Raw genomic sequence first — 126196 nt, forward strand, 5'->3', positions numbered from 1 at the left:
AGGCAGCACATGCCAGTCCTAGAGCATAACACCAGCATTTCACAACCAGTCATGGAGACCAATAATGAAGTTGTCTCATTTTAAAATTTAAAATGACAAAGAAATAGATGATGGGTGAAATTAAAAAAGGAAATAAGTGAGTGACTACTGTGCTGTATATAGTAGAAGAGGTCAGGGCAATGCATGCGAAGACAACAGAAAACAATGTTTACAAGACACAAAAGAGAGGCACGAATAAGAAGACAGCGTAGAATTATACCATGATGGGTTTAATTAAACAGAAGAACAGCTGATTTTGGCAAATTTGAAGTCTTTTCATGTTTTTGCCCTTTTTTCCTCTCTTTGTTTTTTCCCTGTGTTCTTTCCCCAATCTGCCAGTCTTTAAGTGTGTGTGTTTTTTAACGCTGCTGGTGTAATGTCACTTACTGTTGCTGCTGCTTAGCTAGTTAGTGGGACACAACATGTTCTTAGTCCATGGAACTACACAGCAGTGTATTTGACAAAACATAATCAGGCTCTGCCCTGTCTCCTTGTCCTTCTGAGGGATGTTTCCTGATGCTGGGGATGCAGTGGACGTTGTTGGTGTCATGTCACTTGCGAATCCCTTTTGCGAATTCTCCCTGCCCACTCCATTGCTCCTATTGTCCCGTAAGCGTCTGGTTTGGCACAGATTGTCTTTCCAAGCACGGTCCGTAACCTGCAATTGTTGGTTGGCTATTAATGGCATTGTAATACATTTCTAACATTATTTGTATATACTGGTAGGTGCAAACAGATTTAGAGGCCTCACAGCAAGTCTCCATGTTCTCTCATTTTCTGTGTCCTGTGTCTAGATTGGTGCAGACCACCTATCTAGACAGAGGAACCAATCGCAAAAAAGATTCTTGATCTAAAAAGTTTCACTTCTTCCTTATGAAGGTTTTTTTTCTCTTTTTCTCTTTTAAGTACTTCTTGTCGACCTTCTGAGTAGCTTTTTTTGTGCAAACAGCGTCAGGTTGGTGAAAATTATCTTTCCAAGCATGGTCCATAACCTGCAATTGTTAGTCATTAATGACACCTGTAGTGCATTTTTGACATTATTTCTAATCAAACACAGAGATGTTCAGTTAAGTTTGAAGACACAGACCATATGGAAAATAAATAGTAAAAACTTATAAAAGACTTGCATAAGATGTGGCCTACTTCATATAGTGAATCATATAAGGCTTATATGATTTACTCATGAAAGTGGCCACTTTCTCATTACTTTCATATATTGTTTTAGTAAGTATCCAAAACATACAAGTTTCATTTATATAATTTTTCAAGGGATCTTATATCTGTTTTCACTCTTGTATGCTTTTCATACAAGTTTCACACAAGACAGATACAAACTTTATAAGATTTATATATATATTTTCCATATGGGAGAGGCTCATTGGTTACCTCTGTTGGGATGGGAATCAAGAACCAGTTCTTGTAGTTCTGCCTGCCTGTCGATCCCGCTTATCAGTTCTTGCACTTTCACTACAATTTGTGATTTGTGTATATACCTAAATACTAAGAGAAAGATCACATGTGTCCTCATTAGGAATTTAGGGATTTGATTTGGTATGTTGGGCTATAGCCTGTAGGTTTATATCGCTGTTTGGTAATTATGAGACAGTGTTCAGATCATTTTACAGAGCAACATGAAAGCAACATAACCAGTAGTATAATGAATGTCTTTCTCCTGGGGGTAATAAAGTAACGTACTGCATTACTTTTAAGAAAAGTGTTCTGTGTAATATGTGCAATAATTACTTTTTTACTTTTTTGTTGAATGACCTCAAAACTGATCACAAAAAAGACTCCCCAGGAACCTATGCCAGGATCCTGTTTGTGGACTTCAGCTCTGCCTTCAACACCATCCTTCCAGACCATCTCCGAGACAAGCTTTCCCAGATGAATGTGCCTGATCCCATCTGCCGGTGGATCACTGACTTCCTGACGGACAGGAAGCAGCATGTGAGGCTGGGAAAGAATGTCTCGGACTCCTGGACCATCAGCACCGGCTCCCCTCAGGGCTGTGTTCTTTCTCCTCTGCTCTTCTCCCTGTACACTAACTGCTGCACCTCCACCCACCAGTCTGTCAAGCTAATCAAGTTTGCAGATGACACCACCCTTATTGGACTCATCTCGGACGGGGATGAGTCTGCCTACAGGAGGGAGGTTGAACGTCTGGTGTCCTGTACAGCCACAACAACCTGGTGCTGAATGCCCAGAAGACAGTGGAGATTATTGTGGACTTCAGGAAACACACAGCCCCACTCCCCCCCATCATCCTGACTGACACCCTCATCACCTCTGTGGACTCATTCCGCTTCCTGGGTACCACCATCACCCAGGACCTGAAATGGGAGCCCACCATCACCTCTGTCATACAGAAAGCCCAGCAGAGGATGTACTTCCTGAGGCAGCTGAAGAAATTCAACCTGCCAACACGGACGATGATGCAATTCTACACTGCAATCATCGAGTCCATCCTCACCTCCTCCATCACCATGTGGTACGCTGGAGCCACTATCAGGGACAAACAGAGACTGCAGCGTGTTGTGTGCTCTGCTGAGGAGGTGATTGGCTGCAGACTCCCATCTCTGCAGGACCTGTACACCTCCAGGACACTGGGGCGTGCAGCTTGGATCACAGCTGACCCTTCTCACCCTGGACACAGTCTGTTTGACCTGCTCCCCTCAGGCAGGAGGCTCCGGTCCATTCACACCAGAACCTCTCGCCATAAGAACAGTTTCTTCCCCTCTGCTGTTGGACTCATGAACAATAACCATATGACTGTTCCCACCACTAACACATGACCCTACACTGTGTTCACTGCATCATTCCATGTTTGCACTGATCACCACCTGCACTCATGTATATATCTATCTACTTAGCACTTTTAATTTTTATTTTTATGTTTATTTGAGCTTTATCTGACAGTATGTTTTGCACTAAGTACCGCAGCAATTTCCAAATGTTGTAAACCTGTTCAACATTTGGCAGTAAAACCCTTTCTGATTCTGATTTCTGATTTTGATTCTGATTCTGATTCTTATTATTTTGGATGATAATTTCTTTGATATGCTGCTTAGAGAGGGTTGTGACTCTCAAAGTGCAACCAATAACAATCGATAAGGGAATCAATAAGGAATCGAATTTGCATGTTTTCTCTGTGCTCTGCACCTATCCAAGCCCAAGGCGAAGAATCTTACTTCCTGCTTATAAATAATAATAATAATAATAATAATAATAATAATAATAATAATAATAATAATAATAATAATAATAATAATAATAACAGATCCTTCTCAATTGCATCTGATGGTAAATTTACAATTCCAGTATACAGTGAATTTGTAAACCTTTTCTGCAACATCATCCACTATAAACCAGAAACCCCTACAAATGATCTGCTGGAATTTCTGTGAACGATTTTCAAAGAATTTGCTTTATTACAAAATGGTGCAATGGAATACAGAGGTTTAAACCTGTATTTTTGCTTGCACTGAAAATTTGGTAAAAATTTTTTATAGTCGCTTATGACCCACATCTGTTTAGACAGTACCTCGCATTTTGTATGTGAATCAGTTATTTGTGATTATAGGTACACTGAAAGTCATTTGGATTTTTGCAGGTTAGAATAACTGCTTTTTGAAATTTCACATGATCTCATCATAGTAGGCACTAGTTTGCGCTTGTGTTTTGTATTGCTGTATTTGCTCTTTTTTTGAGGTCTGCGTTGAGCAGGTGGCCTTACCTTTGAGTGGAGCATCTATCTTATGCTCCTCAGTTCTACATCTGTTGCTTTTACATTCCCAGTTCCATTTCTGAGATGTGCAAGTAACTCATTCTGTACAATAAAACCTTGTGAGTTTTTTTAATTAGTTTCTATTGGGTCTATTGGGTCATGCTATGAGTTTTCCTTTTACTTAATGGTTTTTTTTAACATTATGTAAAAAATCTGTAAATTCATAGCTTTCTGTAGAATTTGTTACTAGTGTTGGATATCTACAGGAAAATATTTTCACCAATAGATGATGGGGAGGCATTTTTATCAAGTAACATTAAAATGTGTGCAGTAGAGGGATACATTAATACCATGTGAAGCGATATGAACACTTACAAGCATTCAAGTTCACATCAATCAATTTAGAATAATTAGTTAATCTATCAAGCATGTCTTCGGACTGGAGTAGGAAACTCCGCCCACAACAGCTGGCCAACACCTTTGAATGAAGAGCAAGTACATATTTTTCAATATAGTGTGAAGCTGTCTATAAACTTACTTTACTGCTTTGATGCTACAAGTATCTTCACTCTGAATGGCGTAACTCACAATTCGGTCAAGTGAGACTCTGGTTTTGGACCACATGACACAACAACTTATAGGGGCTGAAAATGTCACACACAGAAAAAGTTGCATTAATTTTATCCATTAAAAACAGTCAGACCATAAAGTAAATGAAAAACTATTTCTTCCTTGCAGTACTCACTTGCACAGACTGAGCTCATCCAGGTTGTGAAACAGAGAAGAGCGGCTACAATCAAACTTGACTGCATCTTCAGTACTCTACTTTAGGCTTGTTCTTCAGAAGTCAAGCTTCAATTCTGTGAATGCAAATGGTCTGCACAGCCTAAAATTTAACAGAAAAGATAGCAACTGTTCTGTTCACCGCATGCCAACCCATAATACGACATATAGAGCTCAGAGGTAAAACCACATGTGCATGATCATAACTACTTGTACATATACTGCACATAGACACAGAGATACTTATCACTAAAGCTAGAAGTTGATGCAAGCCACAAACTTTAGCAGATTTCATTAGAACTGTAGGGTAATTTCCAATAAACCAAGTTCAAAAAGGGGAGTCTATGGCTGACGCGTGTTCCTGGTTTCCAAAAGAAATGCTTCCAGTTGCATTATGATTTGAAGACTGTTTATTTATTACAAACTGAAGATTTAACAATGAACTCCTTCCTAAATAAGCATGAAAGTTCCAAAAAATAGCAGTTATCCAGAACTACCTGTGCACACGGTCAGAAAACCGTGAGACTCCTAACCTCTCTGTCCATGCTCCTCCCCTTCCCTCTCACACAGGGTTTCATGCTACTATTGCACTTACATACTTAAAGTGAGAGGTACCCCCTTTTAGGTTCCAATCCCAAAACAGTGACTTAAAATTACTTTATGTAAACACATATATTTTCACATTTATTAATCCTGAAAAGATGACTTATGTAATGAATCTATGAATTATAAAACAAACATGAACTCAATCGTAAATAAAAATATAAAGCAGACGTCTGGCGCTTACAAGAACTGTACACTTTTCTCACAGTCAATGAGTGAATTAATATCAGTGACTGACTGAATTTGAATAGGTTATCAACAACACAACTATGCTTTGGCTAATGGCCCTGCATTGGCAACCCCCCAACAGAAGGTTGAAATTTTTTTGGCTATTGGAATATTGGACACCACGTCAAAACTTACAGTTACATCAGAATTATTTCCAGCATGAACATAAAAACAAAAGCATTTGAATCACTTTATGGGTGCCTTGCATGTTCCTGCCACTTTCACACTAAGTCAAAACACAAAGAGGGTTGCAGCTATTGATGAAAGACATTGTAGGCCGTTTTATTTTAAACTAGAATAACTAAGAAGAAAGGATAAATGCTTAATCGGGGAGATGGAAGCAAGTGGTATGGAAAAGAGTAGGCACCTGAAATGTGTGCAGCAGGATATTTAGAGATTTAAAGCAGCATTTCAGCCACAGAGACTTACAGTATAATCAACTCGGTTTAAAACTCAAACTAACAAAAAACAGGAAGAGGGATGAAATTTAAAAGGAAAAAAAGTGAATGTAGTAAAAAAAGGTTTGGACAGTGGATGTAGTCCACTAAAACAAATGATATGTTTTTTAAAAGAGATTCTCCTATTGAAACTGGTATGAAAAGAAAAAAAGACAACAAAAAAGTAAAACTTTCACTGTATACCTGGACCCTGATGCATCTCAGGAAGGACAACATTATTACTTAGCTCCACAATTATAGCAAAAATAAACACCTGATTGGCTCTCCAGCTGCTGTCAGCTGGCTTCATGCCCTTGATGACTTCACTCAACAACAGCAAATCCCAAGGCACGCAAATGTCTGACATCCCAAACATCTCGCCATTAAAATCAGTGAAGACTTGGCTGGTGCAAGCATGCATGGAGCACAAACATCTTACAAATACACATACTGAAGCGCACAGGCACACATGCAAACAAACGCAACCTGGCTGCTGATGCGCACTAATACACGTACACATTTCCCCACAGCCAATATCCCAGACTCATCATTATCGTCCCCGTAGCAACCTGTTTGTCAGAGGAGAAATGCCTCGCTGGATTATTCACTCCTCTCTTATTCATTAGCTGTTGTCCTGGGCAGCAGCCAAGGCTGTTGGTTGGCCGACAGCGTAGCTGATAGGAATTAGTCTCCTGATAAAGCAAGAGAGTGGAACGTAGCGTTGCAGGAAATTGCAATCAATACCAACTCTCATATCCTCATCCAATATCGACTGCAAATGGGAATGAGAAGCACACTGTCATGCTCCTATACGTGGACATGAGGGCCTACTTAAGAACGTATTCACACGTGAAGCAAAGTGAAGCTGCATTAATTGCAGTGGTTGTTTCAGAAACCATACAAATAAAAGACGAAGGAAGCCAAAAACCCGTGCCTCAAACCGCTGCTTTCTCATCGTACTGTGTAGACCTAATTCACACCTCGTCATGAGTCATGTACGGTCGTGCCCTCTTTGTACTTTTCTGTGCCAGCTTCTTAAAGTGTGTGTGGGATCAGACCGGGGTGAAAAATAGAGTTTTCCCACATGACACAGATCAGTGGTTAGAGCACAGTTCAGAGCACCTACAGGCAAAGACACAGTTTGAGTGGCATAATGGAAATGACACCAGTAATTAAAGAAGTGTCTCATCAGATGCGTGTTTTTGGCTGTGTCCCCTCTCTTTGTTTGATGAAGAATCGACTCCAGATAGATCAAGGTTTAATTTTAATCTCCCCCACCTAACACTGAGGGCTTATATTAATCAGTTTGGGAAAGATTTTAATTTTTGCGGCATTATTGTGATCAAACAGACATCTTTCCATTTATCTCAAGCACAAATAAGAAAATACTGCCGGGGAACTCCTATAAAGGCCACGAATGTGGTAACAAAGAACTATAGGTCTGGGTTTGGAGCCTAAAAGATGATGTTGCCTCAGCTTCACAAGCTGAATGGCTGTCTGGGGACGGACGGTTGTAAAGAGCAGTGTACTTTAAGTCAGTGTTGGGAAGAGCAAAGATGTTTTTGATATGTAACAGTGGAGCCATACGCACCGATCAATACGCCGACCTTTCTCAGACTGATTGCACGATGCTCTGCTTTGGCCCCAACACCAGCGCCCACCAGAGGTCCATCAACCATCAACCATTGTTATTGTCTGGTCCAGATATACGTAAGATCAGTTCTCCTGTTGACTTTTACCATGGGACTCGCAGTACTCTATATGTTCTTATGCTCTTTTCATTTTTCTCCCCCTCTGTCTTCTTCTTAAACACACATACACACGTGCAAAAAACAGAAACTATTTGACAAAACTTATTAAAAAGGAAAGAAATGTCTGAATTAAAACTAGCGACAGATTGATCCTCAGCAAATGAGGGTCTCTGACCTCTTCCCCGGGGCCTTTATACATGGATATTGTATATTTCTGTTCAGTGCCGAGGGACGAACAGAAATCCCACTTGGAATTGAGAAATGTCATTTACTTTCCAATTAATGCTCCAATTAACAAAGCAATTCGCAATTCATTTCCTGAAACCGGTGAGGTTGAAATGAGACTGACCCCATGCCCAGTATCAATCTCCTTGCTATTGACCCGTTCACATAAAGCTTCAATTGTGGATCAACCGTCCATTTAGAGAAAGCATCAATAATCGACTTAAACTGGGGGCTATATTATCATAGACATTAGCATAGACATTGCCCCTGTGGCTCTGGGGTGATTTGAATGTCTGTGAGAGTGACCGACCCGCCCCGTGCCTCTGGCTCACGGTTCAGGGGACGCAGGAGCGCAAAGTCTAATCAATAAGCGCTTTAATTATAGGAGCCCTCGGCTCGCAGTTCTTCACGGTTGGGAGACGCGCAATGCCACAACTGATCCAGCATGATCATTTCAGATGGAGTGGGGTTTCTTCGCCTGAGTAACCTGTCTCTTTTGGCCTGTGCTATTATAGACAGCAAATTGTCCACTCCTCTTCATAGATTTGGTAAAATGGGCCCATTAGTCCAGAGGGGGAGGTGCGCTTTTTTTCCCAGTGTTTTGTGGTGTTAATCAGGACTCGGTGAATACTGTGTTCCAAGTCTAAGAATATTTATTTCTTTGTTGATGTAATTGTAAAGTAATATATGAACATCCAGAAAGGATAACATCAGCATTTGCATTTATTCTTCATTTCATTTTGTGTATCTTCCAGGAGATCCCAGTGTGAAGCTGTGGAAAATAAAAATAATGTGGCATTTAAATCATCTTGGCTGTTTCCCAAGATGAGAAAAACCCAACATTAGACCAGATAACACACATTTTTATTCAATTTGAGGTACACCATTAAAATAGTGTGGGACTTTTGGAAGTTACAAAAGATTTAAAATATATTTGCACCCTAAATTCTTCACATCCTACCTTGTTGTCATCTCCACAGGATAAATAATTGTCTTTGCAGTACTCCATCTAATTTTCAACTTTTCCCAACTATGAGTAAATAAAACGTGCTATGAGCCATCATCGACACAACTTTTCTTCTCAGCTGCAACTGAACTTAAATGAGTCAGCACAGATCTTACTCTACAGTCATCTTCTTCTTACTCCAGTAAAGCGTCACTTCTTCTCCATAGATGACACACACTGATGTACTGCTCTAATGCGTGATCTGCTTTTCGACTTGTGAGCTTTCATACTGGTGCACTAGATGGCGTGCTTTCTCTTCAGTGAGTAAATGAAAGCTGGCACTTGACAGGCTCTGAGAGAGTCATCCAAATTTAGCCCAGTAGACCAGAGTGGCAAAAAATACAGCCGCTGCAACCCCTAGGCTATAACTGACATTATTCTCCTCTTCAGTATAGCGTGAGGCCAAAAAATGTCAGCGGGCCCAGAATAATTTAGACTTCCCATTCTAAACATCACAAATAAAGTCGAGCGGTTTGTTGTGCTTAAAAAAGTGATGCAGCGCGCAGACAGCTGATAAATCGACTGATTGATTTTTTTGTATCTGGTCGTCAGACATTTGTCTCCCTTTGGCAGTGGCATCTCAGATGAGGTTGTGTCTGAGAAATATTATTAGAGGCAGATCAAAGAGCACAAGTCGCTTTTAGACCACCAAAGCTCATTCATAACTCACTGCATCAAGGTCTCCCCCGTCTCTACATCCTCTCTTTATTTGTCTGCTTTGATCATACAGTCCATTCAGTCCATATCACCCTCTTGCTTCTTCTGAAGTCTGTTAGGGAACATGCGTTAGATATCTGTCTGTCGAGCACATGCCCCTTGATTGCCATAATCCCCTTCACCGCCATATTTTGTCTTTCTGCCCACGTAGACCCCCCACCCTTAAGAACTTTCTTCCCTCAGCCCCCCTCTTCCCCTGTGACACCCCGCCATTTGTTCCGCTGTTGGGTTAAGCAGGGTCGTATCAAAGCTTTAATCCCTAAATGTGTGTGTGTGTGTGTGTGTGTGTGTGTGTGTGTGTGTGTGTGTGTGTGTGTGTGTGTGTGTCTGTAAGTCTGCGCGTGCACAAGGGAAGCCTGGTCCCTCCTGCTTGAGCTAGATTATTTCAAGTTCCTGACCTCTGGGCGGTGAGAGGGGCTGATGTTTGGAAACACAGGCACTTGTCTTTGTCTCTTGAACCCAGCGGGAGAGCTCAGCTAGGGGCCTTTCTTGTCAGGCGAGTCCACGGATGCGCTCGGCCTGTTCTGGAGCTGCCGGTCTGTCCTCTGATCCTCGCCTCTGCCATCTTAATATTAATATGCCATGAATAAGCAGACAGCTGGTTGAGCAGGCTAACACTCCCTCTACACACGCTCCAGCACACACACACACACACACACACACACACACACACACACACACACACACACACACACACACACACACACACACACACACACACACAAAACAACCGGACGAGTTTGGCTTCCGAGCAAAAACATTGATCCTGAGTCCCCTCACTGTGAGTCAATCTGGCCCCAATAGCCATTCAAGTGTATCAGCTTGATCTGATGTTTCCCGATAAAAGAAATTCCTCCCAGGGCATGAGTACGTGTGGGAGTGTGTGTGTGTAAGGGATATTGATTGCTGAGCGACATGGCGGTATAGATCCCAAGCAGCTGCTAAGAGTTTAAATGAGGCCTGCAGCATATCATTAAATCACTATGATAATGTCTAAGGAGACACCAGCAAAGCATTTCTCTTTTTTAGCCTCTAAACAAGAGCCAATTTGTGTGAGTATTGCACTTCTGGTTGCATCATCACCTTTGACTCGCACTTCAAATACGTCCATACAAGGGGTTAGACGTTGTTAGGCCAGAGCTGTGGAACCTCTGCTGATTAGGATACAATAGCTTTAACCTTATAGGTGCAGAGGTTCAGATACTCTGACCTCCATGTCAGTTTCACTCCTGGATTTACCCAAAGATTAATGCACACAAACAAAAAAAAAAAAACTACTTTCAGAATCTTTCCTCAGAGTCTTCACCGCTCTGTGGTGGTTCAGGGGATCTTTTTCCTTCACAGGATCGATATAGACTCTTTGCTTTCTTTTGATGTTTTCCCTCTTAGCTGTTCTTTTGCTGCTTATCCAGATATGTAAATGAAGCTCACTCTCTGCACGCTACAAGGACTGTTATTTAGCCAGTGAAAACTACTGAATGAAAAAACTCTGAGAAAACTGCACCGGTGAACGAGGATACCTTGAAGAATATTTTACAAAGATGTTGTGCTGTAATCATTACAGCTTTGCCATCGTTATCACAGTTTTTAACCTTGTCATTTTGTTGCAGCTGGGTTTGCTGTTAAGCCTGCTTTATATTACATAAATCTAGTATATGTAGCAAGTTTTGTTGACAGTTTACCCAATAGTAGACACATTTCTGGCAAATGTTTTGAAAGGACCAAATTATCCGATCAACATTCCCATCGCTGTGTCCAATAAATGCAGGTTATAAATATGTTTACTGTGTGATGCACTGCTCAGTATGTATTCCACCTCTTATACCATACGGAGGGAGTGTTTTAATGCCTTAATTAGAAATAGAAACAGTGAAAAGAGAGAGAGTGAGGATGACGTGTGACAAATGTACTCAGTCAGATTTAATTTTCCGTGAGGTCTAGCTGATATCTCCATAATGCTGCAGAACGTTAACACTGAAAAACAATGACCTTCCACTTAATACAACTTTATATGTGACTGTAGTAATTCCAGTGAAAAGATTCAAGGCCTACTACAGCACTTCCATCAATGAGAGGAAAGTCTTTGTGCTTCACTTTTCATTAACTTTGACCATTCAGGGCACATTTTTACACAAGCTTGCATTGAGGAGTTTCCACACACGCATGCACACTTCCGGATGGCAGAGGAGCTGTGGTTATAAGCCGTGTTACCACAGGTAATGCGATCACGGCGCAGGCAGAATGATGTGTTTATGTCATCAAGGGTGAAACAAGATGGAGGGAGGATGATGAAGAGTAGCAAAAAGGAGGGAGGAGGCGAGGACAGGCACGACACTGAAAAGCAGCGTGACGATTGAAGGATTGAACGTGTAACGGGCAGGAAGAGGTGAGAACTTGTGAAAGGAACGGAGGAACGTATTCAGGAGGAAGGGTGGAAAAATGAGAAAATGGGTGATAAATGGTGAAAAAGACAGAAGACGGCGAAGGCGAGGGTGTCTCCCTGTCAATCAGATTAACAGAGAATTGCTTTGACCTGAAACCTGGCGGATCACGTTCGCTCACACATATACACATTCGCAAATGCACTCAGAATGGTTTCCACACAGCTGTATGGAGATAAATGTGTCTCACTCGCATCCAGTCTGGTGTTAAGTGCATGTATTAGGGCGTATCAGCATTCATGTATGTGGATGTGTGTGGGTGTGTGTGTGTGCGCGTGTGTGTGTGTGTATGTGCGCACGTGTTTCTCAGTGTAAGTAAGTGAATGAGTAATGAGTGAGTGATGGATGGACGATAATGCACATTTGCCCTCTCTCACGAGGGCTCGGAGTGCTTAGATGTCTAGCCTGGCTCACACATACACTCGCACAAAATGGTGTTAGATAAGACTTCTTTCCCACTTATTCAGCGTATAGAATACATGAATCACTTCCCCACACTCCTTCCCTTTTATGCTTACCTTTCACTACATTTATTTCCTTGCATGTCCCTTATCTTAAACCTCTCTCTCTCTCCCCCCCCCTATGTGTCTGTCTCACCCTTCTCTGCTTCTTAGTAATGGAGCTAATTTGTTTAGCACACAAAGAGTGTCTGTCCATTAGTGTAGGCCTAGGGAGATGGTGACAAATCACACCAGCATGTGCCTCTGCTCTGTGTTCATTATTGTGAATGGGGAAAATGTGAAACACCTCATACTTCATTAGAAAACATGTATTTACCTTTAGTTACTTTGAAATAAATATCATTCTTTTTCGAAAGGGTATCAGCCAGTTGGAGCTCTTTGTTTTGCCGTGCACGAGTCAAACAGAGAGACTTTCTGTACGTCTGCACTTCACGTTATCGAATTAAGTCAGCACAGCAGGAAGGTTTCTGTGCTACCTGTAATACAATAATATTATGTACCCTGCTACTGTTGCTGCTTACTGCCATTAAATGGACAAAATGATTAATGTGGCTTTAACACCTGAGAGACACCAGGCTGCCGAGCATATTTACTCTTCACTTGTAGACATTTCTCCCTGCTTCATTTATTTGATTCAAGCACCATTCAGTTTGTCATGCAGTCTGAACTATTTAAATTGTATGAATGGATAAATGTAATAATATATAAAAAGGAGCACTTTGAAAACACATCAGATCTCACTGGAAAAAGAAATCATGTTTGATATCTATACTGATATGGACTGGGTAATGTGTTAGGAACCAAAGGATGTCATATCATTTAATGGAAATGAAAATGATCAACCTACAGAGGGCTGAATTCAAAGACACTCTGAAAATGAGAGTGAAAAACTGAAGTAGCTGCCTCGTCTATTTTGCAGAAATTCAAAATGGTAGCAACTCAAAATGGTACTCAGTATTTTGTGTGATCCCCAAGTTGTTGTTTGTATGCCTGACAACATTGAGGAATGCTCCTGACGACACAATGGATGGGGTCCTTGGGCCTCTCCTCCCAGACCTGGACCAAGGTATCACTGAGCTCCTGGACACTGATGGCAGCACTGTGTGGAGTGACACATAATGTCCAGGGGTGTTCTTTTGGATTTAGGTCAGACGAGCGTGTGGTGGGGTTAAGTTAGTGGTATCAGTTCGTTCATCCTCCAGCAAATACCTGCATGCTCTCACCACAGGAGGCCGGGCATTGTCGTGCACAAAGAGGATCCTAGGACACACTGCACCAGCGTAGGGTCTGACAATGTTCAAGGATTTTGTTCTAAGCCTAATGGCATTCAGGGTGCCTTTGCCTGTGTGTCCTACCATAGATATGCCTCCTCCAGACTATCACTGACCTACCACTAAACCGGTTATGGTGAACAATGTTACAGGCATAACACTCTCTATGGCTTCTCCAGACTCTTTTCACATTATGTCCTCTGGGTGAACCTGCTCTCATCAATGAAAAGCGCAGGGCACTAGTGGCAGACTTGCCAATTCTGGTATCCTATGGCAAATACTAATCGGGCTTCATGGTACTGGGCAGTGAGCACAGGGACCACTAGAGGATGTTGGGCCCTCGGGCCACCCTCATGTTTCAGATTTTTGGAGTTAGACTACCTATGCAACCTCTGTAGGGTCTGTAGGCCCACATCCTCATTCTAGGTTTGGCGGCAGTTTTTAGTAGATAAAGATGAATGGATTGACCAAGAATTGAGCTGCAGTTTGGGGAAGGCCTCGATAGGGACTGGCGGCAGCTCCCAGGCCTGGCAGATGTACTAATGAGAAGTAAAGAAAGAATTGAAAAAAGGGTACGGAGAAACGGGCATGAAACCGAGAATGAGCAGTTTGTAGAACTGGGGGAGGTCATATATAGATAAGACCCAGAAGGGGCGTGTTTGGAGGTGTAATCCCACTCCTGAAATTCAAATAATTTATCTCCAAGTAGCGACCCCGGCCAAATGCAACACCAGTGAAAAAAGCTGTCAGAAACGATGATGAGTGTAAAATGTCAGTGGTCTCCGCCTCTAAAACCATCCTTGTTTTGGAGGCTGTCTCACTGCACGTGCTGGTAATTTCAGCAGAAACTGATCAACATCACTTCTCCTACTCAACGGATCAAATGAATATTGCAGAAGTTTAACTGACTTGACCTTATATTCTGATTAAAAAGCCCAGTGTATAATTATCAACGCCAATCATGTGAAGCTACTTTCAAGAACAAAAATACGGAATGAGGAATAAGCATAATAAGACCAGTTACAACCTACAACAACACCTATAAACAAATGATTTCATAATTCATAATGAAAAGTGATGATGCAAAAGGTCTTTGTCACAGCAGAAATTTTTCATGCCCTGTGTTCCTCCTCAAACATGGAGTGGAACAGACTCGGGTGGGTGAAATTAAATCATTTCAGTTCACTTGACAACAGCTTGGTATCTTATCACAAGTAAAAGCCTCCCTGTTTACGTCAAAGCTGACATAGTGAAAGTGAGGGGGCAAGAAGGGTATGCTGGAAAACATAGTCAGTAATCAGTTGTTTTTAATCGTGTTACATTAACTTACCCATATCAGTTTGTTAGGTCCAAATAAATCACTATGTTTACTTGTATTTTACTTTATTTAGTTTTTGTGATAATGAAATAATAATGTTTGTTAACACACAAACTAACACATTTCTCCAACATTCCTGTCACACATTGCTGTGCCAAGGACAGTTCCTGACTGAAGAACTTCTTAATATGATTACAAGCATAGAAATGCTAACAAACAAAACAACGACTCTTCATTTACATGTTTTGTTTTTTTGCGAAAAGACCATGGAAACTTGGGCAAGAAGGTTCAGGTAATTCTACTTCATGTGATGTTTAAAAACATAATCAAAAGAGCTTGTTGCAAAAACATGATATTAAGTACACACAGTGTCTCCATGCACACAAACAACTGTGTCATAACTGTCCGAGTGGTAGCCACAAGAAAAAAAAGTGTAGCAAAACATGAGAGTGAAATACATCTGCTGTTTATGACTCCAGAATCTTTATGGTCAAGGGAATAAAATCTTACCGTCAGAGGCAGCTCTGCCCATGTCTTCACTGGTTTAAACAATAGTGTGTAAAATTGTAACTCATCGAGGGATCGGCCCCTATAAAAGTCACAGCATAGAAATCAATTGCCAGCTTTTATGAGTGATATATAACGTGAAGTCTAAATTTCTTCATATTCAGCGTGATATCAACCACTGCACTGATATCTGGCACTAAGCGAGCAAGAGGAGCTCCGAATTGGGCATCTCTACCTCTTCTCTTGCCAAGACACTGTCACTGTTTGGGGACGCTCCAATGCATCATGCTGACTCCATTCTACCTTTTATCCATTCATTTCCCTTTCCATTAGCACTATTAAAATGATGTGGCATTGGCTGAAGCCGGTAACATAAGCACTCTGGCTCATTCCCTTTTGTTTTTTGTCGTATTCAAGATAATGTAGACGACATGAAGACAGGTTTTCTTTTATTCAGTGAGAAAATGTTTTGGAGGAAACATTGTTTTGATTCCAAATGTTATTTCAATTTTTGCTCACGTCTGCTGGCAAATCTGCATGTTTTCTCATCGCTGGCTAATAGGTCAGCACCAGTGGGAATGTGATACAGGGAGGCAAGGTCAGTTTTCATTGATTGTTTAATCAGTCCTTTGTTTGAGAAGGACGCGATTAAGATGGGAAGACATGGACTGCTTTTCCCCAGCAGGCTTACAGTACATATACTTTCTAAGCTATATGTCAAACAGTATTCACTTTGCCTGTGACTGAGCACGACTCTATGTGTGCTCGTTGGTGTGTGTGTGTCTGTATCCCAAACAGTTGAATGCGAGCAACCTGAGTAAATCAGGTACAAATAAAGCCCAGATGACGAGACATTTGGAAGAGTGTGAACAGTATCCTCCTCGCTCTGCCCTTCTATTTGTTTGTCTGTCTGCTTGTTTGCCTCTCTGTCTGCAAAGCTGGCGTCAGTCTCAAGGAGATCCTCCTTCTCTTTCCTGCTCCCTTTTTCTGGGCAGAGCTGATGGACACCAGCAGATTTTTCTCCCTGAATAGCTGTTTTTATCTCTTTCTCTCTCCCTCTGTCCCACTGTCTTCCCCTTCCTCAATCTCTCTTGCTGAATGGCTGTCTGGCCTGAGTTAAAGGATTTTTTTTTTTCTAGATGTTGCTGAAACCTGATATTGAGATATTTTGGCACACTATCTATGAACATATATATTTAGGCTTAGTGGCCAGAATAGAAATCCCTCCTGGCTGTGTTAGTGTTAATGCCTCAACTAGGGGATACCACAGCAGAAGCAAGCTTGAGATATGGAAGTGTATATATCCTAGTTTAGGGAGATTGGATGTGTTTTTGCAGATAGGGGCCTCATGTGCTACAGGGTGGGGGATGCTGAAGGGGCTCTCAGCTTCGCGTATGCAACCGAGACAGGGCGACAGACAGGGGCAGGGAGGGCTTTGTGCACCAGCCCTTTCCCACACTCCCTTTCACCTTTTGTTGTATGGCAACACCAGGGCTCTCTGACATGACGAATCGCTTTGCCTTCTTCACTGAGATGGTGGCGGTATCAGAAAGTAAGAATGGAGTGAGATGAATTGATGTGTGCGTGCAGATATATAGGTGTGTGTGTGTGTGTGGGTGGGTTGGAGGGGTGTCCTTTAATCTCAGTACCTGAAGCTGCCAACATTTCCCATCCCTTGTCCCCCAAATCTCCCTCAGTTTGTCACCAGGGTGAGGCAGAAAACTCAATGCTTCAAGCTCTGCATGGGCAGATTCCTCAGTGCATGAGCCAGACGCAGCCACACATGCACATGCTCATATGCGCACACATGCCTCTGCCCAAATGCCAGCACCAAGCTGTTGCCCAAAAAGCGTTCAGGGTGTCACAATAGAGACATTACCACATGAGTGAGTGGCTTTGAATAAGGCTAAGGGTGTGTGTGTATATAGAGAGTGTGGAGGGTGAGCGGGGGAGCTCCTGGCAAGGCAGACGACCCTGCCATCACCTCTGCCCCCTTGTCAAACAAGCAATCGCCGCCAATGACACATGCATGCAGCACGCACTCCTGCTTCACTTCCTTTTGTGCTAGTCCGAGTCTGTAACTTCTCTCGGTTTTATTAGAAAGGGAGGGCTCCAACAATGTGTTTATTTGTTTGTAAGGAAACGGCACAGAAATAAGTTGGCTGGTTAGTGGACCACTGTAGTGAATCGCTGACCCAGTCAGGCTAATCAGGGTGAAGGGTCAGAATCTAGAGGTCAAAAGAGAAAGGAAAATGAATGAAAGAAGAATCCGTCTGCAAATAAATTACAGGTTGCAAAGAAATCCGTATTTCCTTGTGGAAATGCATGTGAAGTTAGGAGGGTGAAAAGGTGTCAGAACATGGAGATGCAGATAGAGACATGAGCATAAAGGCATAAAGAAACACATGACAACATTTCAAACATTTGTTAGACTAGTGTCAGCTCTGTCAGTGGATTGTCACCGCATGTGTTAGCGTGTGTCTATGTGTGTCTGTGTCCTCGGCGTGTCATTATGCAAAACCAGAGTCTTCCACAAAGCATGGAAAATGGGTGTGTGTTTGGGTGCATGCATGTGTGCATGTCTGTGGTGGAGGGGGTGACACGAGTTTGAGGGGCTGTGTCACTCCATCGCTGCGGGAAGTCATGACAGCACTGTTTTGTCAGCGCATGGATGGCTGCAGCATCATGGCAGCAGAAGAAGCAGGAGAAGTGGAAGAAACGCGCGGGGATGGAGTGAGTAGAAGGAAGGGAAGATTTTTTCTTCTTCTTCTTCTTCTTCCCACACTCAATAAGGAAATTAGGTCATCCAAGTAAAACCATTGCAAGGAACAAATCATCATCATAATTGGAGCCTTAACAAATGTGTGGAGGTGGTGGATTCACACACATACATACACACGAACGAGAGAAAAACACAAAAGCCAAAACACAAATGCAAAACGGCGCACATGGCTGGGAGGAGGTAAAGCAGAATTTCAGCATAAATCAGGGTATGTTTGACAGTTTTATAGCTCTTTCAGGAGCCTCATTTGGGATAGAAGCGTGATAGAAGAACGTTACCCGTGGCAAATATAATTGTGGTCATGGTCCTTCAATAAATCAGGGAATGGTTACATCACATTTGCCTGGAGGCTCCACAAGGGGGAAAAAATCCGAGCGCATCAGGTGACCTACAAGTCACCTGAGATTGCTTTAGTTTTTCTCACTGGGAATTCACAGAGGGAAACGTGCCAAGAATATGTACACAGATATGCTATTTAAGGAATAGTTAGTCTGTTTTGGGGGAAGTGCGGTAATCTGCTTTCTTCGTAAAAGGGTTACATGAGAATACCGATGCCACTCTCCTTTCTGAAATGTAACCAACCGCACTAGTTCAGCACAAAGCCCAAATGTAAGGAAAAACTCTAGCCTTTCTCTGTCTGACTCGAATCCATAATTATTAGGAAGTTTTATATTCTGAAAGCTCACATAACAAAGTTAGGTTGATGTAATTGAGAGTGCCATCATTCTTATACCTCTTAGCAATAAAGTAAATAAGCATTTTTCTTGGGATACTGCATTTAGTAGTTCCAATTAGGCCCTATTGCTAATAATATGAATTGAATGGCTCAGAATAATCACAGGTCTCATTTAACTGTTAGTAACTTTAGCTTTATATGTGCCATATTCTCGTGAAATGATGTCTGGTTTTCAGGGAAATAATTTAAAACCATGATTCATATTCTGTATATGAATACAAACATAAATGGACACTCTCAGGAGGTGAAATGTCACATTTTTTTTAACTTCAGGGGCACGTCCCACCAGCTCTGACAGTGGGACGTGCTAAAAAGTGGAAGATAGAAAGGTCGACCTTGCAGACTCTCAGCTCTTCCTCAGGTTTCATATGACAGGACAAACACATTATTTATTCATGTTTAAGGACAGCTTGCTCAAGACTTACCAACACATATACCCAGCCCACACATACATGTAATATGGGCTGAATAAATCTCCATAAGGAGATCTGTTGTGCATGCCAATGCTGTTTACTGCTGGTTGCTTCCAAAGCAACAATACCAGGAACTGGGCAAAGGCACATGGAGAGAAAGAGGCCGAGCTGATACCTGTACAGTAATCACTGTGAGGCCACGACTCTTAACAAAATAGTTGACAGCATTTCCTACAATGTTACCCAAACAGTAATGAGATGACTGGCTTTGTAATAGTTTGCTCTGCCAAGGACTATTGTTCTGGCATTTTCCATAAGAGAATGATCTGGCATCATTTTTAATAGGCATAATTCACCCCTTAAACGAGGCCTCTTTGGGGTTTGCCAATTTGCTTCTATTTTTCAGTGCTTACAGTTCTCATTACCAACATAACCGGTGACAAATGTCAAATTATGCATTGCTATTAATATAAATGAGCTAAACAGTGAGCTAGATAAAAGTATCTTTGCTATAAATACATAATCTTTGAAATGTTCAAGATCTACGAAGTTGGATTTACAGAAATGAATGACGTTTGGTTTTGCTGTGACATTTCAGCCAATAATTATTCTTCAAGAGCAATTATGAAGGCTACTGCGCTCAGTTAGCTTTGAAATTTTACTCTGTCACTCGGCCGCTTGTAATGTTTTTTCATAAAAGTCAACATGAAGCCAAATCACATTATCATATGTTGATTTTTTGCAGTGTAATACAGAGTCTCCACAGGCCTTTTACATCACCCAAAAAGCCAGGCGGCTGATTGACAGAACTTGGCTGACTGTGGACCCTCCTTCCCAGCGTCTCCTCCTCTCTCTCTCTGCTCTCCCGTCCTCTCCTCTGATCTCTCTCCCTGCCTCAATTGCGAGGCTGCGCTCACCGACTCGACACGGCGAACAGGGATGCAGCGAGGGCGCAGCGCAGCCTGAAAAATGGCATCACCACGCGTACTGTGGATCTATCCGTCCCTTTCCCTCCTGTCCTCTCTGCTTCTTTTCCACGCTTTTCCGCCATGCCGAGCCTTACGGAATTACCCGGAGAATGAAGGTGGGTTTTTGCCCCCGACGTGTTTCGTGGAGCTTTAAAGTCGAGTGAGTTTAGATGACTTGGTCGTGCGCTGAGTTGTTGGATGGGGAGCCCCATCCCGCGGCTCTCCACTCGCCGGCGAAGGAGCGGAGCGCAGCGGCGGAGACTCCCGTTAAGTGCTGCTTATAAATCATGCATAAAGGAAAGCGGAGAGAGGGAGTAAGAGAGACAAAAATAGTGTTCGTCACGTTTTTTTCTTTTCCGAGCATGCTGACATGAAATTTTTATGACATATAAGCACAGGCAAACCTGTCGTGTATCATCCAGAGAATGCTGAGGTCGACTTGTCACTTTGTGACATTTTATTAATCAGTGGACTATTTTTCCCTGCGTCAAAGAATACTAACTTATAATGATTATGCCAAAGCAGCATTGGCATCTCTGTCAAAATTCCTCTTAATTATAGATATCTTCATTATTATTACAGACTGATAAATGTTTTCTTCTCTGCCGTGGACTGTTGCCACTGCCTCAGTCTGCAAATGAGGAGCAGCAATTACATTAAATTTGTCACACGCTGCTGCTGAGCCTCTCTCGGTTATTGTATTAACATCGATGCTCAGCCTGAAATTAGCCAATGTATTTACTTACTAACTACTCCTGACTGCTTGCTGGGTTGAAACATGGGGGCTGACTTGTTTAAAGGGAAGTTGAACTTGCACTAAATGGAGAAAACAGCAGATCAATGTGCTAAAGTCATAGCCAGAAAAACAAAAAACAAAACAATTATTAGTTTATGAAGCAGGTTATTTGGATTAAATTGGAAGTCTGTGGTGTTGTTTTGCTTGTTGGCTGTCAGACAGTCTGGCTGGAGATGATACAGCTGTGACTTGTCATCCTGTGAATCATTTTGTTCAGTGTTCCCCCAAAAGCTCCACTGAGTCTTGTTTTGAAGCTCAACAAAGCTTTTCTGTCACTATGAGTTGCCTTTCATTTATATTATTTTTCTCTGTGTTTTCTCAATCACTATCACACACATACACAGATACGGAGAGACCTCAACTCCAGGCTTACATAGATTAAACAGTGAGCTCTGGGACACTCATACAATGACAGGCCCCACTGAGGTTAAATGGGATCTCCTGTCTCCGGCTGACTTAACAGTATAAGCTGCGTGTACATACATTGCTGCTAAATGTATGTCACAGCCCGGAGGAGTTCACGCAGAACAAAGGTTTTGAAGGACAGAAAGGCAGCGGACGAGAGGGAGAGTAGAGATGGAGTGGAGGAGCAGGAGGGTTTTTTAACTGCAGGAGACAATGGATGTGAAGGAGACACTAACACACTGCTGAAATATTCAGTGGAGAGAGCACGAATGATGAAACCATCTGGAAGCCAAAGGAAACTCCTGTTGATTTCGATAAATAAACACAGAAGCATGTGAGCCGCTGTGAATGTTTGCAGGCACATGTGGATCATGTTCATGTGGGGTGACTGACGGGTCAGAGGGTTTTCATTACTTCTAAATGCACTTTTTAAATAATGTGCTACAAGTTAGTCATCCTCCAGCCAGTTCCTGCTGTTTCAGACTGTTGGCCTAATTGGCACCTTTAAGCCCACTGCTCCGTGTGTGTGGTGTCTGGTCTGTGTGTGTGTATACATTCACCAGTGGGACAGTAATCCAACGAAGCCACTTTTGTCAGCTACTCTGTGGCTCGCTTTTACCTTTTGGCCTGCCAGTTTTCCTGCTGTGACCGCACGTGCTTAGCTAAGGGATTGTGCTTCTTTGTGCCAGTGTGTGTGTCTATGTGTGTGCGCGTGCGTGCGTGTGTGTGTACCCTGTGTTTGCCTATAAGTGTGCATACTCTCCACCCACGCCTCTCGGTAGTCGTGTTATTCCAGGAAATCTTCCCTCTGAGTCTGTCTCGTACTAGAAGCGAGGCTGTCATAAAAGGAGAGATACAGCTCTCAGGGCTCAATTAAGAACACAATCCCTTTGATAGACATGATAGCGTTAGCAGGAAAAATAGTGTTAAGCTGTCACAAAGCTTAGTTTACCACCAGAGCTATTGATCCGCTCCAAAATTGGTTGGCATTTACAAGAAACTCGGTTGTCGTAACAGAGGGCTTTGGTAAAATTGAAAGAACCGCTTGAAATTGTTGCTGTAATTGCATCTCCATCGGGCCCATAAGACTCTGCAGAAATGGGTTCATTCATAAATTGTGAGATAAAGAGTGAGAAAACTGGTCTGAAGGTCTTTGTTATCACCAGTGAACGGAGGAAAAGGACTTTGTGAGTTATTGCGCACCAGCAGAGGGAGCCCTCCATTCCCTCTGTCTGGACCCCGAGGGCATACTGATGTAACAGCAGGGTGGATGCTCACAGGTTTCCCCCCTTGGTTGCCGTACCATCTCCCACCCTTCTTTGCTCTCAGTCTGTATCCTCTCTTATGCAGAGGTACAACATGTCTTGTTTCTTTTCTCTGTTGCTTTGCACCTAGTTCTCCCTGCGATTTTTTTTCTCTCTCTCATCCTTCTTGTGCCGAATCGTGCTGGGGAAAGGAGCAGACTATCACACCTTTCTATTTTTGTGTCTTTCCTCTCTGCCTCTAAATTTACCTCCTCACTCCTAGAAAATAAGGAACCCCGTGCTTCTTTCCATTCCAACTCTGGATGTTGATTTAATTTCATATTAAAGCGTAAATCCCTGTGCAAGTGGACGTACAGATGAATTAACCGAGGGGTTTTTTTTAGTCTCGAGGTTTACTGTAATCTGTAATTGCTCATGGGAACGCACTTGAATCTTTTTTTAAAAATTGAATTGACCTTAGGGTGCTGCGAGAGATTGCTGTATTGCTTCTTAAGGTTAACACGGAGGTGAGCAGTTAGTGCAGAGGCAAGCATATGTAAAGCATGCCCTCTGTTTCCACACACACACACATTCACATTATGATTCACACAAGATCCTGACTGTGGTATAATGTTGGGTCAAAGGTCTCATCTGGTTTAATTGCTTTAATCTATAATGGCTGCTTGTAGTTATCGGCAGAACCATACCTCACGATGTGCCGCCGCGCGCACGCGTATGTGTGTGTGTGTGTGCACGCGAGAGTCCATGAGATTGTTCTGCTCCCATGTAACAGCCATGACCTTGGACAGAAGAGGATATAGATCTCCTTTCTCATCAGAGAGCAGCAGAGGAAAGCAGCAAGTGCGAGCACCCTCCTGTTTTTCTTTTCTGCCTCCACTCCGAGCTCGCTCTAATCCCGGTCTTTTATATCTGCCCTTCTCTCCTTTCTATCAGCCTCCCTCGTGGCCTCCATCTCTTTGTCCCTGATTGTTTTTATCTTTTGTTTTCTTCTCCTCTTCCTTCTCTATTTCTCTGACCTCCAGTGTAACAGTAAGGTGGGAGCTCCCGTACGCTTTCTGTAATCAGGTGGAGCTCCTACAACTGCTTAACAAAGGCTCACACGCGAGCGCGAATGGATGTGTGCGCACTCGTGCACACACACACGCGTGCACACACTCTCCCACACTTATCCTATCTTAATGCATGGCTGGGGGGCAGTTTGGTGGTCTCGGTCCAGAGAATAGTGGCACATATTCCGGGGGCTGGCTGATAGATGGGGTTATAAATACAACTCAGTGACAGAGAATGATTCTGCTGTGCGCGCTTCACCTCATGGACTCATTGTGTGTGAGGCTGTGTGTGTTTAAGTGTGTGTGTTTAAGTGTGTACGTGAGTGAGAGAAAGGCTGAGAGACTGGGATTTTTTAAAAAGTGTGAGACAAAGCAAAATGCATAAGGAGAACAAGAAGAAAGACAGACGGGGGAATGTAGTTAAAAACAAAAACAGCTGAAGAGCTCAACCATATCTCTGAGCCCTACTGAGCAGAGCATCCATAACAGCACCCACAAGAGCCTTTGTGTTGTGTTATACTTAGTCATACTTAGTCATCGGTGGCTAAGAGGGTTTGTATTACACTTAACCTAGTAGTTTTTTTAAAATATTATCGTGGAGTTTCGTGGAGTTGCTTTTTTGATGAGAGTCTGACGAGAAGACTGAAATCAGTGTCATGTCTCTGTGCCAGGCATGAAGCCCAAGCCAGAAGCTAGCCAGCTTAGCTTAACTCCACTCTGGTCTGACCCCCTAAACCCCCCAAATTAATGCATTATGTCTGTCTGTATTTATTTTGTTTATTTTGTCTGTGTGTGTAAAGTCTAAAAATGGCTATGCATGGTACAGTAGTGTCGCTGATGATCTCGGTCTCTTAGTTAGGTCACTGCCAACATGTAGTCCACCATCATTTTTATTTACTGGGATTTATGTGTGTTGTACAGATGTGACTGTGGCAGATGTTCTTCAATCTATTCCTTTAAAGACAGAAAAATAATTTTAAGTATATATTAAGTTTCCATTCATGTTACAATTCAGAACATTATCACTCCCCCCAAAACAGCCATACCTTCTTTTAGCACTCGGGTTTATTCATGTATGAGAAACAAGATATAGATCTTTCAAGCAGCTCTTAAAAAAAAGACAAGATAAGGATCTAAATTATGAATGCCATATGCATATTTCCTGTGTATCCATATGTTTACTTTCACTTTTGGAAACGATATGGGCTGTTTTTGTATTTTATATTCAGAAGTGTTGTGAGACAGGAGATTATTTTTATCTCAGTTCCCACCACGGGGATGAATATGTGCAAGTCTCAACCAGCTGAGGCTTGAACATGAACAGTTTTTAGGCTTGAATGATTCCCTTCGGATGTCGAGTTCATTAATGTCAAAGGAAACCTTCCTTGGCTTGCGATGTGTGATGGCTGCAGTGAAGTTTGGCTATGTGGCCCCTCCCCCATTTTCTGCCACCACCACATCTGCTGACCCCTTCCCCCTCTCTGATATGAACAAGCCCTTAACTGCTGGTCAAATTACTGATCACTGGGCCTTGACTACCATCTACCCACCACCCTCAAGCTCTCCTTCTTTTCCCTCTAACTGTCCTTCCTCACTCACACACACAGCACACCCCTGGCGTCCTTCGTCCCGGATATGTTAGTTTTTGCTTATTTATTTATTTTTGGCTAAATTGAATTAGGTTTTTTCCTTGTCTCCTCACTCCTTTCTCTCTCTCATATTCGGTCTTTTTTGTGGTTGTTGCTGCGGCTGTGAAAGCCTACGTTAACCAGCTTTGCAAGCAAACATCTTAGCATTTGGTTCAGTCGTTGATGCAACATCTTTACTGGCCAGTGCTTCAGACTTTTCTCCTTTTTTTTCCTTTTTTGTGCAGAGGAGCGGCTGAGAGCAAAACACCTGGAATGCTTCCAGAAAATACTGACAGCTACCCTTGAATTTGAAATGGATCAAATGTAGTTACAGTGTCTTTCCCTGTTTTAAACGTCAAACAGCATTTGCTGAAGCATTTTAACTTCAGTCGTTTTTTAGCTCCATCTGATTTTTCTGTTTGTCACATGAAGGCGCTGTAACAGATACGCAATCTGCTAGGCATCTACTGTGCGTGTGGTAAAGACAAACAGTGATGTGTGTGCATGTGCTGATAGTTGGCCGGGTGCAACATCAGTAGAAAACCTGGGTGAGCACGCTTTAATCTGACATGTGATTTCCTCTGTCTCGACTGCTGAGGATCACCCCAGAGATTCCGGGCCAATTTGCCCTCCTGTGACCAACCACTGTGTGACAGCTGCCTGTCTCTGTGTGTGTGAATGTGTGTGTTTGTCCTCTTGTCTGATCAACAGGAATGTCTTTAAGAACTAACAGGGCACAAAAAAAAAAGATCAACAAGAAGCAGAAAAGCAAAAAAAGGAGAGAAATAAGCATGGAAGTGTTTGCAGATGTTGTATTTTATCAACAACAAAACAGAAGAAAAAAAGCATTTTTAAATCCGTGCCACAGTGTCAGTGTGTGTGAGACACATGTGGAGGCATACAGCATGTGTGGTTGTTTCTACTGCAGGTTATTTCTGAATTTTCAGGGTCTCTGGTTTACGTTTGTTTGTGTGTGCACATCACTGTGTGTGTGTGTCTGTGTGTTTGCCGTTCCTTGCCCTTGATGAGTTGTTGGCATACTGGTGGAAGAAGCTTATTAAAGAAAACAAGTGTCTGGATCTGACTGGGTGTCACACTTCAACCCCGTAAGCATTCGACGAGCTTGCACAGACGAAGCCGTGCCCTCACGCTCGCACTCCAGAGCCTCTTCAAGCGACAAACTAGGGCAGTGCTCCTGTCATAGTCTGTCAGAATATCATTGTTTCTGTCCTGCTACTGTTTCCAGTTTGTGAAATAGCAGAGTAGGCTAATCTGCCCTCTGCTACAATGTAATTCCAAAAGTGCAAGCTGAACAAGCCGAAGTTTATCACATACTTGAATATTTTAATATTTTGGGGGGATTTTGCATGATATGCCTTTTAGGTTGCTGGAGCTTTTTTTCCCATTCAAATCTCCCCTTTTTAAAAATAAATTTAAAAAAACTTCACAAAAGTCATTGCATTGAATTGGGTTTTCTAAAACATTGTTTGACCTTATTCCTGACCTCCTCATAAAATGTATCTCATGGCTGTCATCTCAACCTGCTGACTCACTTATGTTTCCCAGAATTTTTCAAAAGTAGAACAGGAGGCAGAGCCTTCAGGTTTCAGGCCCGTCGTGTGGAACCAGCTCCTAGTTTAGATTCAGGAGACAGACACCTTCGCTACTTTTAAGATTAGGCTTACAACTTTCCTTTTCATAAAGCGTATAGTTAGTGCTGGATCGGGTGACCCTGAACCCTCCTTTGGTTATGTTGCAATAGGCTTAGGCTGCGAGGGGCTTCCCATGATGCACTAAGTGTTTCTTCTTCACTCTTTTCTTTTCATTCCTTGTGTATTTATACACTACTACTATATTTATAATTAACAGTTTGTAAAATTTGGCTCTTCCTCCCATAGTTTGCTTTTTATCCCGTCTCTCTTCTCTTTTCTCCCTCCCATCACTCCCAGCAGGTCGTGGCAGATGTTTGTCCCTTCCTGAGCCTGGTTCTGCTGGATGTTTCTTCCTGTTAAAAGAGAGTTTTTCCTTCTTACTGTCGCCAAGTGCTTGCTGATCGGAGGGTCATGTGATTGTTGGATTTTCTGTCTAATATTGTAGAGTCTTTACTTTGCAATATAAAGCACCTTGAGGCAACTGTTGTTGTGAATTGAAGCTATATAAATAAAATTACATTTAAATGAATACATTTTTACTTGGCAAAAGGTGATTCTGTATTATGAAAAGTTCTCCCTACAAATGATGTAGGTTTTCTGTCCTTTGTCAGGTTTGTTTTTGTGCAGATGGCTTGATTTGAATGCAACAAGCCTCTGTGTTTGATTTTGCTGAATCACTTTAATAGAGAAATTGTTGCAGCTTCACGATAAAGACAGAGCGAATGAATGCTTTTGACGACATGGCTTTGATTAAAGCTGACTTAATTTTGCGCCCGTTGAAGTGTAGTAAACCAACATAAGTTATTTGAACAGATGCATAGTGGGAAAGCAGCAAGAAACAGAACTGACTTAATGAAGGATCGGGATTAGAATTTAAATCAAATCAGCTGAATTATTCATAGATCCATTCGGTTTGCAGACAGTTATAAAGAAAATATAACATTCTTCTTCTTAGGATTCTTTCATAAAAGAAATAATTAAACGCCACATCCATAAAGGGCACATAATATTGCCTGAAATGTAGTAAAAACTTTTCCATATGTGACATAATGATGTTCATGTGTCTGAGTTATAAAAGGAAAACTGCTTTTAGCTCATAAGGTTAAAACAGACCATCGAAGCTATGAGGTAATCCATTAAAAATTTATAGTGAACGTCGAGTGACTTAATGTCTTGTCATTGCTGATTATATAATAGAGATATTTCGAACGGCATCCACCACAACAGAGTGCTGCCCTCACAGCTCCAACTTTTATCTTAACATGCTCTGCATCCAGGGTGCTCAGTACAAATAAACCTAAATACTTGACTCTATTCACCGTTGCCTCCGTGTGGCATTCAATGGAAACATAAAAACAGGGGAAAGGGATGTTGTGTATAACAAAATGCCGGGAAGTCACTGGAGATAAGGATACAAAGGATATACTGTATCGCTCAGTTTTAATAAAATGGCATGAGCGCAAGGATGAGAGAGCAGATGGAGAGAGAAAAGCACAGGGCTGATTGAGAACCCCTAGTGGTTGGTGAATGACTGGAGAGAGGGCTGATGAAAAGACAGCAAGGGTAGCAGTCTTGGTGTGACGCCAGTGTATTCCTAAAGTTCAGGGCTCAAGTCTTCCCACTCCTTCATCCTGCTCTCCATCAGCTCATTTGTTGCCCTGACAACGCTCTTACTCGTTGAACTGCACCCTCAGTGGAGTGGAGCGTGGATAAAGGTGTGTGTGTTTGTGTGCATGCTCTTTTTTTTTTTAGCTGTTTTATGTGTTGAGAAATTTGTCCTGTATTCTTAAAGCCTATTGACATTTTGTTGAACTCAAAGGAATGGTCCTACATTCTTGGCTAGCTGTTTCCCTGTTTCCACAATTTTTGTTGCGCTAAGGTAACAGTTATTACCCCTTTATAATATAGCTACACGACTACTGATTATGGAAGTTTTCTACCTGCGAAAACACTATCATTCAGTCATGTGGGAAATAGCTAAGGCAGACTATATATAAAAGATGGAATTAGTCAGTTTACTGTTGGTGCTAGGACCATACTGTTTGTTTGATTGCTTGTTTTTTAAGCCTGTGATGATCATATTGGAACTGGCTGATTTTATGCAAAATTCTAAAAACTTCATTCAAGTGCAGCCGCTGCTTGCTTAAGCTTCGCAGCATCTCATTTATCTCCCTTTAGATTTTTTCTGAATTTGCAATTGAATTTATCAGGTATGTTTGAATTTGCAAGTTGTGATTAACATTTTTATTGTAACACAAAACAGAAGCATAAAAGCCGGGGTTTTATATTTATAGAAGGAGAAGACAGTGAGATATCAGCATATTTAATGTAGTGTCAGCAGGACTCTTCAGGATCCACTAAGCCTACTCGTTTCAGTTTAATATGATGTGTTCTGAGATGAAAAGGATCTTATAAACTCATTATGTAGTCACATATTGTCCTGTAGATTGAGTCTGTGTGGTGGTCTTATTGTGCAGTCCCTCTCTTTGTGGCACTGGCACAGTCTTAAGGTATGTGTGTGTGTGTGTAAGCATCCTGGTCTCTTTGTGCACCAGTCTGGCTGTTGGCAGTGCTGTTTGATTCTTGGCAGGTGGATCACAGCTTCTTGCAGCCCAGCTGAAGCGGTGGATACCATCCAGTGAGCGAGCGGTCGAGAGACCTAAAAAGACAGCGGATAAGAAAGAGAGAGGAAGACAGAGAGAGACAGACACCACAGAGGGAGGAAGCGGGAGTGTGAAGGAAAAATAGACAGACACAGAAGGCGATGAAGAGACAAAGAAACAGAAAAAAAAAAGTTTTGCACATTCTCCGCATTGTTCTATAAGTAGTTGCAGTTTCAGTGTTTTACTGCTTTTGTACAAGAATTTCTAATTCACAAATTCACACCCTCCACCCCCACCTCCTCCTCATCTTTCACTCTCAGAATGTAAACCTCACAGTCTGGTGTTGAAAATCAATACGACAGCTTGTTTCTCTGTAACAAAACAACTCTCACAGTAATCGGGTCACATGTGCACAACTACGGATCTGTGCACTTGTGTCCTCTGACAAAGGCCTCAGGCAATTAAAGTAATGTTTGGGTGTCCGTGAGCGAAATTGTTGGGTCCCCCGGAAGGCGTAATGTTAGCCAGAAAGGTTGGGAAAAACCTTCTTAGTAGATGTCTCTTTGCTTTCACATGGTCTTTCCACACATGTTTAGATGCTCACGGCCTGAAGATTGCCTGTGCATGTTTGTGTGTGTATGTTTGTGTGTGTGTGTGAGAGAGACCAGTCATTAGATCAAATATGAACCTGGTCTGAGTGACTGAGTGATGAGCTTTGAGTTTTTATTCTGGGCCAAGGCAGGTCTTGACCAGGCTTAGATTTCACACTCACACACAATTCAGGCAATTTCCCCTGAGAAGGGGAAGAAGAGATAAAATGAGACATGATGAAAGTGTTTAGATAGACTGAGGTGTGGCCTTGTGTTTGTTTGGGGAAGACTGGAATGTATTTACATAATTTCTCTGCATCTTTGTCTTTGACACATGTCACGTACAGATACACAGCCATGCATACAGTATAGTCTGTACATGCTGGCTGTGTCAGCAGCCAGGAAACTATACCTAATACATTATTGATGTGTCCAGTCAATGATTACAAGTGATAAGAGGTATTGACAGGTGTTGGGAGAAAAGAAAAAGTGTTGATCTGTAGGTTTATGTGGTTGTGTTTTCCCAGTGGGCTGCAAAATGGCTTTAAAGTAGGTCTATGTATTGACCTAGTAATGCTTTAGCTGACTAGACAACAATAAGACATATTTTGCTATAATGAGAAAAAAGCAGCAAGTACAAAAAACAAACAAAATTTTAAAAAAATTCACATGTTTGAGACAAAATCTAAATTGGACATAAAAAAGGATTAGTTACTTCGGATATTTACAAAGACAGAACATTTCAAGAAGTTGGATTTAATGATGTTTGCTACCTGCAATTTAATGCTAACTGCTAATACCAAAAATGCATATCATTTTTTGTGCTTGAAATAAACAGATTCTGGCTGTGTTTAGAAAATAGTGCAACTTGTTCGTTTTAAGTTGCCTGTAAAACGAACCAACACTATGAGCACTGTTTGGATATTGTGCTTATATGCTATATAAATCTGGCCCCTAAGATGTTAACTGGTAAGTTTTAGCATTTAGCTGTTTGCTAGGCTAGGCTAATTCCATACACTAGAATAATAAAAGTGTCTTAAACCTGCTGCCTTTTTCAAGGTCACCAGGTTATGGAAGTTTGCTTCAACCTTTAAAACTATTATTCAAGGGTCATTATCTCACAATTTCAAACTACATATCTCAAAAGTTTGACTTAATAATGCTAACTTTTAAGAAAAAAACTCAAAATTTGGATAATGACATGAACTTTAACTTATCTGTGGCAGAATCAAGTTTTAGACTAGGGAGCTTTTACAGGACAGTTTGGCTGTCAAATTCCACAAATTTCAGGTATATATTCCACAAAATATTATCAACGTTTTTTATTCAGACAGTTCCTTTGGTCGAAAGCAGTTGAGAAAGAAAATTAATACAAAGTGACCTGTATTTTATCCAGACAAAGTAACTTATTTATAGACAGACACGGTGATTCAGAATTTCAGCTGAGTTAATTTAAAGTTTTAATCTTCCAATCATCTGCACTGTGTTGTGGAGATGAATGGTCTTTTTTGTAATTTGGGTGAATTGACCCTTTATAACTGTCAAAGGTACTCAGTTATACTCTCTGTGAAATACATAAAACGGTACTAAAAGAAGTGAATCACAGAGAATATCACATAATTCATAATTGCTTGTATTTGAAACAGGCAATTTTGCTAAATTCCTTGTTGATAGGAAGCTTTTATCTTCGCGCAGAGATATGAGAGTGTGGGGGAAAATAACGTGTGTGTGTGTGTGTGCGTGGATGTGTGCCTCTTTGTTGGATTCTGAAATCATATATTATTATACTATTATGTCCCATTTCTCTGTGCCACTCCAAAGCCCATGAACTGAGCAAAGCAGTCTAAATGGTCTTTAGTTCCTCTAAATACACCATGGGCTGGAGGCTCCGTCTGACCTTTCGCTGCGCAGCACCTCTCCACCACTGTTTCTGTCTCATCCCTCTCATTTAATCTATCTCTCTCTCACCCCGGCTCCACTGTGCAGCGCCTCTCTCTGCTTCATTATACCATGCGCGCTACTTTCTTTGTGGCTGTTTTCTCACTCGCATACCGCTTTGTGCAAGTGCAAGCAGACACACGCAGATATGTGTGCTATGACACGAGCACAGTGCACATATATATACACGCATTATTACAGCATGACACGCCTCCCTGCTGTCACACAGTGTGCTGAGCTGAGGGGAATGGCTGGGTTTCAGTTAGAGCTGATGAGCAGCATGAGCACAAGAAGAAGAGAAGGGAAGGAAAAGAGGAGGCTGGACCAATTTTACAGTCCCTTTGTTATACCTACTAGCAGTATGGATACACAGAGGCCTTGTAAACAGACACGTTCAGCCCTTTTCAATTGAGCGATTAGCCTCATTTGCATTCAAGAGAGCAAACTTTACAGTAGCGGTAAATAGTTTTTCCAGGTCACTGCCCCTACCTTATAAAAATTGGAGTGAATATGAAAGTGCGCTGCTTAAGAGGGATGCTTCTTGTTTAAATTGTGTCACATCAGCGACTCACACAGCTGATCTTGGATCTGTGGATTGAAAGCATACATTCAAACCTTTTCACAAAGGAAGGATAACCTGTGAAGCACACACAATATGAGAGAGAGAGAAGAAAGAGCAAAGCAGAAGTCTCTGCAGATGGATACTGATTAAATATTGATGGTCAGCAGTGTTGAAGGCTTGATTAGGACCTGAGTGAGCCAAGAATGAACAGTGCCGCTCATCTATAAATGCACTAACAAGTACCACGACCATATATCTGTGGTATTAGCAATTTGGCGATACATTGGTATCAGCCAGTATCAGCATTTATAACAGCTGATAAATGAAAATTAAAAACATAAAGAAGAGACACCCTTCAACCATGTTATGAGCATTGATGTTGCATACTTTGCCTGCAAGAGGGCATGCTGCAACTTCTCTGCAAGTCTGGAAGAGTTTGGCACCGCATAAAAGAGCAATCCATGAAATGTTGTGCCATATTTTCTTAACAGGAACTCCTAAACAACTGCACATTACAAATGTCGGGGAAATCTGCAGGAACGTGTCTAGAAGAAACAAAGATATGATAAAAATGTATCAGACTTTGAAATAATTAAATATCAGTATGAGCCTTAAAAGTCCTATATCGCTCAGGCTCTACTAACAAGTGATAAACACACACAGGTGCAGAACCGTGCTGTGCAATCTAAACAGGTTTTCATTGTGCCTCCCATAGGTCAGCCTGCCACAGCGTCTTCTCACTTTTCACTCTCACCTTCCTGCATCCCCCCTCTACTTCCTCTTGTTATGCAGAGACCACACACTGGAAACAGCACGTTGAATTCAGAGTAAACCAGACATGCACACGTCTTCAATCAACAACAAATGTACTTAAAATAATGCATCAAAAGGCAAACAGATTATTATTGTACTATTCCTGCACTTAACAGCACAATAATCTCCTTCTAGCCACCGACTGAACTGAAGTGAGCCTTAAAAAATATATATAACATGTAACCAGCATTTTCGTCTGACTACTCACTATATTGTCTGAAGCCAATTTCAACTGTAAATACAGTCTTTCTTACGGCTTCATTGAATGACTTTGTGTCCCCTTGAACTGGAACAGCTGCAGCGCAACCACAGTAATCTTGGAGTTAAAATTATAGGTTCACCAGTGCTTCTGATTCCATTGCTGGTGTACTCCAACACAACAAAAGATGCCCTTGTGGAACACATTTTGAAAGTGTCTTTGTGGAAAACTTACAATGCGACATAATGTTATGTTATACATTCAAGAGAGAAACATGCCGCACCATGTCTGGAAAACATCAGTCGTTCTTTAAGGAGGCAGGGATCAACAAATGCCACAAAAATGTCCTGTATGTGTCTGTTAACATTTTCTCTTTTTTTTTTTTTTATCTTCCTTGTGTTGTCACAGTTACTTTGCTGGACTCAATGTCAGCTTTGGCCGACCTGGGCTGGGAGGCTTATCCTAATGAGGGGGTGAGTACCTGCAGTGTGCAACACACACACACATAGATATATATGATCTGGCACAAAATAAGATGTTATGTTGGCTTGCATTATTTCAGGGGAAGAGGTAAGGACTCAAAGCTAGCAGGAGGACTGGAGTGTGTGTTTTAGAGAGCACTGGGTTCATAAGCAGTCCTTGCTAAATCGGGAGTTTTCAGTGGGAATTTACAAATTATTTCTGCTACGCTGAAATTGCTGTGGTGCTAGAGCCTGCATTTATTACAGGCTGCAATTTTTGGGATGGAGTGAAGGGACACGATGGGGGGAGTAAATATTCCTACATAAGAGGAGATGGCATATGCATCCTAGTGTTTCTGCATTATGTACATGTGCTTGCAGGGTGGGTGTGTTGCATAACTAGACTTTCTTGGTCATGGGGGACCACGGGAGTTTGGAGTGCAGCTATCATGAATCAGAGCAGTGAGAAGAGGAAGAGCATATAGAGGAAGAATGAAGAAGTGCATTCAATAGAGCGGATTCTGTATGTCACTGTAGTGCAGGGGCTGTTGAATGGCACTGAATTAATTCTATTTCCTCTTGAGTCACACTTCTCTCTCGCTCGTCTTCCCTCTCCACTATTCAGCATCAGTGTGTTAAATTGCAGGATGCCACACGCGGTTTCATGGTTGTGTGAAGTGGAGAGGCAGCTGATGTGTGCAGAGCCAGGCAAAGTTGTTTTCTCAGGCAATCAAGGGTATCGAGTTCGCTTAATTGAAATGCTCTTATTGTGCGGTCATATTGTAGATGTTTGTGAATGTTTTTATTTTTTCTGCGGTCCCTGCAGAAAGAGCAGAATGTGTTCCATCTGTGGCTAAACTAAGCAGGTCAATCTAATTTAAGTTACTTTTATTGAATATGTAGTTCAGGTTGGGGTGAACACGTGTTGTTAGTTTACCCTCAAAGAAATGTGTTGGCTGGAAAGTGAAGCGTACCCCATCCTGAATATCTTTTTTTCATGGACTGTCAGATGGGGAGACGCTGGTCTCCACACAATACCTCTGTGAAATAAATACTATAAATATAGCCTCCTTTTATCCACCTGAGACTGCAAAAATAAAAGTGTTTAGAGTCTTTACTTTTTATCTGCTTCTTTAATCAGATCACGGAAATTAGTTTGTAAAATCTTTTGCTTTCATTGCCCATCTCATGCTGTCGTTTGATACACAGAGCCGACGTTATCTCCCACCTGGATTGCTCTTTTTCATCTGGTAATTTAAGAAAATATACAAGTTTCTACAGTGAGCTATGATGTTGCCACAAAAATAAAAATCGATTCTTTATTGACGTTTGAGGGTAATCAGGTACAGAGCAAATAAAAGGGAGTGCAACTGAAGGACTCCTCAAAAATTAAAAAACTTGAGACTTGCAAAGCGTAACCACTATAAATCACCCGAAATTCAACAGTTTAGTTGTGGCAAACTTTTATAATTGATAAAAGTAATTTTATTTGAAGCCTCTGCCTCACATTACTTTTCATCCCACTTTGTACTTATCCGCTTAAGCACTAAGCAAATGAGCTTGAAGCATAACTCATATCAGCTCTTTATGATTTTGTTTTTTGTTACTTCTTTTAATCGGTTTTCTGTTTTTTCTTAATTTGTTTGGTTGAGAAAAACTTTTAAGGCAGGCCATGGGCAAAATTACTACTTTAAACCTTTTAGTCCAAAGTTTTACAGTTGCTGAATCTTTACTTTTCTATTTCATTGTGATGGTCCTTGGAGTAAAAAATGCATTTACCTTGCCACCTATCCTCAGGGAAACCAATACGCCAGCACTGTTTAAGTCTTCACAGTAGCTCCTGGCACAGTTTGGCCTTCTACTGGAAGTTTATTCTTACAAGATCCAATAAAGCTAAAAATTTCTTGCCACAAGAGCTTACTGCTTGCAATTTCTGCACAATTCAAGTCATGGACTGTATCTCTATTTGTAAAACTGCAAACTATCTATTTAATTTTCAGCTGGTGGCATTCAACATAAAAAAAAAACAGTATAGAGACCAACAAGGGCTGCCAATCGTGCTGGCAAAAGTGCTGTTTGTTTATGATGATTCTGCATATGTCTAAAAATGAATGTCGTAAAGATTTACTAACTTGTGTAGAAGAGAAGTAATAGAGCGATAAGAGACTCAGAGAGGAGAGAAAATGTGTTAGGGTGGTGAGAATGCCTTGTGTTTTATATCAGGGGGATTATCTAGTTGACCTTTAAGCTTTAAACCTGAGGATTATTCTCAGTGAGAGGCAATTCCCACCAATATCAGGCCAATGTCTACCTGAATTAGTCCAAAATCACACTTGACCCTCACGGGTCACGCTTAATCCGAGCCGTGCAGGGCCGGATGTGGCTGAGACTGAGTGGAGCGACCCATTTATGTCACCACAAAGCAGTGAGGGACACAAAACAGATATGTCTTAATGATGTTTGAAAATGGGAGGCCCAACTGCCTCTCGGCTTCCCCAGAGGCTCCCCAGCCCTCACTGGTCCCTTGACATAAATTCTCAACTTTTTATCCCCTACCCTGTCATTTGTCTTTCTTTCTTTTTTCTCCCCCTCGCTAAGCCAGAGCTTGTTCCAGAGTTTGGCGGCCAATTATGTCCTCATAGGTGTACCCATCAGATGATTGCAGAAGGAGGGATGTTATGTTAAGCCGGTGAATGCTTGAATCTAAACGCTGAGCCGACGTCTCTGCTTCACTTCAAAGCAATCAAGCTGGCTCTGCGCTGATTGGCCGAGGTGATTAAGAGTTCAGGGAGGAGGGTTTCAATTTGAGCCAACAAAGCCCTGGCAATAGTTATAAGTTGTGTGTGCATGTGTGTTTGTGTTTGTGCACTTGCGTCTTAAACAAGAAAGCTGAAGCCCTTGAGCCTATCCCAACGTTTCCTCAGTTGTATTTTTAGGAGACTTTCTCTCAGTTGTGTGACGTATCTGTATCATTAGCAAATTAGCAAAGCCCGGTTGTTCTCAACTTCCTAAGCACACCTGCGTCTCACACCCGGCAGAAGTGACAACGAGCAGACTTTGCGAGCAGGGAAATAAGTTGCTCAACAGGAAGTGGCAGCAATCCAGCCACTCCAATCTCTGCCTACAAAGAAATAAACAAAGACATTATAAAGCCCTTTTTATCCCTCAATGACTATTCCCATAAATGCTTTAATCACCCCTCCCCGGGGACTCAGCTTTGTGTATTTGTGTGGGTGGGTATGTGTGACCGTCCTGTGATGTCCGACTGGTCTCCGCTCTGCACAGATGGATCTATTTAGCTGCCAGTCGTGCCTGTTATTTACCAACATTCATTCCTCTCTCTCGCTTTCTCTCACTGTGTTTCTTCATTTTTTTTCCTCCCTCGGTCTTACGTTTTTGTTCTTTCAGTTGAATCGAGTGCAGCTGATCACAGCGAGTCTCAGCCGCTGCGTTTGTAAAATCGTCGAGCTGTAATACGTCCTTTATGCTGTGTATAATCTCCAACTCTTAACTGCCTGTCAGGGACATTTGTGTCAGCTGACTGTAGCATCTTAAATAATCCTCTGCTTCTTCTTTTTCTTCTTATTCTCTTGTTTTCTTCTTCTTCTTCGAATTTCTCTGTCTGTTGAAGTACTGTTAAGGTCAGGATCAAGAGAGAGCTGGTTTTGTTCAAGCTCCAATTCATACACAGTAGAAGAGGCTGTGGAGATTAAAAGCATCTGAGCGCACAGGAGAGCTGGCGAGTGAGCGCAAATGTGTGTGAGAATGTGTGTTTTTATGTGGCTCTGTTTTAGTGCTCAGGACTTCGAGGTGAAATGCGTCAGGCTTTTGCCGGGTTGTTGGGCTGTCACATCAGATTAACCTCAAGAATTCAACCTCAGCTTGGACTTCGCTTGTCTGAAAGTTTCTCTCTGCATTTTTGCTGCTTACTCGGCTCTTTCCTTGCCCGTCTCTTCTTTATTTCTCTGGACTTTTGGGACATGTCAGAGATAATTGGTGTTTACCTTGGTGGGTCGTGGTCTGGGTCCACTGTTGTTTGATTTTGCACAGGTTAGCGTATTTGTGTATACTGTAGTACGGTGGGTAACGAGAACATGTAAGTAACTCTGTGCTCGTCACTCTGGAGCTTAAAGGCTTCAGCCTTAAGATGATGACAGGAGCTCAGAACAAAGATGGTGGTCTCTTCAGTCCTAGCCACAAACTAGAGCCTATCCTGTGTGTGTGTGTGTGTGTGTGTGTGTGTGTGTGTGTGTGTGTGTGTGTGTGTGTGTGTGTGTGTGTGTGTGTGTGTGTGTCAAAGAAAATTGAGTTAGCGTCCTCTTGAATGGATCAGATATCTTGAGACACTGAAACCACATTGGTTTATTTTCCTTTTCTTTAAGGAATAAAAATGTTCTTTTTCTTTGTGTGTCTGTCTGAGAGTGGTATACGCATGTGGGTGCTTGTCTATGTGTGAGTAGATAGAAATGTTTTCCTGCTCATGCGAGAAGTGTTCTCAATTACAGCCGTAGTCAGAAGTGGAAACAGATGGTAGTGGATGATGGGAGACAAAGTAGCTCTGTCCTACCTACTCCTTCTTTCTCTCCTTCTCTGTCTTTCTCTCTCTCTCTCTCTGCACGTCTCACACACACGTCTACCTCTTAAGCGTTAAATCGCCCGTTCACTTCAGGAAAAACATACCCACTTTGCGAACACGTGCAGCATAGACAAAGACAGTCCTTCAGTGATCTTGACACACATCATCACTCATAGTCACCCATACATGAAAACAGAACTTGCAGAGCAGTGTTGCTTTGCACTAAACCACAGTTCATTGAACTTAGACCCAGTTTCCCTGTAACCAGTATTTAAAACTGAGATCCTCTTTGTCCACGCGCTAACGATGAAAGGGAGTGGTGCTGTTGTCAGCCTGGGCCCAGTGCCGCTGAGCGTCACCCTGACTCAGTTTCACGTTCCCTTGCTCTTTGATTTGAAATTTATGTTTTAGTTAAAGAGATTTCCCCTTTAACACAAATACTTCTCAGCAGCCCTCATCACTTCTCTTTTCCTTCCTCCATCCCCTCATCACTCATCCACTTACTCCCCCTTTCACTCTCTCTTCCTTTTTTCTTCCCTCCCTCTTCTTTGCAGCTTCATGCAATCTTTCTCCTTTTACCCTAATTCTTTCTTTGCCCCCAAGCTAAATAATGGAATTATTTTAATATGCAATGTCCCAAATATGCTTGAAAAAGCTAAACTAGCAAATGAAAACATCATTATAAATCATCTCTATTTACCTCCTGTTTCTTATTCTCAGTGGGAGGAGATCAGTGTCATGGATGAGAGGAATACCCCGATGAGGACCTACCAGGTGTGTAACGTCATGGAAGCCAACCAAAACAACTGGCTGAGAACGCGCCACATCAGCCGGGAAGAAGCGCAGCGCGTCCACATTGAGATCAAATTCACCCTAAGAGACTGTAACAGTCTACCCGGGGTCCCTGGTACCTGCAAAGAGGTTTGCATCACACAAGCATAATGCACAAGCAAGCTTCATAAACACATGATCAGCATGTGGGCTTTTCCGTTAGATAACAAATGCCGATGCAGCTGGTGTGTGTGTTTGTGTTTAAGGCCTCCTGTTGCATTTATTCCGCTCGTTTGCCCACTCGTCCTGAGCAAAACATTGAGTGTTGATAGGCTCCGTGGCTTCTGCTGTGTAGCTGTCTGCTCTTTGAAATATTTTTGGTGTGAAGTAAGAAGAAAAAAGAATACATTTCCTTAGTGTTTTTTTTTTTTTTTTTAGATCAATAGCACACGGGTAAGTTATATTTCAAGTTGAGTGGTTTTTTGTTTGCAGTTGTTTGCACTCCCGCAGAATATTCTCTGACTATCCACTGTGCTCGGCAGCTTTTGCAGCATCTTCTTTAACTCCTCAAATGTGTGACTTAGTAGATACATCTTAATTAGACCACTAAGTAGCTCATTTACAAATTAGACACATTAAATGCAGTTTATTTATTGCTGTGCTGTGAATTGTATAAATGGAAGCACATTTAAGGCATATTTAAGACCATCGCCTCACCATTCTGTGTGTTTCCTGTTCTTATATGAAGGTTGTTAACATGTGTATTATCAACAGGTCTGTCAAAAGGAGGTGTGTGTAATCTAGTTACTGTAATGTAGTTAAAAAATACAAAATAACTTATTTTTCATCCGTTTCCAGTCAGAATACTAAACACAAACAGGGAAACACAGAAAAATAACACGAAGCAATAGCTGGAGAATAAATCAAAGTTTATTCTACAGGCTTTTTTCGTTCTTTTTATTAATCTTTTTCCCGCCCTCCATTCTCTTATAACACTGCTCTGTTCTGTATACATTTCAATTCGTCTGTCCCTTATATGCCTTTCAGTCTTACTACATCTCCAGAATAAATAATGGGCTTAATGTGACAGTTTAGAGCTGCGCTCTCATGAAGCTGCAGACAGCGTTGCTGACTTTCAATCCAGACAGATGCACTGAGATACGGAGACAAGCTGCTGAAGAGCTGCAGAACAGTGGATGGCTTGTTAAAATTTCACATTGGATGGACCCGCTCATACTTTTTATCTGTCTCGGTTAACTGTGCGTCGTTCTGATGGATGCTGTTTGTTTTTGCAGACATTCAACATGTACTACTATGAGTCCAACAATGCAAACCTGTGGTTTATCAAGGAAAGTCAGTACATCAAAATTGACACTATTGCTGCAGATGAGAGCTTTACACAGGTATGGATACTCGCACAGAGAGAGCATAAGAACACTTTCAATTGCTTTCAGTTTGCTAAAGATTGCATTATCCCATTCACCAAACTCACATGTAAAATATATCTTTTGTTCACAGGTGGACGTTGGCGACCGTGTCATGAAGCTAAACACGGAAGTGCGGACCATCAACAACTTGAGTAAAAAGGGTTTCTACTTGGCCTTCCAGGACCTGGGCGCCTGCATTGCTCTGGTCTCCGTGAGGGTCTTCTACAAGAAATGTCCACTCACTGTGCTAAATTTGGCCCAGTTTCCTGACACAATAACGGGTGGAGAAACGGCACTGGTTGAGGTGCACGGTGTGTGTGTGAACGCCTCTGAGGAGTTTGAGCCTCCCAAGATGTACTGCAGTGCAGACGGCGGATGGCTGGTTCCCATCGGGAGGTGTGTGTGCAAACCAGGCTTCGAAGAGAACAAGGACATGTGCCAACGTGAGTGGGGCTGGGGTCCTCGGGCATGTAGGGGACAGAATGTAAGCGTGCAAGTGTTTGTGCATTTGTGTGGGAGAGACAGACAGAGACAGGACAAATGAGGAAAAAGTGAGGTGCTGACATGTTTTGGTGATTAATTCAATTCAGTTCAATTCAAGTAATTTTTATTTATATAGCAGCAAATCACGACAAAGTTTCCTTAGGGTGCTTTATATTGTAAAGTACAAGACCATACAATAATACAAAGAACACCCCGACACTCAGATGACCTCTATGTGCAAGCGCTTTGGCGACAGAGGGAATGAAAAAAAAACTCCCTTTTAGCAGAAAGACACTTCCAGCTGAACCAGCCTCATGGAGGGGCACCTCTGCCATTGGCTGTGAGTGGAGGAAGACAGGACAAAGACACACTGTGGAAGACAGACAGAGATTAATAATAACTAATGATTAAATGCAGAGAGATGTGTCTGTCTCCCGAATCCAAACTGGGAGCTGTTCCACAGAAGAGGAGCCTGAAAGCTGAAGGCTCTGCCTCCCGTTCTACTTTTAAATACTCTAGGAATAACAAGTAAGCCTGCAGTCTATGAGTGAAGTGCTCTGATGGGGGTGATACGGTACTATGAGGTCTTTAAGATAAGATGGGGCCTGATTATTCAAAACCTTGTAAACAATGAGAATTCTAAATTTAAAAGAGAGTCGATAAAGAAAAGCCAGTTTGGTAGAAATATGCTCTCTTTCTAGTCCCTGTCTGCACTCTCGCTGCACCATTTTGCTGCTACTTTCAGTACCAACTTTTTTGAGACACGCTGCTGCCATCAAATTCAAAATAAGCTCATGTTTTTCCCAAAACACTGAAGTATCTCACTTTCAAAGGTTGTACTGTGAGTAGTTTTAAAAGATTTACAGTTTATTTTATTGTTTTGATTCACATTTTTCACAGTGTCCCCACTTTTTTGGAAGTGGTGTTGTGTATAAAAGTGTGTACATATCTATGTGGCTGCCTCTGCGTGCAGATACACTGTAGTGAATTTTGCAGTGACACAGAGGATGGAATGACAATGACTCTATGTATTTAGGTTAGGGACACACTCTGTGTGAATGTGGTTTTTTTTTAACTGCGTGTGTGTGTGTGTCATCCCTCCCAGTACAGTGAAAACAGCTTTTGTAGAGGAAAGAGTAGAAGTTGCTTTAAGGCATCTCCTCTTTTGTGTGTGTGTGTGAGTGTGTGTGTCTGACAGAGCTGAACGTCTCATTTTCCCTTCTCAAGTAGAGGCGAGCAGTATGAGTGTGTGTGAGAAACTGCTTATTGATGTGTGTTGTGTTGCAGGAGGGGAGGAAAAGGTATGCCTTAGGAAGCAGATTATTGAGTTGTAAAACTCCCCAGATGGTGTGTGCAGCATGTGTGAGTTTGTGTGTACATACTGTGCATGCATGTGTTTGAGTGAGCAAGCTGTATTAAGCTCATGCTGTCACCTGTCCCTACGGGCTCACTTCCTCGCCGAAAAGAAAATGGAATCGTAGATATTCATCACTGCAGACTTGAAATCGGTGCGCATAATGCAATTTCAGTTGTTTGGGAGAAGCAGCAGCCAAGACGCCCAGAAAACTTGGCAGTTGGGCCTTAGAGACAAGTGAATAAGAACAAGCTGTACTCTGCAGTTTGCAGACTGGTAATGTGCGCAGATTGTGGCAGAACTCGAGCTGCATCTCAATCATTAAACGCAGACTGTTGAGCTACATGCCTGTCTTGTAAACGTACACACTGTAGTTATTTGACAGGTGAGCTAGTTGGCAGATGTTTACACTACGCAGGTCTTTGTCACAGTACTAAAAACTATTTAAAGTCAGTCTGACACAGCAGGGTGCTTGACCTCAGTGATCTCCATGACCTCGTCGGCCAGATTCTTGACTCTTCTCACTCCAGAGAGAATAAATAGAGTAATAAAGGAGCATTTAACAAGCTGGCTTAAACTCTAAAATCTAAACAGTCTAGCTTTTGTGTGCGCACGTATATGTGTGTGCTGCAGTTGCGTGCAAAGGTAATGATGGAGTCTTATTGACAGTCTGAGGTCACATGTCAGGAATATATATACGGCCCAGAGCTGCAGGGAAAACAGGTGTCCACTGCGTTCAACATGGGAAGGAAAGCCAGGTTTCTGTATTCAGTTCATATGTAATAGTTATTCTGGGAACAAAAATAAACAAATAAATAAACATTTTCAATAGATTTTAATTCCTTTGTGGTGAATTGGATCTTCCCTCCCGCAGGGATGTCTGCGCCACCTACTCGGTATTAGGAAAAACATTTTTTGTAGGATCATGGGAAGGATTTGCATAGCAATGAAATTTCCTCATACAGCAGGAGAATTCGCTGTCCCACCAGTGTCAGCCAAACATATCAGCCAAACATAATAATGCCAAAAATTCACTCCCTGGAAACCGTCTTTCTTTTGTTTTAAATAACTTTGTGCCTGTGCTGCGTTTGCATGAACATGCTTCTATTTTCATACTATCACCTTACCTTGTCAGAATTCACTTAGCCAGCTAATGCAGCTGCATCCGTAATCAGCCTCATTTTAGCAAGCGGATTCACAAAAGACATGAGAGGACACACAACAAAAAAAAAATACATCAACTCAGTACGTTGCACTTTAATGTGTTCCTGAGAGAACAACAGCCAGGCTTTTAAAGGGTCCTCTCAGCGCTCTGCATCAGCTCCAAACAAAAGGTTCCTGGCCTGAAACAGTCTGGAGGTCTGGAGGTCTTCCATAGGGAAAACACACTCTGCTAATGCATTTAAATCATCCGCTCACGTTTGCTGTCACACAAAGAGATGAAGAGGTGAGGTTCGGGGGGAGAGCTTCAGGAGGGCATTTTGTAATTGTCATTGTAGCACAAGTGAGCGAGCCATTTAATGGATGTCTTCAATTCTCTCCTTCCTTCTTGTTCCTTTTCTGTGCTTGTTTTTTTTTCTTTTCTACCATTTAGCACCTTTGACATTCACCGTTATCGTCCTGTGTTCTCTGTGAATCTTTTCCTTGTCTTTGGCTTCTCTTTCTCTCTCTCTGTCATTCTTTCCCTCTGCCTTCCTTTCTCTCTGTTTTTCTGTCTTTTCTTTCTCACGGTGCAAAGCGCTAATGGAATCATTACTAGCCCCTCTGTGTTAGACAACCACCAGGCACCTCCAATTACAGCTTTTTTTTCACAATTTCTGTCTCTTTCCCCTCCCCTTGTCGATTTTCTAACCTTTTTTGTGATGTCTCCTTCTATTATGGGACTGTTCTCCACCTCTCGTTTTCGACAAGCCACCCATTTTGCTCCCCACCCGCCTCCTCTGCCATTGTCTTCTTTTTTTTTTCCACCTCACCATTTTTCTTTCTGTCTCACTTCTCCTCCTAGCAGCCCTTATCTCCTCTGTCTGCACTTGTTAAACATTTATAGATCATGGGTTCATCTTTCTCGTCTTCCCTTTTCCAACCCAATGCTTCCCGTTCCCTGGAGAGAGTGTGAAACTAAGTGTGTTTAAATGTATGGATATGTGTGTTTTGATCTTGTTAACCGAGGGCACTGTGCTAGATTTAATCCGGCGGGTTGTTTCATGACATATAAGGGGAAATACATTGTCCAGGATAAACAGCACACATATCAACAGACTGTGGAATAGGATACAGTGGTATTCATGAGAAATGTGGTCTTAATTTTGAATAACATAAGCAAAAACAAACCACGAGGTTGAGATGTAAACAGTCTTCTGTCATCTTGATATATTTTTACTGAGTTATCATAATTAATGCGACAGTGATGATATATGACTCCATGTTCTTCTTATTGCCTGGAAATCTCATTAAAGGACCAAAACAAATTAACGGTAATGCTTTTTGGCTTTTGCTAACTTGCCTGTGGCACTCACTCTTATCCAGTCCTATTAAAGACAGTCATTAAAATCAGGGACAAAGATTTATTTGCTTTACTTTTACAGGTCGAATAATTTCTTCTGAGATTTCCTGGAAGTAAACTGTTTAATTCGGTACCTTCACCTTCTATTTCTGAGAAAGACCCAAGAAACAATACTTTTAGAGGTATCAACCTTTCAAAGGAGTTTCTTTCAAAAGTCCCTGGAACATTTTTTGGTTCATAGACTAAAATATTCTATATTGTGATAACCAATATGATGAATTAAAGTTTATTCTTGATTGTTCATTCTTGAAGATGCTGTCTTATACCCCCTCTATTTTTTTTTTAAATAAGAAACTTATGGGGCTTTTAATATAAAGTTTAAAAACAGAAGGGACCATCTACCAAGAAGGAACTGACTAACCTTTAGTACTGACCTGGATCACCTTCATTAAAAAATTTTGATTCAGGTTCCTGGCTATGGCAGTAGATGCACTCTGGTAATGCCATTAGTTGTGTTTTCAGCCATGCACTAAAAGCAGTGTTACTGCAATGGCCTTTAACTCCTTTGCTCAGTCTCAAGAAATCATACTCATCTGCTTTGTCACTACTGAAGTTGCATAATCACCCTCTCTCTCCTTCTCTCCCTCTGTGTAGCTTTTGCACTACCTTGTCAGTTCAACTCCGTCTCTCTCCACCCCATGCAGAAGCCTCTGTCTGCGTAGCCAAAGCCCCGCTCCTCCACTCCCTCCTCTTTCCTTCTCCTGCTTTCTTTATTCTATGTGCCTTTGTCTCTTGTGCATTCTAGTCCTGCTCGCCCTCTCTGTTTCTGTCTGCCACTGTTTTCTTCTATCCCCTCTATTTTCACTGCATACTCCCTTGCCCTCTCCTGTTGTCTCTGGCTTTCATAGCTAGTAGGGGATGTAGTGAATACTCCTCTCAAACCTCTCCTGCTTTAAGCCCTAGGGGTACATGCTGAAGGGCAGGAGCGTGTGTGGGTGTGTATGTATGTAGCTGTGTCACCTACGTGTGCGCTCGTGTGTTCTGTCCTTCTCTGTGGGTCTGACAGCACCAATTACTGCCTCAGATGTGAAGAGACGGAGGAGACGAATTGAAGGAGGGCAGACACATGTCACCTCAACACAAGTTTTCCTCCCTTCCTCTTCTCTCCTTCTTTCTGAGCTGAAAATAATATGGGTCAGCATCACACGTCTGTCCGTCCACTTGTCTGATAGTCTTTTTTCCCCTTTTTCTTATTCGTTTGCTTTTTTGATGCTGCCATGAAGTAGTTTACAAGAGGAACTTTTCAAAGTAACACCACATTCCTCATACTGATTCCACTCAGCTCTCCTGCTGTTCTTTTCACTTCTCCAATTGGATCGAAACCAAAGCGCGAAATACTGAGGAACGAGACCAATGTGCATCTGATGTGGTGTGAATTATCTGATCGCTTATCACTACAGAGACACTGGGTTGCTACACAGAATATTTTAATAGTTAGACTCATTAATAAAAGAGTATAAACTGTTTAACTTAGCATAAAGACTGAAACTTAATCAAAGTTAATAAAATCCCCCTACACGAGCTTCTCAAACTCAACAAATAACTTGTTATATCTCTTAATACACCACTTCAACGTCTAGAGAAGTGAGGTGACAGCCTTTCCCAGGTGTCCTGGGGGTTACAGTGGATGGATGGATGGATGGATGGATGGATTTCTTACAATCATTGCATAAATAAAATAGTGAAACATACAGAGTGTTATGTAGGTGGTTATATGCAAAGATGTTTGTTGTTGGGGCATTTTTGAATGGAGGTAACCATGTTTGGTATCACTGAGGATGCAAAGAGAGCAAAACCGAAATCTTTGCTCGACTGAATCCTACAAACGAAAGCTTTTTTGAAGTGCTTGTAATAAAGACAAATTGTTGTTGATCCAATGACAAATTTGTCCTTTCATACATAGTGTACAAAAGTCAGTCAACGTAGAAATAAAAATCCCCCCGACTCAGGCGTTCAGTGAATCAGACAAATCAGATGTTTGGGGAAACATGGAGATATTCCAAGACTTTTGGACATGCAAAAGTATCAGGAAAATGCATAATGCTCAGAAGCATATTTACAATAGAATTTTACACTTTATATCTCATAAGAGGATTTCAGTCCTCCCTTCATAATGAAAGGTCTAAAGAGGGAGCAGACACAGGGAAAGGCTAATCTTCACACCTATGAAAGAGACTGAGCTTTTGTGTGTGTGCGCATGTGTATGCTGAAAGCTCAGTAGGAAACCTACCTCTTTTTTTTTATTCCCTCTACCCTCAACAGCAGAAGAGTGGGTGTGTGTGCATGTGTGAATGGCTAATGTGGACAGTTGAAGCAGTGGGTAAAGCAAGCATTTTATTTTGATCAGATACAGACTTTTGAAGGTCAAGAGCTCCCTACTGTATGTTATGTCTCACACACATGTACACACACAAACACACACCTCTTATTTCATTGCTGTTCTCATGCTGGCAGCTCAGGGAGCTTGAGAGCATGTAGGTGTGGATAGGAAGGTAGTGGGCGGCTAACAGAAGGATTTAGACAGCTAGTCAGAAGATTTTTGTGTGCATACAGTATATGAAGTGTACGTGTGCACGCTGCTGCAGGCACGGGGGCAGCAAGCTACTGAAGTGTTAGGAAGCAGGGTGTTATTACGATCCAGATGTTCTTAAAGGACAAACGGATACATGTGCCAAGTGGAGGCCAGTTTTCTGTCCTTCTACCTGTCTGTGCGAGTGCGTGCCTTTCTGCTGCACTGGCTGTCTGACTTCCCTGTTCATTTATTTGGTTAATGACAGCCACATTTTCCTTCATTACTCCTTTATTCTCCTTTATCTCCTCTCTCTCACATGTCCCTCCTTAACTCCATCCCTTTTCCCCTCTCCCTCTTTCTCATCTCCTCTCTTTTGTGTTTGAATAAATGACATGAAATCACAAAGGCTTAGGCTCTCGCTATATCCTCCATACACACGTAGTCCCCATCTACATACCCACACAACACTGACCCAGATAATGTCTATTCATGCACAGTCGCAAAGCGCTTCGTCTGCGATGGCTGATCACTCGCCACACATAAGACGAGCTGCCAAATGCCACCTTAACACCAAGGTGGCGTTTGTGCCTTTTGAAGCAACAAAACCAGAGGACACAAAGGTGGATTTGAAGTGACGGGACATTGTATAGCTGAGTCTGGTGCAGTGGGTTGAACCGTGTGAACAAACCCTTAGAGGAAAAGAGAAAAAGCAGGCCAAGGACTGAGAAACTGTTAACGCATGTTTCAACTCTTCACGTCCTTATTTAGCACTATTCCCCACAGACGGAAGCAGTGAGAGAGAGAGGAGAGGTATAGAGGGGAGAGTGTGTTTCCTTTGGGTACAGTTCCCATTAATTGGCATCTTCCATATGCCGTTGAGTTCCAGTTAGGGATAAACATGTGCGCACTCATGGGAAAGCTCATAATTTTCACATTTCTATGGTCTTGAATCAGTCTCCAGTTTTCTCAGTTTAAAATCAAAGGCGCCTGCATGTAGCCAGTGGGTTTGTTGAACAGGAAGCACAAGAACAGGAAGGCGGCCATTGACCCTTTCCCCTCATCCCTCCCTCTTTCTCTTTCTAGTTTATGGATTACTTCCAGATGTACGATCAGCCTGTCAGGTTGATAGGTCTGGCACTGCACAGGCCTGGTTGTTCAGCTTCATTGTACAGATGTAGTTCAATTCGCTGCTGCTTTTCTATTTATTACAGCTGTACTATTGTTTCACAGCCAGAAGGTAACATTCACAAAGATTCCAAAGGACTTTTCAGCTGCAGCATTAGACGGAACAAAGAGCAAGAACAAAGCGCATAGTTACATCATTAATTTTCTCTTTGTTATAAATATTGCTTTCCAGACCAGCTGCTGTAGTGGTATAGGTAGAAATTTTCAGCGATGCCTGTTGGCTTGAAGGACGCCTTGTCTAGGTAGTAAAAACTGTTTACTGGAAATGATTTGCCTTTTTCTGGGAAGAGATGCGAGGCAAAGAATTTGCAGACAGAGGTGAATGTCAGTGGTCTGAAAAGGAGAACTCGGTATTTTTTGCCTGCTTGTCAACATTATGAAAAAAATACTTTTTCATGGAGTCTTGGCAAAACTGGATACAAAGACATTACTGTCTTATACCATTTACTGGAGTTTCTAAAAGTCAAATAAGAAGTAGAGCCTTCAGCTATCAGGCCACCCTCCTGAAAGAGACACTTTACTTTTAAGATTAGGCATAAAACTATATTTAGTAATACATTCCTTATCGTGATAGTTAGGGCTGGATCCGGTGACCTGAACATCCCTGCAAAAGGTTTAGGCTGCACTAGAGGTGTGTGTTTATTACTGTGTTTGAACACTCCCTCCCATAGTGTGTCTATTATCCTGTCTCCTTCTGGTCACACCCAACAGCAAATGGGCGTCCGTCCCTGAGTCTGGTCCTTCCACAATCTTTTTTCTGTTAAAATGGAGTTTTTCCTTCCCTCTGTCGCCATGCACTTGCTCATAGGGGGTCATGTGATCATTGGAGTTTCTTTCTAATATTGTAATTTTCTGTGTGACTAAATGAGAACGCTACGTGATAGATCCTCCATAAACCTCTAGAACTTACCTAATAATCACACCTAAATGTTTTTGTCGATATTTTAGCTGATCAAGTTTTGAAAAACTTCAGTATATCGTGTGCACATTGCTTGCTATGCTAAACTTCTAATGGTGTCTGTTTGTCTATTTTATTTTCCAAGAGCAACAAGGACAACCCAAGGACACTGTTTCGTTGTACTCGTGAATGTATTATAGGTTATAAAGAATTGTTGTTGAAGAACAAGAGACTAACATCTCCAAACAAACAAACTGCAAACATACAATTTGAGTCTAAATCATTTAAATTAGGCTGAAAATAGCAGCATGAATGGCACAGTCCTCTCCTTATGGCTTCTTGCCACCCAGCTGCATTCCCATGCTAAAAGGACATCATTTAGGTCTACGGGTGTCATTAGCTTTCAAGGCTGCTTCATTTGTTGATCTGGCCGGAGATCTAATTGTTTTGTCGATATTTATTCAGATAAAAAGCTTCTGCAGGACTGAATTGAGCATTTTTTTAAATGTAAAACATGCATTGGTATTTTTCCCGTGACAACCTTGACTTGCTTTACCTTGAGTAAGGGGCATACATATAGTAAGGGGATGTATTTATGGAACACTTTACTCTTAACCAGGCAACTCTTTATCTCTCAGATATAGATTGAAGCACAGACACACAGAGAGAAATAGAGGTATCATAAATAAGCACACACTTAGAAACTAACAATAAAAACTTTTTTGATCCAGTGTGACCTTGAGGAAGGCAGGAAGCTTAAACATTGTTTTTCTGCTGCTTTAGTGTTAGCTCTTTCTAAATCCTAACCATGTTGCGGTCTTCAACTTTGAAAGAGATTGAAACATACAAGTGCAAATTTGTGCTATCTCAATTCGATTTGCTGCGAGTTTGGCTGACAAAGTCATCCACTGCCCACACACAGATTAAAGGCAGTGAAAATATGGCGTCCCACATGACAGGTACATCTGGCAGAGTGTGTTTATGACTGACACAGAGAAACAGCCACAGGGCTCTCCTTTCCTTGCCTGCCTCAGAAAATGAATTATTGAGAGTGATGAACTGAAAATAACGTGGATGAGTAAAGGAGGCTCACTGCCCCTCCTACACACACTCTTCTGGTCACGGGGCCGGCCGATGTGGGCACGTTTACTGCCGTGTGTGTGTGTGTGTGTAATGTCTTAATGAAGATATTTAAGCTGCACGTGGCTACTGAGGCAAAAAGTTGTGTGTTAATAGTAAAAGTTTGTTCTTTGCGTGTGTTTTTGTGTCGGTCTGGTGGGCTTTGTTCAAAAGGAGATGCTGTGTTCCTACAGCCTTTTATCTTGATGGCAAAACAGACAGAAGAATAAGTTATTCAGACTGTGAGTCAAACTCCCAGCAGACTTCTATTGGCCTGTCATGCTTTCTCCCTCTCTTTCTTTCCGTCCCTCGCCCATGACCCCGCTCACACAGAAACACACATGCACCTGGGATCTATTTTATCTGTTTTTAGACAGCAAGATAATCACCCAGGCTCAAAATTAGCGTGCCATCATCTTGGGTTACCACTAGAAAAGTGCGTTTCTGTGTAGATGTGGTTTGCTTTAATTGTACTGAAATTGAGCTCTCTCTGTTTCGCTCTCTTTCCCTGATTTTTTTTTTCTTTTTTCTTTTTTTTTTTTGAGCGGTTTGTGTATGTGTGTGTGCCTGTCAGCGAGAGAGTAAATATTTGTGCAAGAGCTCTGGAGAAGGTCAGGGTCAAAGTATGACAGACAGCCCACTGGGAAATAAAGACACACATACATACGCAGTCTTTCTTTTGCTCTCTCACTCTCTCTCTGACACACACACACACACACACACACACACACACACACACACACACACACACACACACACACACACACACACACACACACACACACACACACACACATATATGCATAATGAGAATCAAATAGAGATGGTGAGAATGGAAGTAAAACATAAGTAGACAGACAGTAGGGGACACAGAAAGTTAGAGAAAAACAGAAACAAAGAAAGGCATAAAAAAGACAGATATGGAGAGAATTAGGAAGAGAGAGAGGGCTTCATCCTGTAGTTCCCCTTGGCCGCTCTCAGTAATTGGCTGATGTCCAAGGGACAGAGAGTAGATCAGAAATCAGCCTGGGTGTACTCATGTGCTTCATGTACTGGACATCACAAACCATTTCATATCCACAGTGGTCTTGTGCCTTTATGCGCACGCGTGTCAGAGAAGTTGTAAGACGCCATAAATAGAGTAAGGGTCTGTCCAGAGGCATCAATCATAGAGGTCTATGGCTTCCATGTGGTCACGGCTCATGCCCGCTCTGCAAACATGTGATCCTAACTTGCCAGAGTCTGTTAAAAGCAACTGCTGCTATACATCATGTGCTTCCAAAGAAAACATCAGACTTTCAAGAATAACCCCACTGTGAGCTTCACTCACATGTGTTGAGCAGTAGCAGCTGAACTGGGTGTCAGTAATGTAAACTCACTGTACACTAAAACCTCAAGGCCCGTGTCTTTAACAGCAGAGCATTTCCAGAACTGTCACTCACAGAGAACAGATATGCTTCTGATTAATTATGAGGTGTTTTTCTATAAGCCATATCCCTCGTAGTCCTACATTTGTAAATAAATGGATTCTATCATAAACATCTTGGCAGTGTATTTTAACACCTTTTCTATGGTGGGATGGACTGTCTATACACATAGATTTTCATCTCATATGGCATTTCTTCATTTATTGTAATTATGCAGCTAAATGCATGTACAGCAAATATCCCTTGATACTGGCAACGTCTGTTCTGTTTGTTTCCTATTTGCAATATATTGTTTTTTTTTCAGTAGCCTTTCCTGCTAGAACAAGTAAATCTTTCTGATGTTAAAAAATCAGAGTCTACAAATATTCGAATGAGTCATTAAAATGTATTTTTTTAGCGCACTGAATCCCAGCATGCTAGTGAACAAACATTTACATTAGCATTGCTGTCAGCTTTAGTGTGTTTGCAAATGAGCCTATGCACTCTGCAATGCAACTTGTGCTTGCAGGTGACAGTTTTGCCAATAATTTCATATAGATTTGTGTCAAACTTGACTTTAAAATAAGGCACATACCTTCTTTCTTTGGGATATTTCTTAACCCAGAATGCTTCCACGGGAATTGTGTGTTTGTGTGAGCGTGCATGTGTGGGGCAGGATTAGTAGTAATGGGGAATATTATGGTGTTAAATGTTGTTATGAACTCCGATTAAGGATTAGAGGATCTCAGCAGGGGGCTGGACTCTGGATGCTGACATCTCTATCTCACACAGATCTCCTCATTACTACACACACATACACAGAGCTCCACACACACTTTACTTGGGTCTCTATAAACAGAACTCTACACCGCACACAACACCTCATACGCTACTTCCACTTATTAACGTTTGAAATCACTTACGTCACCGGCACATTTTCAGTTAATAAAGTCACATGGGTTATGCTCCTCTGCCGCTGTTAAAAGGTACACACTCTTTGCTGTGCTCCAGTTAATCAATTAATCAAAATGATGTGTTTATATAGTGAAGCACCATTAAGCGTGTAATGGAACTGTGTATTTTGTTCTGTGTATCACACGTTTGGTGTAAACCTGGCTCGATGGCCGCCATTTTTATTCATTTCTTTTTATTGCACATAATTTTTTTCACGTATGCTATTTTTGACCATCTTTCTGAGGTTTGTTTTGTGTGACAACAATGTCAGTTGGACTGAAAACACGTTTCACAGGCATGTACGCATGAACACAAACAAACCCACCTACAGATGTGACCCCGGTGGCCATAAAGGACGCCACTTTCAATCTCGTCAGATTTCTCCACTGACGCTTGATGTATCAATTTTTAAGTAGCTGGCTTCAACTCGGGGATGTGTATATATACACACGCACTTACACACAGACACACACTCTCACTCGAACACAGACTGCTCTGTGCTCCGGGAGCTGTGGCACTTGAGGGGTACTCGAAGGGTTCCATCTTGAAAGGCTGTTGCCATGGTGACAATTATGGCGCTCATCTCCCATGGGCCAGCAAGCTTTACACAACTTTCCTCCCAGCTGAACATGGCCTTTCACACACACAGTGTACCCCCCACCTATGCACAAACACACGCACAATTTTCTCCTCTTTTCTGCCCTTTATGGTAAATCCGGCCGAGAGCCAATATTTGACTTGAACCGAGCGCGACAGTAAGCAAAAGAACGGAGCAATTAGCTCTTAAACTTTTGTAAGGGAAGTGAAGAGGAGGAGAGCGCTCACCGTCATCCAGAGGAAGTGTTTGTGTCAGAATAATGCAGCGGAGGTGATTTTGCATACGTTCAGAGGCGCCTGGTTGAATGCAATTAGCGTGTAATGATTCTGACGGTGAGATATCGGGCTCGCGTTCCTGTGCGTACACTTGCGTCTAAATCTGTAAAGGCCCTATTGAACATTAATGGAACACATTTCCTGAACTATTGCAGTCAGCAGCTTCTGTTTTTCGTGTAAGCATTTAATCACTGCTGAAGCGTAGCGGTTCATAGAGAAACACAGCTAACATGTTAGAATGTATCCTGAACTGGCTCGAGGGGTCATCAAAGCTGCCAGGAATCATTAATCACGGCATAGGTCAGAGCTTTGCCCACAGACAAAGTCAACCAGCTCCATATATACGTGACCCTTGAACAGGATAATTTAAATTGACTGTAAAGGCTACGTGTGCAGAAGTGTAGGATGAGATTGTAATATATTCATCCTCGAGGGAAGGAATAAAAAGGCTGTGAACCACTGTTCTAACACAGCACGTTGGTTTTATGCCTACTGAAAGTGACTGGGAATAAACGCGCATGTAATTTGTCAGTAAAGAGGACGTTAACTGCTATTTTGGTGACGATTTGAGTCATTTGTCAAGAAAAAAAATGGTCACAAACTGTCACAGCTTCTGGCATGTGAACATTAGCAGTTTTCCTTTTTTCTTATGAGATTCAAGGAGCGTTTGCTCAGGTTTAATCATTAAACCTCGAAAATCTGTATGAAAAGAGTCACATATGCTGAATGCAAACACAAGAAAAAATAATTCAAGAATCTGATCACCTGATGAACTCTTGTAGCCGAACATTTGCGTTTCTTTTCCCTCCAGCGATTCCTGAGGCAGGTGTTCGCTATTTCATCTGCTAAATGCTTTACTGGCTTTTTTAGCTGCTAACTGTCTGTCATTTGGTGTTGAGCAATGGGTTTATAAAACCCCATTGTTATACACTACCTCGCACTACCTTTTAACTGAAAACAACTGTCTCCTTGGGCTGAAAGTAAGGCTGATGGGTGCTGGGAGTGAACCAGAACTGTCAGACTGTGAGGAAAATAAACCTAAACCATGAGTTAATAGATACTAAAAAACTCAGAGGATGAAAATTCTTTGATGATGAATATATATTTTGCTGAGTGCCTATAAACACCATATAGATGATGGACCTGTTTGTTTATTGACTCCTGCGTTTCAAGTCTGAAGTTTTGAGCTTTGGCTATAGTTTGTGAAGCTGTAAGTTAAGAGAAGAAGTGGCTCTGACTGAGAAACTGATGACACCACAAGCTCAGATGATAACGGCTTATCGATTGCAAGGTTGCCATCCCACAAAACACACCCTGTTTAATCACCTATTTTATTCTTGGGCACTTGAGGGGTACTCGAAGGGTTCCATCACTGTGTATATACAAAATGAACACTGTGTATATTCCATAAGATTTGAAACTGGGTACTGGGACCACAAAAAAAACTATAAAAGTACTAAGGTATTAAATCTGAAGACGTAAAGTCATTTTGTCATAGACTTCTCTACAACTGGAAGGGAGTCACTTCCTGTGCATAATTGCAGGTTTAGAGCACTTCAGCAGTGGCAACTCTTTTCAGACCTGGCAGCTAAGAATAGCTTTTCTATGGAGTTTGTGTACACACAGGACTTCAAAGGGCCCTGGGAAACTGCAATATGTTTATTTTATTTTCTTCTGGCATTTTGTAATAGATTTATAGAACTAATCAGTTTTTGTGGTCCTATAAAACAATAAGATGTGGAGTGGAACAGAACTCAATCATCTCTTGTGTACAGTGTTTTTCCCAAAGGAAGAAGTTGTGCTGTTCCCATCTCAATCAGTGCATGGTGACTGAGGGTGTGTCTTGAGTAGCAGTACTATATCATATCTAAGAGCTATCGATTGGCATAAATACACCGACTCTCTCTAGTGACCACATGAATAATTAATAGGACACTGGATCTGAGGCCACTCTTTATCATACGCAGAAATGCATACACAGATCTGAAAAACACGCGCGCACACACACACAACACCGTCAGCTGAGGAAAATGTTAATTTGGAGTTAGCTCATAGTTCTACGACATAGTTTTTGTGTCTAAACTTTTGCTCTTGTGTGTGTCTGCTTTGTGTGTATGTTTATGCGATCACTGTCTTACTGCTTCAGGCTTCTTGTCCCTTTTTTTTTTATATCTGTGGTAAATCATTAATCATAAGGGAACCAACTCAAGTACCATATTTCCCATGGGGCAGACTCTGGGAGTAGCTTGAGAAAAGTAGCGAGAGAAGCAGAGAGAGAGAGGAAGGAGAGAGAGAGAAGGAAAAGGGTTACTAAGAAAGTAAAAGAGGTGGAAAAGGGGAGTAGAAAGCAGCACATGAGGAAGCTCTACTCATACTGGCCAAGTCACCATTCTTGAACAAAGTTTTTGATCAGGCAGTTGTATGTGTGCCAAGGCTGGCATAGGGTGCCCTGTCTGTCCTTTACCGCTGAGGCCCTTTGTGCGTCTGTGGCTGGCTAGCGCCTGTAGCCAGGACTCTCCGGATGCAGCGTCCCCCCAAGAGAAAAGACGCTTTTCCACCGTGCTCCTACGGCCCAGCCAACAGGAACACACACAGTCACCAGCACAGCACATAGGCACCCATTACCTTAAAGGCTGACAGGAAGGAGGAAAGAGAGCAGAAACCCTCTGAGAATTACTACTCCCTTTATTTTCCTTTCATTTCTTTCTCGTTTTCTTTCTCTCATTTTTACACCTACACACCCACATCCCCTTTTTTTTCTCTCAGTGTTCTCTCAGGTCTTTTGGGGATTGTGCCAGTGGACTTTGCTCCCCTATGATGAATGATTTACCTAAAAATACTGTCTGTATGTGAGCACACAGCATCCAGGTGGAGGAACTTACCTGCACAGTGAGAAATCAAACTACTTTTAGGCCACTTTTCTATTCCGCTGTCTGCAGGTTAACCGCGGCATTGAATATGCGTGCGTGTGTGTGTTAGCGTGGTAATATACAGCCTTTCTGGGACAAGTGACGCGTAGCTTGATTAAATCCATGACCTTCACCAGCAGCACAAGCAATCAGCAGGCGAACACATGCGTTCGCACACACACACACGCTGCATACTTAACACCTTCTCACACAGGAGCACTTGGTGCAATCAGCACCTGGTGGAATCGGTCGCATCATTGATCCAACCTGTTCATAGCTGCATGTATACATATCCACACAAACGTGCACATACACACGCCAGGCGCCTATCAAATTGCATTTGAGACACCCTCATTTTCCTTACATAGAGTTTTGTACACTGTAATACTATTTACCACCGTGGCAGAAAAAGCCTCACAATAACGGGAATACCAGGACTATGAATGTATAAATAAATACATGCGTAATCTATATTCAGATTACCAAAGGGAAAGTCAGGAATTCTATTTTCCTGCCTAGGATGCAAAAGGGAAATCATTCACGTCCCCAGTCTATTACAGTAGGTTGCTCCTGTTGAGCGGTATCACGGTTTTCCCTCCCCAGTTTTATGACTCCACATAATGACTAATGTGCAGCTACTGTAACAGCTCTACCAGTAGTCATATTATATTATTGTAACTATTGCTGTGACTGCGGCTGTATATATTTTTGAGCCCTCGGTTGCCCGAAGATCTAATGCTTATATAACAGGAATGACAGTTGATCTGCTGTTGAACTGTGTTATTGTATCGTACAACTCTGTTGTTACACCAGTCTTTTGGCCTCATGTGAAAGGCGCTCACGTAGACCTATTGTCACAACATATTAAATCAGACTTTGTTTTCCTGTTCTTTGCCACGAGCGCTGCATGGCACATTCTGTGACCCACCTGTATCTGTAGTATCTATCTTTTGCAAAAAACAAAGAAGAAAAGAAAAATCTTTTACTGCATTGTTTGTATTTTTTGGTACGTGTTATAGAATTGTAACCATCTTATCTGAACGAGCAATTATATTGATCTTTAAATGAGATATAAGACAATTTCTACTGCAAAAGGCCAAAAAAGTATGTGTTAAGAAGTCTCAAAGAGATCGTTTTTAAGCTCCAATCGTACCATTTGCTTTTATTTTCACATGTTTTTGCACTGACACTGAAACTGCTTGGTTACATTTAGGCAAAGCAATTACTTGGTTGAGAGGAAAAAAATGTGATTTGTGTTCATTTGGTCTATGTTAGGAAGCAGAATGTAGTTTTAGTTAAGAGTGGCAACACCAGCACACATGTTACTTTGCAGTTACACACTTGACCATCCTTATGTTTAAAACATAATAACTAAGAGTCAAAATAAGAACTTAGACAAAAAATAACCATTTTTGGAGAAGGGTAGGACACTTGTAAGTTTTTCTCTGACTTCTCTTTATTATGTGCAGGCTTCAAGTATAATTCTGTATGCTTTCTGTATTATTTATGTTTTTAAATTATGATAGCAATATTAACTTAAAAGTAAGATTTGGGGACTTGACAAAAAACGTCATGACAGATGAGACACGTGCAGACATAAATTCAGATTGTTTGGGTTTTTTTGATCGAGAGATAAAAACAAAAGTAGTCATCTGATTGTGTGTATTTCTTGTTTCTCTAGCAACACAGCTTTGTTCTAAGAGCTCAGCAGTTTCTTTGGCCTGTACAATGTCACAGTAAGTGACAGTATTATGTCCAAATCAGCCAAATTTAGACAATCACATTGTAGCAAGGCAGGGATTTCTGCTGCAATTGCAACTACTAGCTTTTATCATCACATTACAAACAACAATATAGTAAATTGGTGTTTAAGTGTTCACAACAAAAGTGTTTGGCAACACTTTTCTTTATGGTTAATAAATGCTGACTGTGTATTGTGTTTGTTGCAATGGTACAACTTCTTATTCCATATTCATCTTCTTTCCTCGCTCCAGCATGCAGACCTGGCACCTACAAAGCTTCAGCTACAGATGCCTACTGCACCAAATGCCCCCCTCACAGCTCCTCCCCACAGGAACAAGCCACAGAGTGCATTTGTGAGAAAGGTTTCTACCGTGCTGAGAACGACCCTCGCTCAATGGCTTGCACACGTGAGTGATTCAAACACTGTCAGAAAGTTCAAGCCATCACAGTCACAATATTCACTACAGTTCACTATAGTGAAATTATTGTTGGGCTATGAAATTATTTAGTTACTTTTCATTTAATCAGTTTGCCATGGATACAATTGCTGCAAGAACAGCACACAGATACGTGGTTCAAATGCTCTCTCTTTCGGTTTCAGTTCTCTCTTACGCGTAGACACACACACACACACACACACATACAGCCAGAGAGTTTGGGCTACATAGTCATGGAAAGACACAGAGAGGACGCAAAAAGATGGGGGATGATTGAGTGTGCAGGAGAAACAGAAACAGATAGATTAAGATAGACGGAGGGAAGTGGAGGCGGGAAAGGACATTGTCATGGCAGAGGAGAGAGACGGAACTTGAGAAATATTGAGGAACGCGTGCACACACACACACACACACACACACACACACACACACACACACACACACACACACACACACAAGCATGCACACGCATACTCAAACCCATTATCAGGTTATGGTAGATTACACTCATTAATCGTTGTAGCAGGTGAGATGTGACAGGTGTTATCAGCTGGAAATGAGTAACGGTTTGTTCAAATATGTATGGGCAGACACGCGCACGCCATCTCTCTTGAATGGTGAAGAGCACTATGGAGGATTGAGGAAGGAAAATGAGAAAATAAGGAGAAACGGTGAGAGAGTTAGTCATGGAAAGATGGAGAGTGACACTCGAGACATAAGAAAAGAATAGAACAGTGGGGGAAATCGTTGAGTATCAGAGGCATATAATCTAAGTGTCATAAAAGACCGATCAGTACCAACGGTGATGATGGACAGTTAAGTGCAGCCAAGGGAAGTGAGGATGGAGAAAAGAAAAAAAAGACAGAATTAGAATAAGTCAGCACACTCTCTTAGAAGATTTATAACCAACGGCCTCAATTATACGTAGTAGGGGCTCCGTCGCATGCTGCCGGGTCTCAGCACTGGGAGGGCCAGTCAAGAAAGTCTCAAGCTCTGCTGGTCCCCTCCTGGGGCTCACGGCTCAGCCAGGACCCTGATGAGATGTCAGCATGGAATGTGCTGCCAAATTCCATATGGTTGAAATACTGGCACCTTGCTGTGCTGTGGGTATCCACAGTCGGGGGTTTCTATATGAGTGGTTCTCATGCTACAGGAATAGCTTACCTTGATGATGTGTTTGTGTTTCAAGGATTCTTCAGATTCAGAACTGACCTTTCCACTGATATATCCGTGGTTATAAAAGAGTTTAATGAAATATAAAATATATTTTCCTAAGTTTGGTGTTCTGAATGTTAAACACTGGATATTATATTAATCTGTCTTTCAAGAAGAATGCACTGCATCTAAAGGTATATTGGAGGGCATTTGCGTGTAACTTTCTTTGGTTCCTTGAGAATGATTACTGACATAATAAATAAATTGATAAACTAATTATTTCAGCTGAAGCTCAGAGTGATTTTAACCACTTAAATCATAAAATGCAACTGACTTTTGAGAATTACTTTGGGCACTTTCCATAGATCATTGTCCTCTTACTATTTATTATCTGCAGAGCACTCTCAGGGTGTGAGTTAATTTCACATGGTAAAAAATCTTTGTGCAGTCAAGTATCGGCTATTTAATATTATATGAATTCTCTTTAAAGCTTTAAGATTGAAATTGGAAAGTGCAATATGATACAGTATTCTTCGATGTGACAATCTGCCAAACTCTTTCAATCACTGTCGATTTCAAAGCTAATTAACAGACTGGAAAAATATGCACCTCGTGGTTGAAGTCAATTATTAAATTTGTAATTTAATCAGCGTGATGTCTGTTCTTTATAGAAATCGCAATTCATTTGGTAATGAGCATGAAGACGATGCACACTGAAAGACTGGATATTTCAAAAAATAATATTTGTCTGTATTTCAAGGAGGGGCTCTGATAAAGACAGTTTTATGCCATGCTTCTCACCAATTAAAAGCTAGAATAGCTTGGATTAATTAGCAGGGTGCCACATGTATTGTAATACTATTTTATAGATGACTATATATTTGGATGTGCATTATTAAATCCAGTTGTAACCTGTGAGATTTTGGGCGTTTGTAGTCCTTTTTAAGCAACATTTGAAGGCAGTGACAATGATGGTTAACCAATGCTGTGCACAGTTTCACCAAGGTTTCCATTTAGAAACCTTTACACTAGATTTAGTGTTGTTAAAGCAGTTTAAAAGGAACTTTAAAAAAATGTAATAAATAAATAATGAATAGTAAAAAGATACAGAAACTGATCAGAGCCTTTGTATTCTCTCAGGTCCTCCATCTGCTCCTGAGAATCCCATCTCAACTGTGAATGAAACCTGCGTCACCTTGGAGTGGGCACCACCCAGAGACACCGGAGGCAGAGGAGACATCATCTACAACCTCAATTGCACAAAGTGCTCTGGTGATGGCAAGAAGTGCACAAAATGCGGTAGCAACGTCCATTTTGTTCCCAGGAACTTTGGTCTGTCATCAACAACCGTGTTGGTTACCGACTTGGAGCCAGACTCCAACTACAGCTTCACAATTGAGAGTGAGAATGGAGTGTCGGCCTTAAGTCCAACACCCAAGGGAAAAGTCGTGATAAATGTCACAACATCGCAGACAGGTGAGAACATGTGCACGTCCTAAACAAAGAGATCCCAATTTGCATATGAATGTATTTGTTGATGCCGGGAAGCTCTTTCACAGTATTATTTATTATGTTTCAAGACATTTGGGGATTTAATATGCAGTAAATACTTATAAAAAATATCTAAATATAAAAATATATATATAAAAAGCAACATATTATGTGGCCTGAACATTTTCTGTTTATAAATAGCATCATGCTTATGTGAGAACTATAAACATTGATGTGAAGCATCTCTAACACTCTGACTCTAAATGACATCTTTGCACCCTTGCCTGCATGTGCAATCATATTTGCATATGTCACATGCAGGGACTGCGTAACAGAAGTGTAGCAAGGTGACGATCTCTTTCAGGTCTCACACTACTGTGTATGAGAGGTGGGAGGAAGGTGAAAGGGGTGTGGGAGGTTGTTAACCTCATTAAAATCCCCACATGCCTTGATTGTCGCTCTCAACTATGCACACACATACACACACACACACACACACACATGCACAAGCAAACACACTTTCAAACCGCACAAGCATCTGCTCCGATGTGTGAATGGATCGGAAGTCGTAGGGTTTGGGGTTTGCACTGATCACATGAGCAGATAACATGATAACATGAGTGTCACACATCTGTTTCATTAACACAATAAAATGTCTGACATATTGCAGTATGGGTCTTCTCGTGTCATGGTCCTGCACCAGCCTGTCTTGCAGAGCTCTACTTTCTCTTTTACTCGCACTTTCTCCCTTTGTTTTTTCTATTTTCTATAGTCAGCGTAGTGTTGAAGGAAAGGCGGAGCAAGGACAGTGTGACTTTGGCCTGGCAGGGCCCAGAGAGACCCAACGGAGTGATCGTGGAATATGAGGTTATCTACTATGAGAAGGTGATAAAGACCTACACATACACTAAAATGCACAAGTGGGATAAACTGTCTTACCTAAATAAGTATTTCTCCCAAAAGGTCATTATGCACGGCTGAAAATATCTTGAGTACCCCGTAACACTACATATTTTCTAATCTTCTTGTTGTTTGTACTGCAGCCTTTGGGTATATCACTAATGACTTGTTCATTACAAACATCTACAATGCCTTTTTTCAGTTTCTCCCTTTCTATGTTTTCACTGCCTTATCACTAACGTCTCCTTTACTGTTCATGCCAAGCTAATTAACCAAACATCTGTTGAACAAACCTCGTAAAACCTGGATGAGATGATGAAATTGAGTGTGGGGGTTTTGAGCTTGTTTTTATATTCCGGCGGGGACTTAAGCCTAAATACTTACCAACGTATGGGGACTTGCGTCACAGTAAGGACAAGCATTCAAACAAGTCCCCACAGGTGCTTTTTTTAGGGTTAAAACTTTATTTTAGAAAAAGGGTTGAGAAATAGTTTGGGATTAGGAAAAAGCATTGAAATTTGATGTTCTAAGTCAGGGTAAGTGGCTTGGGATTGCATTAGATTAATGAGTGTCCTCGTGTGAACGATGGAACAAGATTGTGTGTCTGTGTGCGTGCACGCTATCTGATCATGAGTGTGTGTGGGCTGGCAGGCATTACCAGTAAAACAGTGTTAATCCGTGTTGTAAAGTGTCTTCCATTAGGTAGAGTATCAGCCTCTCTGCAGGGAATCAGCTTACTGACAGACACACTTATTCTTTATTCATCCTCCTGCACACATGTATATAAGTGCACGCACACCCACAAGGTAGTTGAGGAAGGAAGTGAAGCGGGACTAGTAACCGCATAATGCTTTGGAGTGTGGAGAGGAAAAGATTTGAGAGTTGACAGATGCTCATGTATAAATGCCACCCAATGGTCCAGCGATGAACAAATGAAAACTTAGTGAGGTGTATTTGGACCCTGGAGACATTTAAATTCAACAATTTGAGGTTTTTATTATTTTCAGACTATTTTTGTTTATTATATTATATATTATTATTTGCTCTGTATAAACCTCTTTAGAGGTTTTTGTATATTCAACCATTTTTTAAAATCCAGACTCATTTAATTTCTTGGACACTTAATATCATCTATTTTAAGTTTCTCTCCTTTTTCACTCACTGTTTCACTCTTTTTTTCTGCTCCAGAACCAACGAGAACAGAACTATACAGTTCTGAAGACTCGCTCCAACATGATGACAGTGGAAGGGCTCAAACCTGGGACCACTTATGTGTTCAGGGTCCGGGCTCGGACTGATGGGGGGTATGGGAGCTATGGTGGAGAGATTGAGCTAGAAACAAGTCACGAAGGTACAGTAAAACAAGGAATAATAGATTTTTTGTTTACTTATAGGGAATCGGATATTTCAGTTTTCCTCCCAGCTGTTTTGTCCCACTTTGTCCAGTTGATTTGTTTCTTTTTCATCTCTTTTCCTCCTACTAAATTTCCATGTGGTCAGCTGAAAATTGGAATAGCAGCCAGTCCATGTTTAATACATGCCTGTTCTTCAAATGCAGTATGCATTCTCAATATTAGAAATCTAAAAGTGCTGGTAAAAAAAAAAAAACGGGACAAAGATTACCTCTGGAGCAAAATGTACATCCATATTATATCAAGTGTACTAAGATTTGAAGTCATCCCTGCTGTTTAAATCAATCGACTGTATGGTTATGGAATATCTTACTTTCATCCGAACAGCTTCTTCAGTTCTGCTGTCAGACAGAGACACCTTGGCAGTCTCATAGGTTGTCATCTATGTATCTGAACCAGTGGCTCGAAAGTTTTGTGGAATACTTATCAGGTGAAAGGGAGACAAGCCAGTTTCACAAGGAAGGATGTGCCGTTGGATTGAAAATCTTGATTTGCACAGAACACTGGAGATATATATCCAGTCATCATTAAAGGCAAAAGCTTAATACATGACATACATGCCTTATACTTAGATTTTAATATACTAGGAATTTATACCAAAGGCAAATCCATGCCTGGTTAAGTTCAGCGGGGTTGTTCAGGCCTCATAAACAGCTTTGTGTTGCTTCTCTGTCATGTTGTTTCCAAATTCCCCGTGTTCATCTATTCTTTTTATTGTTGTTGTTGATGTTAAGGTTGGGGTCATTCATTTTCATTATCACCTTATTGTGCGTGCTAGGATTTTCTACTTTAGAGGTTGCATAATGTGTTCTTCAACATGATCAATGATTCCAAGACAAAGTGGAGGAAAGTAGAGGGGGATACATGTGTAAATGGTTGGAACTGCACTATACGCTGTCTGGAAGGCATACGAATAGCATACATACGGATGACAGTTCAAGTAATTCAGTAATCATCCATCCATCCATCCATCTTCATCCGCTTTGTCCGGGGCCAGGTCGCGGGGGCAGCAGCCTAAGCAAAGAGGCCCAGACCTCCCTCTCCCCAGCCACCTCCTCCAGCTTATCCGGGGGAATACCAAGGCGTTCCCAGGCCAGCCGAGAGATATAATCTCTCCAGCGTGTCCTGGGTCTGCCCCGGGGCCTCCTCCCGGTGGGACATGCCTGGAACACCTCACCCAAGAGGCGCCCACGGGGCATCCTTGTCAGATGCCCGAACCACCTCAGCTGGCTCCTTTCGATGTGGAGCAGCAGCTGCTCTACTCTGAGCCCCTCCCGGATGGCCGAACTTCTCACCCTATCTCTAAGGGAGAGGCCAGCCACCCTTCGGAGGAAGCTCATTTCTGCCGCTTGTATCCGCGATCTCGTTCTTTCGGTCACTACCCACAGCTCGTGGCCATAGGTGAGGGTAGGGACGTAGATCGACCGGTAAATTGAGAGCTTCGCTTTTACACTCAGCTCCCTCTTCACCACGACGGACCGGTGCAGCGTCCGCATTACTGCAGCTGCAGCCCCAATCCGTCTGTCGATCTCCGGCTCCCTTCTCCCATCACTTGCGAACAAGACCCCGAGATACTTGAACTCCTCCACTTGGGGCAGGAACTCATCCCCAACCCGGAGTGGGCACTCCACCCTTTTCCGGCTGAGAACCATGGCCTCAGATTTCAGTAATCAATTAAAGTAATTATAAACTTGGTCCTGCAACAAATGCCTTTAAATTGCTCCTACTAATGCAACATATACATCTCAATATTTAGAGCGTTTATATAAAACACAAAAAATGAGAATAATTACGTAAGTTGTGCAAATTATGCATTCTTTAAGGTTGACAGTAGAGGGCAAAAAGAAATTAGAGTTTATACAAGTCTACAGGAAAATATACCTACAGTTAAATTAATTTGTATCCTCTTTAAATCTGTGTGCTATTGAGTTTATGGTTTCAATTCCTAGTATCAAATTTTAATGAATACAACAAGGTGTAAATTATCTTTTCTTGGCTGTCACCAAAATACTCCGTGGTTTATAGAATGTCAGCTGATGAATCCGCGGAAAATTCTGATCTCACTTCTTCTATGCTCAAAAGTATATAGAGCTGTTGCTGTGCCTTCAAATAAAGGTTCACAGTCTAGTTCAGTGTTCTAAAATACAGGATCTGCCTTATGCAGCTAATCCAGTAATCTAATTAGATCAATTCTATTGATTGTTAAAGAAGAGGTGAGTACGTGTGCACCACAAAATATAACAGGAGATCAATGCTTATCTGTACTTACCTTGGAGCTTTAATTTGCCTCTTCAACACAGGCACAAGCACACACATATATGCAGTGCATACACACTCAGTCGCACATGTCTGCCCATGCTTAGCTAAACCAGATAAATGAGGTATTTGTTTTGAGTAATGGCTCGATTGGTGTGGCGTAAAAATCGATGCATCTTTGCAGAAAGTTCTCGGTGGTAGCCTTGTTATGTGCAATGTTAACATATCCATTTGGACAGCACAGAAGAATGGGAATAGCTTTCATGTCTACTCTCATACCCTCGCAGGGAATGTAGAGAGGGAGAGCGCTTTTCATCAAGGACCTTACTTACTATTCCATCCACCTCCCTTTCTTTCCTTTACTCGTTTGCGGCCCTCTCTTTTTTCAGTCTCCCTCAGCCTCTGTCTTTTACCTCTTTTTCTATTGCTATCATATTTCATTCTATCTCTATCCTCCTCCGCCACTTTCTCACTCTCACTTGTTATCTTTTTAACTCCCAGCCTTCCTTAGTATTTTCTTCTGTCAATTTTCCCCTGTAGAAAACATTGCTGACTTTTTTTCCCCAATCTCATTTATGCTTGCTTAAATAACAGTCTTCACTTTTTCTCTTTTGTAGATGTTTTGGCCATAGGGGACCCTAATCAGTCTACCATTCTGGCTGTGTCGATCGCAGGGGGAATTGTTCTCCTCATCTTCCTGGTGACTTGCTTCGTTGTCAGTGGAAGGTAGGGCCAGCAGTAAGAAGGGGTTGGCAATTACCTCCCTGTTAATATTATGTCATTTTGTCACCATTCTTAAATGTATTGGAAATAATCCCTGTAGCCAAAGCCTGGTACATCTTACTGTCTCGCTGGGCCACAGACCTTTATTGTTGTCCAACAACTATTAAAAAGCACAGTTATGAGCTACACTGTTGCTGTGGGTGACACGTTCTTTTGATGCACTGAATGTGGCGACTTTATTTGGAGTCAGTTTCACACAGTGCTGCTCAAAGGCGCACTTAAACGCAGCTGAAAATGGGCCACAATTTCAAGTTCTTTTCACAATATTTACTCCTTTGGAATAACAATTGTTGAAAAAAAATCAGCTAGTTGTAAGAAATGCTTTTTTTGTTATTTAAAAAAAATAAAATTATATAATATTTCTGACTAAACAGTTCCCATGTTCAGTATGAACCAGTGGGCTTGCCTGAGGAAAGATATAAAAAGAACCTAAAATATCAGAAATTTTACCCTTTAAATTGATGGGATACAGTTTTTTGGCCACTCTAACACAGCGAATGAGCTAAACTCCAGACAGCTATTTTCTCAGTTGTTCTACTTTATTGGGTCACCAACAAAAAAGATTTAGGCTGAAATTGACTGAGCTTAAATTCAGTGAGCCCTATGAACATGTGCATTCATGCACACGCAAGCTAAGCGCTCTTCATATCTCTCTGTCTGTCTCTGAGGGATTACGCATGGGTGTGCCAAAGCAGGCCCTCCAACTTTGACATTTACACAGGCGCCAAAGTCCAACTAAAGGCCGTGTTATTCTGTATGTGAAGAGCATGGACTTTCAATGATCACTCTCTTTGAAGGTTAGACTGCTGGTAATGCTCTGGCTCACAGAAGGCCATAGAGGAGAAGGACGTGAGAGAAGAAGAAGAAAGGAAAGTAAAAGAATGCAGATTGGTTGAGAGGCTAGAAGATGAAAGGATGTAAGTTAAAAGAAGGCTCTTTAGAGAGGAAGAAATGGATGAGGAGAGAGAAGTAGGGATGACAGGCATTCGTGACTCACTGTACCTGTAATTAAATGTTTATCCTGTATGAGTTCAAATTACAGGAGATTAGCCACATTTTAAGAACTCTGCTACTATGCATCCATGCAAACATGCACATGCACTCGCTTAAAAGATTAGTATTGATTCAGGTGATTGCTTATCAAGCTGAGTGCTCTATTCACTATTGAGTAAGAGGAAGGTAATCAGCAAAGAAACACAGACGCACACTGCACTCAAGGCACGTGAACAGGATCGCATCAACATTTTTTTAATCAAGAGCCTGTAATGGGATTGTCCGTCTGCAAAGAAGAACAACCTGTGCAACATTTTGTGCTTTGAACGCGACGTGATGACACAAACACACACTACCACTTGTCTAATCGGGTTTCACAGGCTGGCGAGGTGTTAACTAGGTTTTACAGAGGGGTCGATGCACTGCCATCAATTTAAGGTCTCCCTCTCTTCCTCTGTTATTCTCTCTCTCTGTATCTGTCTTTCTTTCATTTACTCACAGAGGTGTGGATGCCGGGGAGAAGGCAGTGTTGATTACTGCTTTCTATTAAACAACATCTGTACACCTGTCAAGAGTGTGTGCACGTGTGTGTATTTGTGTGCATGCGTGCATAGGTGGAGTGCATTTGTAACTGGGGAAGGAAGCGAGGATCAAAGCCGCATCACTAGAGAGACAAGAGCGGGAGAGAGAGAGCTCAGGGGGGAGAGAGATGGACAGAAGCGAGGTAAAGGAGAGACACAAGTGGAGAATAAACATATTAGATTGGCAGTGAGAATGACAGGCTGCAGCAAAGGGGGGGAGAAGTACATTTGAAGTATGTTTGAGCCACAAGAGAGCTACATTTTCAGATGGTGTGAGAGATAGAGAGAAAGAGGAGGTGGGCTTTAAAGAGGAGGAGAGAAAAGTAGATGGAAGGAGAAGGAGAGCCAGGGGAAGAAGGCAGAGGTGCAAGGGGTAAAAGATGAAAAGGCAGATTACAAGCGAGTTTGAAAGAGTAGAGAGAGACGTGGAGTAAGACTAGGAGAGCTGATGGGTGGGCGATTGCACTTCTGTGTGCAATAAAAGTGTCGTCCTTGAGGTTTCTGAGGAATTAGGAGAACATTTTTATTTTTTCAAATGTCTCCTCGTGTTGTCCATTCTTCTCTCTTTTCACCCGTTCCATCGTATCTGTCAATCAGTCAGATTCTCCCTTCTCTAATTTCACTCTCTCTGCTTCTGCTTTTCTCGTTATTTTGAACGTCTTTTGGCTCCTCAGTTTTCATTTCCTGTTCTGTTCTTGATTGATTTTCCACGAGATGTGTGTGGTGCGTTTTTCTCCATAGCTCCCCAACCTTTACTCGCTGTGTAAAAAATTTCCCCCAGTAATCACTAAATTGAATGGAAGTGCAGTCAGATCGCAAGTGGGCGGCGCTAAGAACAAAATGTAGGCAACTGCAGAAATGCATTTTGATCCAACTTCTTAACATGGTATGAATGCTAATGTGTCCATATGTGGCGGCTGTTTTTCATCTTATCCTGCGCCCTGACAAATGGCAGTCTCAGATGCTGAAATAAATCACACCTTTCTTCTCAAACCATTGTGTTGTCTTTTATAGCTCGTGCTAAACAAGCCTGGAACTTGGCTGGCAATAGACAGCAAATGAAGGGATGCACAGGGGCTCTTTGACATATACAGTAAGGAAGTCCTTGGAGGATCATGATGACACAGGTGCAAACGGCACTATTTCCTAACTGTACACTTCTAAACTTATTGCTAGCAATACATTTTAAAACCATGTGTAAAAAGGGTCTTACTAAGTCCAGAATACTAACAACATTTTGAACAATGTGATCAGCGCTTCCTATCGCTCAACTATAATATAACTTTCACAGCCACAGAAGCACATACAGGCTTACTGTAGCCTTTCCTGGCTGCACGCTGAACAGCTCAGCCTCATAAACGGTTTGATTTGCAGCTATTCTATTCTGTCCTGCTCTCGTTTATTAAAGTGCGGTTATGTTATTGTTACCGCAGGAGGGAAAACATGGAAAAACATCGAAAGCTCCTCAGACACAGCGCTGCGCTGACAAATCACACCCGCTATTGCTGTGTGCGTGCCATTATTGCGAGGCGAGTACACGCGTTACGGTGTGTGTTTGTGTGCGAAAGCGTGCAAAATGCGAAGGTGCTTTTGTCCTCCTGAGGGTGCTTTGGCGTGCTGGCAGGTGCGAACGATGGGGAGCTAGAAAGCGACTGGCATAGCCATGGATTCAGCAGATGGCCTTTCACGCAGAAAACGCTCTCTCCGCTGTTCCTCACTTTCTCTCGTTCTTCTTGTTAAACATGTTACAGCTTCTGCCTCTCAGCATCGGTGTGCGTGTGTGTGTGTGTTTGTGCTTCTGCTTTGTTTGCAGTCTAATGATCCTTCGGCCTCACAACCGTCTCCTTTTCCAAACAGCCGTAGATTTTGGTTACATGCCAGGTTCCTGAATGCCTTTTTTTCTCTTTCTTTCTGTTTTCGTGTTTTTAAAGTAGGAGTTTTGGCGAGAAGTTTGCGTGAAGTTGTTCCATCTATGTCATGCCCGTTTTTTTTAAGTTGGTTCGTCTGTAGTCTGTCCATGCGTGGAGCACATCTGTTGTCAGAGCTGTAGATATCCGGCAGGGAGTCAAGGGTCACAATCTGTTAAAGCAAACGTCAAAAGAAATATGAAAAAAAGAAACCAACTCGAATCTTACTTCAAAATAAGACGTACTACTATTTACCAAAGCTGTGTTTTTTGTTATTTTTCCATTGAATTGGGATCTAATAGAAATCTGCTGATCGCCATCTTGCAGTGTTTCGAATCTTATCATCTTCATTGTTATGTATTATTCTTATTTCTGAGAAAGGAAACTTTTTTTTTAAAGCGGAGTACGGAATAACAAAAGGTGAAAGGCGGCGAGAAAGAAACACAAAGGAAAGTAAGCTGTCATAGTAGGAGAAAGACTTTTCAGTCTCACTAACAGAGAGCGGTAACAGCTCTACCTCGCAAACACAATAGCATATCCTGTTGATGTGCAATCGTGTCTGTGCGTGTAAGCTCTTTTACCACCACAGCATCTGTTGTGGAGCCCAGGGTTATTCTTAAAAACTTAATGACACAAAAGAGGAGAGGAAGGATGAAAAAAACGTGAGGCATGTGCTAATGAAAACACGCTGCTGAGAGAGGAGAGAGCAGAGTGAAGACGCATTGAGAGAAGGAGGCTGAAGATCTACAACGCTGAGTGTAAAACAGCTCGAAAATGTATAAGCGTGTTGGGGGTGGGGGCTGTTTTTGTATTTCAAAGATGCCGTGAGAAAAAGATATTCAGTTTGTATTTCGAAAAAATGAAAAAGATTAGAACCCCCCCACCCCAGGAAATAGAAAAAAAAATAAGGGCATAAGCAACACACCTGCTATTTCCAAACGGTGAATTTGATTGAGGTTAAAATCAGCCAATGCAGCTTCCCCTGTGGGTGCTGTTGGTCTGTTTGCTCAATAATAACATTAATAATGGTTTGTTAGCCAGAAGGTTCTGTGTAAAAATCTAAAACAGGCCAGGTTTGGCGACACGCGTGTAGACATATGCAAGGGTGTCATTTGTACGTATTGCTTGGATGACGGCGCTGTCAGCGAATGCAGCTAAGCTGTAGGGTGTAGCCAAATACAGCTTTGTCTGCAGAATGCCTAGAAAGTAGCGTGCAAACAGTGCAATAACAGCAGCTAGTTGCCGCAGGTGCAAGAATGTATCAGGCAGGATCTATGCAAATGAGCAGATGTTGCAGTGGGACAGATCAAATGCCCTATAAACATCTGAAAAACCTCAAAAACTGTTTTCATCCAGGGTTTTATGGTGCATTTAAAAGCTTTTATCCACTACACACACACTTATATAAGCGCACATATTACGAACATGACCTAATCAAGTTGCGTCGGTGTAGTAACATCATTAGGGAAATTAGTTTCACACGGATCTCGCTGCAAATACAAAATGCACTTCACTTAATGATACAGATGACATGCTTCTCCCTCTCTTTTTGCATCCTGTACAATTTGACCTTTCACCGTGCTGTTAAAGATTCTTCTACATTACACCCATTACCAAAGCACGGCTTCAGACCACACTGCTAGGATTCCCTCACGTCCTACCTTTTCTTTCCCCTGCCTTCTTTTTCCTTTCCTTCTTCGACTCCACTCTCTTTAATGAGAGACACCGGAATGAAATGTTTCCAAACAGGGTGTTAATGAAACATAGACAGATTTATTAGTCATAACTCTTCAGCTAATCATTTCCCCTTCCTAATAATTAGCCCGAGCTGAGTAAATCTTTTTACACTGTGGTCAGAGAGTGCTGAGCTGGTGCCAGACGCAGCCAAGATGGAGAGTGAAAAGAGCCAGAAGAAGAAATCGTACTCGCTCGTTCTGTTCATCGACGCTCAGTAACTTTTAAAAATCAGTCTGTCTTTGTTTGTTTGTTTGTTTTTTTGATTCCATGCTGCTTTGACTCAATTAATTATCCACAATCACCTCAGTGTTTGTCGCCGCTCAAGCTTTCAGGTTTTCGGTTTTGCTGCGAAAATAATGAGAGTGAATTTAATCCATTGATTTCATTCCCAGTAATTATTTTTTATTTAATAGCTTGATATTAAATGGAATCACCATTATCACGAGTAATGACGAGAGCAGATGCCCACAGCAGGGTGTTTTTATTTATGTGTGTGGATAGATGTGTCATTTCATTGTGTCATGCTGGAGGGGTGACTAATGATTTACTGATTTCATTTTTCTAGTCATTCTGATTAGCAGTGGGAAAATAATGTGGAGAGACAGGAAATGAAAGAGGAGAGGAGAGGAGATGAGAGGTGACGAGAGGGAAGAGAGGAGGTGACAGGCAAGGAGATGAGGAGGAGAAGAGAGGAAAGGAAATGAATGCAGTTTTTACATGAATGATCCTCTTTGGACTCTTCCGTACCTTCGAGTGTATCCATTTTTTAGTCAACAGCCGACTTCTAACTTCTTATAAAAGATGGCTGGTCATTACCCCCCAGAACATTCAAGTTCAAGCTAAAACTAGTCGAAGGTTACATCTTTGGCCTCTTCTCTTTGCCTCACATTGCTGCTTTGTTTATGTCTTTGGACCTTCTCTTTATACTTTTTCAAAGAGTGGCCTCTGTCCTGCTCAGTTTCAAGGTTATTCCACCATCTGTATTTGCATCGCTCTCATCCCTTCGAACTCTCTCTGCCTTTTGTGAAAAATCGATCTCCTCATACTGTCCGGCCAAAGTTTCCTTTCGTTTGATCAGCCTGTTTGCGTCCCTGTCTGGTTCTTTCTCAAGTGGCACTGTTCTCCACTCTCCACTTTTTCTTTCAACCATCTCAGCCTTGAATCTTTAACTTTGTCTCCAAACTGCTCAACCTGAACTGTGCCTATGATATACTCCTTTCTTATCCTGTCCCTCCTGGTCACTTCAGATGAAAATCTTAGCATCATCGGCTCTGCCACCTCCAACTCCGCCTCCGGGCTTTTTGTTAGTGCCACCGTTTCCAAACCATACATCATAGCTCACTACCAGCTTGTAAACCTTCCCTTTCACTCTTCCCGCTATTCTGTCACAAATCACCCCTGACACTCATCTCCACCCACTCCACCCTGCCTGCATTCTCACTCTTTCGCTATAACTCGTCGCTCTCATATTTCTGCTGCTCCATGCGCTTCCAACTCCAAGCTTTCTTTTTCTTCTCTCTATGCTACACTCAGTGTTTAGCATAGAGAGATGTTAATGATTCTTTGACAAAATAGCTTTTTACGAGCTGCAGGCTATTGCATCCTCTGAAACAACATATTACAGACCAGAGGACACAATCAATATCTGACAGTGGTCATTGTCCTAATTCCACACTGCACTGATGAGCTTTAGCAACCTAGTCCAGCCCCGGTCTAATAAAATGACAGCAGAATCACTGACTACTTAATTCAATTATCAGAGGAAGCACAAATCAGCACAGCTCGTTGCTGTCGATGGTGTTGTCTCCCACTCGCTTTCTCTCAATAGTTTGGAGTCAGACTGAGGGGGAAATGGGAAGCAGCAATGGAACCCGAGGCTAATAGACCAAAAAATGAAGACTTGGCATAACACTGACAATATCAGAGAAAGACGGGGCTTGCTTTTTCACACTTCCTGCACTCATACACATGTGGCATCTATATTTGGGCTACTGTGAAATACTGATGAAGATTAAAAATAGTTTTTAATTTACTTTGTTTATGAACAAAACAGGACAACAACTGAAAAAAGACATATCCAGGACGAGGACAAAATGACTTATTGGAACAGGGCGCTGCAGGGGTTAGTGTAGTGTGTGTAATGTGTTAGAAACCTCTGTGTAATAACTTTTAACCATATTTTCTCAGTGATCAAGGGACGGCTAAAACAACATAAATGCTGAGATTTTATTTTATTTTATTGTAATTAAATAGCTAACTATATACAAAAATTGAATTGGTTAAAGTATAAATTAGAATGAGAAAAATTTAAATGTGCATATGTCCCACATGCAAAGCAAAATCCATGCAGGAGGCCAGATGATTTTACAGGTTTTACAATCCTGACCTCCTGAGGAGAGACGTATCACTTAAACTTTAATAGTAAATACGGATGCATGCATCGGAAGGTCTGATATTTTAGCCCACATTAGTGTCAACGGCACAGTCTGATATCGAGCATTCACCTCGTGTCCATGTGAGTTAACCTCTGTGTGCTCTGTTACCCTCCCAGAGTCAAGTGGGCCGACTACCCCAAAGTGTCTGTTTGAGTACATTTCAGTGTGGATATATCTTCTGCTTGTCTTGTAATGAACTGGAAACCTGGCCAGGTTTTTTGGTGTGTTCTTGCCATCACACACTGCAGTAATCTGCAATGATAACAATATGAAATGATCTGGCTTCCTTTAATTTAGAGCAGGAATGCGTGGATGAATAAAAACTGAGTGAATATGATGTATATATATGTATGTATAAGATGAAGTAAACACATCTGTTATTTGTCCAATCGACTCCTTAATTTCTCCAGTTCTTCTGATCTTCTTTTTTCCTATTACCTTGTGGTTTAGCCAAGACACATAACATTTCTTTCTCAGGACATGTCCTGCAGCCAAACTGGTGCCTGACACTCTTCTTTTTGTCATCTGCTCTCAATCTGTCTATCAAGTCTTTTATTCTTTCTCTCTTTCTTCTCTTTCCTTAAGGGGTGAACAGCAGTTTGCTGATCCCGTTATGCTTGTCTCCTTGTATCCCCAGTTCATATATGAACTGGGGATAGCCTACACTGGATTGTTTCCAGATTTTACTTCTCCTTGCTGCTTTATCTGTTTAACTTTTCCCCCTTTTGTTTGCATCTCTTCTTTCTCTTCTGCTTGTGCTTCAGCTCAGATTGCTGCAGCACAAACGCTGCCCCTGCTCTCCCGCTCTCTGTCCACATCACTTATGTTAACCTTGGAGTTTCTATTCCTACGGCTGCCTTCCTGTCTCGCCTTACTCTTCCCCTCCATCTGATTGCTTGTTAGTTGGTATGCAGGCTTGGACCCCTATTGTGCATTCTTGCCTGTCAGCACTCTCGTTCTCAATCTCCCTTTCCTTCTCCCTATATCTTTCTTTATCCCCCCCCTTCCAGCTCCTAGTGGTGAATCTTGCTCTCTGACAAAGAAAGCAGCACAACTACATAAAGAGCACAAGTCAGGGCCTGTTCAGAGAGGATGAATGGATTGCAACAAAAAGAAGAAAGAGAGGACATGTTGGCAGTCAGACACTTAAAGGCAGAATTAGGGAAGAATTTAACACCTCAGAGAGATAAAGTGCAGCAGGGGAAAGGAAGAGGGAAGAAAACGGGGAGGGGCCACGACGAAAATAATATATGGATGGAGTTCTGCGAGGGTAGAAGCGTTCTCGCCGAATGACAAATGGGTCTCGAGTGACAGAGTATTATATTAAAAAGCAAATTGATATGCAAATGTGGAGTGTGTGGCTTTGGAGGACAGGGATAGCCTGTTGTCCTCACTGAAGTGGAACAGTGAGGCAGAGAGAAAGGTGAGAGCCCGGCTTTGATACTGATACAGAAGTCCATTAATGTGTGTTTTTGCGTGATTGGTGGGTGTACTTTAAATCAGACGCAGCAAAGTATAGCCCAGGACCGTTCACGTCACAGTGCAGTACAGCATGATCGAGGATCCGCTAGTGGAAATCCAGGAGGACTTCCTCATTATAAAGTCTGTTCCTGCACCAGACTCTATGAGTGTTCATAACGTATGGTAAATCCATGCGGCAAGAAACTAGTAATTGAACAAGGGTACGTCACGGGCAACACAGTGTTTTAAGCAGTTGCACTCAGTCGGTTTTTGGTCAGTGTATATATAATTATATAACATAACACAATTATATCATCTCCTTGACTCCTGTATCACTTGTAAAGAGAAAGAAGGGTATCTTAACCTACAGCGCACAGTATCTGAGACTGATATTCTAAGATTTGGTTAATTAATCCCGAGTGAATGACAAGAACATGGATTCCAAAATGGAAATGAATAATTTAAGCCAGAAAGGCGGGTGGATGCAGTGTGTGGATAAATCATTGAAACTGTGCACCACTGTGTTGATGCCTGGAAGGAGAAACAAAATTATCTTAAGTTGTGAAGCCACTAAAGCACCCCAAGCTGTGCTATTCTGCGATGTCTTTCACTGCTCTGCTTATTAGCTCTTGAACTGGGACGCCAAACCCAACACGCTGAGAGCAAACAGACGGGGGGAAGGTTGTTAAAACAGATACTGTTTGGTTAAGATTTTTGTAAATCTTCTCGACTTTAACCACACCACATCACTAGCTGTGATCAATGGATGGAACAGATTAGACTGTATGGGGGAAAAAATGACCTTCGACTGGAGGAGCAGATGAACTGTTTAAACTGTTTAAACATGGCAAAGTATCGACAGTGCAATGCTTGTTTTCAGCTGTGCAATTTTTCTATTACTATTCGTAAATTTTCGTTTAAAAATGAAACGTGAAAAATCACTAAAATTAGCAAGTAAAGAAATGGAAAGGTCTTATTCCAGCGTCTTTAGTCGAGCAATCACAGGTCAGCTGCATTTAATTGGAGATATTAAATATCTGTTTTAGACGCACACACATAGATACAGCTGTCAGGGGAAAACAAAAGCCACAGCCATGTCAGGTTTTGCACCGTGTTTAAAACTGCAGCGCTAATGATTCATGACACTTCTAACTGGAGAGGAGAAATGAGTTGCTCTGTAATTACTATGGAAATGTGTTCATTTCCCATCAGACACACACACACTCACAGATAAGCAGCATGCACCCATGGTTACAAACTAAAAGAGTGATCCGGAGGTGTTTCAACCATTGGTTTTGGTGTTTTGCTGATCATATACACACGTATGTGTTTGCGTGTGTGTGTGTACGCATCCCCACGAGATTATCACAGCTAGAGTCGAGGTGTGACCCATGTACCCATTCCCCATATGTTTTAAACGCATGCCCCAAAGCTCTTTGTGTGTGGGAGTGTGAGTCAAGGGGGTAATGATAGTCCCTTGGTGCTCAGCTAGCTTGAGCTCAGCTGATAACCAGGTGGGCCCCACCTCCCATTTCATAAGAACATTATGCCCCCCTCCTCTTTATCCTCAAATACCAGTAACCAGTCTCTGCCGTTAAGTGTGTGTGTGTTTGTGTGTATTCCCAAAACAGCCTATTGATGTCTGGGTTATGCCATGCATTCAGCTGTGTAAAATCAACACAAGGATTAAACACCAAATGACTGAGATTTTCTGAGCCTAGTGGAACCCCACCTTTCTGCATTTCTGTTGCCGTGTGCTTCATTCTTAGTCAGAGCACATCATATTTCTTTTTCCCTCAGTAGTCCTCTCTTTTATTATTTTTGTCTTTATCTCATTTCTCCTCTCCTTTGCTTTATCAAATCTTGGCCCGCTGTTTCTTTCAGTCTCCGTTTCTCTTTCGTCCTCCTCTCCACTGCTTTCTTAAATCGCGCGCTGTCTATGCTTCAGATTTCTTACTCCTGGCCCTGAGCCCAAATCAATTTGTCTTCATGATGGACAGACATACTGGCTAAGTCCTCCTTTACCTGTACAAGACTCAAGGAGAATGTGATAAAAGGGAGGAAAGGAGGGGAGACCTATGACCTTTAGCAGTCCTCTTAGATTATAGTAATAAACTAAAGAATACAAAGCAAAGAAAAAACAAATAAATAAACATCCACAAATTCACTTATTGTAAATTACCTTGAAATGAAAGAGGAGGAGAGAAAAATAGAAACCATGTGGTATTTATGTTGTGGTTAGTGAACCATTATATGATACTGCTTTTACATTTTATGTTTTTGTCCTGAAGTTTTGATCTAAATTTAAAGGTGCGGTAAATCTCAGAGACAGTGTTATGGTTGATTATAGCTCTTAAACACTGTTTGAGGCAAACGACCAACAAAGTGAAGAGAAAATACACCGTTCTGTCAGGAACACACAAACACACACAGAAGCACAAATCCTCCCCCGCGAGGTCTGTAAGACAGAAAAAGTTAACACTTCCACACAGCTGCAGTGCAAGATTGAGCTGATCAATTTGTCAATATTTTGTCTTGATCATTGGGCTGACCCTTGCTGCAGGGTGCCCAGAGGGGGCTGGGGAAAGGGCATAAATGTGGGTGTGTGTGGCTACAGTTAAAAGCGGTGCTTGATGGCCAGAAGGGTCCAAGGGAAGGTACAGAGGAGTGCATTAGTGCATTGATCTCTGCCATATACATATACAAACACATTAATTCTCTAACCTCGGGCATAAGAGCTCAGCCAGGAGGACTGCAATGAACGCTGGAAGCAGAGAAATATAAAAATGGTTGTTTTTATTTTTTTCTCCAGCCTTCTTTTATTCAGAGGAAAGAGGTGTGTGGAGAGATTTCCCTGAAAATAACATTGATTTAAAATAGCAAACAGATATGTGCAAATTACATACATACTGCACAGTCCACTTTAGTAGGTACACCTTACTAGTACTGGATTGGACCCGCTTTTTCCTTCAAAACTGCCTCAAAATCTAGGTGTCCTCTGACATCTGTGGCACCTCCACATATTTCTTCCACGTGTTGTGCATTCGAGATGCTCTTCTGCATGGCTTGGTTGTAGTGAGTGAATATTTGAGTTACTGTTGCTTTCCAGTTAACTCAAAGCAGACCATTCTCTTCTAACCAGTGGCATTATAAGACATTTTCACCATGAGTAGTCAGTCCATTCCTGCTCAGTTCATTGTTACCTTTCTTCCCTATTTTGATGCTACATTTAAAGTACCCCAGGTCATCATGATGTTCCAAAGATGCACTGAGTTGCTGCCATGTGATTATCTTATTGCATATTTGCATTAACAAGAAGCTGAACAGGTGTACCTAACAAAGTGGCCAGTGAGTGTGCATGCCCTTCGTTGGTGTAGAACATAGGTGTCAAACTCTGGCCCGCGGGCCAAATTTGGCCCTAATTACATTTGGTCCGCGAAGCCAATACTAAATTATTATTAGAGCTGGCCTACTGGTATTATACAGCTAATATATATATATTGTTTAGTATTAAGCTTTGCTTGTTCCATATTCAGTTTTTCAGCAAAACCTGTTTGAGTCCATAAGAAGAGATTCATTCTTAAATCTGGAGGAAGATTTTTTTTTTCAGTAAATATTAATGTTAGCCCGCGACCTTGTTCCAGTTTTGAATTTTGGCCCACTGTGTATTTGAGTTTGACACCCCTGGTGTAGAAGATGGTGGCGTTACTGTGGTGGAAGAATAGTCACTACTGTGAGCTTAGAGCTGCTTATTGTACAGCATTAGAATAAAAATGATCTCTTTTTCAGGCACTGTGGATATATCAAAGCCAAGCAAGACCCCGATGAAGAAAAGATGCAGTTCCAACATGGGCGAGGTAAAGACACGAGCATGTGCAGATCCAGATAATATTATATTAGATAAATATTATCTGCATGTCATTTGTCTTAAAACCAGACTTGCCACCCACATGTTATGAATCATATCACTGCGTGTATTTATGGCTGTAAACAACAAACAGATGGTGGAATATTTTTCAGTAAATGAACAAAGGCAAGCACTAATGTGACAACGTCCTCAGAATTAACCCCTTATTTTTTCACATGCATGTAATGCAGTCGGGCTTTGTTTGTAAATGAAATGTACAATGAGAACTTTAACAGTTGGAGCCAGAACAGAAATCTTTAATTTTTTCACATCCTAACCGAATAAACCACATTGTTTCACAGTTTCTTGCATAAATGTTTGCTGGCAGAGCGAAGCGCCTTATGGGTTCCTGTTAAAATTCTGAGTCATTTTCACACCACTGCTAGCAAAGTAGATATGTGTTTATTATTATGTAATAATTTGTAATGTCACTCAGACAAAGCGCTCAAGCTCCCGTCTCAACACGAATTTACGCTGTACAAATATCTGCTTAGACACTAAGTCAGTGTTGAGGAAAGTGTTTCCAAACTACCATAAAGATTCCATGAACTTTCCTAATATTCCAGACCATATCTCCAACATGGCCGGATTTTCTTACAGTGCATGTTTTTAAGCTGTAAGCAAATTAAATTCTGTGCCCATTTCCTCGCTTTTCCACTTGTGCAGTCAAGCTTCCAGGCAGCAGGACTTACATCCATCCTCACACCTATGAAGACCCAAACCAGGCTGTCAGAGACTTTGCCAAAGAGATAGATGCTTCCAATATTCGCATAGAGAGAGTCATCGGAGCTGGTGAGTTGGCATAACAAACCCAGCAGTAGACTACTTTAATAAAGGAAAAAGGGATTAAATGATTTCTTAATTTTAAGGATTAAAAGGAGTCAATAAAAGACCATGTTAAACTCAATGTATGTGTCTGTGCACACGTGTAGGAGAGTTTGGCGAGGTGTGCAGTGGCCGGCTGCGTATGCAGGGGAAAAGAGAGATCTACGTTGCCATCAAGAGTTTGAAAGCAGGATACTCTGACAAACAGAGGCGGGACTTCCTGTCTGAGGCCTCCATTATGGGACAGTTTGACCACGCGAACATCATCAGGTTGGAGGGCGTCGTCACGAGATGTAAGTGAAGGCAACAGTGTGACGAAGCCTTTACACTACGACGATGTTTTTAAGGAGTCCTTCGCTCCCCTCTCCCTTCTCTTGTGTCGATCTCTGTGTGTCGCACACCTGTTTGAGACTTAGCAGAGCTGTCAGTGATGTAAATCGAAGCTGACCCTGGATCAGATAAAAGCTCCATTACCATGGTAACACAGCGGTGACGCATGGCAGTGTGCATGTGATGTAACCATCCTCCTCTTAAATGACCATTTGTTTACTTCACAGGATTGTTTTTAGGCAAATTAGAATGAGTGCGTGTGTTCGTGTTAGATAAGGCAGTGCTGGTACAACAGTTGATTGGTTATCACTGAGCCACGCTCTCTCGATCATTCACTCCATCTTTCTCGAAATCTATTCGGCTCTTGTCTCAGACCTCTATCTCGCGCTGCTGCTTTCTCTCTCAGTCAGTGTCCATCCCTCTCTTTCAGTGGCTCCCCTGGTTCGCTCTATTCCATTCTCGCTGTCTGTCTCATTCACTTAATCCCAGTCTCATCTCCTCACCCTCTAGCACTCTCTTTCTCTCACTCTCTTTGTCATTCTCACTCCATGTCTGACAACGTAACTGCTACGTTTACCCAGATAAATGTGAAAATACTACACGGACACCTCCAGCTGACTATCTCTATCAACGTAATGCCTTTGAGCCCAAAGATTGAAAGAAGTGCAAGGATTCATCAAAGCAATTCGAAGGAAATCCTGATTCTTGCTATGTCTGGATATGTCTGCCCTTATGACAGGTTCACAACCAAAATCCTTAAAGGAAAATGTCAAATATACATGTGACTATGAGCAGACAGCCAACAGATAATTATTAATTTTATTGATTTTATGTCACAATTTTTAATTTTAGAAAAAAAGGATCTTTTCTGTTTTTTTGTACTATGGTTTCAATCGCTCAGGCTTACAGGTTAAATTCCTGGAAACCACAGGCTTGGGAAAAATGCATATTCCCTAACTAGTTGGTAAGTAGTTACTGGAGGTTTCTAGCTTTCACTATGAAATCTGTTGCGCAGCCCAGTCATGCAGGCATTGCGATCAATCAGCGACCCCCTGGCAACCACAGGTTGCTAGGGAAAAATACATATTCTCTAACTGTTGGAAGTGGTTACAGTAGGTTGCTGGCGGTCACTGTGGGTAACTGGTTGCACTGGTTGGTATATGGAGCTGCACTGGACTGACAGATCAATCTCTAGACCTGTGTAACTGGGCTTTAGCCGCCGATTTTCCAGAAACTACTTGCCAAACAGTTGGGAAATGTACATTTTTCCTTGTCTCTAGCTCTTTGAGACTGTAGCCTGAGTAATCTACAATATTTTGTTTGCGTCAGTGGTCCCATCATAATTTCAACTTTTCGATTTCTGCAAAACTATTTTACAATAAGTATCATACACGCTTGTTAGTGGCTGGAGGCATTAAAGTTAAGAAGATTTTTCATTTCTCAACAATTGCACATTTATAGCTGATTCAGCTTCAGTTAATATCTGGATGTTAACAAACAATGAACTAATTCTTATTCATCGTAATCAAATTAGTTAATAATTAGTTTGTAAATCATCTATAATGAATCAGATATTATTGTAAAACTGCAACTAATGTTTAAAGCACCTTGGAAATTGTTAATAAATACAGTGTAATGCATCTATAAACAGTATTTGGATCGCTAAAGTTAAAAATAATTGTACAGCTTATTCCCTGCTTGTTTCTTTCACTTACAAAATAGGCCCATTCACAAACATGACCCTGTGGGATGAGAAATGACACTTAGGTTACCACTGTGTTAAAATGTGATTTTAAGAGCCCAAGCATCATTATATAAATGAAGATCAATGATGACTGACACCCATCTCACTATTCTCATCACATTGTCCATCTCTCTCGGATGCTGCTTGCTTGTGGCCTATTGACCCTCCTATGGGAATAAAACACTTTTTTACAACAAAATGATAATAATGACTAAAGAATATCATTTTATGTGTGCTGATGTCATCAGAATTTGATTGCTACTTAACATATAGTACAACATAAAGTTTTTAAAATAAATGATTTTTAATTACACGACAAAGTAACATGAATTACTCATGTTTAATTAACTTTATGGATTATTACATATTTAATTAACTGTTAATTTACAAATTAAGAGCTATTTACAGAAATATTTCTTTTGGCTGTGCAGCACTGCATAACAGTCACGTTATAATGGTTAAGATGCCCAGTTACAAATACTGAAAATGTGTCAACCCTAACAATTAGCTCGCCTGCATTACAGCACAGTATAGGTTCAATCTGAAAGCTTCTTCTGATCTGACAGATATTTGAGGGCGGTCTATAGACAAGCAAATAAGAGAGAGAATCGTCATATTTATAAAGATACAGGCACCAAAATAAGCCTCGGCTTTTCCCCTAATCTGACTCCCTCCTCTTCCTGCTTAGTGACACAAACAAAGATTTTCAGTCCATCACACCAAGCTGTTCAGTGCAACTCAGGCCAACAAAGAGCAAGTGCATATACACGACCTTTTATTGCAATTATTAATAATTCATAAAGTTAATTGGATGTGTATTTGGCTCCATGAATATTCAACAGCATGCATATTACAAATGAGACTTCACTGCATTTCTTATTAATTTCTTCTTGTGCTGTCACTCTCTTTGTCTCTCTCTCGCTCTGTCTGTGTCTATCTCTCTTGATCTTTCAGACATGAGAGACATGTAACATGTAAACGTGTAATTATAGCACTCTTTTTTTCCAGTAACTGCCACTATTCTGTTTTAAAAAAACAGAATTAATTGAAGAATTACTGCCAAATCCTTGACGTTTTGGGTCAGAGGACATCAGCGGGGTTGACACAGGAGACGGTTAAAGAGCTGAGCAACGACTTGACAAGTGATTTGCTTTAACATAATCAAGTACTCATTACTTCGTAATGTTCTTTGAATGTAAAAATACGTTTGTGCGCTTTGGCGTGCTTTTAGCAAGTGTATTTAATGAGCGCTCGCCTTCTTCTACACGTATTACTTTGTGTCTGCCTTCTCACCTGTCTTCACGGCACATTGAGAAGCTGATAGAGCCCCTCAGAAACAAATCTCACGAGCAAAGCAGTAATTTCACAGGTCACAGCCCCGGGTGTGCATGTGCGGGCGAGGGGGTGAGAGTTGAGAGGGGTCAATAATTCCTTCAGGCCCTTTTCTGCGGCCCCAGCTGGTCCTTTTACACCACCCTCAGTCTAATCAGACAGGCTGACTCCAGCTGATCTAGACTCAGGTGTTGGTGTAAACAGTAGCAGACTTACAAGTAGAAGGCGGAGTATTGGTTTGAGTAGGAGTTGGTAGGTAGGTGTAATTACGGAGAAGCTCAAACTTGAAGGGAGTCGTGTTGTACTGCACAATACTTTCTTATACAAATGACAGAATGCACTGCAGCAGAACTCCTGATAATAAGTATTTCCATTTTCAAGGCTAAAATCATATTTTTGCAAGTAGTCCGGAATTCAAACACTATTTTGCTATGATGTAATATTTTTCTTAAGAAGTCACTAAATTATCTTAATAACTGCAGCATAATTTTCTTTTGATCTTTAATTGGATAATGGATTACTTGTTTCAACAGTGCAGACAGGAGTAATGTTAACTGTTGGCGGCATTGGGGCTCTTGATCTTGTTGTTACATGAAGTACAATAGGAGCCTTTGTTGTACTAATTATCTAAATGGTTGTGATGTGCCAATAGTAAAAGTACTATAAGTATCTTTAGTAAAAGTGTGGCTGATTCAACCAAAGTTGTGGTAGTAGTAACAAATCTGGCACAGTTCTGGCACAATATTCTGACTATCAGTGTGAGTGTATGTGAGTCTGTGTTCACTGCTTAAAACCGCATAAGCCTTCATCCGCTCCTATGTGTCACACTAATAACCTGCTCTGCTGTCTATCACCTGATTGCTGCTATTGTCATGCTAATTAGAGGGCCACATGCAGAAAAGGAAGGGGAAAAAATGCTCTTTTTTTCTGTCTGTCTCACTGCACATCAGAAAAGTGCAGCAATCTACCCCCATCCCATCATCCCCTCCTCCCTGCCCCTCTCCATCTCCTTATCTCCTTTTTATCTCCACCGTCCCTCATTTTATCCATCCATCCTCTATGCGTTTTACAATCGCTGCAACAATTGGTCCATTTGGAAAACCCTCAATTACCGAAGTCCTTCTCATCTGACACACACACACACACGCACGCACACGCACAAACATTAAAAAGGCTGCTCTACAAAGGTGCTGTTAAACCCTGCAAAACCACATTTTCCTCTCGTCTTCTGTTTGAAGAAACTAGTGATTAGTTTTAACTGTGTACCTTTGTGCGCTGAACAATAGGTGTTTCAATATTTCCTGTCAGACTCTTTGAAAGTATTCTGAATATGCATGTAGCTTTGTAGATTGGACTGCACAGACAACGACACGGGGAAGCGGGAGAAAAGGTGACAGCGGGATGTGGGGAAGCAGGGGGCATGGATGGATGAGAGAGGATACAAGAGGGAGGAAATGAAAGAGGATGGGGCTTGGGAATAAATGAGGGTGATGGGGGAAGATGTGCAAAGAGATTTGAGGAAAGGAGGGAGCAGATAGAGGAGAGGAGAGATGGAGAGGAGACAAACGTGAGGAAATGAGAGGAGATGAGAAAGCAAAGAGGGAGGAGGAGAGGTGAAGAGAGGAGATAAGGTTATTGAGTTTCTGTCTTTCTGTTGCTCCGCTCCCCCACAACCTCGCGTGGCTCTTCCCAGAACAGAGATCTGTCCTGTGTTAAAAGCATTGTATAATTTAGTTCAGACCCTTAACATTAATCAATACAGCAGTTATTTCATTTTCTCGTTTGTACCTTGGGCCGCCTCATTCAATAATGCGGTAATGCGGCCCACTGGCGCACACACAGAGTCTATCACTTTCGTTTACGCTCGCACCAACACGCACAGAAACAGCCTCTCATAATGTAATTTGCCAGATAGAGTGTATATATGTTGTCTCTATCACTTTCATATATACACGGCAATTCACAGATTCACACAAACACACGCATCTACACACACACGCACATGCGTGCAACGCCTAAATGATCCCACCTTTATCCCAGAGAGAGAAGAGACAACACTTTCTTCTTTCACTTAATAAAGTGATGTAAAATAAGAGCAAACTCCTTTCTGATCCATTTCATAACACACTAAAGCACACAAAACATCAAGACCCAATCTGCAGTCTGCACTAAAATACACATACACGTACGTGCATACAGTGGGAGGCGCTTTCGGCTCTGCAAACGGATGTGTTAATTCTGAAGCCAATGAAAGGCAATAAATTCGAATGAATATGAATGTGATTAGTTAATTATGTGCTTTCAGGAGGAAATTGAGGAGCGCCTGCGAAGATTTGGCTGAGAGAGCTCCATGACGAGCTGAAGTGAAGTGTGAATGGCATGTGATGAAGTTGCTGCAAGAAGTAAAAGGGATTCATTGTACCGTTGAGTGTGTGTATGTGTGCACGTGTGTGTTTGCATGAGCACCTGACAAAAAATAGATGAAATGAGCTAATATATAACATGAGTGCGTGTGTGTGTGTGTGTGTGTGTGTGTGTGTGTGTGTGTGTGTGTGTGTGTGTGGCCGTTTCATTGGTAACCTCTGTTATCTTTTAGAGTTGGAGGGGTAATTCTGTATGGCAGGTGTACAGATGATGGCTAGTGATAGCAGTGTGTGTGTGTGTGTGTGTGTGTGTGTGTGTGTGTGTGTGTGTGTGTGTGTGTGTGTGAGTACATGCCAGACTAACACGGCCCACAAGGCAGAGACAAAAGGATGAATGTGTTTCATTGTGCTTCACTCTTGACCGCTTCCAACACTGCAAACCTGAGGGCAGTCTTCACTTGTAGCATACATACATGCTGCTGACACCCATGTAACACACACACACTCAAACACATAATTGGTTTTTAGGGTTAGTTTTTTACAGCTCTTTTCCATTTCATGGCTGTCTGCTTTGTAGAATACCATATGCACAGATGCTTGTCGCAGAATTACATACATGCATTCACGTTTATGGAGTCCACAAAGTGCAATTAAGTATTCGCAAAAACTGAAACAAACACATCTCGTGCAGGTAAACAAAACGGTATGAAGAATCAGCGCTTCTTTCAGTCATCATTCAGGATCAGATTATTGCCAGTGCTGCGTTTACATGCGCAGACGCACGCATACGTTCTCCACCTATGATCTGAGCTGAAATCAAACAGTCATCATTGAGTTGTCTCACCCCTGAGTTCAGTTCTCCTTTTCTCTGTCTCTCTCTCTCACACACACACCCACGCACACACACAAGCACAGCGACAGGCCACACACAACACAGGCCCCGTGTGGAGATAAATGTGACCAGCAGTCCTCACCCCCAGCAGAAGAAAATCCAATTCTCTTTCACTTTTATCCCTGAGACTAATGTTACTGTCAAAGAAGACACCACCACCAGAGACCGGCCAACTCTGTTTGTGTGTGTGTGTGTTTGCTGTGGTGAGATACTGAATTCATTTAAGGTGATGTATTGCTGTCTTTACCTACAATCTTACTGTAGGCCTCGGTGGTGTTGTTCCTGCCTTTTCACGACATGCTTTTGACCCATCCTCCCACCATCCCTCCGCCTCTCCTCTCGTCTCTTCTCCCCTGCTTTCCCTTTCTTCTTCTTTATCGTTCTCTTCTCTCGCTCATCCATACTTTCCTTTCCTCCTTTTTCCTCCTGTCTCCTCATTGCTTTCAGACCCCACCCTTCCATCATTCCCCATCTTCTCTGATCCAATGGTTTTTGTCTTTCTTGAGCTTACTTGAGCTAAGTACTTCGATGCATACAAGCAAGAAAGACTCTTTTTAAAATACTTTTTCCCTCATTTATCTTTCCCTTAGGTTTTTTTCCCAACATCTCTGAGGCCTGATTTGGGAAACGTGACCTATTCATCATGTTTACAAGCTACTCACACACCCACCTACATACACATACGCACAGTCATTTGTAACTGCACATTGTATGTTTGTTTGTGATTGGCAAAGCTCGGCTGTAGGGGGTGGTACCAAGGGAGAACCCCCTTAAAGCACGGACAACTGCAGTTTTTGGTATTCGTGTGTGCGTGCATGGGTGTGTATGTGATTGCAGGTACTTTGTTAATCATTTGTAAGCCGCACCAGATGCCATGCAGGGGACCATAGTGCACAGGGCCTGTCAGTCAACCCACGCCTTCATCACACATACACACTCATGCAGGTGCAGGTGCACAGCGATCCAACAACACAACCCCCTTCCCTTGAGGCTGATTAGTATTCATGAGATCTCAGGAGGCCCCCTTAAACTCACTCACACACACACACACATATTCTGGTGGATTGGTCTATTCTAATTATCTCCTGGCGTTTATGGAGAGGGCTGATTAGAAGCTGTCAGTGTGACTGATGACGACATGCCATGCTATCCCCTAGAGAGAGACGGAGACGGAGGGAACGGCTGGTCACAGCTGTGGACTCTGCCTCCTCTCTGTCCTCGGCTCTTTATAGTTTGTGTATTTCTTCCTTGTAACTCAGCCTTACTAACAGCTGTCTTGTAATGTTCCTCTGTAGGTAAGCCAGTGATGATCATAACGGAGTTCATGGAAAATGGATCTCTGGACACTTTCCTCAAGGTGAGTCACGGCTCAGCTGGAAGGAATACATCTTTTCTTCCAAGGTCAGGGCCACGAGTCTTTACAGATGCCACAAAGAAAATGATGTCCCAGCTGAAGAGACATTGAAATTTTAAGTTGTTGTTCATCTCTTAAAGCTGAAGAATTCATTCCACCAACACTTTGGTGGAATTATTTTAAGTAGTTTTCAACAAAATATCTATAAAGGCTTTTGTTGTACAGAATCTAAAATTATTATGTTCTTTATTATCGGGTAAAAGGTGGGAAACACCTGACATTTTTTTTAATAAAAAAGACACATTTTCACTTAATGGTACAGTTAAAGGGGGATAATATCACTGTCGTCATGGTTACAATATATAGAGAATTTAAGAAGGGTTTGTAGTCATGTTATGAGCACGAACACAAACAATTTGGGGGGGAAAAGCAAAGCAAACAGAAACATTTAGATGGGTAATGTTTTCCTCACACAGTTTTTGATAATCGGTCAATGAAATGCACTTAGAGTCCATATTCCAGGGGGGAAAACTGCATCCGAATGCTGACTGGTAGGCAATAAAACAAAGAAAGTATATTGCTTTTTGTGCATTTTGCTCTGTCAGGATATATATTAAAAACAACAATGAAACTGTAGCGGTGGCTTCTGTTTTAACTTTAAGTAACAGATTTCTATGTGAATATTTTTATTTAATCGACTGAATACTTTAATGAACTACTCAGACGGCAAAGATAGCATTATGAAAATGTTAAAATTGTGATATCTACAAGCACAAAATAGAAATATAGTAGAAGTAGTAAAGATTGTGTAGTAAATTAGCTGAATCACGGTTTCCATACACCGAGCTGAACAGATTTAGATTCAGTGTCGTTTGTCAGGCAGTAAATTCACTGCAGTGCTCAGAGCCATTAAGGCTGTGATGATAGACCCATTGCTTAATAGACACCAATCCTGGTAGCAAACTGAAGCAAAACACAGTAAAAGCAAAAAAAAAAATGGCTCAGGCACAGTGTGACTGCCACACACAGCCACACGTTTTGTGTGAGAGCATGTACTGTAGCGAGGGTCCTAAACGTGTCCACAGGGAGCAGTATAAACATGGAGTCATCTTTATAGTTGGTTATAGTTTACGGTCCATTAAGTTCCTAATTTTTTTGTTCTGTTTTTTGAGGTAACAAAAAATATATATTATTATAAAATAACATGCCCAAATTAGCCTAATATTCCCGCTTCTTGCTTCTCTCATCTCTTTCATTCATCTCATTGTCAGCCTCTCTGGCCTGCATTTGTCTCATCTCTCTTTCCCTGTCCTCTCCACTCTTCCTCCTCTTTACTGGCAATGCAACGTGGTGGGCAGATTGATAGAGGAAGTCTGTAGGTTTGTTAGACAGTCCAATCAATCAGCATCTCACAAAACCACCAGCTAATTAACTTAGTCCACAGCTGCCGAGGGAGGGAGTGAGAGAGAGAGAGAAAAGAAACGATAGAGGAAGAGGGTGTAGGGGAGGCACAGATGCAGAAAGATGAAGGAAGATGGATGGAGAGATCGAGACTGAGTCAAAGTATTACAGAGTTTCTCCCTCTCTGAGACACAGTCTTGAGGAGAGACAAAGATGGATGGAGAGAACAAAGAGACAGAGGAAGGAGAGTTGATATAAAGGAGAGAGGGTGACTGATAACATGAATGGTTTTTTAACGGGGACCATTGGCCCAGGGCAGAAATAATTGGCACAGGAAGGTGAGCTGGACCATCATCGATCAACGGCCTCCACTCTCTGCCAAAGACAGCTCAAATCTGAAATCCAGTGAGCTCTGCATGGGCACGCGGTCAGCGTTTGAGAGGAAACTTTTGTCTCCTCTGTCAGGTCCAATCCTCTGCAAGTTGGATTTCTATGTGATCCTCCATTGATCCCTGGAAGGCGACATCCATCTTTTGCTTGCCATGCTCCAAAGGGAGGTTAAACTGTGGGGTTAGCTGGATCTAAAAGAGATTCACAGCCTTACACCAGGACATTTGCTAAGTGTGTATTGCTGACACTGCGGAAGCTCAAATCCTGGGACTTACTGGTCATTTGGTGACCACAGAATAACATTTTACTCATATAATCTGACGGCAGACGTTTTCCACTTCAGTTGACATTTAAGCCTGTGTGGGGCTGTCATGATTTACAATGAGCAGGTAAGCAATGGAATTTACTGAACACATTGCTTGTATTATGAATACGGTGTATTATTTAAACATGAAGGGATGGATATTAAAAAGTTGCCATTTGTCAAAGTTTGACAAATTGTGTTAAATTTTACTTTTGGGAATATTATCCAAGCATTATGGATCTACCAGTTTTCTGCTGCCCCAAAACAAATGTTTCAGCAAAGCCTACCAATCAGAAGAAAGTGGGCTTTTAAAGGCATTAAGAGCTAAAACAGTGGATAAACTGATGGTTGCATAAATGGCCAGTAAAAGAAAACCAAGGATGAATAAAGATACGCTGAACTGCGACTCGTGTAAAGATTCTCTAGTGGAGTCCCAGGACAGAAATACTAGAACTGGGCACAATTCAATCAACCTTTCTCTTTGGTCTTCCTTCCAGAAACATGACGGCCAGTTCACGGTGATCCAACTCGTCGGCATGCTCCGTGGTATCGCTTCAGGTATGAAGTACCTGTCAGACATGAGCTACGTGCACAGAGACCTGGCAGCTCGAAACATCCTGGTGAACAGCAACCTGGTGTGTAAGGTGTCCGACTTTGGTCTGAGCCGAGTTCTGGAGGACGACCCAGAGGCCGCCTACACTACAAGGGTAAGACACACTCTCACAGTGGAGCCAGCTAAGGCAAAACACTGTAGACGGAAAGCTTTCATGCACTCGTCACTATTGAGATTTCCACTTTCAGGAAGTTCAAATTAGTTTTACTGCACGGTGTGCAACCGGAATACAGTCTTAGATGCAAAGTGGGCACTCTGCCTCTCCACATTCCCAGTATTCTCAGCAGTGACCTCACTGGCCCTTTTCTTCAAGGATGCAAGCTCAAGCTTTAATAAGTAAGAAAAAAGACAATGTCTTGAATGTACGGTTTCACACTATACTGCATTGGGCAAGTGTGTTTTGAACATTGTTCTACAAAGGCTTTCACAGCCAATACCATAAACCCATGCTGTCAAGTCAAATCACAGCAGTCTTTGGCAACGAGAGCATCCTCTCACTGAGCTCGGAGAGAATGGAGAAACTTAAATGTCAGTAAGTTAAACCACTGCGTAGTAACTCATCTAAAATGTCCACAAGGAGATGACATTATTCATATTCATAGGAAGGGTTGGATGTTATTTTTAATATGGCATTAGCATTGCCCTGGGAGGAGTGTATCAGCCGCTGACTGCTCTATTGAAATCACACACAAACTCCTACTGATGTCAGGAGACGTAGATGGAGAGCTGCAGGCACTGAGGGGTGCAGGGGGGGGTAGGTGGGGGTTGTAGAGCCCGAAAACGAAGATGATTCAGGAAGAGAACAGAGAGCGAGAGAAAGGGGGGAAGGTGGCAGAAGGATGGAGTAAGCGTAGTTAGGAGGGGGGAGATAAAGGGGTGCGGTAGGTGTGTACAGAGGTGGAGGAAACAAAAGTACATTGCAGAGTGACTTGGAAGCTTTGCCTTTTATTTGACTTTGACCGAGCAGAGATGGGGGATGCTAGGTGGTGCAGAGGCAGCTGCCGCATGTTAAAAAGCTGAACGGAGCCTATAGAGGTACAATGTGTCTGTGTGTGTGTGTGTCAGAGTGAAAGAGAGCGAGAGCTCTTGCTGCCTATTGTGTGTATACAGTGGGCTATATGAATCCTTTTGATCTGAGGATTGACGACAAAGGCAGGGGCGGTGGTGCAGGGAAAAAAAGATAACAGAAGAAAGACAAGTATAAGAACAAACACTGGAGCAAACATTAACCCCTGTTGTCATATTAAAGCAGAGCGCTGCTTAGTGTATAACCTCTCCTGCTCTGTTCCTAAAAACAGCACTGCACCAGGCTTCTTTGCAGCAACCATTTTATAATTTGTTTTCTCTCCTCTACAGTACTCTGCTGTATCTTGATTTATTACAGCGCTAATACAACAGCCTTGAAGTATTCACTCTATTATTGGCAGCACGATGCAGTGGGCCCAGAGCGGCTGATATTCAGTATGTGAATAAATGCTGACTGCCTCTGGGACCATTTACAGGGAGGGAAGATCCCCATCAGATGGACAGCTCCAGAGGCAATAGCCTACAGGAAGTTTACCTCAGCAAGTGATGTGTGGAGTTACGGCATTGTCATGTGGGAGGTGATTTCATATGGAGAGAGACCCTACTGGGAGATGTCCAACCAGGATGTGAGTCACACATAAACACACGGTCTCAGGTTCGATGTTAATCAAATTAGTGCACTTACACAGTGCTGCCAGCGATAAAGAGCTACTTTTTCAGTCTTCAGTAAAATTCCTATCTATAACAACAAGTTTGCACATTTTACATTTTTCCTGTATAGTACTGATCACAGAACTCGATACCTCTCTCCCTGCAGGTGATCAAAGCAATAGACGAAGGCTACCGTCTTCCTGCTCCTATGGATTGTCCTGTGGTGTTGCACCAGCTCATGCTGGATTGCTGGGAGAAGGGGCGAAGCGACAGGCCAAAGTTTGCACAGATTGTCACAATCCTGGACAAGCTCATCAGAAACCCAGCCAGTCTCAGAGAGCTGGCAAACAGCTCAGCATGGTCAGTGAGAGAAAGATGTGAATTATGACTGCAAATTTCACTGATAAATCTTGGCACGCCTGGATTAAATTGTAGAGTAGAGGTACAAAGTGCAAAGCAGTAAATGAGGTGACATGAAAGAACATTATTATCTTTTATAAACAAAGCCGTATTTATGAAATGGAAATGTATTGATACAGACTCGCGTGCTTGTTTCACATTCAGTGTAGATGCCCCTAATCCCCAGTTATATTGCACTCATCCACTGAATATAATTATTTGTGCATTTGCATTTTGTAACTTCAGGCATTTAGCTAACCCTCAGAATGAAAACAGCATGCAGACGTTCCAATCCCTTTCCACTCCGACATACTCAACAGAAAAAAACAAATGCAGAACACAGCAGACTCAGAGAACTATGTAACAAGACGAAAAGACTTACACGGGCTTACACAAAAGCATATACTGCACTATGTAAGTGAATATTGTAAGTTCTTTTAGCAAAAAAGATTGTGTTACCTTTGAGTGTGCAATGACAAATAGATCATTTCTAACAATTTATAAGAAAAAAAAGCAAGCAAACAAGTCAAGGGTTTTATAAGTAATACCACACAAGCTTGCTCTGGGGTGAGGGCAGCATTAATCATACTTACCCGCTAATGGTTGGGTTTAAAGTTTATGTTTTTCTTTTCAGCGGGGATTTGAGGCTGTCGTGCTGCGGTCATTGCAGAATTATAATGATTCTGTCGGCAGAACCAAGACTGATGCGAATAGTTTTTATTTTTACGCACAAATTATTGACTTCGGCAGTGACAACAAACTGTTTTTCTAGCCATAAACCGGCCAAAGCTTCATTGAATTTGTATTTGTGTTTTTTTTTTAAATCCCAGCAGGGAGGACCCGTCCACGCCAGAGTTCAGTGTTAATACAGTGGATGAGTGGTTAGATGCTATCAAGATGGGCCACTACAAGGAGAACTTTTCCAGTGCTGGATATGTCAGCTTGGACTCTATCCTTTACATCAGTGTCAGGTGCAGACTTACAGGATTTTCAGCATGAGTAATAACACAATCTACTTTGGTGTCATTTGAATGTGAAGACAGTGAATTGGACATGAAACTTGGTATTTTAAATGTAAAACAGATGCATTTTCTTCGTAACAAAATAGCTTCGTAATACTTTGCCTGTATTTTTTTGTGTTTTCCATCTAGTGAACTGGCTAAGATGGGAGTGTCCCTGGCTGGCCACCAGAAGAAGATTTTGTCCAGTGTGCAGAGCCTGCAGACCCAGGGGACGCACGTCCAAGTATAACACTTTCAACATTAGAGAAACACGAGGAGACAAAGTCAAACTGGATGCCCCTGTTAAGAGTTTCCCCACAGCAACAGAGTTGTGATGTAAGCTCTGTGCTTGGGCCTTCTTGGATTTTGAGACACATTAAGATGGAGACGACATGGACGTTTGCCTCCTTCACCTTCTCGCAGTTTCCCCATTTGTACCATCCTTGGTGGGCACTTCTGGCTTTAGCTCTCAGAGTCCCAGCAATACGGTCACCATTATGGAGCATCAAAGAGACACATTTCCAACTGCAAGGCTGCACCTGAAGCATCCCTGATCATTTCACACCGTGTCAACTCAACAAAACAGGAGGGGAAAAGACTTTAAACAAAAGAAATGACAAAAAAACAAATTAGAATATAATATCACTGTCTGTTAGGTGTACAGTTGTTTTTTCTGTCATTTTGTTGGCTTTGAGTTTTCACCTTGAAGAGTTTAAAAAGGGTCAGATGGTATGTACATCTGTAGATATATGTTTATATGGGCTGTGTGTCTCACAACCATAGAGATGGACCTAAAGTTTGTATTGTTGGTGAGGTTTATAGGCTCAACCTTAACAGACGTAATTACTTAGTACGCGTGTGGCCCCTTGCATTGCTCTCTGTACACAGAAAGCCAGTGAATGAGCCAAGATTTTGAATGAAATGAATGTTTGGGTTTGGGGAGAGGGGAACTGAAAAACTGGACCTTTAGGGATAGAGAGGGATATAGATTTGCTAGCTCACATAGGATGGAACTATGATTCGTTTTTAAATAGTGTATTGGACCAAGACCAGGGCTTCCTTAGTGACTGCTCCCAGACACACTTCCATAAAAACTATACCCAGTGCATGTTTGCAAGTACTCTTGCATTTACAGTACAACCTAACTAACAGCAGAGAATACAGCAGAAACAGCTACGGTGCAGTTAGCACAGAGAAAATGTTACTCTTCCGTCGTCTTTTCCAAACAGCAGTCTATCACAGGTGTTATAGTATGGTGTTGTTGCAAACACTTCAGCCCAGAAGTTTGCCTTCCAGTATTTCAGGTATGTTAAGAGGTTTATAGTGTTTTGTGAAGAGCAAAGTTGATGCAGACAGATGTCAGGACAGATGTCGTGACAGACTTGACACTGTTAAGGACGTATGACTTGTTTTTCCAGTGTTGTGCCATGTACAGTAACTTTGAAATGTTCATCTAAATAACGACCCACCATTCCAACTCTATGGTTTTCTTTCATCAGTTCCCGTGGCTGGATGGTTACACAAGGCCAGTTAGAATAATTACAGTGGTTTGTATTTTCCAAATAGTCTGCTTGATGAAAAGAAGCATTGGACCCTTTTTCAGCAAAATGAAATAGAAGCAGTGTTGACTTTCAGCGGTGCCACCACAAGAGGGTAAATTTGACTTTAAAAAAAAGAAAGATGATTTGTGCGTGTTGTATTCTATCACTTCCCTGGTATCTGTCATTTTCAACACCCTTATTTACAAAAAAATACCCATAACCTAAAGAAGCATTTTTTTCTGTATTAGAAGGAAACTGCAGCTTATCACAATAACTATCACAATAATTATACAGTAATATATGAAGGGACCCTCTTTGTGTACACTGTAATAATGGCACTGAACCCGCTTTTAGTGTATTTCTGCACCCAGTTTTAATATTTGTGGTACTCCATAGGACCAACAGTGGCATAAAGTACAGAATATATGATTGTATCATAGTGTAAAATATGTACAGTGTTGATTTCCAATGTTAGAATGTTTGTAATGATAACAATGATGATGACTATGATGTACTTTTATTGTGAAAAAGAGATTTCTGAAGTTCTCGTTCAGGGGTGGGTCATACAGAGGTGAAGGTGATACGTTGGTCTGAACAAAGGAATGTAGCATGGTGCAAAGCTTCAGCTTTTATTGACAGGTGAGAGTGACTGCAGTTTCTACTATAGCGTTAGGATGAGTAGAATGGACTTTCTTTATTGATACACTGGCTTCATTTGCATATCCACCTTAAAGAGTCGTTACATGCACTTTTTTGACCTTGGACTGCATACAACACAATTTTAAAAAGATGCTTGTTCAGGAGAGGGAAGGACGAAAAGTCTAACACGAAAAATCCTCCATTTAAACTTGGATCTGATATCACAGATTGAACATTTGCTCTCTCCTTACCCTAGAAATGATAGCTGAGCTTAGCAGACTTGTCAAGCATTGCATTTCTATACATGCTGCAGTAGTTTGCATGGTATAAGAGTATTTTTAGAGGGTGAAGAGTATGAAGGGTAATGCTGCTTCCCTAAAGTCAAGAGCAAAAGAGTAAAAGTGTAAGAAATGGTTTCTGCAGCATGTTTGTCGGAACTAATGTAAGTGAGCTGTGACTGTTAGCTTATCTATTAGCTTTGTAACAAGACTTTACTTCAAAGGCTAAGAAGTACATCTTTTACTTACTAAATTTCTTTATTTTCTGGAGTTACAGGGTATTTTAAATCCAGTACATGTATATGTCCAATCAGTACATGTGGCTTTGGAAGTCACCTGGAAACTCAGTTAGCCAAGAGAGACCTTAGCTAAGGCGATAGACGGTATAAAAGATGGACGTAGCCAATGTGCTTACATACTTTTGTGTGTGAAGTTCTGCTTTGAAGCCCCAAGGTGTGTGTTTACCTCATCATCATCTTGGCATTTTTAAACTGGATTTAATGAGGGAAAACCACACTCTCATTTGCTAATGGCTTGTCAATCACATGTCATTAGCCAGTGATCATATTCTGAATAATAATAATGAATTATGCTATTCATTGTATTCAGTATGCCTTCAAATGAGTCACCGTTCCTCATACTGAGGAAACTGTCCCCTGAGGTTAGAGCAGAGTGACATTTTTCTATCAACTCCTACAAGACTGGAAGTGTTTTTGCAACCACCAGTATCAACCCCAGTGGCCAATAAATAGAATGTAGATTTAAAGTCCTTTTCGGACCCAGAAGCTATCTTCATTTTTTGTACCGCCTCTGACTAAACCTGTAAATTTAATTGATTAGTTATCTACAACAGATAAAATGTGCCCCTGGTGGTTGTAATTTAGCATATTGTTATTCTGAAGTAGAAACCTACGTTTGTCTAACGTTTCAAAAATATAATTAGTAACATGCACCATGCTAGAAGGGAAATCCAGACAGGCCTGATAGTTATAAAATCTGAGCCACTCTGCTGCCAGTGAAAAGTTGCTTTTTTAATTGTGTTGTTCGGCCCCAATGTTTTAGTACTAGTAAAATAGAGGCGTGACAAACTGTTCTGCTTTTTTCAGCATAAGCCGCAGGTGCAAATTCAGAGTTTGAAACTGTTCATTCTACTCTTGCTAACTCTATGATTTCACTCTAGCGCACTACCCGTGACCGCTGGCCTTTTAGATGCCTTATTTTCTGAGCTATTTTTCTGTTTTGTTGCCCTATACAGGGGATATTGAGAGTAAAGTGTATTTATCTGTGTTCTTAAGGTAACCTCACATTAACACCCTGGTTTTATAACATCCCAGAGGCCCCCTCAAACTGTACCATCATAACTTCCATACCTTTAAGTAGATACTATTAGAACCGTCACACATGAAGACCTGTAAAAGTGGACGGGGAAAATCACAGTGTTGTTATTTATTTGCAAATTATGAATATGATTGGCTTTCAGTTCTTTTCTTTATAAGTGCCAAATTCCTCTTGCATTTTTAACATTATGTTACTGCCTGCAAAATAATGGTGAATTGTTGACATTGTCCTCTTTTTGACCCACTTATTCATCAGCACTCTCACTTTAGAAGAAACCATTTTGGTTTCTACTCTGAACTCCCTGGTTTTTATCACTTTTCACCATGTCAAGGTTAGCTATGTGGGCTGGTTTGCTTGAACTTAAATACAGTGTTTGTATCCATTCTCCACAAAGTCTGTATCGTAAATGTTAATGAGTGATTCTCATCTGAGACTTTTAGCACTCTATCTCCCTCTTTGTCCTCCTCTCTCTCTTTGTTTGGCCATCATACAAGGCTTATTTGTCCCCATGCCAATTTCCTCTGCGTTGCTTGTTGTAAAGGGTGTAGGCATTTTAATGTCTTTCATGTCGCTGTAATAAATATGCTAATATTTCTAATTTCTCACCTGAAGCCTGCAGTGTCTTTTTCTTCAACACATTTCCTGCTTGTCTTGCTCCCTCAGAGAGAAGATCCCAGAGAAGATTGAAAAAAACTTACAAATATTATATATACAAAAAATATATAGTCCCAGCATTCATCTAACGTTTTATTTTACTTATTGAACTGAGCTACTAGGTGCTTCTGGGCAGGTGTAGATGATGGCTTTCGGTTCATTTATAGTTGTCACGTATCGCATAAAACGCATCTCATTGGGTCGGCTGGTATTCCATTAATTCCATATTCTCAGCCTTGGCCTTGTATGTGTTGACAGTAATGACAGTAATGTTGCTATCACTACACTATCGAGGCTGATATATATACTGATAGTGAGTCCCATTACAGTAGATGCTTGCTGATGTGAACACTGCTCTACACACCATCCCCACTGTCAGTAACACTGAAACCAATGAGCTCATATATATTGCCACAGTAATCCTTGGATTACTGTGGCACTTGGATATAATATAAAGCATGCATGTAGAGAAAGTTCCCCATGGAGAAGAAGGCTGGAAGCCACTATTAAGGAAGAAGATGGGCACATGAGAGACAGGTCCTGGATGAAAAGGAAGGACAATAAAATATCTACAACAGTGATGGCAAACAACACCAGCGCCAAGTGGCTGGTGGACCTAAGATCCAATCACAGCACCTTCCATGAGTCGGAGTGACATTAAAAAGGCAGACATCCAACAATGAGTCTCCGTAATGAAGGTCTGGACAGCACCGGGACCTAACATGATTCATGTCTACTGGCTAAAGTAGTTAACAGAAGTCAGTGGTCACCTAGCACCACAAATAAGGAAACTACTAACAGCAGCTACTCAGCCAGACTGGTTAACACAGGGCAAAACAATCCTGATCACGGCAGCCGATTACCTCCCTCACAACAACATAGAAGCTCCTCTCAGATATTGGAAATAACACCAAGCCAGATCCTGGTTGATAAAGCAGTACAACAGGGCTCTAAGATCAATTGGAACAACTTGACCCCCGCCTAGATTGACTACATAAAAGTATATGACAGACAGTATGTCTGTGAAGGGTCTCAGTCATCCAGGTCATGGTAGTCTAAGGAGCCTTGAGAGAAAAGTGTTTGGACTTCTTTAAGTTGCTTCTTTAAATTGCTTGAATCAACTTAAAGAAGTCCAGACACTTTTCTCTCCAAGCTCCTTAGACTATATGACAGACATGGATATTGGAGTACTTGGCATTATACAAGGCTAATAGTGCACTAATAGCATTCATCAGAAACCCAATTGGACTCCTAAGGACTGGATGCCAATTCCAAGGCAACTGCACAAATCATCAACAAATGAAGACAAATGAAGGTGATGCACTGTCCCCACTATTACATAAACAGATTCAGGAGTGATGCGACCATCAGCCACCTTCTATACATGAATGACATCGAACTGTATGCTGGGAGTGAACAAGATATTGACTGATTCACCTCACCAGGATCTACAGCAAGGTCATCGGGATGTCATTTGGGCTCATAGGTGTGGACAAATGTTTGGCAAGATAGGGAAGGTGATCTGGACTGAAAGGGTGGAATTACCAGGAGGTCCAATAGCAAACATATAAGACGACGTCAAGTACTTAGGCTTCCCACAACAGGTACCATGATAAAGATGCACAAATCTTATCCATAGCCAAATACTTCCAGAAGGGGCTGAGAAACCAGTTGAATGGTAAAAATAAGAGCCACAATCCAGGATGAAACACTGAGCATCCCCAAACACATCATTAAGATGGCCCCCTGATATGAGCGGTTTGAAGAAAGCCTCAAACAGCTGAAGACTGACGGTGAGCAACAGGAGGAGGAACTATCATGGATGACCAAGCCCCTGCATGGGATGTAGCATTGACAGACGGAAGAAGTGGCTGATGTCAAGAAATCCTACAAGTAGCTAGAAAAAGCCAATGTAAAGGATAGTACAGAGGCTCTGATCATGGCAGCACAAGAATAGGCCTTAAACATCAGACCCATAGAGGCAGGTACAAGAAAAAACCCACCACATAGTAGCAACATGTAAGAAGCTAGTTGGGAAAGCATACACTGAGAGGCACAACCAAGCAGGTGGCATAGTGTACAGGAACATTGGTGCCACATACAGACTAGATGTCCCCAAACACCCCTGGTGAGTTCCAGACAGACAAGCAACTGCTGGCCAGCCAACAAGAAATAGTGTTGGGCAATAAGAAGCAGAAAACTGCATTTGTGATAGACATGGGAATGGCAACCACAAAAGCCAGAAAAATTGTCAAAACTATAAGAGTGACTCCAACAGCTCCAGGCCAGTCAGAGGTTTCTGTCCAGAAGCGTGCAATCATAGGAAAAGCTAAGATACTGCACAGAACCCTCAAACGCTGAGGCCTCAGGTTGAGGACCCAAGCTTGAAGAACAAACATATATTACCCCAGAGGGGACGAGAGAGAGATTTTTATATAAAATGCATTCTGTGAGAACAACCAAGGCAAGCAGTGCTTGTTAGTAAAATTTCAAAACAAACATCAATTAAAAACAAACTTGAAGCAATATTTCTACTGGTATCTCATCAGTTCTCATAGTATGATTCATAAAACATTAAGTCATGTTTTATGAATCATACTAATACAAGTATGATTTATAATAATAAGTGTATTGTTTGGATAAACTAACATGGCAAAGTATGTTTTCCATATATCCATTTTAATTAAATTCTCAATTAGTAGTAAATGCACTGCGCTTATATCACGTTTTTACCATAACAGCCTGAGTGCTCTACAGTGTTTTTGCCCATTCTCTTTCTCACTCTCTCTCAAACACACACACACACACACACACAGCCGCAGCGAGAGCGAGAGCAATGGTAGCTTCGAGGGAAGGTGCTTGCCTGCCACTGGGAGACACTTTGGGTTCAGTGGTTTCACTGTCTGGCCAAAAGATTTGGCTCAGGGATTAAACCTCCAGTACTGATTAGTGGACAACTCACTCTACCACCTGAGCCAAAGCCACAGTGATGAGGTGAAGTTTTTATATGTTATATTCAGATGTAACCTACAACTCATTATCTCATTATTGTTCATTTTGAATATTTGATTATTGGTTTCTAACACATGATTACTGATGATGTTGTCTTGGGGGACTTATATACATTACCTGCAGATTTTTTTTTAACAATCTTTGCCTAAATCACATTTAATATAACAGTTTAAAATCATTTTTCTGTATGTGTACCAAAGGGTGCAGTACAAAATTTTGTTTTGGTGAGTATCAGCCTACCATAAAATCCATGCATGGCTGGCAAATCCAAAGGTGTTTTATTTTGTTGTTTTTTTTGTCCCTAGCTCTGCTCTAATGGTGATAGCGCTGGTGAAATTCCCATCATAACATTCTTGAATGGCAATATAAAGCAGCCCAGCAACCACATCTTCATTATCAATGTGTGTGTGCTGTGTGTGTGTTCCTTACTGAGAGATAATTCTGTCTCAGGGGAAAGGGAAGGTCAGTGACTTCTGGCCTTGGTTAACCCCTTAATGCACTGGCCCAGTTGCTGTCACTCTATGTTACCACCATTACACCTCATTTAGCCCATCATATTGGGCTCCATATTCCCCTATCGCTCGCTCACTCCGTCTCCCTCTTTCAACCATCGCTACACACACGGACACACACACACACACACACACACTCACACAAGGCGTGACATGCAAAAAATGCAGGCCCTGTTCGCCATTTCCTCAGTATCTATCTCCTCCCACTGCCCTCTTCTTAATCTTCCTGCTGCCCTTGTGCATCCCCATTTTTTCCTCCCCCTTCCAATCCATCCTGTGCAGACAGACGGAAAGGTTGTGGCCAGTTCTCTGACCTCGACTACCCCATTATCTTCCTCTCCTTGCTTTTTCCCTTTTCTCATAGCTTTTTAATTCCCCTCACCTCCATCCATCTATACAACCACTCATCCATCCAAAACTTTTCTCCACATGGAGCTCTCTCTTTGAGGTTCATTGCCTCTTTCTGTCTTACTGCTATCACCATGGGTTTCCTCTCACCATTGAAGGCAGATCCATAACTTTGGGCTTTAGTCTCCAGGTGTCTCTGCAGGCGGAATGTCATCTCACATATTTGCTCTGGATAACAGAGGCTACCAGGAGCCAAAGGTTTACAGGATTGATTCATCATGCAGCTGCTATTGGCATCATGTGAAAAGGTCAGATGTCCCTATGGAGAACACTTTAAAAGGCCATTGGTGACTGATGAGCCTGTCATATTTGTATCACATACATGCACAAGCACTCTATCTCTCATCTCCAGTCTTTGCCTTTGTTTCTGTCCCTCTCCCTCTCTGTCTTTTTTTTGTGATCCACAGACACACATGAACACATGGAAACACATTCCCCTGTGAATGGTAATTGGGCTCCTCTGTCATGATGTCAGGTGTGGGTTAGTGTCCCCTCATGTGCAACAGCAGCCATTAATATAACACAGAGGAGCAAACATCGATAGATCCACCACCTCGGCCAAGGGTCAGGCAAAGAGATCAATTTTATATATAATATTATCAGTTATAAGACTTTTTTGTGACTTCACCAATGGGACTAAGTCATTCTTTAACAATGCCTTGTCGAGCTTTTCTTTTCCAAAAAGCAAATTTTTTATTCTGCACATGTCAAATTCTGTGCTAACACGATTCTCATCAACCCACTGAAGTAATAGTGTCACAGCTCTGCTATAATGTGAAGTGAAATAAAGCACAAATTGAGCAACTGAGATTCAACCATAATGGCACAAAAGCAGAACGCGTCATTATTGCAACATGAGCATAATATTTGCCACCGTCCTTAATTTGCTCCTGCAAATCCAGAACTTCCCCAATACGCCTACTCAGGATGCTACAAAAAAACAAAGGGCAAGAGCAGATTTTAGCAGACATATGGCAGAAATAAGTGGAAAAATATTATTCTGTTCCACAAAATGGGCCACATTTTTATTTTATTTTATTTTAAAAGGTGGTTAGATTAACTCAAACAATAAAAACTCTCACAGGAACTAAAAATATTCAGTATAGTTATTAGACTTTTTACGGAATTTCATTTAACATTATTTAGTTACTTTGAGTATTTGAGTTTGTGCAGCCAAAATGAGAGAAGTAGATAAAATCTGATCCACGAGGAAGATTTCATCAGTCATTGGCAAAAATCACAGAAGTTCCTGCTTTGCAGCTCTTGATTGCATTGCGTGTGTTCGCTCTAATCAAATATGGCCAAGTTCAGACAGGCTCAGTATTCCCCGGGTCTGAACACACATGCACACATCAGTGCTCTTCTGTCTCATGAGGTTTTAGTTTGCTATCAAAGCGATTTCCTGTCTCAAATTTTCATCAGTAATCAAAGTTCCTGATTGAATTTGAAAAGTGAGCCCGGCTCTATAAATCTCATTACATGCCTCACTCCCATCATGCCTGCTCTCATCAGCCACAGGAACGAGACGCCACCCCGGGTGTATGTCTGCGTCATGGTCTGAGTGTGTGTACAAGTTCTTGTGAATGCAGTAGAACAAGAAAATGGATGCTGCCAGGGCTGTGATTTCAGCTTTTTTCCTTCAGCAAATAGTAGAGTTTCACTGATAAAGCAATGAAAATCATTTAACAGAGAAACACTGAGATAAAAACTACACGGAGGCAAAGGCTCTGCAGTGACAGACTTGTCGTGGCCACTCTCAGTCTTCTCCCCCTCTTTTTGTCTCCTGTCTCTGTGAATTTAGGTGTGAACAATCGATCTCTTGTAGTAGTGGGTGTGGTCTCAGGAAACCCCTGCCAGGTTCACCTGTTTTCCATCATCAGTCGATGCAGTATTTAAACCCAGTCTCCACCAATCCACCACAGATTGTTATCCTGCTCATGTGGTAGTGTAGCTCAAGCCTTTTACTTTGCTTACCTGTTTGATCAGTGTTCATCAGCCGTGTTCTTACCTGTTTGTGTCCTTTTACTACCCAGAAAACCTCCTAGAAAAGCCTGCATCACACTTACCTGTAAAACTTAAATATTGCAATACTGTAATATAGCAAGATCTAAATGAATAAAAAGGCAAAAAGGCATAACGATGGTGACAAGGCACTACCCCCTAAGAAGAGAGACCGTGCAGTGGAGTTGACCGCCTTGTAATCTATCCATGATTATCACAAATAAAACAAAAAAACTGAAGAATTTTCTAATGCTGTTTATTTTGACTCAAGCCAAACAGCTAACAAGAAACACAAAATCAGCACGAATTCTGCCTTATTGAACCCCTTTCTCCAAATCAGTAACAGATTTCGAAATGGAGCAGAGGCAGATATAAATAAATAACATTTGAGTTTGGGAAAAGAAAAAAGGTGAAGAAAAACTTGGAGGGGTTTGGAAGGACTGAGATAATATTGACCACATAATCCTTTACAGATGTGGAAATCACTGTTTAATGCATGGCAGATCTGACATGCTGAACTGCTGTTGGCTGACTCAAATAGGAGTCGAACCAAAGGTGAGCTTGTTCTCGCTCAGACCGTGCTCTCTATCGACACAGAAAAATGATGAAAATCGCAATTTAATCCTAGTGTAGCAAGATGACATGTTCTGATCTATGAAATATAAACACACACGAACCATGGAGTGATCCAGTGACTCATGCGGGGTGATGGTGTTTCTAGAGGCCTTATTTATTTAAACATAAACATACGTCTAACATCTTCCTACTCAGAAATGCACAAGCCTGCTTCTGCCTTCCTGCAAAATCATTTCGTAAACTGTGTGTGTGTGTGTGTGTGTGTGTGTGTGTGTGTGTGTGTGTGTGTGTGTGTGTGTCTGACGGCTGATTGCAGTACATTGCATGATTTCCTACGTCTGATGCCTGCATGTGTACATGTGTTTGTGAGGTGCAGAGACATTAGAGTTCTTTTGTACACACCACGTATTTATGTGTTTCTCCTATCCCGTATAATCAAACACAGCTCTTCAAGTGCCATCAATCAAGCTTTGGTGTTACAGGGAGGAGCAACCCCCTCCTTGTGCTGGGGCTGGGCCAGGGGAAGCAGTTTTACTGCTGGAGCATCCAAAGGTATTGTTTTTTAAGTTAAATGGATTTGCAGAACCTGTGGGGCCAACAAATGACTATTTGCATTTCTGTAGCCCATTAAACAAGGTTATCTGTGGCCCTCTGTAATGTCTTAACAGCAAAATAGGCATTAAAACAATATGGTTGTGTTCTGTGCATTAGCCTGGATATACACGCTGCTTTTATTTTATTGTTTCATCTTCATCAACTGCTACAATCATTTTTTTTTCCCATCTGGAATGATTATGGAGTAACGGTGTTGCAGAAGCAGCTGTTGCAGCGTTACTGTTTTGCTTTCGATTGTGTCATAGCACACCAGAATCCCAATTAAATAAAGTATCAGAGCCAACATAAAGTACTTCTTTGTAACAGTTGTGATCCTTTGAAGAACGTTGGGTAGCTACCACAATATGATATTCCAGACATGTGGAGTGGTCTGTCAAATTTTCCAAAGTTTTAAATGGAACGCTCTCAACATTTTACTGTCAGTTTGGAAACATTTGAAGCTGAGAGACATCATTAGGTTGGGAAAGCTGCCTTTGTTACACAATTGTCTCCATGCTGTGGTATTATTCTTACTCTGTCAGGAGCTATGATTGATTACATGAAGGATTTGGTGAAGTTTTGGGATGTATGGATGCATTTTTTTCTTTATATAAATCACTACCTTGATTTGGTTGTTTTCCTCTTTCATATCTCCTCTTCTTCCTACTCCCTACAGTTTGTCATCAACATAACGGCCATCACTGACAGGTGGGCATGTCTACTTTTTGATTGATTGGTGATGGCTCTGGGAATTTGCGAAGTGTCTTAAAAGGAAAGCATGGCTGAGAGGTGCTGCTAATCAGAGCTCATCAAAATGGTGTTGGAAATGTAAATTTTGAGTATAAAAAGTACCTAAACTGACTTCCCTGCAAAAAAAAAAAAAAATACATAAATAAAGGAATTTAAAAAAAAAAAAGTTTTATTCATTTATTTGTTTATATTATAACTTTTTTTTAAATGTCACTTGTCGCAAAGTAGCTATTGCAAGCATTAAACCTAAGTAGAATTTAAATCTTCAGATTCTTGCATATAAAATGATTACAGGTTGGATGAAGAAGGAAACTGTTAAAACAACATAACATCTACACACTGGCATCTTGCTGGTTTTAAGTTTTCCTGTCTCAGGTGAGAATCCTAATTTTTAGCTGGCCCCAGATGTACTGCTCTGGTTCTGCCACAGTCAGGTCAAAATTTTGAATACTTTGGTAAATACCTGCTAACCTTTATTGGAAACGACCAGAATAGACGGGATTAGAAGCCGGTATATCAAAGGGACAGCTCGGGTTGGTTGATTTAGAGACAAAGTTAGAGAGACAAGGCTGAGACGGTTTGGATATGAGCGGAGGAGGGATAGTGCACATAAAGGACAAAGGGTGTTGAAGATGGAGCTGCCAGGCAGGAGGAAAAGAGGAAGACCACAGAGAAGATTTATGGATGTTGTGAAGGAGGACATGTAGAGAAATGGTGTGACAGAAAAAGTTGCAAGGGATAGGGTGAGATGGAGGTTGATGATCCTGTGGTGACTCTTAATAGGAGCGGTCAACAGAAAAGAAGACATGCTAACCTTTTGTTTAGGGCTAATTATTAACATGGCAAACTAGCGATTAATATTACAAACATTATACCTGGTAAAAACCCGCACTCATGAACATGTTCCAACCTTAATGTTAAAATCAGTAAGATATACTAATGAATTTACCTGTACACACAGGTGGCAAAATAATTTCCTGTATCCAAAAAGTCATTTTAAAATGCACATTTTACCCCTACTATGTATTGCTCTCTGACATCCTACAACTCAGTGCTGCACCCGAAAGCTGTCTGTGTACTGCAGCTATGGCAACATGATGTTAACAGCCTTCTGGTTACGTTTTTTTTTAATAGATAGTGACTAACAATGTTTAAGTTATAAACCAATGTAGCTTTCAGACAACCTATTCAGTTAAATCATCCCATTCATTTCATAGTAGTACGCACACAATCACAGAGCAGCTTGAGTAGAATTGAAGAAAATGAGGTATAAAGAAAAAAAACAGCAGGACAGTCAAATTATAAGTTTGAGAGAGGAATAACTCTCGGTGGGTTTTTGAAGTGTAAAACCACAAGCATGGGGTTTGTAAAATGTCATGGAAAACTAACAGCGACTTTGGAGGCCCACCAACATATGCGCGCACACACACACACCATCCATAACCACATGGACTGAGCTCACACGCTGGGATAGTTGATGTTTGACCACACAAGATGGGTTCCTAAAACATTGTGCAACTGCTGACTCCAACTCCTCTTGTGGTCTGCTCACAAAAACAAAAAAACATTTAAACTGTTCTCCCCGTCTGTTTCTTGCTGTTGAACTGTGTGTGACATGAATGAATGTTCATTGTTTATATCATTACAACAGTGCATTTTTTGTGCATGCATGTGTGTGTGTGTAGTAACATGGTTATACACACATGCAGCTCAAATTTTCAGCTAAGGGTAGGCAGTTGAGGCTCTAAATCTGCCACGTGCTTACTAACAGAGGTTTGACCCAAATAACAGTGTAATTTATGAAGGCTTTTAGGCTCCCAGGCAGCCATGGAAATAGAACAGAGAATAATGTGAGTCTGACCGTGGCTACATCACTTCAGTTTATGTCCTAGTCTTTTACTAGGACACACGTCTGTGGTCCTTAATGATACAGAGACAGTAAATGCAATGTTAATGGACACTGAGGTTTACAAAGATGTGTTCAGCTGCAAATGGGAGGCTGTGCACATAATTACAGACATGCTCACAAACAGGAATATTGAACAGGTGCGGCCAGCGACGGGCAGTGTTATAAACAAATGCTATGAAAAAGCAAAAACTGTACAGTATAGTATGAGGGGTAAATATGATAGATAAATAGTAATAAAGGCAGTGAGAAATAGAGGGAGTAAAACGTAGACATAAAGAAGGCATCATTAGTACTCTATTCAAAGGTGTTGGCCCCAGGCAGGGTTAGAGGCTGAAATGGACTGCTTAGCAACTGCCTGCTGGAGGAGATGACATCTCGGGGCAGACCCCAAGGATGAGTTAAGACCTCGCAAGCCCTCTTATAGTTTTATGCGCAAGTGTGCCTGCATGTGCTTGCATGCATATAATCCTCTGTCCTACCCTCCTGCCCCATAGCGGGTCATTTGCCTCAGCACTTGAAGTGGAGATGCAGCTCTGAGGATCAGGGTCCTGTCTCTGCTCCACAGATCAGAGTGCAGAGGACAGCACAAAGACGGACAAATGAGTGCTTTCATACATGAAGGGCTCTTTTGCTTTCTTTTTCATGTCTGCAGTTTATCTTAAAAACAGTTTAGACCTCATGTGTCCACACATTTAAAAAAAAAAAATTCTAGTCACCTCGATCTGCACTGAAAACTGATGATAAAAAGGTTAAGTAAACATAAACACGAGTAACAACAGCTAAACTCTTCCCCTGTCAGGATGCCCGACCACAGTGTTTATCCCAACTGAAATCTGTGTTAACGTTAACCGGTTAAGCCTCCATTGTGTCCTTTGTTACTGTTGCTACAACTACAGCCAAACTCTGATTTGGTTCTGCTGTGCGGTTTTGTTCTTGGAATACTGAACAAACATTAAAATCATGTCGTAATCCCACTTGGAGCAGCTGCACTGCATTCTCAACGTGACTTCCAGAACTGATTTCATGCACCCAAACCAATGTTTTGGGAGTTGTTTTCTTTTTTTAATTCCACCAGAAGAGGCTCTTTTCTTCACATTGTTAAAAATATGTGCTAAGCCTACTTGTGAAGAAAGGTACTGAGCAAATGAGGAGAGCAGGAAGGTATACACAGGAATGGTTTAGGGACCCTGTGCAAACTAAATGCTCTGCAGGTGTGCAAAATCTCATTAGAGATGCAACATTCAGCATATTCCCATGCTGCAACTGCTAGTTTTTAACCTTGTGCAGTTGCAGATAGACATCAGCTAAATTGCTGTTAGAAACGAAATCTTAATGCGTACAACGATAACAGCTGAATTTGATCAGCGATATTGGCATTTGCGATGACTAATCAGAGAAAGGCTGCAAGCGACATGAGCAGAATTGCTGCACAGCATCCGAAAAACTCAATTTTCTTCTCATTCGCATTAAACTCAAGAGCAGTAGCAGAGAGACAAACCAGTCCAAAGGAGTCTCTCTTTTTCTTCTCCTCTACAGAGACCCTATTGATAGAGAGCCATGAGAATCACGGAAGCATGTCAGTAATGACATTATGCTCTTCTTCTTTTTTTTTTGATACACAGTCAGATGATTTACATAATACCGTCCTCATACTCAGGATGGACAGAGAGCGGAGGAAGAAAGGAGAGAAAAAGAGGGAAAACCAGGAGGGGAAAAGAGAGAGAGAGGGGACAGCCAATTTGTGCCTTCAGATATTTTTCTCAGACTTATCATCACACAAATTAGGTCCTGCTTTCTGCTGATAAGGTCAGCTGTCAGTCGAGATGTATTTAAAGGAGTCGATATGCACAAGCAGACACATACGCAGCTATACGCACAAACTGTTTTTTTTTTTTAAACTGATGTTGCGTCATTAGGACACTTATAGCACATACCCACACACACAGACACAAAGTGCATGTTATACAGTGTTTTACTGAATTTACCAATAAAGCAAATAATGACCGCATACTCTCACTCTCTTCTCTCTCTCCCTTAGTCTGTGTTTTGTCCTGACTCCCTTTGCGATCTTTTTCTCTCTTCCATTTCTTCTTTTCTCTTTCCCCAACCAATCGAAGCAGATGGCCGCCCCTCCCTGAGCCTGCTTCTGCTAGATTCTTCCTGTTAAAAGGGAGTTTTTCCTTTCCACTGTCGCAAAGTGCTTGCTCACAGGGGATCGTTTGATGGTTGGGGTTTTATCCAGAATATTACTTGGTTTTTACCTTACAATATAACTTAACTGTTGTTGGGATTGGGCGCTAAAAGAACTGAACTGAATTGAACGCCCTGCAGACACAAAAAAACCTATTTGGATTTGCTGCATAGTAATTCATTATAAAAAAGCAAAACTATTGTAATGTAATATGCTGCTCATATGCTCATAAGTCATGAACTGTAAATGAAATTGCATGTTGCTTGCATGAATTCTGCAATGCAATAATGAAACCAACAGTCAAGTGTTGTTCTGTGAAGAAATGCTCCCATATGCAGGTGCCAGGAACTGTCATTTTGACATATTCATTCTAACTGTGGCAGGGAGGGTGCATAAAAGGTATTGCCAAAAGCTGAGCGTTTGTTAAATGAAGATGAATGGGATGGTTTGCATTGAAGGTGATATTTTATTTAGGATCAGACGCTCTCTGTTTGGTAATGCAACAGCCACTCTCGCAACAACATGACAGCCCGGGGAAATGGATATTGATTAGAAAAGGTTGATGCTTTTTTCCCCCCCACTCCTCAATTTTTTTTCCTCCACCCACCCCTCCACACACACACATTCCCTTGCTGTTTTGCTCCTTTTAATCCTCTCCCTCCCACCATAGCTGTTTCAGAATTTCCCTGCCTCTCTTAGGTGCTCCCAGATTGTTATAATGCGTGATGTGCTGTAAAGTGTGATGGATGGTAAGAGCCGATTTTAAGGCCACACAGTTGAAGCTGGAGAGGAAACCTGATCAAATTTAGGGAATGCATGTTATTTGTATGCATGATTGTTGGACGGAATGGGAATAAAGCATCAAGACAATGAATTGTGTGGAAAGATTACAGATTTGGAACAAGAAAAATTATTTAGAATAAGCTGGCTCTGCTGAAAACCCATCTAACAGCCCAACCTGAAGTAAAAAAAAAGCATCAACGTTCTATTTCACAAAGCAGGTAATTTAATACATTTTGAGCTTATAAGCTATGTTTCATTTGATGACAGCAAAAAAAAAAAAGAAAAAGAAAGAGAGGTTTTGGTCATTGTGTTGTATCGATCCATAACAGCAAACAGCAGCTGCAAACAAATCAATGCGTTGTGTGTGCATGTTTCCTCTGACTTTTATTGTAAATGTGTGTGGCAGCAATGTACCCTTCCCACCGCCCTCGCATCGCTGATGTTATAGACTCACACAGTCAACACTCAGCAAAACTCTATGCACTAAGGCTTTACCCCGACATCATACATTAAGGCTTTATACTATATTGCATACTGCAATCTAATGATTCCACTCACCCATGATTAAGTAATTTAGCAAGAAATTAAAAGTCCTTGTGATAAGGTGATCTTCATTATTTTCTGGTTTCTCGATATAACGTAACTTATGTTAATCCAAAGTGTGCAGCTGGAGTAACAGATTTGTCTCCAAGAAGGCAAAACTGTTTGCATGACATGCAAAGACTAACCCAGCAATTCTTCAATTGACACAAGGTTGTTTTGGCTCATGATACATTTTTATTGGCTCTTAATCATTCCCTGGATTCTGACTTATCCCAATCACACCCATTGATACCAAAACTCTTCACTCATGACCTGAAATAAATACTAACTCTAACCTTACCCTTAAATCCGCAATGCAATGAATTCAGAGAGGAAATAATACCACCTTGAGTATACGCAAGTCACCTCAATTTGTGGAGTTTATCTTCTCCAGATTCATTAGATTGCATTATCATCTGTGAAGTGCCATGTTCATGTTTTTCTACTGATGCTGACGACAGTCCTGAAGCCAGTGTTGGCATTATGCTTCAGTGAATACACACAGAAAGGTACGCTGCTGACCCAGTCTTGGGTTAATGAGATCTGCAGACTTTTTTCTCCATGTATTTCTCTGCATTCAACCTCCACTCTTTTTGACCAGTTTTGCTGTTCCTGCTGCTCAGAAGTCCCTCCAGAGCAAAGTTTGATCTTCCCCAGACAAGAGAATGTTTTTTCTCGTGATCTCTGAATTCTTTAATCAACTGAGAAGTCAAAAGAGACTTATCCATGGACACTGTACCATAAAGTCCTGATTGATGTCTGCTGCTGAGACGGTTGTCCTTCAAGCAGGTTCTTCAGCCTATGCACACAATCTCTGTCTTATTAATCAGTAGATTCTTGGCCACATAAAGCCCTTGCTGTTCATTCATTAAGTTTGTTCAACTCTAGAACTCATGGACCTTTGGTAATTAAAGGTACAAAATCTGTCTATTTCCAATTAATGAGTGGACTTTACAAAAGACAAAAAAAAGTTTTGCTCTTTGTGTACTCTTTGGTACACCATGGAAAGCTCCCTGGAATTTGCACCCAGTCATTTCAGTTTATCACACTCCAATCAGGCTCTAGATGTAGCTCAAGGATAAGTAAAACAAATTATGTATCTGGCCATGAACATGTAAAACATTTATTTTCAGTGTCTTCACTTAAATATTGTGGGTTGCTGATGAGCAAAAATGGGAATTTCCTGTGTACTAAAATGCACAGAAAATTAATCCACTTTTTTAAGCTTTTGTAAGCTTGAATTGATAGCAAGCAGTTACCTATTTACACATCTGGCAGATATAAATTACATCTTAAGCGTATGTTTCTTTTCAGTTAGTCTTCAGCAACTCTTGAGAAAAATTTACAGGTTTTTAGCAACTAAATCCTTCACTATGTTCAGCAGGTAGTTGTAACTACACTATTTAGCATTTGGAGCCAGACAGCATGTGTACAGTTCGTTTATCAGTGCCTTTTCACTGCAAACAGCTGGCCGATGCTCCCAGTCACATGAACAACAGCATTACACATTAATCAGTGTAAAATAGCAGGAGCTCTGTGTTTTAATCACCACGAGCTGTTTCACATATTTTACACGTAGCTGTGTATAGCTATGTTGATTAGACCAAAGAAAAAGTTGTATTTTTTGTGGAGGAGCGTTTTGCTCCCAAAGTAAGCGCTAACAATCATTAATGTGACAATGTGAACAGATTTGTGTTTCCATGATGGGATTAAAACAAATACATAAACACACTCAAAGAGGGGGAGGAAAAAGGAAAACTGAAGGGAATGTATTATGCTTGTGAACAATAGTGTACTCCGCAGTAGGTGGTGTCATCATTTAAATTCCAAACACACACACACACAGCCTCCAGTGTACCTCTGCAACACGCATGCACCCACAAAGACAACAAAACAGTCTCTCTTTCTCATACATACGTGTCTCTGGGTTTATCTCTCCTGCCCATGCAGCCTCATTACCATTCAGCTCTGATCCCTGGCGATAACCTCTCCTGGGATGCAGATGCAGGCTCACGGTGACCAAATTATGGCTTTTGACAAGTCCAATTAATACAGTCCTAACAACAGCGTTCAGTAGCATTGGTCAAACATGACAGGGCAATTCATAATTGCCTAAAGCTAAAGGTTAAATGACTTATACACAATCTTAATACAGAGTTAAACACTCGCTCTTCCTTTATGTTCACTTCAATGGATAATTGACCCTGAACACACCACCTGCAATTACTGGAGTCTTTCTTTTGATGTTTTAAGTGTAGGGCTCAAAGTTCTAGCACATTCATCAATGGCTACTGATGGCATGATGTGGTTGGTGCTGTGTGACCAGGAGATATTTTATTTTGTATTTTTATGATCACAGTTATAATTAGAAGTATCAATCATTAATCATTTACCATTGTGGAATCTGATGACAGTATAATCTTTGTTTTATATCTATGGTAATCTGAGTAAAGATTAATGTATGCAGGTTATCATCATTGTAATCAAGTTTCAAATGGTATCCACAGCATTGTATTCACCGTCCATAACTGGAGGGTCCAGCAGGACCTTGTTCTAATTCATTTGCAGGCCTACATCAGAACATGCACATAGAGAGTTATGTAAACACGCACGTTCACCCTTATTTACACAGGGAGGTCATGTCAGGACATTCTCTAGTTGGACACACAGGCTCACAGAACTGCACAACATGACATGTCACACACTTGTTTTTCTCTAAAGTATCATCTGATGTTTGTATAAGGAGAACTTTGGACTATGGGGAGACTGTTATCATTTCCAGTAAGGTCTGACTGTGTTACGTCATCATGGGTTATATAAGGACGGGGAGCTGTCCACTCTTTGGAGATCTGTGGCTGTACGCTTGTCTTCCCATGCTTCTGTCTTAGAAGCATGTAATAAAATCACTATGTTTGTCACCTACACGGACTCGGCTGTTTTTCCTTCTTACCCAAACTGAACCAGACGTAACAACTGTCACAGATAACACACAATACAGACTACACAGGCTAAAAACATACAGTAATACAAAGACTGTAAAAAGAAGAGGTACTGATTAGTTATCTTCATCTGAATGAGATCAATATATTCCTTAGTGTTAAGGTCCTTGACCTCATTATTTTCCTTCTTTTTTAACTCATTCGAAATTCTGTTTGAGGATTGTTTTGTGTTTGTGTGTTTCTGTTTTATTTTTTAGTATTTCCTATTAAACAAAGCCCAGTGTTGGTGGAGGCAGTTACATTGTGTAAGGACGACTAAGTAAAGTCATGCTGAGTGCCCGATTGTCTGATTTAGCAATCATTTAAGTCCAGTAATATTTCTGATTTTAGTTTGTGCACTTTGTGCTTCTTGACAGATTTTGAACTGTTGTGATCGTATTTTGGCTCACCATACTGATAGCCTAAGGTGCTGCGAAAAAGTATCCACCCTATTCCTGAGTTAACACACAGACATGTTTCAGATCATCAAATTTTAATATTAAAGAAAGACAACCTGAAAAAAAGTGGTTTTTAAATGACTTATTAAGGGAAAAAAAGATATCCTCTACACCTAATAACTGGTTGTGACACCCTTAACAGCAAGAACTGCAATCAAGTGTTTGTGATAACTGGCAATAAATCTTTCACATCATTGTGAAGGCAATTTGGGCCACTTTTCTTTGCAGAATTGTTTTAATTCAGCGACATTGGAGGGTTTTCGAGCATCTCAATTAGACTTTGACTAGGCCACTCCAAAACCTTCATTTTGGGTTTTTTGTGGGCCATTAAGAGGTGGACTTGCTGGTGTGTTTCGTATCACTGTTCTGCTGCATAACCTGAGCACTCAAGAGTAGTCAAGAGCAGAATTCATGGTTACAGCAAGTCATCCAGGTTCTGTAGCAGCAAAGCAGCCCCAGACCGTCACACTACCAGCACCATGTTTCACTGGTGGCATAATGTTCTTTTTATTAAATGCTGCGCTAGTTTTATGTCAGATGCAATGAGACTCAAACCTTCCAAAAAGTTCGGTTTTTCTCCTGAGCACTCTTTTGCCAAACACTACTTCATGTGTTTGGCAAATGTGAGACGAGCCTTTGTGTTCTCTTCAGCCAAAAGCGATTTTCACCTTCAAAATCTCGTTCTTATTGTTGGATCATGAACTCTGACTTTAACTGAGATCTTTAGATGTTGTTCTAGATTCTTTTGTTAGCAGTGCATGACTCGTTGATGCACTGTTGGAGTAATTTTAGCAGGTCGACCAATCCTGGGAAGGTTCACCACTGTTCCATGTTTTCTCCATTTGTGGATAATGGCTCTCAGATGGCTCTCAGCCTTAGAAATAGCTTTGTAACCCTTCTTGATTTTCTTTACAATAGATTGTAGCATAATGTGTTGCTTTTTGAGATATTTGAACCTGCTTCACTTTGTCAGACAGATTCTATTTAAGTGATTTCTTAAATCAACAGGCCTATGGCTGGTGAAATTAAACTCAGTTTTTCGAAAAATGTGGTTAATCAAAGTTAATTCACGATTCAACAAAGGTGAAGAATTGCTTTTTCACACAGGGCCAATTAGCTTTTTTCCCCTCTTAATGAATGAAACAATGAAACTGTGTTTACTCAGGTTGTCTTTGTTTATTTGTTTGATGATCTGAATCATGGAAGTTTAAAAAATATCCAAAAAACCAGAAAGAAATCAGAAAGAGAGCAAAACTTTTTCATACAATGTAGGCTGCATATATCAGTGTGTGACTCTTTGCATGCACTGTGATCAATCTCCAGCGGTTAATTTACAACCTGTAGGAAAATCTAGCAGGATTTTGCCAGAGCAAATGGACCGACATTTACTTCAGATTGTTGCATGTTGTGTCGACTCTGTAACTCTCAGCCATGCCACTATTTCGTATCTCTGATGGCTTTGTGAAAACATCAGCTAATTCCAGACAGGCATATTTTGGAAGGGCACTGAACTGTTGCATAGGGGATCAGCGCAACAAGAAAAAGGTTTAGTAAACATGTGCCAAACACCATGTCTTTATCTTTCAACACCACAGTGCTGTTAAGACAAGCTATTGTTTCAACAACTCTCAGATTCTTCCAGCTTTCTGCCTACGTACCTACAACGCTTTAACTACTGATCTCTAAATCCTCTCATCAGATGAACTACAGTCTACTGCTGCACAGCGGGGTTTCCCCCACAGCTCTCTTGTCTTATATACTCTCCTCTGAGGAGCAGCTTCTCTACAGAGATGAACAACATGGAAGGCAAGAGCCAGACTGCTGTAAGGGCATGCTGGCGAGCAGCCAGGCTTGGTCAGCTCGGAGTCAAACAACTCCCTTTAGCAACCAGCGGGGGTCAAAGCTGCCTCACACTCCTCCTTCAGCCCAATTATTTTGAGCAGCAAAAAACTACTTCAGTGCCAACAATGCTACAAAAAAGAAATTTAAACGTATCTAAATTTTAAAAAACTGATTCACACGAGGCATTATAATGCAATAACTTCACAAAAATGAAAAGCCCTGTTGAGGTATGGATACACTATCTAGATAACTGCTTTGTAGAGTTACCACTTTATGAAAATACATAATCAGAGCTAAAAATATATATAGTTTTATTTACAGTTTTGAATAGCTCTCTGCACATGAAGATCAGAGCACAGGATCTATTACTTCCTGCTGATGCTGTTGTGGGAGTTTTTCCCCTTGTTGTCACTGCCACTCTAACATCAGCAATGTCGTTTTCATTTACTGTTATCAGACTGTGGGCGTTTTCGCAAAGCTCTTGGAGCCTGTAAGCATAGCAAAGGGCTACACAAATAAGAAGGCATAATATAAGCAGGAAAGGCTTATCCAACAACAAAACATACATTCTATTCATTTTTCTTTCTAAACCGACTAACAGAAAACGTGTTTTATCATTTGAGTTTTGATGTGTCTTATTAATCTTATTAATCATGCTGAATTACTAATTTTTTTATGTGTTATTATAAAAATATGATTTATGTCGACAGTAAAATACTTAATTGGATTTAGTTACGCTGAAATAGGCTCAGGCTGCTGAGGGACTTCCCATTTCTCCTCCACTCATGTTGTTCCCTTGTTTTCACTCACCTCCTACAGTTTATGTTTTGTCCTTGTCTCTCCTTTCTTCACTTTTCTTTCGCCTCACTGCTCAGCTGGTCACAGCAGATGGCCTGAACCTGCTTCTGCTGGAGATCTCTTCTTCTTAAAAAGGAGTTCTTCGTTCCCACTGTTGCCAAGTGCTTGCTCATAGTCAGATTGTTGGGCTTTTCTCATTACTATTGTAGCTACATATTTGTATCAATTCTTTTATTTATATAAAAAGTAAATTAAAAATAGTAAAAAGACATGGTTAGTTTTTGTTATTACACAGTGCTCTTACCCACATTTACCTCTCTGTTTGTGTTCCAGTGGCAGGTGGTTCACACATTGGCCTTAACACTTTGCACATGAGTATTTATTTGAATTTAACTGAAGTGTTTACATTTCTTGAGTCTTCCATGGCAATAAAATGTTTTTACAACAGACTGTACTGTAAACTGTTACAGGAAGGATACTGAAAGCATCACAATCACATGGCACATCAATACCATGGTGCTAATAGCCAGCTACAATAAGAAGCAGTATTTAGGTTTGTCTTTAGTCAGATCTTTGTTGCGGTCATAACACTTTCCAGGTCACTTCAATGATCAACTAGAGCGCTAAGATCATCAAGTCAATTACTCTTGGTCTCAGCTGAGGACCAGAGGCAATCGTGCTTTTGTCTCAGGTGCGCCTAACCTCTGGAACAGCCTTCCTGCTACTATTCATGCCTCGGACTCTATCCAAACTTTCAAATCACGGTTGAAAACGTACCTATTTAATCTGGCATTCCTGACTAGCCAGTGCTCTCATCTCGTCTATTTTAATCCTATTATTGGATCTTTGTTTAGCCTCCTAGTTGATATTTTATATGTATGAATTGACCCTATCTCCGAATTGAGGTCTGATACCTACTTTATTTAGCCCACACTTCTGGTCTAATTAGTGCTTCCCATCTGCTACTGTTGGTGCTAGTGCTAGGGCAGCACGGTGGCACGGTGGTTAGCACTGTTGCCGCACAGCAAGAAGGTCCTGAGTTCAATTCCACCATCAGGCCGGGGTCTTTCTGTGTGGAGTTTGCGTGGGTTCCCTCCGGGTACTCCGGCTTCCTCCCACCATCCAAAGACATGCAGCTTGTGGGGATAGGTTAATTGGATAATCCAAATTGCCACTAGGTGTGAATGTGAGTGTGAATGGTTGTCTGTCCCTATGTGTTAGCCCTGCGACAGACTGGCGACCTGTCCAGGGTGTACCCTGCCTTTCGCCCTATGACAGCTGGGATAGGCTCCAGCGCCCCCCGCGACCCTGAAAAGGATAAGCGGAAGCGAATGGATGGATGGATGGATGTATTATTGTGAAGCACTTTGATGTACCTTTGCTTTTAAATGTGCTATATAAATAAAGTTGTATTGTGTTGTATAGTACACAGCAAATTTAAAAGTGTTAAACGTTTTGGTGTTAATAGACTTTGTGGAAAAGTAGAGTCAATTTTACTCTAAGTAGAGCCACATTCTTTTCATGAAACTCTGAGGTGCAAAATAATATTATTTAAAATCGTGTTAAAAACGAGCGATTCTATATCATATCTGGAGGTGTTACAATGGAAATATTAACTCCTGACCTCTTAACTCTGAACTCCTACAGGGGCTACAACACTAGCAGAGTAAGTTCACAGACGCAACCCCCAGTATCACAGGTTCCAACTGAAGCTAAAGCAAGAAGAACGTGTTACCCTCCATATTTCTGAGTTGTTTGTCATGCTTGTTAAGTTGTTTTTTTCTGAGATTGTTTTAATCATTATTATCAGCTTTTGCTTCTGTGCCTTTTTTTGAGCTGAAGTAAAGCTGTGTGAAAGGCATTAGCCATGTTGCTCAGTGATAGCATAATAATCTGTTTTAGCTCGCTGAAATTTATTGTATGCAGGCAAATACTATAGTGTTGAAAAAAAATGTTTGTATATGAATATCCAGTCAAACTCAAACTCAAAGCTAAAACAATGTTTAAATCATGAAATGTTGGCATAATGTTTATTTCAGCATTAACTGTTGTCTGTGTTCTTCAATTGTTTCAGAGAGCACCATTTTAACAAATGTGTTCTGGGTATAATGTTGCCTTTAAATATGGGCAATGAAATCTGGAATCTAGAATTATCTTTTAGGAAAATACTTTACACAAGTTATGGCTCAAAATGATTCTTTTTTACTGTGCTGCAGTTGTTTACCAGATTATTTGTGCAATTAACTACTGCACAACAAATTTTTATTGAATCTCCACACAGTATATGCTTGCAAAGGTGGAAAATGGGGGAGTGCAGAAGTATGTTAAAGTTCCACAAAGTGATTAATGGAGGACATGCATATCGTATTGAAGAAAAGAGTAATGAGCATGCTGTTATTTGCATTGACCAATCTCACCTACGTCAGACCCTTTGATAAATTCAATTCAATTTCATTTATATAGAGCCAAATCAGAACAACAGTCATCTCAAGGCGCTTTATATTGTAAGTGTCATGATTCGAGTTTTGAGGAGAAGACAAACGACTGCATGGTCTCAGTAGATGTCAGAATAGTGATTTTTATTACACACTTCTAAGACAGAAGCATGGGAAGACAAGCGTATAGCCACAGATCTCCAAAGAGTGGACCGTTCCCCATCCTTCTATAACCCATGATGACATCTCACAATTAGACCTTACTGGAAATGATAACAGTCTCCCCATAGTCCAAAGTTCTCCTTATACAAACATCAGATGATACTTTAGAGAAAAACAAGTGTGTGACATGTCATGTTGTGCAGTTCTGTGAGCCTGTGTGTCCAACTAGAGAATGTCCTGACATGACCTCCCTGTGTAAATAAGGGTGAACGTGCGTGTTTACATAACTCTCTATGTGCATGTTCTGATGTAGGCCTGCAAATGAATTAGAACAAGGTCCTGCTGGACCCTCCAGTTATGGACGGTGAATACAATGCTGTGGATACCATTTGAGACTTGATTACAATGATGATAACCTGCATACATTAATCTTTACTCAGATTACCATAGATATAAAACAAAGATTATACTGTCATCAGATTCCACAATGGTAAATGATTAATGATTGATACTTCTAATTATAACTGTGATCATAAGAATACAAAATAAAATATCTCCTGGTCACATTCCTCCTCTTTGGGCTGGCTTGCCAGCCCAACTCACACCAGGATTTGTCTCCAAACCAAACAAACACGTTATGACACTTATCAACCCCAACACCTCCGTTGTTTTCCAATTTTCCCACAACCCAGCTGTTCTTTTAGCTTCAGACTCGAGTTTCAGCCTGTCACGCTTCAGGCCCCTTTACCACCTCCTCTTGGAGTGAAGAAACGCCCTCGGATTCTTCTTTCTTCGACTTCCGGGGTAGACCACCCTTCAGTCGTTACACAGATCTGGGGATTATTCTGCCCCACTTTCAAACAAAGATCTGTGTGTTTGATGTCCGTTGTCACCGCCGTGTCCCCCTTTTTGCCAAAAGCCTCTCGAACCTCGTTGGTCTCTGGTGTTCCTAGTTTTCGCCAACCCCTTCCTGGTTATCGCTGTGGTTATGGGATCCATCTTCTCAAGGAGCCCCAAGGCCATGACACTTGACCCCAGTTGCTGTGAAGGGTCCCCATATCTCCGTGTCCCCGTCTGGTGTCTGTTCCCTTCTCTGCAAGAGACAGAAAGCCAACACCTCTCCTGCGCTGGCTCTCCTAACCTAATGTTGTTGACTTTGTTTATTCCAATCCTATGCCATGCTTATGTGTGTAAGCGTGCATGCACTTAACCCTCTGCACGTGAAGTCAATAGCTCCAATATATCAATCCGATCCGTTGTCGGATGAAGCTTTTGACCTTCACAGACTAAGTGCCAGCTCCTTATAAGCACATTTGCAATGTGTGTATAAAAATGAACAACAGACCTCAAACAAATTGGGCATTCTTAATTCCAACTTAAGTGTAGTACTCAGTTTCTGATCATCTAATTATGCTTCTCACTGGTCCCCTAAATTGTCTAAAAACCTTTAATTTGCCATACCTAAATTATTAAAACACAGACCAAATCATAGACCCCCTATATAGCTTTTGCCTTTATGAGCACACTTCAATAATGAGCAACAACCTGCAATCTGAACCAAAAATCTTCATGGTCACACCTGCAATTAAAGATCAGATGCATTTTATACCTGTTTTAATTCTTCCTTATATAGAACCTCCTCAGTTTCAGGTTAGTTGCGATTAGTCTCAATTAATCGTTCTAGTTGTATTTTGCAATTCAGCTAAAAAGCAAACCTGTTAAAGTAAACAGCTTATTTACAACCACCTGCAAATCATAAGAGTAATAAAAGATTCAGCACAAAAGACAAGTATCATGTTCAGGATTTCTCTGATCATTAAATCACTATTATTGCCGCAATTTGTTTTATTCCCCCTTTGGGCAATGTTACTCCAAGAGCCCCCTAATTGGCCAGTTAGTGGGCTCTAGGTTAAACTGTCCCCAAATTTGTTATTTGTTATTATTACTTGTTTTCATGTCACTTGTCTGTTTTCTACTGCACCCTTCTCACGCATTCTTAACACAGCAAAGCAAACATTAGCAGCACATCCACATTCCAGAGGTGCTATAAAAAGATTTCCTGTAAAAAGAATCACACATAAATTCATCCACCCTCTTGTTCTATCTCGGTGGAGGTTAACCTTAAGTCGTAGTCAAGTCTTGTCATGATTCGAGTTTTGAGGAGAAGACAAACGACTGCATGGTCTCAGTAGATGTCAGAATAGTGATTTTTATTACACACTTCTAAGACAGAAGCATGGGAAGACAAGCGTACAGCCACAGATCTCCAAAGAGTGGACCGTTCCCCATCCTTCTATAACCCATGATGACATCTCACAATTAGACCTTACTGGAAATGATAACAGTCTCCCCATAGTCCAAAGTTCTCCTTATACAAACATCAGATGATACTTTAGAGAAAAACAAGTGTGTGACATGTCATGTTGTGCAGTTCTGTGAGCCTGTGTGTCCAACTAGAGAATGTCCTGACATGACCTCCCTGTGTAAATAAGGGTGAACGTGCGTGTTTACATAACTCTCTATGTGCATGTTCTGATGTAGGCCTGCAAATGAATTAGAACAAGGTCCCGCTGGACCCTCCAGTTATGGACGGTGAATACAATGCTGTGGATACCATTTGAGACTTGATTACAATGATGATAACCTGCATACATTAATCTTTACTCAGATTACCATAGATATAAAACAAAGATTATACTGTCGTCAGATTCCACAATGGTAAATGATTAATGATTGATACTTCTAATTATAACTGTGATCATAAGAATACAAAATAAAATATCTCCTGGTCACATAAGGTAGACACTACAATAATACACAATTCAGAACAGTCAAATTTACACCTTTTAGAATTAATTAGAAGATAACTCGTATGTAGTTAAGATAAAATACTCTATGAGAGTTAATATATAAACTCTAGTTAGTGTTAATAAGTGTTAAATTATTAACTCCAGACAAATTTGGTATTTAACACTAAATCAGAGCTAATATACCAACTCTCCAAAAAGAGTTAAATTAACACTCTCTGGTGTGGACCCATATAGACACGACAGTAGTGTTTAAATCAAATCTGACAGTGTTAATTTGGCCATGCTGGATTTGTTGTGTAGGTAGGTTGTGTCAAAGCGATTCGCTGTCGGAGTGTGAAGTAGATTTACCACAGGCACAACGCGCTACATCGTAGGTGTCATCTAGTATGGTAATGTGTGTGTATCTGTGTATTTTTTCATCAGTGAGTCTGTATGCCCATGTGCAAAAGTACGTGTGTGTGTGTGCGTGTGTGTGTGTGTGTGTGTGTGTGTGTGTGTGTGTATACCATGTTCATCAGGATTCCTTGTCAGAGAAAGGGCATGGAGGGTCCCAGAGGTGTCAAAGTGGACAGCAGGAAGCAGACAGAGGTGACACAGGGAGAGGGCTCTGGTGACATTTGCACAGTGGGAACTGACCGCCACAGCATAATGACGATTTACTAATGAGAAAAACAAGGAAGAAAGCGGGCAGAGAGATGGCCTTACATCTGTATGTTCGCACACAGAGAAACGAACACATGTGTAACAAAACACCCTTTTTGGTCCATAAAAACAGTGTCTTTGCTTGTTTGACTCAGATGTGACTAATAAAATGTTTCTTGAGTACCAGGAGTGCATGCTGACACACCTGTGCTTACACACGCATACACCCAGCAAAATCCAAAAAGCCTCGGGTCAAACAGAGCTGTAATGTAGCATATTCGGAGTATCGATGCACACATGACCAGAGGCTACTGTGAAGCAGTGGAGCACAGCCTCAGTTTAAACTAACCATTGGCAGTCTCTCTGCATCTCAATAACAGACGTCCCAGGGCTGTCGATGACTCACACTAGCTGGTCAGGAATTAATGAAAAATGTGTGTTCTTCTGTACTGCAAATGTAAGTCTTTTATTAAATGACATCTGTCTTCTTTAATTATGTTTTTGTCTCATCCTTGCTGCATATTTTATTTTTATTTTTATTTTTTTAGCAGGCAACTGGCTGGCTAGCACTGCTTTGTTTTCTAAGTTCACCATATCTACAAATATCTGTATCAACATATCAAGCTAACTCTTTTTGGCCGTTACAGGATGAATCGAAAAATCTGATCTGATAATGGCGCTCAATGCAAAAAGTTATATGACAAGCCAGCTATTAGATTTCATCCTGGGGGTGGCATTAAATGCGTGTACAAAATTTCATGGCAAATCCAACTGCTGTCAGGACTATAAAACTACCAAAATGCTTCTAAAGGTTTCCAAGCCCTACCCGATACCAGATGTCAAAACAGCAATTATATAAAGCCTTTTTCTGTCTTGAATTGGGTACAGACTGGAATCACTGCCATTGTTATACCAAACTGCCATAGAGAAGAGCAGAACTGGCATGTATTTAAATGGAATCGAAATATGGCAAATCGTTGCTTGGCAGTCATTCGAAAGATGGTTACTTTGTTGGGAAATGGATAAACAAGCAGCAAATGAGCAAAGGTGGTGTGGATGTTGAGGGAACCAGGGAATGC

The 126196-nt window shown here is 41.4% G+C and overlaps 1 protein-coding gene across 4 annotated transcripts; it reads left to right on the forward strand.

Moving 5' to 3' along the window:
• Positions 1–20178: 20178 nt before the first annotated feature.
• Positions 20179–99625, forward strand: LOC113011381 (ephrin type-A receptor 3-like). Of its 4 annotated transcripts, XM_026150908.2 has the most exons (19): positions 20179–20526; positions 34319–34383; positions 39668–39868; positions 41014–41121; positions 41237–41588; positions 59396–59551; positions 61877–62212; positions 63000–63112; positions 64316–64478; positions 67413–67521; positions 80482–80549; positions 81266–81391; positions 81532–81717; positions 89381–89442; positions 92032–92241; positions 93650–93799; positions 93991–94184; positions 95054–95194; positions 95375–99625. In XM_026150908.2, the coding sequence occupies exons 1-19, from the start codon at positions 20412–20414 to the stop codon at positions 95472–95474; spliced, it is 2955 nt and encodes a 984-aa protein (XP_026006693.1). In that variant the 5' UTR covers positions 20179–20411; the 3' UTR covers positions 95475–99625. The 4 variants fall into 4 exon arrangements, with proteins under 4 accessions (XP_026006693.1, XP_080149461.1, XP_026006694.2 ...); XM_026150909.2 differs by lacking the exon at positions 20179–20526 and having other exon boundaries at positions 33887–34383; positions 95057–95194; XM_080293334.1 differs by lacking the exon at positions 20179–20526 and having other exon boundaries at positions 33889–34383.
• The last annotated feature ends 26571 nt before the right edge of the window (positions 99626–126196 follow it).

This window comes from Astatotilapia calliptera, chromosome 18 (genome assembly GCF_964374335.1).
Source record: "Astatotilapia calliptera chromosome 18, fAstCal68.1, whole genome shotgun sequence".
Classification (NCBI taxonomy): Eukaryota; Metazoa; Chordata; class Actinopteri; order Cichliformes; family Cichlidae; genus Astatotilapia; species Astatotilapia calliptera.

Coding starts and splice junctions, on each gene's coding strand:
- LOC113011381 (XM_080293334.1), top strand. CDS start 34,156: ATGTTATGTTATACATTCAAGAGAGAAACATGCCGCACCATGTCTGGA. Junction 62,213..62,999: donor TGTCACAACATCGCAGACAG/GTGAGAACATGT, acceptor TATTTTCTATAG/TCAGCGTAGTGTTGAAGGAA. Junction 93,800..93,990: donor GGGAGATGTCCAACCAGGAT/GTGAGTCACACA, acceptor CTCTCCCTGCAG/GTGATCAAAGCAATAGACGA.